This window comes from Tyto alba, unplaced genomic scaffold, assembly GCF_018691265.1.
Source record: "Tyto alba isolate M040663 unplaced genomic scaffold, T.alba_DEE_v4.0 Super-Scaffold_18, whole genome shotgun sequence".
Taxonomy (NCBI): Eukaryota; Metazoa; Chordata; class Aves; order Strigiformes; family Tytonidae; genus Tyto; species Tyto alba.
This window is the reverse complement of record NW_024881280.1, coordinates 29989240-30109918: the sequence shown is the minus strand read 5'-3', so window position 1 is coordinate 30109918 and position 120679 is coordinate 29989240. Positions and strand designations below refer to the sequence as shown.

Genomic DNA, 120679 nt, shown 5'->3' with positions numbered 1-120679 from the left:
GGGAAGCTGCCCTCGGTGCGAGGCCCCCCCGGTGCCCGGGGCAGGCCAGGGCGGCTGCCCCGCGGCCTTCGCCCCTCAGAGGGGCGCCCCACCCCCCCGCCCGCCGCCTTCCCGCCCGCTGAGGGCTGAGGGGCGCGTCCCCACCCCGGGGGAGCCGGCCTCCCGCAGAGACCCGGAGCACGGATCCACAGCTGGTGAGAGGCCCCTTCTATCAGAGCGGGAAAAATGACTCCCTGTTGCCAAAAGAGGGCACCTCTCTCTGCGGGTGCTGGGGTCTCGGCTGCCCGCTCGGCGAGTTGTTAGACCGCCGTCCTCCAGCGCTGGGCAGTCGGAGGGAAGTCGCGTGTGGAAGGCAGAGGCAGCTCTCCAACTGCAGCGGGGTTTAAAAACGCATTATTTTCACGGTCAAAGAGCTCTCGCTCCAAACCTTCCTGGAAAATCATTGTTACTGTAAAAAGAAGCCGCTGAACTCGGCAATATCTGGCAATCACTACAGTGCTGATTTCTACTTTAAAATACTTGGGGGCTAGAATTCAGCTCTCTTACATATTAGTAAATGAACACTCTTTCTTTCCAATGAAAGACAACCTACATATATTTTATTTTAGAAAGCAGGTTATTACTACAACATTTTTTTTTCCCTCCTATTAATTATGTTGCAGTTAAAATGCAATGGGAATGAACGCTAAGGTCTTATTAATTAGAAATCTCCCTGAGAACACTCACTGAGTGTAGGAATTACTGCTGGTCTCACAGCCTGAGGTGTGTTTGGTTTGAGCTCTGGGGGTGGACTGGGGCAGTTCTGTGCTGGTGTTGGGGAGAGGATCACCAAGTGCGTGGCAATGAATCTGCTTGGGCAGCAGGCACAGGGAGAAGCCAAGTCCCTTCCCCACATTTGCACAGTAATCCAACAGCCAAGGATGAATGGGACTCATGCTTCTTGGTTTTTTCCTATTTGTTGTTATTCGTAGGTGATACATAACGCATCATGTTGCAGGATTTTATTCCCTCTTCATTAGTTTTCAGCGTAGACTGACATACGGCAATTAAAATTAGCAGCAATGTTGGAAGACATTAAATAACCATAAAAGGAGGGAGATAAGGTGCCCGTCAAACTAACCAGACTCTGTGCCTAGTGCTAACGAAAATCACATACTTCCATAAAAAATGCTGGTGTATCTTTAAAATTATTGATTGTTCCTATTAGAGGGAAAAAAATCCCAACTATATTTCCCTGCTTTGCCAGTCTTTGCCAGCCCTAAAGAAGGTGGATCTGAATCAGTGCCCTCCCAGCCAGCAGAGGCAGCAGAACTGACTGAGCACCCTCAGTCCACGCTGAAGTCTCCATCCATCGAATTTGTTCTTGAGTGGCTTGGACTGGCATGGTGGGAAGCTAAGACCTTGTGAGTCCGAACTCTGAACACACTGCCATTAATCTCAGTACAGTCACTTGGAGCTAAATTATCAGGAAACGTGCTATGGCTGCCCTATGCCTCAGCATCACAAGCACACAGCTCCCTAGTATCTATGTGTGCAGGTATTTAATGACAAAAAGATTGGTGTTGATGAGGCTTAGCATGATTGTAAATAAGAGAAAAAAAAAAATCAATGTATTTACTAGTTCTGTTGATGATGTTAAATGATAACCCTGTAATTAAGAAAGCTACAGTCACTGAGTACCCTAATAACAATTACCAACAAATGTCTGGTCAAAACTGAGCTATTATTAATGCATCAGCAAATTACTTGAAAGACTTATGCAGAGATTTAGTTACTCTCTCTCACTGACAGTGTCAGTACTTTTTAATTAAACATCTCCTTTGGAAGTGATAGGCTGGTACATTTAACTGAACTGCAGTGCTTATCTTCAGAGAAGCTAGGGGAGAGCTGCAGTTTACTGCTGAGCAAATTTTATACATGATGAAACATTTTGCTAGGGAAGCAAGGAAATCAGCCTTCTATTACACTTGACGCTGAACAAAACTTCTTCTGGAACTTAACAACCTTGATGTTAACATACCAATTTGAAACAAAAATCCCCAAATGTCATGAACGTGTGACACACGGGGCATCTAGAGTAGACTAAACTTTTCAACATCCCTGTTACTTTGCTAAGAGTTTCAAAGACGTTACATCTGGGAGTAAGGAATAATAGAATCGTTTAGGTTGGAAAAGACTTTTAACATCATTGAGTCCAACTGTAAACCCAACACCGCCAAGCCCACCACCAAAACACGTCCCCAAGCGCCACACCTACAGATCTTTTAAATACCTCCAGGGATGGCGACTCAACCGCTTCCCTGGGCAGCCAGTTCTACTCCTTGACAACCCTTTCTCAGTGAAGAAATTTTTCCTAACACCCAGTCTAAACCTCCCCTGCCACAACCTGAGGCCATTTCCTCTCATCCTATCACTTGTTATTTGGAAAAAGAGACCAACACCCCCCCTGCTACAACCTCCTTGCAGGTAGATGTAGAGAGCGATCAGGTCTCCCCCCAGCCTCCTTGTCCCCAGGCTAAACACCCCCAGTTCCCTCAGCTGCTCCACATGAGACTTGTGCTCTAGACCCTTCACCAGCTTTGTTGCCCTTCTGTGGACGCGCTCCAGCACCTCAGTGTCTTTTTTTGTAGTGAGGGGCCCAAAACTGAGCACAGTGTTGGAGGTGCAGCCTCACCAATGCCGAGTACAGGGGGACGATCACGTCCCTAGTCCTGCTGGCCACACTATTGCTGATACAGGCCAGGATGCTGTTGGCCACCTTGGCACACTGCTGGCTCATATTCAGCCAGAATGTTGTTTCTTGCCTTTATCTACTCTACTCATCGCTCACAAAGCAGAAGATACTTAGCAGTAAAGACAGCTGAACCTGTTTATATAAAAGGGATTTTCAGGAATGAGAAATGCGATAACTTTTTCCAACTCTTTCATGTGAGTTACTAAAGTGTGGCTGATAATCATATTCCAGTCTTCTAGGGGAAGACAATATTTCATTTATACTCAGAGAATACCCTATAGGGGTATTTTTATTTGAAGATATTTGCAAATTAAATTTTACAACTAGGAAAGTGATGCAGAGATAGACTGGGCTTAAAGTCCCTACAAGGGACTCCTCAAGAACAACTTCTACTTTTGAAAGCCACTCTGCATTTGCATGTTGTTTATTTTACAGCATTTCAACGAGTAAGAGAAACACTTTTGGGCTGATAGCTTAGTTTTCCAAACTGCATAACAACCAACCACGATTCAGAGCTAAGTTTTTTCTTTGTTCACGCTTACTGGTACGAGAACTGTGTATGGGAGTGAGTTGCATGTTAAGGGAAAAACAGACACACGAATCAACTTGTGTAAAGTCAGAAAATGGAGTCAGAAAAAGAGTTAGTAAAGGAATCCAGGAGCCCCCTCACATTCCTCCGTTCTAAGCAATGGAAAATACTTTCAACTAAAGGCTAAACTTTTTACTCTGATTAATACAGTGGGGTCACTAATACCTTGAAAGCACTGCAGCAACATTTAGAAATCAGGAACTGAGAATTAGTTTAAATAGAGATAAAATTTTGATAAATGGAGAAGCATAAAAGCTAGTATATTACAAAAAGAAAAAAGACAAGGATATAAAGACGGTAGATTAACATAAGAACTTATTTCTCTGAACTTACATTCAGCCTGAGCTCATCTCTGAGCTCCTTTCAGCCTCCAGTACGTTTTGCTACGTTTCTTTTGTCCTCCAGGTTGCCAGTTACAGTTGTGCAAATTAAAAGAAACTCAGAGGTAAGAGAGAGGGAATGGTGTGACTACTGTCAGTGTTCAGCTAAAATTCTGACATCCTGGGTCACAGCAATTAATTCCACAGCTGTAAAATGTCAGCAACTTCATTGATGGGCAAAGAAATATCTAGGGGATTAGGTAGCACCTAGCATTATAAAGAACATTACATCTTCATGCTAGCTTTTTCAAATATACACACTGGGTAGCCAGAGTATGTCACAGTGAGTATCTACATACTACATTAATTTACTGATGTCAATATTCAGTTCTTGTTATCGCATCTCTATTAATTTTCATTTGCTTGGAAATTTTTGTGCAGTTATTTCTGTTACTGTGTTCCTATTTGTTTTCTGGAAGACAGGCTGGAATATCAAAGCCATAGAAAGCCTTAGCAGAAGAACATGTCATCAACTGTTGAAAAAAGCACATTGACACATTTCGGAAAGCCATCAAATGATACATCTGTAATACTGTTGCATGTTTGCACACCTAGCATGAAACAAAACACACGGTACCTTTTTACCTTCTGTGATGCTGGATTTAATCTCAAGTGCAGTGAAAAGGCTGTAGAAAGATCCCTGTATCATGGTCTTGAACAAACCAAAATTAGATCATTGCTTTACTATGTGACTCCAGTAAGAAACTGCACAATGTTATGCTCACCCTGACAGAAGATTTAACCTTTTCAGAATCACAAGCAACCACTAAGTTTCCTTCCTTGTCCCAGGAGGGAGCAAACTGGTATTATCCCATTATGTTGATGGCTACAGCAATGCAGCCCAGTCCCGCAGTGCCGTTGTGAAACCAAATTTCCAGTCGTTGACCTCGATCTCTCCTTCTGCCGGGTGCATGGCAGCTCTGCAGTTTGCTTCCCTTCCATGCACTGACCTCTCGGATGGATGGATGTAACACCACTATGGGACCTAGCACAGCTGGGGGTTAGCAGCCAGTTAAGCTTTTACAAAACATAACCAATTGCATTAGCCATGAAAATTTGCTAAGGCTTGATCAAATTCTTTTAGCCATTTAGGCACAGAAAAATGCACTACTTCCTTCTTTACAACCTAATTAGCAGCACTGCAGAAATGTATTGTTTGCACCAGCATGTACTGATATGCTTCAACAATAAATTCTTACACTGCTGTAATGGAAAGCACTTAATTTTGAAGGGATACCAGAACAGATTAATTCTCAGCAGTAACAAGAAAAATTAATCAGCAGTTTATTGAATAAAAAAGATGTTGTGCTGAATAACAATTACTTCTACAAATAATGCTATTACCTTTTTTTTTTTTTTTTTTTAATTTTTAAAAATAAAGGAGAAGCACACTGGTGTCAGACCTACATACCACTTTAAACAAAGATCCCAGAGTCAAATCCAGTTACCTGTCAGACATTCTGCTGTGTGTTGGACTAATTTGTCTCGTTTCTCCTCTTTATTCATAGTTCCGCTTCCCAAACATTAGGGCCTTGACACGAAAGAAAAAATGACTAGAGTGGGATGAAAAATTGAATTTCAAAATATTCCACACATGAAAAATTTTTAAATTTTATTCAGGCAGTTAAGAAATGTTCTTAAATCTGTCCTGGCCCCTAAGGGGCTGCATATTTAGAAAGCTGCTATTAAACAGCATTTTCTGGCCAAAAGTTTTGTCAAGAGCCTTCTGTCCAGCTCCAATATGCCACGAAGCCCAGCTGCGCTGGGGTTGCAGAGGACTGACTGCAAAAGACTGTTGTGCCACCCTGGCTTTTTAGTTATCTTCAGACAGTTTCTTCTTCAAAACAAATTTTCCTTGCCATTCGGGAAGAGCATTGTTTAAACAGTTAAAGCAGAACTATGTACCATAGCTATTTCAACGAAACTCAATCTTTGAGCCATCCGTTTGCCTCACACCACCCACTGTCCAGCAATCCAAACCCCCAGGTTTCACTCTTTCCCCCACCTCTGCCACCCAGCAGTGCCTTGCTTCCATGCTTATACCACACTCCAAGTTGCTTTGGGTCATAGCTCTGTGTCGGAATGATTTGCTGAATTTTCCTAGCAGAACTGATCACTTGGTTTATTTTTTCCCACCGACGGACTTTGAAATGATCTTCTGACACTGCACTAATCTGAGCCCTGGAGAGCTGAAGTTAAATCATGCCAAGTTCCTGGAAACTGAAAAATTCCAGCTGGAATTTAACCAGGAATGGCTCAGAGCTGGTCAAACTCTATGACAAAAATAGAAATACTCATATATGTGACATTAATAAATCACATTCTTCACAAATTAAGGCTAAATGTCCATTAATTGTTAGCTGACCTTCTAGAATTCTTAAATCTTTCCTCACATGAAGACATCTTCCTACTTAGAACTTCTCTAATTCTCACAGAATGAAAATAATTAAAATGAGAATACTCTGATAAAAAAGTATAACAGCTATGAAGTTACCTCAGTTTTTAGAGCACACTGCTTCATTTTCATGTTACCTTCCCTGTTCCCTGTCTTTTCAGGCTCATCAGGGACAGAATCGAGCAGTTTCCGCATGTAACAAACAATAAAGGTTCTGCACACAGAATCAAGGGAAGGTGAAAGCAGAGAGTAATCTCCCTACCTGTTCTGTGGACATCCCAGCAGCACTCCGACTTCTACTCAGCTCACATTATTGCAAAGTTCTCAAAACCAGACAGAGCAACAATAATGATCACTTGGCCTCTAAATTGCCAACACAAGCTAAGAAATGAGCAACCTAAAAACCTAAGTTCCCGGTATTTGCTGTGAAGAGCGAGTGTAAAATTCCTGTTATAGGCAAAGCTATCCCACTGGCTAGCTTCATTTATCTTTTGAATAAGAGATTATTGTACAATAATTTCCCCAACAATAACTCAAAGCCATAACCGTTCTGATTTGAAATATCATCTGGTAACTGCAACAGAGAACGTGAATGTAACTGGAGAGGGTAGAACAACAGGGAAAAGATACCAAAGATGAAAAAGCAGCAGTACTTCACAGAATCTCTCTATGGACTGGTCTGTGACACTATAGGAAAACAAAACCTCCTCATTAGGCAGATGCCAGGACATGGGGAACGACTGCAAAATGAATGAGGCAACACTGGAACAGCTACCCAGTCAGATTATTTGGGATCCAGAGGGAATTCTGAATGAAGTACCACACTATACTACAAGATTTCCAGGCTGCAGCACCAGCTGTTCATGCATCCCACAGCACTATTTAAGATTACTTTTCAGCACCCAAGCCAATCCACTTCAATTTAGTGTTTTGGACAGTATTTGGGTGTCTGCAAGGAGAAAAATAATAGAGGATTAGGAAATAACTGACAAGAAGCCAAAACAGTAAATATTAGAGCTTGCATTAGAAATGATAATTGCAAAGCAAAGTTTGAATGGAATTTGAAATGTACACACTTAGAAGATGATGAAACAAAGGATATATAAACAAGACTGACTTTATTTTTGTTTAAATTTTACATACAATAATGTTTATTCCAGCTACTGGGGCCAACGGACAGTCTCACAGAACAGTAGATTTTAAATTAATTATAGCTAAAAATGCAGAGAGAGTTTCCAATTACAGTCTACACTTGCTTTAATCTTGAAAAGCATATTGGAACCACAGGAAGAAAAAAGCATATAAAAAGATATTTAAAAATGCAGGTTCGTTTATCATAATGTGGTTATAGATTCTCCAAGAACGTCCCCATTATCAACATTTTAATGTTTCTCTCAACTACAGATTAGCCATTATAGCTTAAAAACCAGAAATAAGCAGTCTTGCAAATAGCACAGCAGGCTCAGTGTCAATAAGTGAAACATCACAGAATCCTGGAAACATTCACGATGGAACCCACATATTTCCATGTATATCAGGAGCGTCAGTGTAAGGAATATTCCAAATCCATGGTTGATCTGTAAACCAAAACAGAAACATGCTCATGACAAATTCAGTTAAGTGTAAAATTTTGATCCTCTTCCTCCCCTCCCTTTAGAGGAAGGTCAAAATTTGCACTAATTTTCACATAATCCTATGTGCAATTTTATTTTAATGAAAATTTTTATTCAGCTATTTTTTAAAATGGCAAGATTTTGTTTTCAAAAGACTCTGCTTTCCCACCAAGTATTATTTTAAATATAATCATCATAACCCAACATACTCCCCACCAGCTGTGAAAGAATTGTATTTCAGACAGTATACAAGGACAATGATGCAGCCAAATTTGGTTTGGCCCATAGGCAGCAAGTTTTGTGCTGTGTATCTCTTAACCCAATGGAATTATAAATAAGTGCTGTAACATATTAGTATTTTTCCAAAGGGACAGTAAGAATTCAGTATCTAATAATGACACTGACTAAGCTCTGAAATGTTCAAGTTCACACCTCACTTCTCCAAACATTGCATCTTTAGATGAGCAACAGGTTTGCAGCAGACAGTTCCCTCCCTCCACTTCTCAGAATACAGAAGCTGTTCCCACTCCCGGGAAGGAGAAACGGCAATGCAGAAGGACCCAACTGCTAGCTCTGCAACCTGCTCGAGGCTCTTCCTCCTACCACACACATGCAGAAAAACAGCTGGTCTATGAAGTCAAGCTATTATCATACTTCTTTCAGGCTACTCCTACTGAAATACAGAGAAAACTCCTTCAATCCTTCCAGTGATTTTTGTCAAATAAGAAGTTTCTATAAATCTAGCCTGCTTCTTTTCTCCATCTACAAAATGAGCCCTGAAGGAAGACGGTGACATTCATCTGTACAATGCATAGATTAAACTGAATTGTACTGAGGATGATGAGAGTAGTTCTTTTATCAAAACCAAGCTACTCATCTACATGATGTATATGTATACTTGCTAAAGAAGAGTGCTACATGTTTATCAACTGAAATTTTAGATAAGCTGTTGATTGTTATTACAGTTGTCCAATTTACACATTTACAGGATCCAAAGCCAGCTCTCACAATATATGAAGTGAGAATTACTGCAGCAAGAAGAGAATAAGAAAGTGACAGAAGCAGGTATGAAGGGATGTATAAATTACACAACAGCACACTGTGACAAGTACCACGCCAATTAAACATGGGGCAGGGAGAGCATTCCTACCAAGTACACATTACTACTTATTATGAGTGTGCCTTTAATTCTAGTACTGTAGTTCTGTATGTTGAAGTGCAACATATCCCAGATATGCAAATATTTTACAAAAGTATCTATTTACAGTAGTAAGAGTAATGGAAAATGCTTTAAGTTACAACAAAGCTGAATCTGCTTGACTTGAAAAAAAGATTTTATGTTTAGAGTTTATGAAGACTGACTGGGATGTTACAAATCACGAGAATGTGATCACCAGAGAAAGAACTGCCTGTACAATAAATACCAACTTTCACATAATGTTTTTGTAAGAGGGAAGTAAAAGCAAACATCCATGTCTTCCCCTGATTTTAAATCATGATATAGCTTCTAGGTGGAAGCAGCAGTTGGCTAGCTTTTGGTTACAGTGAAGAGGTGATTTCCAAGCACGAAAAAATAAAAGGCATTGGAAACAAGAAGAAACTATACCACTTCATTCAGCGCACTGCTAAAATACATCTCTACGTTTCTGGGTCAACTGCAGGGTATCTAGGCTTTGAGTGATCTCTCTTTTTTTTTTTTTTTTTTTGAAAGTAGCACCATTACTTCCCTTAGCTTCTTTTGTCAGTCTCCTGCTTGACAGCCATGTGTATGTACCTTTCGCATTTTAGGTGAATACCTTACTACACAGTAAACTTTAACAGTTACAAGAACGGGTACAGAATAAAGCAAGTGTTGGAAAAAGCATCGAGGATTTCAAGTATACATTCAGATTTGATCACTGACCTCTACCTATGCCATCAGAATAAATCCAGTCCCACTCAAGCACTGGAATCTGTCACTTGGAGTACATTATGCATCTTTGCTACCATCTGCAGTTACTGTTTAAGTCAGCAAAACATACAGGCAGTGGAAGACTCAGATGTACAGAAATAACTTCAGGCACCCCTTAAAGCACTCTGAGAAGCTTCAATACCTATTTTAGTTTTCTTCTATTGTGGCTATCTTAATAAAATTTTCTTAAGGTAGCTGTTAATGTATTTGGAACTTTGTTCTATTAATGGGATGCTGTTGGTTTTATAAAACACCTGGTACTATTTTAATAAACTATATGTAACACTACTGCTGAAGCAAAATCAGTTATTTTTAAAATGTCAGATCTAATTTAAAATTATCACTTTTAATAGGAGCTATAGCAAGAGAAAGACAATGACTGTGTACAAATACTGTATGCCTGTAGCTGCTTACTGTTGCACACTAAAATGATTGCCCAACTTTTGAAAGTTAAATCCTTAGATCTTCTGTGAAAAAAAAAAAAAAAAAAAAGGTTAACTGTTCCCTATTTGGAGCCCCACTACATATATATTTTTAAAGCGTGCTCAACATACCTACCTTCCACACCTTTCAAGTTCAGTTCTTCATTTCTGGTACCCTAATTTTGTCTCAACTACACCTTACCAGAATTAGTGTTATCTAGTGACCCAGTACCACTGATTCCTTCTTGCCTGATTTACAAGCAGCAGAACTCTAGCTCTAGTTAGCACACAGTAAAATGAACGTGGCCATTCCTACTCCACTGCAACTTTAAGATTATCCGAAATCTCAGACAAAGCGATATTTCAGTTATACTCAGGCAGACTTTTGAAGATTCTCTCACAACTGAATAGACTATCACATTTCATTTAAAGATAGAAGCTCTAGAGAACAAGACCAGATTTTTCAAGTTCACATGATTAATCTCTCAAAGAATCCCCCATATTTTCAGATCATGTTACAGAACATGAAATCATGAGCTGACAATGGTACAAGGAGGTTATTTTGCAAATTAAAAAAAATAACATTTTACAAAAGCAGTATATGGTGTAGATCAAAAACATGCCAGCAAGCCATCTCAAAACTTCATGTTCTCCTAAGTGTGACAGATGGCAGTATGGTATGTATAGCCAAACCCAGAAAAGTCTGTGAATTACAGGAACATGCAAATGAATAATAAAGTATAAAATACAATTAAAGTATCTTTGTGATCCTCTTCCTACAGCTGAAAATACAAGTGTCTTCTGCAGCGTGAGTAGAGATCTGGATGAGAGCTATTCCTGAGTGATTTCTAAATAAAGAGACTGGATTTTTACATTATCTTTCACAATATTTCATGAGTCCTCCAACTGAAAAAATGTAGCTTTGAAGTAGTAAGTGTTCACATATATAGAAAGGTTACTCACAAATAACCAGAGTTCAAGTCATTCTACATATACATTCTAATGCAGCAAACTTCCTCCCTACTGCATGAGGCTGCAAAGTTCTCCCTTTCAGCATTTGCAGAAGGTGCACGCTCTACTTCAGTCTCTTTTCTCCCCTCCCTTTAGATGAGTATGGTATTGAAAAAGGAACTCATCTTGTTCCTCTCAATGCAAAAATCATACCTGAAAGATCTCAAGAAGGAGGAAAGGCAGACAGGGTACAGATGTGGGATTTACAATAATATTCACAAACCAAGGAATAATTCCTGAAGGCCAGGACAACGAACACCCATTGTGGAAAAAAAAAAAACAAATAAAAAAGAAAACAAAACCCAGTACTGCAGTTTATAAGAAGGATTTTCTTTGTTTCTCAAAGTGATGATGTGATGAGAAAGAAGTCCTTTGCACTTCTCCAAGGCCTTTCCTGAGTGGTTCTAAAAAAACCCCTGGACGTACTTATGTATTAAAGTTTCAAGTTCCTCCCATACAGCAGATGATCTCCTCAGCCATTAAACTGTGTAATATCTAAATCACAAATTAAGTGATATTCCTCAACTACAGCAAGCAGCTTGTACCTTTTCCCATGCAAAGGTACAAAAAAACCCCCTAGGGCTGTATCTCTATGTAATGTAAGTCTGTTTTAAGAAACTTCTCAATAAGATGAACAAAAGTGGTAGGGGAATCAGTCCTCAAGCACTTTAAATGAAATACAGTGCTTTCAGGAGAGGATCAGGTCAACTTGTATTGGTAAGAGGTAATAGCAACATTGCAACTGAGATGTGTCAATGGAGATCAGTGAGAAGGTAATATTATGCAATAAAATAGCAGTACTTATCTAAAAGATTCTAGAGGGAAATAAAAATTTAAGTATTATCAAAGGCAATAATAAATTTTATTTATAAAGGTATCTTGCTAAGTAAGATTTGCTGTTGTGTGCATGTCTCCCAAATACCAGACTGGATCATTTTCTGTTTTCCTTCCGAGGAACTCTCAGATTATATTGCTGGTCTATAGTTTTCTTTTATCTAGGTATCATTTATACATTCCGTTTTGTCATATCTTTTTTTGTTATTACAGCCTGAATCTGTTCATTAACAACAGAGGAGTTCAGGAGATTGTTGTACCTATAGAGTTTATCCGTCAAGATATTAAGTAGTACTGTCAGCTACCAGATAATTTTATTTTTAAAAAATGCTTCAGATGTTTTGCCCTGCATATACATCTGCTGCCCACATACAGCCTTCTGCTGTTCAGCTGACTGCTGGAGGTCAACAACTGCAATTGCTCAAATCAGCAATTTGCAAAGAATTCATAATGTACATGTTGCACACAACAAATGTTATCTGCTAAAAATTAATGAGGTCCTTTGTCACTTTGGAGTAGGAATGATCTTAATCTTTATTTTAAAACTGCCAGATGTAAAACGTGCGTGTTATTCCCTGCAGCAATAGAAAGATGCAAGCTATGTATATCATGCACAATAAAACTGTGTTGTACTGGTAATTTGAAAAAACGAGGAAGAAATAGCCTAAAGGAAAAATGCCCAAGTAAAAGTTCTCTGTGCAACCTTAACCCTGATCCATTAAGATGACATATTGTTACATTTCCTCAGACTTCAACTACAAATACTGCACTCTGCACAAGATGGATGAAATCATATGTAAGTTCAACAACTAGACTGGGCATCACACATCTATCTTGAAAAAGAATAACCAAAATAGAGTGCTTTTTTAAATTCTTGGGTTGACCAACTATTGAAGCAAAATATTGACCATCTGGTGAATCTACCGTCTCATGATGATGCTCTCAACTAATGATCTGAAGCGTATTTTGGAGGATTCCTCTTAACCAAACACAAGCTTTGAGCTCAAAGAAATTGCCTACTACCATGTGGCAAATCAGATCAGACAACCCAGTGGCTTCTTCTGGTCTTCCAGTCTCTATGCCTATTAAAAACAACACATAGAAGTGAACAAATTAAATGATGACTCTGCAACTCAAGTTTTCCCTCATATGAAGTGTTAATTTCTTCACGGTCATTATAAAAAGCTTGAAGAAAAACAGGCTTTGCTGTGTACTCAAATGTTACACTTGGACTCTGGAAGGCCATCTGGGAAAGCATCTGGTGTCAAGCTGTCTTAAGAGAGCTTCAATTTCAAATTGCAGGTTTACCAGCTGATAATAATGCTTCTGGTTCCACCTAGGAATGAAATGGATGCCAACACAGACTGAGATTGGTTCCAGCCCCTGTTCCCTGCCACCTGCACCGGTACATGACCTACAATGACAATGTACACTTGACGCTTGAAAAAACTGAAAACTTCTAAACATATTCAGATTTACATTTGCCATTGCTCTGAGTGTTAAGTAAGTGAAATGTTTTCTATTTAATATATTACTATCACTAGAAACAGGACTAGCTTTCACTTGTCATCTTCTCGTAAGAATGGATGTTCTCTTAGAGTTTGTACAACATTAAGCATACTAAGAGAACTGGGAAAATCTCTAAAAATTCATAAAGGGTGCTAGCAGTCGACTTCTTTCAAACTCTAGAAAGTACCCAGGCTGCATGTAGTTATGCAATATAAATAAAAAAAAAAAAGGAGGTAATGGAAAAATTTGAATGACTTCCCCAGAAGTCTTCCTTCTTAACTTCAAAAATATTTTTAATGACTTGACAGAGAAAGCGGAGAATTCTATAACTTTGGACAAAAAACAAAGGTGGGAGAAAGGTAGAGACCATGTACAGTGATATTTTCCCAGAACTTATCTGACCTGAGGATACAGCAGGTACCTGTAAGGGAGCTCAGAGTAATAAAGGATTCATAAAAGATTTCTCTAGCTTAGCTGGACAAAACACTGATCTCTTTTTTTTAGGCACTGTCACTAACACAAGGCAGGATAAATGTAAATTATCCCCATCCTTTAAATAATAGGATAAACACAAGTACCTAAACCTACGAGTGCTGGAGGCAAATACGCCATGAAGCTTTTTTTGTTTTTATCCAACACAATAGCAGTTGATGTGTAATAAAGGAGATTAAATGTTACTAGTTTTCCAAAATCGCTACAAATATTTACCAAATGTAATTTCACCATACTCCCAATTTCCATTCATTGAAAACTAGACAAAATATCAAGCACCGAATATCAGAAGTTACAAGGAAAAGGTCAATTTGCTCTTCCACATAAAGTGTGGCAATGCAGCATTGAACAGTGAGCAGGGAGAGAACTGTTCCTTGTGAGACATCTTACAGATCCTTTTGTGCATCCTTAAGAAAATGCAAATCACAGCTGTCAGAGATTGAAAACCTCAGCTAAAGAACTAATGAATTGTTAAGTGGACTGTTCATTTCTCCACAATGCTTCAATTTGCATTAAAGCAAATTTCCATCTCATTTGCCCAACATTCTTTCAGCATGAGATTTGACAGCTTTAGCCCCCAGTTACCAAATGTAAAGTAGATTTTCCTGATAGAAAATAATGAAATACATTTTAATATGTTTTTACAAATTACTCGAATGGCTCAGGAAAGAAATCTTCAACAAAGAGCAAAATAACCAATGCAATTCATATAATTGGCATATATAGAGAATACTGTGTAGTTTCACTCTAATTTTACATTAATCTGAACTGAGCTGGAACCTGTCTTATTTTCTTGTATATACATATAATTTCTGTACATTATTAGTCAATTGAACAGCCAGTTTCTTTCCTTGATTAAATACATAGGCTGAAGAGAAAATTGAATAAGTAACTTTATCAGAAATTACTTATCCCCCTACTTTATGGGGTTCTCTTCGGGATGGTTTAAGCAGTTCCAGAGCATTTTGAACTCAGAGCTCAGAAAAAGCTTATATAAATTCTTGCATTTTAACCGAGTCACAACTCAAAGAACTGCTGATAAATATATTTTTAGCTCATCCCCTTTTCAGTAGCACTGAAAGAGAGTTCTGTAACAAGTGCATGAGATTAATACAGCTGAAATCTGTCAGAATAATAATGCAGAGAGATATTTCAAAAATGTTTCACCTGCTGAGGTTTCCCTAAAAATCAGAAAACAGAGCCAATTAAGCAGAATTCTAATCACACTTAAATGTGACTAGAAAGTTAAAGACATGTAAACTTTATCTGCTTTTTTTTCTTATAATACAACAACAATATGGTTTACAATACATGGAAACAGACTCATTGATTTATTGAGCTAATCAATCACATAATCATTACTTTCTGACAATTTTTAGGTCCAAAAATATTTTTTTCAAGCATTATAGTGTGGTTTGTTGGTGGCTTTTTTTGTTTGTTTGGGTTTTTTGTTTTGTTTTCAAATCATCCTGTGTAGTTAAAACAAGCTACTTGACATAAAAATATTTCTGGTATGATTTCTCTCACAGAAATCTTACGAAGTCCTCATCTCAACTTGAAGTGACTATGCTGCCACCAGCTATGGTTTGACACCCAGTTAAATTTGATTATTTGTTCCTTTCAGGAAGATCAAATGACTCTGGTTGGCACAAAGAGCTGGAGTTTACCTGTCCACGTATTGTAAAATGTGGATCTGTGCAAGTTTGAAATACAGCTGAAAACTAAATGAAAGCAATGGGGAAAATTTAAGTATGTTATATGTCACAGAGGTGATATATCATAATTACCTTACCAGTGACATCTTAAAGCACATCAATACATCCTTCAGTGACTACTGCTTAGTCCATGATTATGTTTCAGTGAAGGATAATCCATCTCTCTGGGAGAGAAAAACAGTGCAAACCCAAGAAGTTACCTGCCTCACAAAGATCTCAATTTATACACTTTACAAATCTTTGGAAGGAGAGGAGGAAGAAGGTCTTCATGACTGTTTCTCCACGAGATCCGATTTTTCTGTTTTGCCAAAACTTGAGTTTTAGAATGAAACCTACTGACTAATAATGAAAACCAGGAAAAGGTGGACGAGTCTTCTGTATTTTTTCCCTCCCTGTCATATGGGGTGAGAGGAAATTAGGACAGGGACCAAATTATTTCATTACTATTGAACTTAATGGACTTTAAAAGACTGTGGATCAACCTCATGAATTATTATGGCTGAAACCAGACAGATGATTTACATCATTTACTGATGAGTTTATCATTTTATGTCCTGAGGTGTATTTTATTGCTTTTCAAGATGCATTTACTTCACTGTAACAGTTTTTACACTGGAAGTCCAGCCCCGTCTGATAAACATCAATTAATATGATAGCCATTTTGACAGAATAACAAAGAATATCTGCAATTAATTTAAATTATATTATTACATTATATTTAATAAGTACAGAAAAACCCCAATGTATTTTGGTATACCTATCTTCTACTTAGAAGTTTACAAGGCAAATGTACGGCCCTACTCCTGACCATCCGTTCACTATTCTGCCTGCTTCTCCTCCTTCCTGCTCCTGATAGGATTTTTCTGATTGTATGAAAGTGATGCGTACTTTCTTTTCCCATGGTTAGAGAATCTGAGTTCATGGAAATCCCCCAGAGCCTTTTCTCCTTCAATTATAGGGATCAGTCAATATGGTTTCTTTATGGAAAGGATAATTACTGGCATTTCTGCTTCTCAAGACTTCATTAAAATAAATCTATTTATATCACTCTTCAGAGACTTTGGGAGTTGATAAATGTATTGTTAAGGACATATTTTCTGAGTCCATCCCATAACATGGGAATTCTTTAAACATTTTTTTCACCAGGAGTCTGAGGAACTGAAATAGAATACTCAGGAAAGAGATGTGAAAAGGCACAGGCAGCTGACTTTGCTCCCATTGCCAAAGCCTAGCCAACTTGAATTCTGACATCTGTTCATATCACGGGAGAAAGCTGAGACCCAGAAGCTAAACTACAGACAAACGAGCTCTATACAGAAATCAGCTTTCTGTGAAAAAAAGTGATTTGGAAAGAAAATCTTTATATTTAGTTGAAATATGTATAAAACTCACTGACACAGTAGGTTAAATGCAAGAATCAAAACAAGAATATAAATTACACAACTACATTTTTGAACAAGACAGTATACGTAACACATTTGAGAATACACATGGATAATGATTTTTCATATTTTGTTTTAAAATTTCCAAAAATTTATGACCTTACAGAAAAGCCTTAAAAAAAAAAACAGTTAAAGGATTGGCTAACAAGTGGACTGTGCATGTGCATACGTGTCCCAGAGTAAAACAGTTATTTGTAGTATATTCTTCCCCCCAAAACATTAATAGTACTTACATGGACAGCATGTTTTACACTAAATAAAAGAATATAATAGATTGTATTATCATTTCTACAGCGCCAGTAATTTTTCTCTGGGAAAACTGAAATACCTAAAAGAATTCCTAAATGGTAGGTACTAAGCTCTTAAAGCAGAAAACCCGTCTTTTCAAGTTACAAAGGTAACACGCATCATATTGAACAGGTGAATGCCTGGCTGTGTAGCTGGTGCCATACTCAAAGTTTTGGCTTTTCTGATCACAGATCTACCGGTGAGAAGCCAGGTTTGTTGGGAGCTGATTGCATTCATTTGACCAACTGGGACAAGAGCCTCCTTGCAAACAAGCTGGCCAGACTTATAAAGTAGGGCTTTAATCTAGACTAAGTGGTGGAAGGGGATGGCATTTTGAGCAACACAGAAGAGTCAGGGGCTGCTGATGCATTAGGAACTAAAATGAAACACCTGTGAAACGCTGCACAGGAATTAGGACTTATTCCTCCAAAAAGGTGACGTGGTCAACAGCCAAGCTAAAGTGCCTCTATACCAATACACACAGCACGCTAACAAACGGGAGCTGGAAGCCACTGTGCAGCTAGAAAGCTGTGATCTGACTGGTATCACTGAAGCTGGGTGGGATGAACCACATGAGTGGAGCACTGCAATCGATGGCTATAAACTGTTCAGAAGGGACGGGCAAGGAAGAAAGTGGGGGGGAATGTGTGTTTGCCCTCTATGTAAAAGAAAGTAGATTGACTGTACAGAGCTGTGTTTGAAAAACAGCGATGAACATGTTAAGAGTTTATGGGTGAAAAATCAGAGGTCAAGCCAACAAAGGAAACCTCATGGTTGGTGTTTACTACAGGCTGCCTGATCAAGAGGATGCTGCTGAAGCATTCTTTCCTCAACTACAGAAAGCATCACGCTGCCAAGCTCTGATCCTGCTGGGGGATTTAATTCACCCTGAAATGACGCATCTTTACTTTTATTTACTGTGTAAGACTGTGTAAATCTATTTACTTCTTAGCTTTTAAACATTCTTTCTCCCCACATCATTCATTAGTTCAAAAATCTACAAAAATATTTGAGTTCCAATAAGCACTGCTATTTTTCCTGAACTCTTTGTTACTCTCTTATTTCAAGCTTTGCTGTAGATGATATCTTTTTTTAGGTCATGGTTTCTCAAAAAAGTAAGTCAGTTCCAATCTTTTTTGTATTAATTTTAAGAATAAAAATATAAAAATTCACTCTTCTTAAATATTGCAGACGTGCATCAACATTATTCTCATTGTATTTTTAGGTTTTTGAGCCATCATCACCCCATAGCAGGACTTACTTATCACCTTTCTGATTTGCATGTTCTAGAGACAGAAATGGAGAAGGTTGCAATTTTGTCAATCTCTTCAAGTGTTAGGAAATATATCCCTTCCATCCCTCCAAGGAGGATTCCAATACAGATCTTCAAGAAAACAAAGTCTGAAACTATGAAATATAGAATGGACCAAAACCAGCTCTTCTCTCTTCTGACTTGCAGCTATTCTTTCACATTTGCTCTATGGTATTTCTTTCACACCCCACTTCCAGAGGACTGTTTTTAACTCACACCTGCTCTCTTCCAAACATTCCTCTTTCAACACTCCTGCCCCCATTAGTTCTGCAGAAAAGCATTTTTATAAAGACTATCTATTTTCCTAATTCATACAAGAATCCCAGAAGAGGAAGGAAAAAATATTTAGGTTGTTGATTTAAAACTTAAACAACAATAAAGTTACAACCAAAATACTCTGTAGTTGCTTCCTTTGAAGCCGCAAGCAGAACGTGGGACTGATACAATCTCAAGTGCAGTCATGCCACAAAATAAAGCTTTGGAACATAGCAGGATTCAGATGACTCAGCTACTCAAATTACTTTGCTCTATATATAATACACCTACTTTTCTTCGGAAGTCACACCTTACCTTTGCTTCCATACTGTTCTGGTGGCAGGTCATAAGGTACAGGAAAGTATGTTGCTGAATCATTACTTTCTGAAAGCATATTCCTTCTCACACGAAAGTAACCTTTGTCCAATCCCTATGAAGGAAGGGAAACATACCAAAGACTTAGATTTTTGGAAAAAGACAAACCTAAACCACAATAGATTCATTCTCAGTAAGAGTTATTTCAATCAACAAAACATTTTGCCTCCATTACTAAGCTTAAGATACTTCCTAAAGCACCTTCCTGCCTCAAGAACTCAGTTTCTCTTTATTACTACTATTTCAGGCTCTTCTCTCGTACATTCATTGGCTTGGCCCCACAGATGGGTCTACATTGGATGCACTCTATCTTCTCAGTCCCTTACACATACACTAATCAATTTTCATGTTCACTAGGTAAAGACGCTTGTGGCCTTGCTTACGTGAGCAACTCTATCCAAATTGCCTCAGGTCTTTGTTAGTATCATATAGGCAGCATACCTCAATACAACAATATGTTGCTTCTTTCACATAAATACTTATGGACACTGGAATAAAATTTTAATTATTAAACAAAATATTAACACTCTTGCTGTTTAATATTAAACTAAAGGGAAAAGCTTTAAAATTTTTCCCTTTGCTGTTTAGTTTCATCCTGATCTTATTAATTACATGTTCAGTATGTTTCATGAACTCCATTAAAATTCAACTTGTGATACAGAACAAGTCTTCAAGCCTATGCTTTTCAGATAACTTGGGTAACACCATCAATGTACGCCAAAAAAACGTAATGAAGATTTGAAACTGCTTGCATAGAAGTTTCAAAGACTACACTCATATTAGAATAGCAGTGGATTTCAAAGGACTACAAAAAAAGCAGCTGTAATGCAATACAAGGGCAGATAGATTTAAAGCGATTCAAGTAACTTTGGCAGCTTATATTGCTTAGCCACTTTGCCAGAGAAATTGGATCTCATTCATCAATTGTAATGAGTTCTATAAAAGCAAATCTCTAATACTGAGATTTCCAATAGCCTATTGTCAATCAAGTACAATTTGATTAGAATAGACTAAAAGTTTAAAGGGTATGAAGCTTTTATTATTTATTTCCAAGACATTACTGAACAACTGTGCTTTTCTTTCTAAAATCATAGATCAGTTTGGGTTGGAAGGGACCTTCAAGGGACATCTAGCACAACCCACCTGCAATAAGCAGGGATATCTTCACCTAGATAAGATTGCTCAGAGCCCCATCCAACCTGGCCTTGAATGTTTCCAGAGATGGGGCACCCATCACCTATCTGGGCAACCTGCTCCGGTGTCTCACCACTCTCACTGTAAAAAATTCTTCCTTATATTTAGTCTGAATCTACCCTTTTCTAGTTTAAAACCATTGTCCTTTGTCTTATTGCTACAGGCCCTACTAGAAAGTCTGTCCCTATCTTTCTTATAAGCCCAAGTATCAAAAGGCCTCAATAAAGGTGTCCCTGCCTCCATAGGAGAGGTGTTCCATCCCTCTACTCATTTTTGTGGCTTCCTCTGGACCCGCTCCAACAGGTCCATGTCTTGCCTGTGCTGAGGGCTCCAGAGCTGGATGCAGCACTGCAGGTGGGGTCTCACCAGAGCAGAGCACAGAGGCAGAATCACCTCCTTGCACCTGCTGGCCACACTTCTCTTGCTGTAGCCCAGGATATGGCTGGCTTTCTGGGCTGCAAGTGCACAGTGCTGGCTCATATTATTAACTTATACTTTATGCAAGCTGTAGGATACATCAGTCCAAGTTTTACTGGATTACTGTTTTGTGATAGTACAAGCAAGCTTCTTAATTACCCCTAAATAATCCTATTTTATTCAAACATACGTGCTGGCAGAATTGATAGTTCCATCTATATAAAGTACTTTCATAGTACTGTAAGTTCTTCTTTACTGATGTATAACTACACAAAGCATGGAATACAAAGCAGCCTTACACTCTTTTCTTTGATATTCAAGAAGCATAGTAACAGAGAAAAGAGAGAGCTGCCAAAAACAATGTCAAGCTGTACTGCAGTAGTTCTAGCAAGTCAGTTCAAGAAACTCCTTGACAATACAGATGCTTCTTTAGTCTTGTGACCCAAAGTAACTAGTTAGGATGTAAAAACCACCATGTATTATTTCAAGGACTAGGTAAAAGCCACTACCTTTTACATGAAAGAACAGGGAAACAAACAAACAAGGTCCATGCTAAAGGACTGTGTGAATGAAAAAGCATGTTAAACTTCCCCTTTTTATACCATTAAAGTCAGTGGAATTTTGATATAAAACTTCATTAAAACCAGGCTACATCCTTTTGTAGAGCTTAGCCTTTACATAATAAACAGTATATTCACAATAAACCAATGCAAAGACGTAAAATTATTTTTAACAACTCATAAATATCTAAGGATTTAAAACTGACCAAATAGAAAAATACAAAATTTGTAATTACTTAAAAAAAAAAAAAAAGCAACAAGCAAGTTGTACAGCTTTACTTCTAATGAAGTTAAATCACTCAGGGATTGATAGAAATTTAATGTCAAAATGCAAATAACCACACTTATGTTTGTAGTAGACAGAACATGAAATATGCCAGGAATGCTATAGTTCACAAAGAACAGGAACTGTGTAAGCAGTGGTGGTGGTAAGAGCTTTCCTCACAACTCAGAGCAGTCAGGTTTCAGTTGGTAGAGAGTCTAGATAGTGTGCAGTCCTAGATACTACTCAGAAGGTGATGTTTAAATTGCAGACTAAAATGGCTTGTATGAGGTTTGACTGCCCCAAGCACCTGTGAACTTTTCTTGTCTTCTACACGCACATATGAGAGAAATGTGGAGTGGCAGAGAAGGCTTCTCAAGTGTATCGTGAGTTGTTCTTATTCTACAATGAACTTCATATGCATGCCAGATCAAGAGCAAAGTCACACAGCTGGTGCCTGGCACCCTCCACATTTGAAATTTGCATAGCCATTGCTATAGAAAATCACCTACTTAGGCCTCTGCATACATATATAGTAATCCCAGTTTCATTCAAGCATCAAGAACTATGCCACACATTCTACGCTGAAGTTCATAGCAGTGGGTGCTTTTCTCACAACCTGAAAGAAAAAAGCACCACTTGTAGGACATTTTTAATCTCATTTTCTTTCCTGTTATCCACCTTTTTTTCCAACGCAGTAATGTTTTTGTTTCACTTATTCTAGCCTCTGTGCCCTGTTACTACTTCCAGTGTATTTCTTTTCCAGCATTTCGCTTCCTTCTCTTATTCTATACCTTTGCTTTCCTCTTCCTTTTTCTTCCTCAGTAGTCACCAGTGATATTTTCCTCTCCTCAGAATCTTATTTCTTCTCTGATGCTATCCTCCAACCCTGCTGGACTCCAGTGGTTGAACCCAAAGTTATTTTGTCTGTCAGACTTTAACCTGTAGACATCTTCCATTCAGGAAATGCTAATCTAAGAAAAGATACTTAGTTCTTCCAAAAACATCCTGGAGTAAAACTCTAGGAATGCATTCTTTAACAAGGCTCTCTGAGGAGATTCACACGGTTTTAAAAATAACTCTCATGTGTCTATCTTCACACAGAAATTAAAATAAGTCACACATTTTGTCTGTTTTGAGCATTTCCTGGATGTTGACAGCTCTCACTGCTGTTTCCAAAAAACAAACCAGTAGGATCTTGCCTGAAAAAATTCTGCCTACCTTGTAAATTTTCTTCAACCATATTCTACTCTTTCAGAATTTTCTCCTCTGCAGCTATATTTTGTATTTTTGACTGCTGCTCACAGCAATACATTTTGAAATGTTAAGAGATACATCTCTCAGTTGGGAGAGCGTATTTCTTTTGTACTTATAAAACTTCAGGTGCTGTTGGGGGTCCTAACAGTGCATACTTGTAAAAGTAGGCATTGGGAGGAAGAATGGGAAAAGTAAGTAGAACAACTTTTAAAATTCTGCCTTTCAGCCTTTTTTCCCCAAACACAAGACTACAAAAGAACATCACACAAAACAGAGGTAAGGATTGATACCTCTACCTTGAGTGAAAATTAACATGGAGATCACTACAATCTTTTGGATACTACAGAACTAACTCCTACAGGAGATGGCTGATTATTTCACTGGATGATTATGGGACTATCCCATGCCAGTAAACAGAAAAAAAGCCCGTTCTTCAGAAAACTATTTAAAAACTCACTAGTATGGGCAGTAAGGAATTAACTATACACACAAACTTTACAGTGATGATGATCCTCTGCTCAGGAGAATATGCAATTAAATCCTTCCTCAATATTGAGGCACATTTATTCAAAACAGAGCTTTACTCAACTGTATCAGAAATTTTTTTTTTTTTTTTTAAGAAGCCCAGAGTGATGGATTTGGGTATTTAAACCCAAAGATCCTTGGCTTGGAAAAATCTGTCTCCGGGTATCTTTACTATTGGAACTTGAAAACCTTGTAGTAATTCTGTGAAAACAGAAAGCTATGTTTAACATTCTAAAGTCCACACATAAAATCTTGTTTTACCTACATTGTATTAATTTCCCAACCCCACTGTTTCATACAAGATAGACTTCATCTGAAACTAGAGAAATCAAAGAAGAAAGTGGTACCATGTTACTTCAGAAGTTAATGTTACACTCAAATTGCTTAACCTACTTTATTTTGGTTCTGGTTTAAGTTGAGCTATGACTAAACGTGCTTGATTCAGTTGCTTGTATTCACCAAAAAATGTAAGAAGTTTAGTTCTGATCACACACACACACATAACGGCTGGCTACTCTGTAATCCAGATTCAGCTCATACATTCATCCACACAGGCAACTGTGAAAGTCTCTTGCTCATTACCAGTGAGCATTCAGCATCAAATACAGCATTTCAGAATCTGAAATACTATAGTTAGTTGTCTGTGACTCATTATCTAGATATAATTGTAGCACCTGATAGCACTATGTAGGCAATAGCAACTACTATATTTCTGATTTTGTATCTCCAAAAACTGACTGGCTAGTACCATAGTCTTCAACGGACCTCTTAGAAGATTTAATTATTCCACAAACTTTTGTATCATTTTACAGGTCAAGCTCAGTTTATCTTAACCTTATCAGAAACAGAAGCTGTGAGGATGAGCTATTTATTTAAAAAGCTTTCCATTAGACACTTCCAGGCGTTTTCAAACAAAGTAATTACTGCAACATGCTTTCCAGAACTCCTGTTAGGTGATGGGGTTCTTTCAACATGTTTTACATGTTGAAGATGCAATTTATTTCAGCCTCTGGAAAGGAATCCCCAGCAACTGAAAGAGCAAGCTGAACACAAGTGAGAGTGAAGATGTAGGAGGTGAGAAATCAAAATGGAGAGAGAAAGTGAAATGAAGTTCAAACACAGGACATGATCTTTTTAATAAACATTATTTTTTAATCAAAACAAGCTTGTGATCTAATGTCAGCATCAGCTGATTTTTCCCTAAACACTAAAACTGTAAATGATGACAGCTGCAGCTATGTTGAGAACAACCATTCAACATATTTCTGGGAGTCTGCATTAGCACACCAGGCCAAGACCCAACCTCAAAGCATAAGTTCTGGAAGCATTTTAAAAACCAGACAAAAACTGGCAGGCAACAGATGGCAAGTGAGGAACGAACCACTTCCAAATTTGTATTCGGCAGAAAATAGAAGGCACAAAGCACAGCGCTGGTGCTTTTAAGATTAGGAATATTTAGTGTGTGCCGCACACATCCAGCAGGGTAGTGTGGCCGAGCGGTCTAAGGCGCTGGATTAAGGCTCCAGTCCCTTCGGGGGCGTGGGTTCGAATCCCACCGCTGCCAGCAATGTTTTAATGGTTGGACTCCATGATCTCAAAGGTTTCTTCCAACCTCAATAATTCTATGGTTCGAGTAGTAACTTCTACAAGTGTCCTTAACTTTGTGATTGAATTGCATGAAAACCTGAAGAAACAGAACTATCAAAAATTGGCAGTATTATATCAGCATTCCAATAGCTAGAGTATATCGATTCTCTCAAAGCCCAGAAAAAGCTCAGTTAAGTTTCAAAGCACTTCGTCTAGTTTGTGTTCCGTAATTTAGAAAATTAATTTTTTTAAAAAAATATAGTCTATTCCTAGTTCTCCATTATCTCCTCCTAAGACTACTCTACCACACAGTATGTTAAAACCACATCTAACCAACTAAAGTCTTGACAATCATACTAAGCTATCAAAGAGCCACCTTTTACGCAGAGTTAACTGCAGGGCACATACGTAAAACAGATTCACAAGCTAAGCATGTAAAGTTGAATATCTGATGATTGCATGTACATAAGGCAAGTATTAATATTTGTTTCCAACTACCCCCTTGTTATGAGGTGTCTCTGCAGGCACTTCCCAGCGAAGAAAGGGCAGACAGCTGCAGTCCCTCTCCCCACTTTGCTCCCACATACACCATATCATGTAACTACCAACAGGTGACTTGTTTTTTTCTGGTTGCCAGTCTTCACAATTAAGTATCCATATTTAGGAAACTGGGAGGAAAAAAACCCAGAATTCTCTTCCAAAATATGTATTAAATGTGACATTCTTGCAAGTTTCAGATGAGCTTCAATTAAGTTGTGTTCTGAGAGGTCTGAAATTCAAACATAAGACTCTCATGAACACTGACAGATTTTAGTACAGCCACCTGAATAAGAGCATATATTTGCATGCTTCCTCTAATTTACCTATGACAAATAAGAGTTGTGAGGGCTGCAGAGAAAGCACTGTACTTACACAAAGCATCTTTATATTGCATACATTTTAATTACGCTATTCAACAAAAATCAAACTAAACTTTATCACAAAGTGTGACATATTAGAAGTACATTTCTCACATACGCACTTCTGTCAACTCAGGATAACCACTTTCTCATTCACTTTCATTCTCTGTTGAAGAACAGAGGCTAACATATTACATACCACTTTAAAAAATACAGCGGGCCAAACAGACTCTGTGAGTGAGAACCTTGAGAACACCACTGTGTCACAGATTTGTATCTGGATCTGTTCCTCCAGATTTATACTTACATCTTATGTGCACCTTTGCCCCTCCACTCACTACCCTCCCAACCCAAATGATACAGAACAACAACTGAAGAAAAAGCAGAGAAAAGCAGTAAGAATGAAGGACAACTCAGCCTAGAAACAGAAAAAGGTCTACAGAAATAATAGCACAGAAAACATGAATAGCGATCACATGGTTATTGCTTCTTTCAATGAAAGATAGGAAAAACATAAAATGAAAATAATTTTCCTATCGCTGTACTTCTTGTGACAATAAGTTGTGGAACTCAGAGCAGGTTGTGAATGGTGAATGCTAGAAGTTACAGACATTTAATAGAAGACAAGACTGGTTCACAGAAGAGGGTATAGCCTCTAAGGCAAGAAATCTTCAGGGACAAACTACTACATACATGCCTGACCATTATACTTCTCCATAGGCATCTGCTTTTGGCCACTGAGAGTTTTGAGATGTTCCCTTGATATGACAAAGCAAAGCCTTCTACTCCCCCAACAGTGGCTACTTTAAAATAACCAATGTGACAAAAAGGGAAAGATCTGGGGGTTTAGCTTTACTATTTATAGTACACAATACATCTTCCTCAGCCACGTCCTAGCCATTTACATCTATTTTCATCCAAAACTTCACTAATCGACCTTCTCCATAGGCTCTGGTTCCAAAACCAGGCCAAAAGGTTATCTCAATGTGATCCTATACTCACCTCCATGCTCTCTGCCTCCTTGAACTTGTCCTTCCTACTCCTTCCTTGTACTAGCACTCACCCGATCATGTTGAGCTGGTTCATGCAACAACACTGAAAAACTGTGCAATCTGGTTTTGGCCAGTCTGAGCTGGTTTAAAGCACAATGAATCCACTGTGCGCCAGTGCCAGTACAACTAAGGGAGTGAAGACAGCCATGGACAGGCTACTGTCATGGTAGTGCCAACTGATGTAGCTCCACATCTTGAGCTAATCTATTGCTTTGACATGTTTGAGAAGCCAGATTCCAACCTACCTTATCAGGTGGTTAATTCTCTAATAGCCTGATCTGGTGAGTCAGACAGGTACAGCAACCTACTCGTCACCAGAACACGATCTTGCATTGCAGCAAAGCTTCACTGTATGCTATTTTTCGTAGGCTGAGAGCCTAAGCCTGTAGCAGTTGTAGGTTTAAGGAAGAGAGGCCTTGAATAAGCAAAAATGACTGCCCCAATCCCAAGACTGCCAGCATCTTTTCTACAGATCTGAACTCACCCTACAACTAGTTGTCAAGATCAAGACCCTGGCCAGGTTTGTATGAGCAACTTTTGTTGTTTTGATCCACTGTATGTATAGATAATTGCATTAATTTGATGAATAACTACTTCTATTCCTTCTGAAGGCCCCTTTACTGAATATAGTTACAAACTTTCCATAGACTTGGATGAAAAGAATAGTCCAACAGACAAAATTCTCATCTCTAAAGTTTAATGACACCTCCGAAGTAAATGACTTTTGACAGACTGACATCCCAGGAGTCAGATCCTATCAGCAGAAAATCTACTGCACAGTATCACTAGACTGAAGCACAGCCTTGGAACAAGTTGTCTCAAGTTACAGATGCTAAATTAAAATCTCATTTAAAAATATTTGGAACCATCTTAAAATGCTGACTCCTAAAGCTGCATAAAGGAAACACTTTGCCAAAAGCATTAGGTGTCTACTAAAACATTACAAGTTTATTTAATTAAAGGCATGTCACAGTAATGACAGCATCTTGTACAAACTAATGTGGACACTCCTAGCACAGTAATTATAACATGGTAGTTACCATAACTGTATTAGCTCCATTTCTTGGATGGTTATAGCAGTAGAGTTCAGTACAAACTGGAAGAAACTATCAACTGACAATCCTGAAGAAACAAACACCTTGTGTGCATTAAGCTATTTTTGGTTTTCATATACAAGATTGTTATGCATGCATCATAAGGATAAATTTACACTGCAATAAAAACTATCAGCCATTCAAATCCTTGATGCATACAGTTAAATATGTTTGCAGCATTACTTACTCACTTGTTGGTAGTGACTCATCTTCCCAGTATGTATGCTTCTGCACTCTCTGAAAAGCCATTTGGTTCCCAAACAACCCCACTCTACTCCCCTCAGTGCAGCTTGCTTACACTTCTATAAACACATTAGCAGCACAGGTGAAAGTTCAGTTTTGAAAATATCAGACCCTAGCTTCTGCATTTGACACGGACTATATTAAATATAAGTTGTGTTTATTTTTAACTTTAACAAGAAATCAAAGCAGCACAGAAACTGTATTTTTCATGGCATTTTTTTCTTATTAAGAGATAAGGCGGACACTCCCAACATGAAAACTGCAACTTCATTATCGCTGTAAGGTTGACAGTTAACAGGTGTTAGAAAAGACAGCACAATAACACAGTCTTAAAGCCTGAAATCTTTTCCTAGGGGACAAGCACAACACTCAGATAGTAGCAAGCAGTGGAGTAGACTGGCAGCAGACAAATCCTACTTCTCTAATTAATCTGATATTACCTTGCAGGCATAATATGTAAGATTACAGTTCCTATTCCCAGTGTAGGAAATATATTAATTCCCTCCTTTTTGCTACTATAAACATTAAATAAGTATCATCTTACTTAATGGTCAAATTTTCAGCAGTGACTTGCCTGCACTGCAGGAAGGTTTCACACTGCTTCTTGCTTCAACTAATGTCAAAGTAAGAGCGACATAGCAATAGATGAATTTGATTTTTTTCCTGAACATGGTGGGGATTAGAACAGGAACACCCTGACTGCCTTTTTCAAAAGGCTGATCAAGAGGAGAATGCCAGAAGTCAAGGACTCCTACACGTTTAAAAGCCAAGTGTTCTCTGGGGTTCATTTCACAAATTTAGAGTGTGCATATAAACGTAGAATGCAGCAAAAATTGCTGAAAAGCCTCTAAGATTCAAGGCAACGCAGCCCTCCTCCTACACCAAGCAGAATTATCTCTAGTCCCTAAATGGAGGCATAGCAAAGAAGCGAGAAGAAAGGTCACATTTTTGCAGTGTTTCAGTGAAACCTCTCCTCTCACAAGAACATACCAAACTAATGCTTTTTTTTGCCTCTCACCCTGATGACCACAAGACTTAAGCTTCATTAGGAACTGTTTACCCGAGAACATATACCAAAACCACTTTTTACAGTTGTCATTACGAGTCCTCCTATTGGGATTTATATTGGAATAGATATCTCTAAATTTTCTTGGGTAAACAGGCCTGCAGGCTTCTGCTAAAGACTGAAGCAGATGCCTAAGTAAGTATCCAATGTGTTCTTAATCATCAGTAAACATAGCCTAGACACTGCATTTAAATTTCTGGTTATTTTGATGCAACACAAGAATAAAAATACATTTCATTTTTAATATTTTTCAATCTCTTAAAGGGCTAAATGGATTTTACTCCAACTGCTAAGACTGGACTGCAAGCAGAAACAAAAACATTAGTAATTGTGGTCTAAAGCACTCAGAATGATGAAAAAGTCATTATAACAGGAAGGTCTAACTACTTTGCAAAGAAGGTAAAGTTTTAACTTCAGATTGCTGAAATTTTCTAAGGTTTGAGTGCTTCAGAATCTTTTATATTTTTGATAAACGCTCCTGCACAATAATTCTCTTCATCAAAATGAAGTCTGATTTTAGAATGAAACTGAGTTATAGAAAAACTCACAAGAATGAGCTCAAAGACATCAAGACTTACAATTTTAGGCATGGGGAAAAAATTTGCAATATTTTTATGTAAGTTTTAACCCTCTGAAAAATGTTCTGGTGATCCCCCTCCCTGATCCACATGCAAGAAAACCTGTGTAGAATGCAAGATTCAGGATGGAATACAAGCCAAATATTCTCACAGAGGTTTTATAGTTTTTTTTTTTTTTTTTTGGGGTGGGTGGGTGTGGGTGTGGTGGGTGTGTTTTGGTTTGTTTGTTGGAGTTTTTAAATGAAAATTCTGCAGATTGCTCAGACCTGAAAGAGGTATTGTCACTCTTGGCAAAAAGACTAACTCAATTATTCCCGATTTTCTACCCATTTAAAGTACGTTTTCCAAAACTAGCAATGCATGGAAAAGCCAGTCAGAACAGGAATATTCAAATTATAAAAAATGACTGTACAATCTGGTGAGCAGTTACGTTCACATAAAAAAAACTTCATTCACTAGGTACAATCATAGAAGTACCATATGTGATTTCTTTGCTTGGCAGTATCTGGAAACAACAGTATCCAACTACTTAGAACATTATTTTATCCCTTGAGGTCAGTTACTGTTAAAAGTAAAATCTTTTTGCACAATTTTTTTTGTCCAACACTTCATTGCTCTGTCATTAATAGTTGCTTATGCAAGTGACATTTGCTTTTTTTGGAATGCAGTGATTATCAAAAGCAGTGCTTCCTACTATAGGAAGTTGTATGATTTTTCCTGTTTCAGACTCTGATCAACACATTTGCTCTAGAAGTTTTCTTCCAAATAAGCCATGCTGGAGAATGATGTCTGAGATTGTCTCTAAGGTTCACAATATCAGAGACCACACTACTATGTAAACTTTTCAATAATTGTCAAGAATGAGATACCAGAGTTCTTCAGCTACAGCCAGAAGCCAATCTTAATATTGCAATCGTAGGAGACTACACTTATACAGTTACAGTAAGCATTTTTACTATGTCATAATACTAGTAAATATTCATTTGTGAGTGCATTACTAATCCACAGAAATGATGAAACATGATGTGAACATATCTGAACATTATCTAGAAAGGTGTATTCTTCATCAGAAAAATATAAGGACTTCAGGGGTTTCAGAGAAACCTGGAATTTCTTCTCTGGAAAAGAAGAAATTTCACACAGGAAGGAGTTTGAATGGTTTCTCATCATAGACTAACTGCTGCTGGTAACATTTTGGTACTAATATGTTCACCAGAGAGGAGGAATCGGCAACAGGAACAAGAAACTCACATCTCCCCACTAGCAGACAGTAGATCTAAATTAGACAAAAAAACAATCTAAACAGGAAAGGGAAGCTTTTTAACTACAGTGCACAACTAAGTTACACGACTTACTACCACAGGATTCTGGAGAGGGCTAAAAACCATCAAGAGTAGCTCAATAAGGAACTTGACGTGTTAAGCGAATAAGCCGAGTTGTGGCTACTAACCATGACGGTCTGGATACAATTTTCATCCTGGAAAGCCTTTAAAATAAATCATAGGGAACATATACTAAAGAGATATCACATACATACTGTCTATTGTGCTAATCCTCAAGGCGTCTGCTACAATTGCACTAAGACTAGATTACAAGGCAGATGGACCTTAGTTACCACAAAAACATTTCATGTCTCCCAGTGCTCTTTCTGCTCCACACACTAGAGTGTTATTTTGGGTCAAACTTGTCTTCTGCATACCAAGACCGCTGTCACATAGGTTTGGAAAATACAATCCTTCAGCCTTATGAAAATGTTCTGAGATTTTAGCAGACATTTGAGAACTTGATCTCAATGCAGAAAGTTTGAGAAGAGACAAATGCATTTTGCATTTGCAAATGCATTGCACGGAAAGAGCAAGAACAGCAATCAGTGCCACATTAGGAATTGTTTTTCAAGTTGTAACCCATATGCATCACTTCAATGTGTATATGCACTCACAGTCTAGTTTTAAGAAACATTAAAGAGGACATTTGATCATCCTTTCCATCAACATTTAGTATATGTTACAATTTTCAAATCTTACTGCCTTTCAATAACATGACAAAAGTCACATCAATACCAAATCCATACTTGCTGCATAGGAAAACAGACTGTTTCTACTTTAAACTATACCTTGTATAAACTCCACTTGCTATTAGTTTTCTAACCTGGAAACACAGAACCTGGTAAGCAGATTAGTCACATTTGTATTCAACGATAGCTGCAATTTCTCAGCACATCCCAGGATTTGTACTTGAACTATGAACTTACAAATGCTGAAGGCAGGAAAAGGACTCCAAGTTCATAAGAACGGATCATCAGTTGGGTGCCATTTTTCTCCAGAGCTCCCCAAGCTGCTTTAGATAGATTAGCACTGCAAAGAAAAACAAAGCATTTCAGTGAGGCGTAATCTTCACAGCAGAAAATGCTTATGTGCCACAGCTGCAGCAATGCACTTCTAGCAGAACTTCAATCAGAACAGCCTTTTCATAGAAAGTGATTTGGGTGTTATTCCTTATTGCTATTTTTACAGCGCAGTGGGAGCAGCAGAGACAATATATAGAAGGGCATTCATACAACACATGTGGATAATTATACAAGCCTACTTGTGTCATACAGACCTACAAGACAAATCCAGGCTTTTGAGTCTTCTCTGCACATTTCAGAAAGGAACTTGGTATTGGTAAACAGCTTCAATTTGATAACTTAGGAAGATTAAAGACTAACTCAATCATGACTAGTTACATTATAATACCCTTAGTACAGAACATTTTTGCAAATGTTAAACACTATCTTCTGTTCCTGGCATTTTATTCTTTAATATATTTATGAAAACAAGTATTTATCGAAGATATTTTTGTTTTAATGCGCTATTCAGCACCATGTTGTAGGTAATACTTCATTAGTATCTGCTATAAAGCAGATCAAGTTGTGAGTCAAAAAATGCAATTCTGTTGTCAAAGCTTACTAATACAGCAAAATACAAAGCTTAAACATTATGTTTTAACTGACAGACATACTGGATGCTTTTGATAGTAGCAAATGGTAGAATAGAAGGAAAATGAGAAAAAAATAAAAGCAGCCATAAATTTCTGTATTAGATGGACCATCATCACATTTGAACAGCCTAAATGCTTTAAAAAGCACCTTTATCACTACTACTATTGAAGGCAACAGTATCAATGAGTACTGAAATTTAAAGAGACAGAATATAAAGAGTAAAAAATATTAAAGTAAAGATCATAATCTATAGCATAGAAGGTTGCACAAAACCCATTTTTGGCAAAACTGAGTGTGTATCTGTTTTTCATTCACAATAAGACATTTACCCCTTATGTCAAGAAATTTCCTGCTCCCTCTTTTGGCTTCTTTAAAAAACAAACAATAGAAATACAAAGCTCGACTTCAAGCTAGGCTACTGAACTATCTGACAAAAGGTCAGATTCCAAATATTGGCTACCTACATGTTCTGTAATAATAAGGCAGCACAAGGATAAACTTTGGCTCAACCCATACCTATTTTGCACAGACTAGCACATTAATGTACAGCACAAGTTAAAGAAACTTAACCCAAGGTCTAGAAATACTTATTACTTCAATTGATGCTGAGCCCTGAAATTGGCAGTTACAACTCCAACAAGATTTTGGTGTGGTTGCCAACAGCTCCTGACATAATAATTTCAACCTGCAGTCCCAAAAGGGGAAATGAAATGAAGAAACCTTAAACATGGACAAAAATTTGTACCACTACTTAAAGTATTATGAGGATTATGACATTAACTCACCTGAGCCTGTAGTTGACAAGAACTTTATATGACTTTTTTAAGTAAGATGTGTATGGTTAGTTGTTTACCTTGTAACTAAGAACCATGCAATCTTCTGGAAGTCAGGAGAGGGTCTCATATATGTCTTAATGTGAGGTATAGCATGACTTCGACCTGAGACTTCTGCTGACCATTTGCTAGAAAAAGAAAAGGAATTCTTTCCATATACAGTTTTATTTTGAGGTCTAAAAAATACTCACCATACTGCAGTGCCATGTTTTCAGTAATACTACCCTATACTTGTCACATTTCATACTAGTTTTCCCTATAGAAAAGGCTGAAAATGATTTAACTGAATTTTTAATCCTGAAATCCAATCTTAGTAGGACTTTTTCCTTTACAAAGCAGACATTTTCCTCTTTTGCCTATCCCATCTCTCTTTTTCCAATAGCTATTTTTGAGTTTCACTTTTTTTTTGTTTGTTTGTTTTTTGTTTGTTTGGGTTTTTTTGTTGTTGTTTGTTTTTTTTTTTGTTTGGTTGTTTTTTTTGGGGGGGGTTCTTTTTGGGAAAGAAGGGGTGAAAAATGTTCTCTACCATGAATAAGGTATCTTTTTCAATACAGAAAATACTTTGCAATCACTTGTACTGCAAATGTGAACGGTTACGAGTTGTTGCTTTTATACGTATTTAACCACTTGCGAAATTTCAGACCTGAGTTTAAGTGTTTGATGTATATTTGTTTAACTCTGCAATGAATTTTTGAGTTTGAAAAAGCTGACTGCATTGCAATCACAGTGCATTTAGCTGGAATACATATAACAAGTATCAATCACCACCAATGTCTGAAATTTCTGGCACAAATGAGGTAAAGGAGCAGACACATGCCCCTTTACAATTTGAGCTACCGAGACAGGGAAGCCACATAATCCTAATATCCTGAAAATTAATCTGTGCAGACATACTCAACCCATAAGCAGAGCCAGGAATAACTCATTTTCTACACCACCACCTCTTTCATCATTCAGTTCTTACTTCAAATACTGAATGGGCTTTCCATCTAAAGATACTAGCAGCAACTCGTGAGCGTAGTTAAAACAACTCACACCATTAGTCTCAACCATAAGAGAACAGCAGGTCCTCTGTGTAAACGCTCCACAGCTCTCAGCTTTTATGATGTTAGGGGAACAACACTGTAGTTCTTCAAAATGAGAAGAAACATGTTCTTCAAAACTCTACAGGCCTGAAGAACACATACTACGATTATGGACTTCACTACAGCAAGTCAAACAAACTCTTGTCAAACTAACTTCTTCCGTTATCTGAAAATAAAAAATTTGACAAGGTAACTGCACAAACAAGGCATGTGGTAATAAAAGTCATTCAATTAAAATGAGTATTAAAATATATTGTTTTATGTACTGTTAAAGCCGATCAACTGTTTCAAATGTAGCAATTAACAGAAATCATTAAGCACTGCAAATCTCTCCTTATCAATTAGTAATACTGAAAGAAAAAACCCAGCAACCCTACCAGAGAAAAAACTGAACAAAATAGAACCATTTACACAGTAGCTAACCTAACAAAGCAGTCTAGTAATCACTTGCTGTGACCAGAAAAGTGAAATCAATATTATTCACCTTATTCTTTTGAGAAATTACTTTGATAAATTAAAATTCAGAGCTGCATTACAGGTTAGTTAAATACACTTAACTAGCAGAAGAAATACAAAAGCAGCCCACAGACATTATAAAAGCTGTGTGCCTGAGGCAGAGGTTCTGTCTCTTTGGGTGAGGCTATAGGATAGCACCTGCCAACTCTATTAATCTCTCTTTACTTGTAAAAAGGAGCTATTTCTTCTCCTTTAAGTATAAACATATTTATCTTCTTTCAACTCTGGTAGGATCCTTATTTTCTTGCTGGTTTTGTATTATTTTCCAGTGAGGTAAAGACAAATTCCTCTAATCCCCTCCTTGTCCGAAGATTTGCATTATGGCAAGTCTTTAAAATAGCTCATCTTATATTTAATTCTATTGAAACAGGACCTACCATTTTCTGTGTGTCTCAGGTTACCACGGATAAGAAGCTGCTGTATGTCATCTGCTCTGTGGTAACAGCTTACATGCAGGCTCTCCTCAAGGGCTAGTGCCTTGTATTACTGCAGGGTAAGAATCTGCATCTGGGTAGTCACTACAGAGCAATTATGCAGGGCCACTTGTCATCTGCAACCAGTTTGACAGATGAATTTAAACCAGCCCTTTTGTTGCCAGGGCAGGACCCTAGTGTGCCCAAGGAGACAGGTATGTGAGTGTTTTTTCACTGAACAGGAATAACACAATGAAGGCTTTCATTATCAAATAACATTCTGTGCATGAATAAGAGACTAATGAAAAAAAGGTTACATTTTTCTTCCAATAAGATTCTCATGAGTTATATGCTTATAGAAATTGAAATAAGGCTGCACAACAGCCCTATTTTTATGATCTCCTAATTTTTTGAATCATGACTGAACAGTCTTGAAGGTGTTTGTAGCCTTCTTCCTTTGCTGAATGAACTCAAGAGGGCACACTTCAAAAGCATGAGACACAAAGCCTCACATGCTTTCTGTTCCAGTTCCATTTCTTGGACATTGACCAGCAAGACTCACAGTAGCAATCATGTTCACTCCAGAATGGATGATACTCTCTGCAACTATCAATTGTATTCTTATCCCCCTAAATATATCCACAACTTTACACATTCTTACTTAGATATGGGTAAAGTATCTTAACAAACAACTTCCATCTGGAAGAGTTAAAAGTTTCTGGTGAAAGGAATGGGGTGCTGTGGTCTTGTAAGAGGTTACCGGATTTATTATTTTTTTTTTTTTTGATCTTTGCAAAACAACTTTTCCCATTGTTCTCAAAACACGCTTAAGTTCTTAAAGATTCAGCCTGAGGGAGACATCTGGTATGGAATGTGCCAGACTTAGAATTTGGCAAAATTAGCAGCACGTGAAAATAGAAGTTCTTAATGGAAAACATCAGGCACCTTTAACAAAAGATGGTATTACCATAAGAGACTGAGAATTTTTGCAGCAGGACTGCTGCACTCAGAAAAACAAACAAAAAAAGCCTTCCTAATGCTGTTGTGGCTCAGCTGAAATCCTGTTAACACCAAGGCACAAGTGGGAAAGTGAAATGCAACTGTAAATAAATTAAAAAGGAGGGGGAGGGAGAAAGAGGAGTAACATTATTCCAGTTGAGAGAAGGAAAGCTTAAATAGAAGAATCTGAAATCTGGTAGTGACCTCCATTAGCAACAGTATCCCATAAAATTTTTACAGATAAATAGCACATTTTGACTATGTTTTGGAGATTAGACCAGCAGATAAGGAGTTTAAGAGTACCATGGTTCTGACCATTTCCCCTTGAATTTCTTTTAACACTCAAACATTACAGCACTGTAAGTTTAAACACACAGTCTAGGGAAAAAAAAAATTGAGTTCTACTTACTGAAAATAGGAATGCAACCACAGCTGCTTCTGTGCTGTCTGTATACTGTACGGAAGCGAGCCACCAGCTTCAGGAAAAAATACAACATGTACATTTGTTTTTTGAAAGACATTCTAAAAGCAGCAAGGATCTTGGTTGGGGAATAAGCTATCTGTACTATCCTCATAATTTATTTTCAGGAAATTATTAAATGCTACAGTAGTATAAAATGGTATATACTTCGGTTTTTTTTTTTTTTTCATTCTTATAATTTAAGAAGTTCCTAAACACTACTTAGTAGATTTACACTAGGAAAAAAGAAAAACAGTATAGAGGCTATAGAATTAAGTCCCCTTAGGAGACAGATGTTTATGGGTAATTTTGTTATGATACCACTTGATATCAACAGATTTAAATCATTACTCATACAAGCCAGAGGGAATAAAACAAGCAGATTTCAGAAAAAAAGAAATAAAACTCCCCACCAAACAACATTATTTTTAAAAGCAAGAACTTCTCTGATGAAACTGCATTTGTATTGATTTGGTCTTTGGCTAATGCATGTTGTGATTTCTTGAAATGGATTTAACAAAGAAGAATCAGCCACGGCATACTGAGTTATATTAGTGTTGTGTATTAAAAACATGATGCAAAACTTACTGCATTCAACCTGTCCTAGAAGATATCATAAAGACCTATGACAAAACCTTTACTACTCTCAGGAACATACTAACTGCAGTAGTCCAGAGCTGTTCCTTGGCACAAATACAGAGTTATATAATTCACCAAGTTATTTCACAATAAGACAGACACGACAGTAGGAAGCATTGCGCAGATTTCATCTCTAACTTTCAAGAGTATCACTTTTGCTAAAGAGATGCTATAGACAACCAGATCTATTTTAAGAGACCCTAACTTACTTGTGGGAACCATAGATACCTAATAAGCTCACTGGCTGCAGGTTCTACATACATCCAAACACTGCTCAGTTCAGAGGAAAGATAGAGACCTGAAAGCATTCCTGCTAGCCCTGTGTTCAAATTCCACCAATTGTTAGAAGAGTTCAGCAGCTACTCTACTTCACACTACACAGGAGCATAGGTATCTGGCTTGGAACAGGAACGCACGTTTATGGATTCAGCAATGCTAAAGAATCACTGAAGCTGGAAGAACCCTCTGGAGATCATCTACAATAACTCCCCACTCAAAGCAGGGTCGAACTGAGCACATTCCTCAGTAGTGTCCTGTCAGGTTTTCAGTATCTCTAAGAATGGAAACTACAACTTCTAAGCAACCCGTTCCATTTAAACATCAGAAAACATTTTTTGCTGTAAGGGTACACTAGAATCTCCTGTATCTCAACTTATGTCCATTGCCTCTTGTTCTTTCACTGGTAACCACGCAAAGAATCTGCCTCCCCTTTGCATCCTCCTATCAGGTATGCATACACACTGATAAGATCTTCCAAGAAAGTTCTCTTCTCCAGCTCTCAGTATTTCCTTATATGACAAACACTCTAATCCCTTATTCGTCTTTGTGGCCTTTCACTGGACTTGGTTCAGTATGTCCATGTCTGTCCTGTACTGGGAAGCCAACAACTGGACACAGCACTCCAGACATGGTCTCACCAGTGCTAAATAGAAGGGATGGGTCACCTGGCAACATGATTCCTAATGCAGCCAATATGCTGTTGAGCTTCACAAGGGTGAATTGCTGGGTCATCTTCAGCTTAGTGACCACCAGCACTCCTAGGTCTTCTTCTGCAGTTGCTTTTCTGCAGTCAACCCTCAGTGTGTACTGGTGCCTGGGGTTATTCTTGCCCCACCACACTACTTTGCGTTGCTCTCTGTTGAACTGCGTGAGGTTCCTGTCAGCCCATTTCTCCAGCCTCTACAGTCCCTCTGAAAGGCAGCACAATCATCTGATACATCAACCGCTCCTCCCGAGTTTGTATCATTTGCAAACTCACTGAGGGTGTACTCTGCCCCACCATCCAAGTCATTAATGAAAGTATTAAAGACACAGACCCAGTATCAACACTTGGCACACACCATCAGTAGTGGCTGACCTCCAGCTGGGGCTTTCATGCCACTGATCACCACCACTGAGGCCTGGCAGTTCAGCCAGTTTTCAGTCTGCCTCACTGTCCACTCAGCCAGCCTGCACTTCATCAGGTTTTCTATGATGATGTTATAGGAGACAGTGTAGAAAGCCTTATTAAAGTTAAGGTAAACAACATCCAGCACACTCCTCTCATTCAAGCTAGTCATCTCATCACAGAAGGATATCAGGTTAATTAAACAATCTCTCCTTTATAAATCCATGCTGACTATTTCCAATCACCTTCCTCTCCATCATATGTTTGGAAACAGTTTCCAGGATTCTTTGCTCCATCACATTCCCAGTGATCAAGGTAAAGCTGACAGGGCTATAGTTCCCCAGATCTTCCTTCTTATCCTTCCTGAAGACAGGAAAGAATTCCTTTCTTTCAGTCCTCAAGAATCTCTTTCAATTGCCTTGACCTTTTAATGAAAAACAGCCTTGCACTGACATCAGTCAGATCCCTTGGCATGCATGGGTGTAACCCATTAGGTGCTTGCTTTTGAGAAAAAGAAGCTTCATTGCATCAGAATACTACTGTACCTCTTCCTCTTTCAGGTTGGCTGGGGCTAAGCTTTCCATACAAATATATTGACTTTGAGCAAACATGGGAATACTGAATAGATCAACTGTATATTGCAATATTAACAAAAAATTACTGAAGACTAGCAAAACATCTTATTCTCCATTGTATCTGAGGTGCAGGATGACATTGAAAAAAAAAATGCAAGAATTCGGCACACTCAAACCTGAATTTTCTGCCAAAATAAAAGTATTACTGGAGCTAGAACAGTGGGCAAAAGCTGTTTTTTCCTATACAGTAACACATGAACACACCTATACAGACATAAACATTATATACCAATGCCCACAAAGCTTTTCCTATTCAATCACAACAGGAGAGCTGAAGCCAGAGCTCCAGTAACAGTAATAAAAGGATTCTACTGCCACCTATTCTACCACGTTCTCAGCATGATGACAGCTTCAGGTTCATTAAACATCAGCCACTGAAGTGACTCTGCAGGACATTATGACCACAAAAAGCTAATAAGCAGGGGATCATCTGCTTACCAGGATAGCCTTCCAGACTTTGCCTCACATTGTTCACTGTAGGATAAACCTTCATGGAGAGAGGGGAAAAAAAAAAAGTAACTTTAATAATATGCTCTAAATATACAAGCTGTCAATTTTCAAACAAAAATCACTTTAAAGAAAACTTGAGGAAAAACATGAAAAGCTTCATTTCTCAGAATTAATAAATTTGTACTACAGCTTAAAACTAGTTGTGTTCCAGTAAGAATGAAAGTCTTTACTATTTTTAGCCCTCTAGCAGAGCTTACCAAAATTAGCTACCAAGCAAGACTCACACAATCCTGCTTTAACCACTCTCATGGTAGTCAAAGTCAGCTCTTAACATTATTTTGCAATAGAGGTTTTAGACTCATATCTCAAATATGAGTATGCAAGGGCAACTAGCATAGTTGGGCATAGTTTGACAATATTTTCTCCTTGATTTAACAAGCTCCTGCCACAGATTTAGTTCTGCTCCTCCTCTTAATTGTGCTAATAATCAGGCTAGAAAATACTTTGTTTTAGGTATTAATCACTCAGGGTTCAGTTATATGTTGGGTTTGTGTGTGGCAGGGATTTTTGGTAGCAGGCGAGGGGACTACAACAGCAGCCCTCTGTGAGAAGCTTCTCAAAGCTCCCCCGGCTCCAAGTCAGACCCACCTCTGCACCAAGGCCAAGCCTATTAGTGATGGTGGTTGCATCTCTGCAGTAACGTATTTAAGAAGGGGAACCTGGGAAGAGGAGTTGTGAGGAACTGCGATGAAGACACCTGTGCAAACACCGAGGTCAGCAGAAGAAAGGAGGAGGAAGGGGCATAGGTTCACCAGAGCAGAGGCTCTCCTGCAGCCTGTGGTGAGAGGGCAGGCTGCCCTCCTCCACTGCCCATGGAGGTCCACAGTGAAGATGCCCACCTGGAGCCCATGAAGGACCCCAGGCCAGAACAGATGGCTGCACCTGAAGAAGGCTAGGACTCTGTGGGAAGCCCCCACTGTTGTAGTTCGGTGCTGAGAGGATTGCAACACATGGGAGACCCCCATGCTGGAGCAGCTCAGGAATGGCTGCAACCCATGGAAAGGACTCATGTTGGAGAAAGATCATGGATGACTGCCTCCTGTGGGAAGGACCCCACACTGAGGCAGGCAAAGAGTGCAAGGAGTCCTCCTCCTGAGGAGGAAGAGGCAGCAGGACTGACCACACAGCCCCCCCATTCCCTGCCCCCTGCACTGCTGGTGGGGAGGAGGATTGGGAGCAAAGCTGAGCCTGGGAAGAAGGAAGGGATGGGTGGAAAGTGCTTTTAAGATATGGTAATGCTTCTCATTGTCCTACTCTGTCTGTTAAGTGTTGTTAGTGTTTAAATTAAATTGATGAATCTGTCTTGCCATGACCATTATGGGTGAGTCATCCCTATCTGTCCTTATCTTGATTCACATGCCTTTTGCTTTATTTTCTCCTTCCCATTCCTGAGAGGGAAGGGGTGAGCAAGCAGCTGCACAGTGCTCGCAAACCATGACAAGTTACATCTCAGTAGCAGATATGTACTACATCTACAAAACTCAGTGGAAGACAAGCTATAGGATGAGAATATAATTTTGATTAATTATATATACTCCAATGTCACACAGATGGAAATGATAACATATTTTCATAGTATACCATACAAGAGTGTCACTAAGTAGCATTCTTACGATTTCACGATGAAAACTACATTAATGTCTTCCAAATGTTAAACACAAACCAATGACTAAGATTTAAACAACAAAAGAATAAATGTTAAATAAAAGTCACTAGCATCTAAAAGACATACCAAATGAATTGGAACATCACATTTAAGGAGAGATGTCACACTGCTGCCCGCAGCCACCATGCTCTCCTGGAACTCTGAGCAGAGCCATTTGGATCCATCAGCTCCCATTGAACCAATGCTTGAGAACTGTCCAACAACAGGCCAGGATTCCTGTGCTGGTATTGATGAAGCATGGTCTCTCAAAAGCTAGTCAGGGAAATTAAAACGTTGTTAGACTTCATGCAAAGAGTACCTTAATTAGTGGTTCAATATCGCTTCTGATATAATAAAACCTCTATAATTCACTTCTGACAATGGGAGAGATTAACATTCCTACCATCTATTTAACTTTGCAATAAAAAAGTCATCAGGCTCTCTAAATAAACCCACTGCTCCTTTAAGAGAAGATCAAACATCACAAGTTCTATCCAAAAGCACTGAAGCCAACCATTAAATAATGGGTAAAAAGAATGCTAGCAGCTCTTCCTAAAAAAATGAAACATTAGCTTCAGAAGTCATAATAAATTAAACTAAATCTTTTTATATTTGGTGGTTGTTGGCCATAAAATTCCTCTCATATCCTAAAGCCCCAGCTACAAAAGAAGCCTACAATAAGAGGGCATAAAAGAACAATTGAAGAGAAAATTGAAATAATTCTTTTAGCAGAATTCTTTAGCTGTGAGTGGAATTTAAAGTCACATTAAAACCAGATGGATATAGAGGCCTACTAAACTGTATGTGGTGGCTACCTTTTTCCCCCCTCAAGAGAAGACACATAACTAAATGGCTTCAGTCATCAGTGTAGTGTCAACCAGGTCTAAGTGCACTGTCACTAAAAAAAAAAATTATTCTTAATCAGAAACATTTGCCATAAGACCATCTTTATCCCTTACAGGCTTTTTCTCTTATTTGTTTTCATTCAGTGTCTTACTAGGCAAAGAAACATGCAAACAACATATATCAGAAAGGGCAAGCTCTTTATGAGCAATGGGAGGTCTAAAAGAACAACCTTGTGTTGAAAAGTAATATGATAAATAGACATTTTGTATGTCACTGGAGTTTGCCATGTAGAGCATTAGAATGCCATGTAAAATTCATGAAGGAATTTTAAATAATGCCACTTCAGCAAGAAGTACAGGTTGAAAATTCCCCAATTATGAAAGGTGTTTAACAGATGACATGAAATACCTTACCTGATTCCAAATAAGTACTGAAAAAGAAGGCACCCTATGAGCTTGAGATATGCAGTCTTGTATGAAGATTTACCATTATGATTTATCTAACATACATCATATAAATTTTAAAAAATGCTCCTAATTATAAATTTTATTTAAAAATAATAATTAAAAAAAATCAAAATCTTAGAAACGTAGAGGACAAAACTAAAAACCTGAATGAATTGATGACATGAGCTATGTGCAAACTGTTTTGTAATTTGACTTTTTTTTTGCCAAGTCATTAGGGAAAAAACTGCAATAGTCCTTAACATTCAAGTAAACAAAATAAGCCTGTTCCTTACGGGCAGGGAAGCCTGAATCAACTTACCTTTCCTCAGTGAGTGCCTTTGAAAAAAGGCTATATTTGGTTCCCAGTCACAGAAAACTGGATTTTGATAGAGTCACACTTAAGTACCAACAGCAGACAGGAAGTCACTTGAGCAATGGTGACTCCTCAGATATCTGTAAGTGCATAATTCAGACAACAAGCTAACCATGGTAATAATGCCCAGGAATATTATATGCCAAGTCTACACTGCCATAAATTGCAAGCTTAAGTTATTGCTAACTGTAACAATGTATTAACGGATCGCTGATCACAGCTGGAAAAATTGAAAGGAACTAAAGAACGCGCTCCAAAATTATATTTACAGTTAAAAGGATATTAACAAAAAAGGTTACAGTTTTCATACCTTTCTGAGCCTAAGATGACCCCACTTTTCTTTATCACTACCTTGATATCGTCCAGGGGTAGAACCAAGGAGATACACTCTGCAGAAATAAAAAAAACACCACCAAGTTATTTGCAGGTCTGGAGTGTTTTAGTTTATAAAGTATTAAGGTACTTAAGCAAAACCTATCAGCAAGGTTGAACGCTGACATGCAACCAGAAATATTTAATCTTTCACAGTTAAGATTTATAATATAAAGAAGAGCATATTTTCAGTTGTATAATTTAATATTGGCATCCTGTATGGACATCATGCACCACCAGGCTGCTCTATAGCATCAGCAAGAACTGCATCTACTTCTGTATACAAAATACAGAAGATAGATGATGTTCACAATAAATGCAAACAGCTCTTGTCTGGAACAGAACTGGACATGTAATTTTGAGCCAATCTATTGCTACATCCAAACCAACAGATTCAGGTGTGAGATTTCATGTGGACACCTAATAGTTCAGATGCGAAGTACAGCTTTTTCAACTATCTTCCTAGTAACGGTTTAGGTTTGCCCTTGCCCCAAAACCAGGGACCTGCCCAGTCACAAACAGATGCTTTAAGAAGCTGTTCCTTACTGCATCTCATACCTAGCTTTATCCATGAATGAACATCCTTTACATATTTTATATGGCAAGAAAGCGATCCTTACTCTAACAAGTGACCCTAACCCACACACAAACTCACATCAGCCAGGGTTCAACCAACCTGTCCAAACAAATTTCAGTAGCAGCTCAGGCTGTTAGCTCACCTGACTAAGGTACATTCATTTTTTCCACCCCCTCCAATCTTGTAAGACTCCAAGAAAAAAAAAAAAAAAAAAAGCACATTTTTTATGTATTAAACTAGATAAGGCTTCAGTCTATTTCAACCACAGTTTATGACCTTTTTTCAGCTTTTCAACAAATTTTTGCCAGCTTATAAAACTGCTATTAAGCAGCCAAGGAGATTTAGACTTTCTGAAGTAAATACCATATTTCAGTGGAAATGCGGGATGTATCTATTAGAATTAAGCATCCCAAATTATTTTAAGTAATATCAGCAACGTGGTATTAGAGAAGACTTTCAAAACAAAGTATGTTATTATTTAACATGACATTGCCTATCAGACACAATCCATGTCTGTAACGGGCAAAATTCTATACGTATGTATACAGATTGAACTTTGCCTTGTAAGTATAGAAGCCTATTCTTAATCAAATCCCCACTCCAATATCCTTTGCTTATACGATCCCTCTCACACAACAACCCCAATACAATGCAGTTTTTCCACCGGTAATATTTTTGGAGCAAATATTTAAGGCAGACTGACTTAAATGAAACTGAGTCCCTACTACTTACACCTACCTTCTGTCAAGTCAATCCCGACGCACCTTTTTTCATTCATTTAAAAATACATGTTTATAAAACTAGAAGTTGGTTAATTCAAGGTAAGATAGATTTAAAAACTGCCTGAAGTTAGACTTATATTTGAACGCCAAAGTCTGAAACAAGGTAAGCTTACAAAACCAACCCATGGTCTAATAGATTCTAATGGAGATGTCTAATTTTTTGGAAAAAAGTATGCAAGTTAATATAAACACAAGATAACACATACCTTGTCTCTGATAAATCATGTTCTTGAATCCGATCTATCCACTCCTTGAGTGTAGGAGAATTGTAAGCCATCAAGTAACTTATTAGGTCAGATTTAAAATTAGTTTTGGATTCGCCAGCAGAACCAGTTGTTCCCTGAGGTAGCCTTGGATATAAAGGGCTTAGCCATATTCTAAAAACAAAGTCACAAAAACAAGGACACCACACATTAACATATGGTTTTAGTAAGTGATTAAGGAACATCTGAAAGTAGTAAATGAATATTAGACAGATTTATTGTGACACTAGCAATAAAGTGACTTGCCTTTAATTACAGAATCAAGTCTTAATATCACAAAACTCATACTTTCAAATGAAAACAACAATCTCAACACATTTGTCCATGCATACGTTTATAGCTTTCACCACCCTTAAACAGGACAGGCTCAGACTTACCAACAAGTAGTCCTTTCATCAATATTTTCTGTATGAATACTACACTGCAATGCATTCTGATAAGCTACTTGTTTGTGTAATGATAAAGAAAAACACCAATTAGAGTCTCTGAAAGTTTTGCATAGTTTGAAGAGTAGCCCACAATGGTAACTTGCCTCTCCAGAACTTCCATCAGAATAAAATAGGGTGGGAACTACGCAGGGAAAACATTTAGCATTTCTTTCCAGTCACACATTATTGCAGCCATGGAAACCAAAGGTTCTGCATTATCAACTTTACGTGTTGATACTATCCTTCGTAATTCAGAAGCCTATAAAAAAAGAAGGCAGTGAACCCTCATATTGGAGATACTGCATATTGCTGTAGTGTGCAAAAGCTAAAAACATAGTGTTTTTCATGTTTGAAAAGTAGGGCACCTTGTTAAGCATCCCAAATTGATATTTTCCTGCAGTCTTGGCTTTCTGAAAATGTAACTGCCCAAAGATACTAAAGCTATCCCTAAGTAAAAGATTTAAAGGCAAACAGTGGTTATATTTCTGCCACTCAAAAACCCTTATGAGAGCTTGCCTCAGACAAGTGAAAAGCCCCAAAACTTTGCCATATTTAATGGCAGAAAAATGTATGTCAAGGTGACAGGAAGTTCTGAAAAGCCATTTTCAGTTAGTTTGATGAAGAAATATTATACCCTGAGTTACTGTGAAGATCTAACTAAAAAATGCTCCCATAAAAATAGCCAAGAAAACCAGAGTTGAATGGTCTTATATTAACATGTCACTTAGTTTTGTTTAGAGCACAAAAAATAAGACTATGGCACAAGCTGGCTGTTAAATTTAAAAATTCTACCAAAAAAAAAACCCGAAGAAAATTCCTTCTAAAGAAAGGATACTGGGTTGCTACTGGGTCATCTACTGTATTCAGAAACCAATGATGCCCACCATTTATCAGGTTACATTCTAGATACAGTCACAGCAGAAGCAGAACATTTGCACACTGACATTATTTTTGCACTATACCTAGGTAGTTTTTTCATAAAGAGACAATATAGCATAATTAAAAAAAAAAATCTTAAATCAGTCAGACTGAGTTTAAGGTAACAGCCAGGTGAGGACATGATTTTGTTTACAGTAGAAAGCAAGTAGAGTTCAGGCTTAGACAGCTACCACCATAGGTTTGATTTTTTGGGGGGGCAGGATAGATTTATCTTTGGAGTGCAAGACTTTCAACACTGGATCATCTGACCTAGTATCCTGTCTCCAGGAATAGCAGATACCTATGGAAAGTATTAAAGTAAACGTACACATGCTACAGATTGTTGCTTACCCTTGAGTTTTCTGGTGCCAATCTTCAGCAATAAGATTGGATGTATGTATCACAACTCGAAGACCTTCTTCATACAACAACAACATCATTTTCCTTTAAAACCAAACACAGACCAAACTTCATCTATTTCAAGTACACTGAGAGATAAATTAACAATTCATTAAAGTGCTCCAAATAAGTATTTTCAAAAGATTTATCCTGCATAGTGCGCTTGCAGGACCTGGATTTCAGTCCATGTGCATGCCAAACTTCCATGGCAGGGATGAGACTATCCCTGTATATTTTGTCAGAAGGATCATACAATATATTCTAGAGTACAGCTTAATATCTCATGCAACTCATTTCCCAAAGCAAAAATATAAAGTGTTCTGCAAACATTCTTATTTACTGTCTTTCAGATAAACTTATTCCTTTGCAGATAGTTAAAAAAAAAAAGAACTAAGGAACACTAGAAGGCCTTTGCTTATAGCTAAATTTATTAAAACCTACTTCTTTTCTCTTAAACGGGTAACTTAAAGGAAGTACATAGGTAACTAACCTTTGGAATGGCAAAAAACCTATTTATCTACCATAAATATAAACTCAAGCTACACCACAAAGGAGTTTTAAAATTAGTAACTGAATTAAAAATTGTCTGTATTTTTTGTAACACAAGTGCTTAAATTCTCATATGCAAGCTTTCAATAGTTGTGTAAAGACAGCATCTTCATGTGACCCTCAAAGATGAGATAGTTTCCACAGAAACCAATGCTCAAGAATGAAAACTGTAAGGAAAAACATGCTTATTTTCATTGCTGTCCCATGGCGACATAATGCTATGCAAATCACCTCAGGCTCAAATTTAGACAATGATTTAATTCAGTAATTTCTGCTGTTAATGTCAGAGTTCAGCAAACTAACATTCAGGTACCTGCATATGTTTTCCTGTGCTTACTCTATAGTTTATACAATATGCAAGACCCCGTAACTATAAAATAGTTCCCCACATCTGTGTTATGCCTTGATCTATGCACAAATTTAGTTGACAGTGAAATAAGTATTTTACAGCGAAATAAAGTTCAAGATTAAGGTATATAGAAGTGATAACTGACCAAAACACCACTACCTCAAAAAAAAGCAGACATGTAATTTAAGTTTTACATCATATAACAGCAATGACATGAATTTAAATCTTTATATTTGATGGGGTGAAATCTGTTAAGTTTCTCTGGGAACAAAACTGTTTCATTATCCACCAAGATCAGATTTACTGGTCTGCTACCCACATGTGTTCCATCTGCAGTGGAACATGCATTAGAAATACACTACCCAGAACAACCCTTTGAAATATATGCTTAAGGAACTGTAGCATTTAACAGCACTATCACTTATTTATCCCAAAGTGTGGTGGAAGAAAAAATCTTAGGTTGAGCGTACAGACTGCTGCTGCTTAAACTGCTTAAGTGAAAATAAGCTAAACTTTTAAAAATGATCAATTTGAAAAAACACCCTCAATTCCTTCTATGTCCCTCACTACATCTGAAGGAGAAGCAACACATTTTTAAATTATTTCTTTCCTTTATTTGCATATTCTTCTCCAAACAGGCAATGAGGACATCCGTATGCTTTAATGTTTTACAATGTTTTGATGTAATGTCAAGTTTTATAGAACAAGTTATACAAAACAATTAATTGATTACAAAATACTACGGTGCCCTGAAATCAAAGATCTTTGCTACGAGACATAAAACTGCTCTTATCTGTAGCTTCCAATCTACAAAATTCCATTTGTGACACTTCTATAATAAAGTTTTTTATTTGAAAAGACCCCAAAATTTAGTAATTATTTCCAGATCCTCCAAGCTAACTGCAAAAACTTAGCAATAAGTCAGTGTGGTGTCTGACCTACCACTGATTGACCACGTCTGCATTACAGTTTTGGTATTAAGTCATGAGTTAAGATCCAGGACCAGTTCACTGATTTCAACTGTCTAACTTGCACACCTCACACCTACCTAATAGCTGATTTGTTTCCTTAAACTGGAACAATCCTATCACCTATAAATACAAAATAATTAAGGACATTTTTCTTTTAAGGCTCAGCAATTTCTAATGAACTCAGTTTTATGGCTTTAGAATGACTTACAAATAAATGAAACGTACACCTAGAACATGAAAGATACTACTTTCCAATTTCACCAATATACATTAGGTCTTCAGAACTGTTTTTACAAGCAGTAATAATCAATATTCCTATCCCATAAATATTTTAAGATTCCAGACACTGGTTAGTAGCCCAATCATGCCAACTGCATGTATCAACTCTGTGGTCATTTTTAGAAGTGGAGCTTTCTGCTTTGTAGCTGTTACTTACGTATGGTGAGTTCCAAAGGCAATATCCAGTTTAGCCTATAAAATTAAAAAGTCGTTATTAAAAACTCCTATATTCAGGGATGTTAGAAGGAGAGATGCTTCTTCATTTTCTTTCATTTCACTGCTCTCTAGTGGACAGATTACAAAATACATTATTTTTCCCCCACAGCACCTTTAAAATATGCTCTCTAATTTCTAGAAGTCAGACTTTAAACAGCAACTCAACTGTTCCAGCAGAATTTCTGGTCTCTTACCAGCAGTATTTTCAGAAAGTCAGCCTGGCAGAAAAGGACCCCAAGGTTCCTGTCTGACACCAAGTTGAAAAGATGCCAGCAATGCGTCCTTCTAGCAAAGATGACTAAGTATCCTGGGCTGCATTAAGAGGAGTGTTGTCAGTAGGTCAAAGGAGGTGATCCTTCCCCTCTATTCAGCATGAGTGAGGCCATACATGCAGTACTGGGTCAATTTCTGGGCTCCCCAATAGAGGAGACACATGGACATACTGCACAGTGCAGCAAAGGGCCACTAAGATGATTAAGTGACCAGAGCATCTCTCCTATGAGGAAGTCAGAGCTGGAACTAATCAGCCTGGAGAAGAGAAGGCTCAGAGGGGATCTGATCAGGGTAGATAAATACCTGAAGGGAGGGTACAAGGAAGATGAAGCCAGACTCTTTTCAGTGGTGCCCAGATGCAGTAGGCACAAACTGAAACACAGGAGGTTCCTTCTGTACATCAGGAAATACTTTTTTACTGTGAGGGTTACTGAGCACTGGCACAGATTGCCCCGAGAGGTTATGGAGTCTCCATCCTTGTAGACATTCAGAACCTATGTAGACCTTGTCCTGGACAACTGGCTCTAACTGACCCTTCCTGAGCAGGAGAGTTGGACCAGATAATCTGTGGAGGTCCCTTCCAACCTCAACCATTCTGTGATTCTGAAGCATTAGATGACCATTACAAGTAGCTTAACAGCTAACATTGGAAAAAAAAGGACAGAAGCCAGACAGAAATGCTTTTTTATCAGCTCTTTGCTCTTATTAAAGAGTATTTACCAAAACAATTTCTAGGGAGAAACATGAGTTACAGGTGTTAATAAAATACTTTTAGCCAGTGATGACACCAACATTGTGCCTAGTTAATATGGGTGTGGAATAGATTAAAACACTTACATTTCATTTTTGGGTACCAACATAACAGAATGCATGTAGACTACCAGAAGAATCTGAAGCAGTATACTCAAGAAAACCATCACAAACACCATTTCCCCTGCTACTTGTTATTAGTTACACTGACAAGTTTATCGTATAAGACATATTAGATTCAAATTCTTGTTGTGTGTGAAAAGGAAACGTGATATGCAGAAACATGAAATTATTAACATATTTGAAATCTTAATCTAAAATTCTTGCTACTCAACAATTTAGTGCCAACACTTGATTATCATAGCTCACAGGTGCCCAAAAATAATCCTGGCCTTGAGAACTATGTTTGGCATTAATACAGCGATTTCTAGGAAGCTCAGGGTTACCAGACTGCCTGAAAAGGAAGAAAATTCCAAGATCATCATCCTCCTCCTAAGAAAGAGTAAGATATCCTCATAGTCAATAATATACTCCACCCAACAACATCCTGAAATACTGGAAAGCTACCATAAACACATCCCTCCCCCAGGGCTGAAGCCAGTAACTTTACAACTCAGGGACAGCAAAAGTATGAGCATAACTTCAAAGACAAAACAGCATGTCCCAGGAAGTGTGCTCGTGGCAATTTCACAGTATTATGGAGACTATTTGTAACAGCATTTTCTTGTGTAAAACATATTTAGATGAATAATAATACTTCGTTAAGATTTAAGATTACAGTGACACTAGGACTAAGTTCTGCACTTTACACAAAAAGTGCTTCCTTTTCAGCCATTACAAGAATTCGAATGTAACACGTTAGTGGAAAAGGTGTTCAGCTCTTCCATGAGCCCCATGACACTTTTGGGGGCAGCCATTCCATGCAAACCTTTTGTGGGTGACAGTCGGCCATAATCACAGAAGACCAGGAACATAGTTACCATAGTCCTATGGCTCTAGTAAGTGGATTCCTTAAGGTGTAACAATAAATTCTTGACTTCCCATGTAATATATCTCTCTTCATCCATAACAAGATTTTGAATGCAACAGATGGCTTAATTTCAACCAAAGGACAATACAAATGTTAATTACCTGACAAAAACTAATGTTCTCATAAGGGCGTGCTTGAGCAAGGAGTTCAGCTTTGGATTCTCTCTTTTCGCCATGAATTAACAACAACGGCTTCTTCCTTAAATAAAAGGAGATTACTATTAAAACATCAAGTGAATTGGTAATCAGTCTAAGCTACTTCATTGTGCAGCTATAACTGCTAGCCCTGACAGACTTTAGTGCCATCCTTCTCCTTGGCTATATGCCTTAACTCACTCAAAAAAGCAGTAACTACAATAGAACTTTTAAGAGAAAGACAGTAGGAAACTTCAGTGGGAAAAAAAAAGGATATGAGAAGCATGGAGTAAATCAGACACCAAAATAGAAACTAATAATACAAGATCTTGTAAGGAACTCTTGTCTGTATGGCTGGAAACAGACAAATAAAAGCTCTCTGAAGTATTCATATACACAGGGTGGCTCTAAGACAGTTTAATCATTATTACCTTACAGAGAAGCTGGGAAAAATGAGAGGGAAAACGAGAGAGCTAAGTCTATTCTGGCCGAAGTTTCATGTTCAATTCCTAATATTCTGTTCTACTGCATTTCCAATAAAATGCAAAAAATTAGAGAAAAGTGTACTTCGTATGCTCACTTCATCTGCAGTAGGCTGCAATTATCAGAAAGGAATTTCAAGCAACCGCTTTCATGACAATATCCAGCAACCCCAATCATATCATATCCATGACATATCATCCTGATCATTTTCACATAGTTTTTTTGTGCCCTTCCTACATTTCCTCCTTCCTCTTGGCTCAGTAAACTGTACGGCAAAAAGCTTCTTATTCCATCTAAGTCATCGGTCATAGGTCATCTACTGCACATCATCGTGGTCCACAATGGGACCTCTTAAGTGTTAATTAATAAAAATCAGAAACCAGCCATACTGAACTCTGACCATTTAAGTCTTGAAAAGAGGCAAGAAATCAATAGAGTACTACAACTGTGTAATAAGCATACAAGGAAAAACAAGAGTCTATACATACACAGTTGGTAACTAATTTGCAACTGCAAACAACTGTTCATCATTCACCTATAACAGGAACTTGCATCAGAGTGATTTGGAAACTGTATCATTTCATCTTCATAAGACATACCTGAATTCCTGCGGATACTGCTTTACAAGCCATCCCACATCTATACAGTAGTTAAACTTGTATATAAGAAAAAGAAGACAGACTCATTAAAAAGAAAAAGCAGAGTTTGTCAGAACAATGAACTATGGCAAAAAAGCTTCCTATTTAAAGTCATCACTTGATACCACTTCCATGTTTTAAAACCAGTTGTGTTTTTGAATTTCACGTGCCTTCTTTCATGTTTCAATTAAGGAATTAATTTAAGTTATTCAAAAGCAGGTATTAGTGTTCATAAAATTTAACATGTAGAAAGAAAGGATCACATACATAAAACATAAAAGCTTTGGTTCAAGAACCATCACTTTGTCATGTGCTTATACTATGAATGATAGCAAAAGCTTCTACGCAATAACAAAAACATCATTCCTAGATTGCAAGGCTTTTTTCTTTTAAACAAATAATCTACATGCACATAAATATGCATTTTTCAGTTGCATGTTCCCCCAAAACAAGAGAGAGAAAGCAGTCTTATCATTGTCTGAATTTTAAGCAGAACATGGGACGATTTTTACGTTTCAATAAGTTGTTGTACAGTTGAAAACATTTAGTGTTCTCTCTGTATTTTAACACACTTCCCTGCTAATATCAGCTACATGGCACAGACACGGATTATGAAGTTTAAGGTTAATAAAGTAAATTAAGCAAGTGAAATCAACTTTGCAAACAGGAAACTCACCTGGGCAGAAGATATGAGAGTCCCAAAAAGAGGAGATAAAATATCTATTAAAAACATTAAAGCATATTTGAGTAAAAAAGGTCCAAGCTAAACATTTCATATCTTGAACAGTTTGATAACTACCACAAGTGCCAGATTGTTCTCAGACCTGGCGTAACAGAGACATTCATATTTAAGTTTACTGCTCTGAATATTCAAGTTACTGATTCTCCTGTGAAACCCTTATGGTCTTATGCTTCTAAAAAGCACTAATCCTCTCAAAGGAGGAAACAAATTTTTAACTCATTAGTAGAAAGACCAAGTTAATATAGAGAAAGGGACATCAAACTACTATATCCCTACTGGGAGGGCCTGAAGAACTGTGGCAGGGTAGAAGCAACAAGGGCATAGTTAATGCTTAAAGACATACCTGTTGCAGACTGACTGTAGGATATGTGTATCCTTAGTTCATTCATGGCAACATGGAAAACTAATCCGACTGAGGATTTATAACCTCAGTAACTGAAGCACAGCAGTAACTTGAAGACGTATCCTGCAAATACCTTCTAGGATAGACAAAATATTTCATGCCCCATCTCTAGAGAAATCTGGTTTTGCAGGTTAAATAAACAAAAAACTCAGTCTCTCCGCCAGCTCAACGAATCACCTAGCAGGACAAGTACTCCTAAGAGAGGACAGGCCAAAAGCCACAATGAATTCACAAAGCAGATAGAGACATATAGCAGTAAAGCAACTGAGGTCTCTGGCACCAGTCTGCCATCAATAATCAATGCTCATAAGAGAGCATGGGAGTTTGAGGAAAATTTACAACCAAATTGTATAGGGCTTCAGTCATTTGTTCTCCTTCAAAGAACTACATTTCTTTTCCTTCCTAATTTTACTTTATTTCTGTGCATAAATCTCTTATTATTGCTTGTTTCTGATTCTGTCTTGCGATGGATGAGATTTCATTTGTGACTGAGGAAATGTTTACAGGTGCACACTGCTGCTCCCCCCTTACAGCAAACTACAGCTACACAGCATTCTTGAAGCATCAATATTGTGCACGGGAGGCATTCCATCTTGACTTACCTCTACCTGAATTGAAATGGTCCCTTGAATCCCAGCCATGGAATTTCAGAAGTACTATCTTGTACTGCATCAATAGTGAATTACCAGGTCCAAACCACTCAGCAGTATTAAGACAAGCGCAAACAGCTTCTCAGGGAGGATGGTTAGACACCCAAGCAAAGCACTTCTTTAAGAGCCATGAAGGCAAGCGGTTGTCCCCAGATTAACTCACAGAAAAAGCAGCAATAAGAAGCACCATATGATTTGCACATTAGATTTGTGCAGCGTAACTCAGTAGTTACAACAGAATCAGTATCAGCAAACTAATGCTTTATACACTATACTTCCAAAAGAGAAAGGCAAAGAGAACCAATTCCTACAACTGGCACATTTATAACATGAAGCCTCAGCTACACAAGGGACCAGACGCATTTAAAAACACCCACAAACTAAAAATAAGCATTCTTTTGCAAAGTCTCCCAAAACCCCATTTCTGTAGAAGCCACTTGTTCACCTTTTATGTGCAGGGCTCCAGAATTATAGCTCTGTTCAATTCCTCTGACTTTAGTGAGAAAAAACCTGAAAGGGTTCCCTCCATTCAACAAATCCCAGGTATCTTGAGCTTCACTGGGTATTTCATCATACTCCTCTGCTTTGTGATTCTCTGAGAGTTCATCATCTCTGCAAAAATTCAGAGGATGTTCTTTGGGTGCATCACATTTTTCTTCTTTCTGTGTTTCTTTGTGGGCATGCTCTTCCTGATCTTCAGGCTCTTCATCACTACTAGAAAGACACCAGCCTAGGCCTTCCTGGATAGTTCTCTGTTTTCCTGCTGGAGGTACCTCTGTAGAAAAACTTTTATCGCTGAACTTCAGGGGAGAAGCTTTTCTCTTCTGAGCAGCTTTCCTAGCTTCAGAGCATGGATATTGTGACCCACTTGTTCTGCCACGTGCAGTATCCAATAGTGAAGATGTAGAGGGTTTTTCGCTGTCAGAATTTTCCTCAGTACTTTCATCACTGCTAGATACTGTCCATTTTCCATGTGCACCTTCCTGAAGCATGTTCCTAGAGATTAAAAAACACAACAGGAAACAAAAACTGTGCATTTTTGCTATGCCCAAGTCTCTTTGCCTTCCTAGTTTCCATTACTAGGGAACTTTAGTGAAGTCTCCGTGCAACTTCTGGCTCGGGAATATTTCACAGGGTACAAGGCTTATTTGTTTCTGTGCCCAGGAAACAAAGAAACACGTGCAAGGGGGGCAGCCATCAACCGGGAAGCCGCTAGCGTGGGAATCTGCGCACGGAAAAAGGGCCAGGATAGCGGCACTCACAGGAAACCGTTTCAAAAGTCAGAAAAAAAAAGAATTTGCGTCATACAGGTATTTCTCACACCGACCCTAAGGCTCAGGGGCTCTGGCGCGCTCTGCTGAGGAGACACCGAAGCACGGAGCCGAGCCGCGACGGCTCCTTCCGGCCGCCCCTGCGGGCCCACCGCCTCCCTCCGCCGACCCCCGCGCTTCCGGCGAGGCCCTCCGCCGCGCGTCCCCCCTCAGCCGAGGGAGCGGGAAGCCCGTGGGTGCCCCGTGGAAGGGCCCGCCGGCTCCGACACCGCCCCGCGAGGAAAACAGAAGAGCCCAGGGCGGGACCAGCGGCGGCGCGCGGCAGCCCCCACCCCGCCCGCCGGTACCCGCCACGGGCTGAGGGGGCGCGAGCTCAGCGCGCGGGCCACCGGTGCCAAGGGCCGCAACGGCCGCTCCCGCCCCACGACCAGCCCCCGCCGCGGCGGGGACAGCGGCTTACCCCTCCGGGCCGGCGCCTCCGACAGCGCGCCCGCCGCCGCCGCAGGTGAAGAGAAGGCCGCGGCCCGCCCCGTCCCGCCCCCCCCCGAGCCAACGGCGCGCGCCTGAGTTGAGCCAATCGGCTCCGGCGCGGCGCCCGCCCCACGGGCGTCGGTGGCGGCGCCGTGGGTTGCTAGGCAGCGCGCGGCCTGCCGCGGCCGAGCTGCGCGCCCGTGGGTCCCCGCGGCCGGGCGGGAGCCTTCCCTGCCGCGGCGGCGCGGCTGAGGAGCCTGAGGGGCGGCGGGCCCGTCCCCGCGGGGTTCCGGGGGCGTTTGCGGCCTCCTCGGGGCGTCGAGGGGCGCTCAAGCGGCTCCGGCATCTCAGAGCTGCCAAAGCAGTCACGTTTCAGTGGCACGAATTAATCTAATAAGCCTTTATTTGACCTTAATATTAGTTTAGAGCAGGTGCAGTATTTGCATAATCGTTCATTCAGCTCAGTGTTAATTACTGTGTCTGAAGTGCCCTGCTAATGAGATAACTGTGTGACGACTTCAAGAAGGGAATGGGAGGAAAACAGGTGTAAAATTAATCAAAGTAAGAGCATGGACTACATCAAAGCCTGCTCTATCTACCAAAATGAACTGGCTTAGCATTTGGTTCTCATTACTCTGATTTATTACAAGCTTGTGACTGCAGTTAACAATGTAAGTGTCTTACATCAGCATGCAATAAAATCAACAAGCTACACCTAGAAAAACCTTAATGAAATTTTAACTTGTTTATGTAATTCTATTAATGCTTTTCTGCAGAGTTGCATGTAATGGTTCTTCCTGAAACAATCTGTGGATATACTCTTCAGTACTGTGAGATTAAATGTTTTATTATCAACCCTTGCTGAATATCTATGGGAAAATCTCTTAGGAAAGTTGCAAGGTTTTATATGTTACATGCATAATCTCTTGTCTAAGTATAGACTGTGGAAACAGTATTTGTGTTCTAAGGGTACTTCAGAAAATTTGATGGCTTCTGACTGTGTTTGCATTCCAGTCTCTTCTCACAGTTCCTGTCTATACAGTGACCTAACTGAGAATTAAGGATGCCTAACATTTTTTCAAGAAAAAAATCAAGATCTTGCAGAAACAAATTTAGTGTAATTTGCTTTCCAGAAGTCTGTACCATATGTTCTATGTTTGCAAAAAACCTTTTCATTAATAAGCACATGAAACGTAGAAGTAGGAAAACTTTAACAAAAATCTTAAATTAAATTGATTCAGTCAGTATTCAGCTACTGTAACAGAGTAGATGAGCAGAGTTCTGACTGAGATGCAACTAATCTTCAATAGGTTTTTTCCATAGCATAGTTTATTCAGCAAGTGCCAATTTTATTCTTCCCGTAACAGTTGTTCAAAGTAAAAAATATTAGGTCAAGTTTATTGTTTTCTAATGCAAATCACTTTCTTTCTGTAGGTTTTTGAAGTGTGTGATGAGGATAACAAAGATGATTTAAGCAGAGAGGACTTTAAAGTCGCTGTAGTAATGCTGTTTGGTTATAAACCCTCAAAGGTATATATTTTTTTCATTTATGTTCTGAAGATCCAGCTTATATAGATGTCTCACTATTGAGACCCTGTGTACTGACTGGTAGACGATAACTGGAGTGGATTACTGTAGGTTTGGTAAACAAATACCCACAGGTTCTTGAAGTAATTTTCTTATCGGGGGTATTTGTTTCAAAAGAAAATAATCAAACCCCTACCTTTCCTGCTTCAGACTGTGATGAGCAGAGGGATGCATTGTATTTCATCTGTGTACAAGATGTATGAAATAAGTGACTGGGTTTGTTATTGGTCAATTATTGCTTTGTATTAGTGGTACGCTTGATTTCTTTACTCAGTGGTTTCAGTAGATATGAAACTACAGCATGTCCTAATAATAAACATGTAGTCTCAAAAATACAGCTATTTTTGGTTTCAAGTACCAGTTGGGCATTTTTAGTCTTGACTTCTCTAATATAAATCTATAGCTGTACAAAAATCTTAACAAAAGAAAGGTTTATTGAAAGACATCATGTGTTGCATACTCACAGGCAAGATACAGGATAAATTGTGTGGCTTAATATAGTTCTGGAAGTTATGTTTCTACTCTAGTACTGCAAGTGATCTCAAAAAAAGTATGAGGAACACACATGCTGAATTTCAGAATAAATACATGTGTCTGTAAGTTTGTACTTCTCAAGGCATGTTGGTACAAGCTTGACCAATATACTGTAAAGTATATTTAGCATAGAAATTATGATTCATCTTTCTTTTCTGGTGTGAGTAATTTTCTTCCCCGAGGACCACTTTTGAGGTGTTTTTTTGTTTGTTTGTTTGTTTGTTTGTTTTTTTTTTTACTTAATCGCATGTTTTCAGGAAAATAGGCTTAACAAGGTCATAAAGAAAATGTTGTCTATGATCATTAAAAAAAACAAAACAAAACACAGAAGTGTTTTATTGAACTGTGAAAATAATCATCTCTGATACATTTCAGCTGTGAGTAAACATTTTCTCAATGAACTATGGCCAGGTCTAAAAATAATTTAGACTTCTAAAGCGAGTCTTAACTGTTGAATTATGAATCTGAAAATGGTCAACTTCCCCTTATCTATCTTCTCCTATCCTTTTTTCACCTTAATGTAAAAATGAGCTGTTTTCTTACATTCCCTGAATGTTTCTTCCAGTAGGAGTAGTTATAACATGCTTAAGGCATTCAAGCAAGAGCAGGTTCTGTGCATAAGTCACTGATGGCTCCTTCTTGGAAAGAGAATGGAAGTGGAGGACTCCTGGGAAGAAAGGAAGTGCAGGTTTAGTTATTTCTTCCTGAAAAGGGGCCAAGTCACACCTGCTCTGTCTCTAGGCAGTGCTCTGACCAACTGGCTGTAGACCATTTTGCCTGTGCAGCTGCACAAAAATTAATTAAAAACGTTTGTTCTAGGACTGATTCTGTTCTCTAGTGGTTTTGCTAGCTCCTTAAATGGGCCCAGTTCCAGCAACTATTGCACTTTACCCAGTGACTTCTCACTGTGAAGTATTAAAAGATCCCAGGGTAGGCAGATACTTTTCTTTGGGCCTTTTGCTAATGTGCATTAACTATGGTTTGTGGCACAGCCATGTCTTCTGCTGATAGTTAGGACTTGTAAGTGTTCCTTTCAACATTTGGATAGTTTTTAGTTCAGTTCTGAGAAACACAACTTTCTTTGTGCACCAGATAGGAACCACAGAAGTTACAATCCTAAAAGTTGATTGTTAGGATACAGTTCTTGAGCATATTATTGTGCATTTTGCTTTGTTGTCAAAATTATTAAAATCAGACACTGTTGTAACAGCCTTTGTATTTATTTGGAAGTCACAAAGAACAGCCCTGACAATAAGAGTACTTTCAAGAGCTTTTCCAAGAAGTAGGGAATGGTGTGCGCATGTTACTTCTCAAGGTGAAACTGATTCCTCATCTACATATACTTACTAACATCAATTTTTCAGTAGAAATGGCAATTCCTTAGCATCATCAACTGTAATCAAGCAACTGCATTTTTAGTAAATTGTTTAGTAAATTGTTGCTGCATCTTTTTTTTGGCAGTTTTCATTAAATTAAAAGTAATACTAGCTTTACCCACTAGATGTCATTAACGATCTCTTTACTGGAGAAGGTGGGACCTAAGTGTTTGAATTGCATTCCTCCTCCACTTGCTTATTCAAAATAATTTATTATAACAGTTCTATGGGTTTTTTTATAAAACATTTTTGTGTTGTTATTAATAGATATTCTGAACTTACTTCCACTTAAAATTAAGCCTTCTGAGACAAGTAACTGGGAAAACATGAAAATAGAGATTAACCTGATTGTTGGACCAATACTGTATGTATATTTGATATATTTATTAGCATGTAAAAATCATAATTTCTGGGAACTAGCAACATTGTGGGGATCATGTTTGTGGAATCTATACTTTTTTTTCTCTGAAAGTTTGGTTCAGTGATCATCTTTTCCCCGAAATTATTTGAATTGATCTAAAATGCTCTCATATTTCAACAACCATTCAGCTACCTAACTGCACATTCAGGTGTTAAGTGTTTCACGTGAAAAGGGTACTGTAGGAATAGTAGACATGAAAACACATTGATTCCCCAGCTGAAGCTTCATTCCTGGTACTGTTATATTAAAATAATTAAAAGCACTCTGCACTGTGCCTGGGAGGCTAGGCCCCCCAAAATGTCCAGTGTTTTCCCTGACCCAACTCTGTACCTTCATGTCAGGACACCGGTAGGTTGGCATCTGCTGCTGAACAAGATGCCAATAGCAGGGCACCCTGACATCCAGGGTACACAAGGGCAGTCTGAGCTCAGGGCTGCTTACAACTTCCAGCTGCTCTTCTGGCACATCTTACCAAAGCTTTCTAAAATGGACTCCCTAGTCTATTTGTATACCTGACAGTCTACGTCAAAGGTGTTGGAGGCCAAATGGAACATACAGTCTTAGGTTAACTGGTCACAGCTTGTTCGTTCTTCAGAATGGAGTACACTTAGGTTGCACTAGAAGCTGCTAACATGTCATCACCTCTCATGTGAGTTGTCTTAGTGCTGCAACGGTTGTCTCAAAATCTGGCTCTTTCACCTGGTGTGCAATGAGCCGAAATACACACAGTCGAGATACTTGTTTAGTCCCTACCTGTGCAGAGATGGGGGCTAGGTGGTAATTCCACAAAGCTAGCACACCACAAACAGGCAAGCAGCATATTTATACACTTCAAACTACACGAATATACATTTAATGTAATGACTGGTTACTTTCTTATCACTTTGCTCTTCACTGGTTAACAACGTGCTTTGTTTGGATTTGAAGTTATGGTGTCTAGTATTCTGGGCAAACTTAGAGGGTGGGGTTCTTGTCTGAGTAGGGGGCTTTTTCTCATGAAGAAGTGTGGTTTTCACATTATAATGAGCTAAATACATCTAACGGACAGAACTTGGGCAGTCTTTATGGTATCTCTGAGCACATGGCAAAGGGAGGTTTTCTTGTTCCTCAATTCAAGGTGCCATCTGCTCTTTTACCTCTTCATTCTGCAAGGCTCTACTATCTTTGAGCCTATTATCCCTGCCCAAGGCCTGGTCCTGTGAAATGTTTCTTTTTGTTTTGATCTTTCATCACAACTATGTGCAGTCTTGTATTCTAATAACAATGATGCAAAAGTTTGGAGTCATGCACACTCAGTCATGCTAAAAGGCAGTATAAATATTGCCCAAAGTGGACCTCTGTGCTTTCCTGGATATACACTCCCTTTCTGTTGTGTATATTGTTCAGAGATCTTTTCCAGTGATCTCTTAGTCACCTCCTAATCCAGTTCTGAAAAGTAAATTATTTTTTTTGTTTGTTTTCATCATGTCGCTTAGCTTTTTACTTTTGTACTATTAATGAATCTTGGTAACACACTAATGTTAGTGAGTATTAGTAAATATTGGTAAAATGCTAATCAACATGTATCACTCCTTTGTTCTTATCAGGTAAAATTGTGATGTAAGATCCTGTTGAAAGACAATAAAGGAGACACATAATACGTAAAATGAGGCAGCATTCGGGGTAGTTGTAGAAGCTGGGTGACGCAAACAGATTTTTAAATTTCCTATTTTTTTTATTCTCTACTTTTTTATTACACTCTTTATTTTAGACAAATTTACCAAATGTTCAAACTAGGTTTCAGGAAATAGTTGGTCCCCAATCTGAATACTGAAACAGGAAGTTCTTTCATTGTTTAAAGCAAATAGCATATTTGGGGGCTGATGCTCTAAAAGTTAATTTTGAATATTACAGTTCATTTGTGTGTAGTTGAACTTCAATCTGTATAAAGTTAAGCATGTTTGTTTAAGTATACTTAGTTTAAGATTTGGATATTGATTAGGTTTTTATTAGGACTACTTATATACTTAGTATACTAGATGAAAAAGAGGTGGTTTTCTTTTAATTAGGATAAAATATTTCTTACTTAAATGCCATAGATGATACTGTTGTGTAATATGTATTATTATGAGCTCAGTATTTAATGAACTCACATACTATTGATATCAAATGGAAATCATACAGGAGTTCAGATTTATCAGTTCTGTAGAAAACCACTGTGGCGTATCTTCTGTGTTCCAAGTGGAGGTAGTTTCAGTAATATCTCCTGTGAGACCACAAAATTCAGGTACTATGCAAACACCTATGTGACCATGATTTCTACTCCTTTTTCATTCATAAATTCAAAAAATCTGAAGCTTAGATTCTCAAGAGGTTTGAAGAAACCATTGTAGATTAATGATAATGTATGCAATTGATAATGACATTCAACAAGGCTGTGCCGGGTCCTGCACTTGCATCATAACAACCCCATGCAATGCTAGAGGTTTAGGGAAAAGTGGCTGGAAAGCTGCCTGGTGGAAAAGGACCTGGGGGTGTTGGTCAACAGCCGGCTGAATATGAGCCAGCAGTGTGCCAAGGTGGCCAACAGCATCCTGGCTTATATCAGGACTAGTGTGGCCAGCAGGACTAGGGACGTGATCGTCCCCCTGTACTCGGCACTGGTGAGGCTGCACCTCCAACACTGTGCTCAGTTTTGGGCCCCTCACTACAAAAAAAAGACACTGAGGTGCTGGAGCGCGTCCACAGAAGGGCAACAAAGCTGGTGAAGGGTCTAGAGCACAAGTCTCATGTGGAGCAGCTGAGGGAACTGGGGGTGTTTAGCCTGGGGACAAGGAGGCTGGGGGGAGACCTGATCGCTCTCTACATCTACCTGCAAGGAGGTTGTAGCAGGGGGGGTGTTGGTCTCTTTTTCCAAATAACAAGTGATAGGATGAGAGGAAATGGCCTCAGGTTGTGGCAGGGGAGGTTTAGACTGGGTGATAGGAAAAATTTCTTCACTGAGAAAGGGTTGTCAAGGAGTAGAACAGGCTGCCCAGGGAAGCGGTTGAGTCGCCATCCCTGGAGGTATTTAAAAGATCTGTAGGTGTGGCGCTTAGGGACGTGTTTTGGTGGTGGGCTTGGCAGTGTTGGGTTTACAGTTGGACTCGATGATCTTAAATGTCTTTTCCAACCCAAATGATACTATTAATTGATTCTGTGATTCTATAAATGAGCTGACCATGGCTATTAGAGGATCATATGATTTCGCTAAGTTTTGTAATATTTTAGTGCTTCTATGTTACATTTAGCTTACGCTTATTCTTGCTTCTCAATGTGGCATTTCTTAATATCAATATTTTATATATTAGTAATAGAGAAAAGTAATTCATAATTATTTGTGTTCAAGTAGGTAAGTGATGAAAAAGGTTCTATAATTTTTTTGTACTGTTTCACTTTTAAGTTGGGTAAAAACTGCAGTCTTATACCACAGTTCAATAAATATCTTTTTCTGTACCAATCCTCCTATTTATATAGTTCTGCTTGTTTTTTTCTTGTCCTTGACCTTATCAATTATGCCCATACATCTGTGAGGTTGTGTGGCAAATCTTATTGAAGAAATGATTCATGTAAAATAATGAAGTGGCAAAAAAATGCGGTTGCTTTTATCAATAAGTTCCCTCATCCCTTTTGCCACATGGCCCCACAAGTGTTTGCATCAATACATTTAAAGGGCATTATGGAGACTGGTTCTGTTTATTTTAACATTGATGTCAAAACCCATGTTCATTAAACCACAGCACAACAGATACAAAACAGAGATTTTACTCAGATTTTTTTTCAAGAGAACAACTACATATGAATGCCTGAACCCAAATTAGTGAACTAAAACATAGATTATGGATTTGTTAATACCTAATTAGCTTGAATATTTTTTTTTAAGATGACCTTTTTTGTGTTGAGATAGCTTTGCAACCTGTTCTACTAGCACATAAATTGCCAACTCTCAAGATCAATGAATAGGTGGCACTCTAGTATAGGAGACATTCTATAAAAAGAAAATAGTGAACTGTATTTTTCTGGGTTTGTATGTTACTCTGAAAGAGAAGAAATAAATGGATGAAAACCTTATATTGCTTTTTATGCTTTCACTTGCATAGTTATACAATTGAATAATCCATTTTAAACTGGAAGAGGGTAGATTTAGATTAGATATAAGGAAGAAATTCTTCACTATTGAGGGCGGTGAGGCGCCGGCCCAGGGTGCCCAGAGCAGCTGTGGCTGCCCCCTCCCTGGAAGGGTTCAAGGCCAGGTTGGACGGGGCTGGGAGCCCCCTGGGCTGGGGGAAGGGGGCCCTGCCCGGGGCAGGGGGGTGGAACTAGATGGTCTTTAAGGTCCCTTTCAACTCAAACCATTCTGTGATTCTATGAATGGAAAACTGTTCAGGCAGGAAAGCTCAGTATGTTTAGGTAACTTCTGTTGTTAAAGAATTTGGGCTTGTTCAGAATCTAGCAGTTGAAAGCAGAAAGACTTTGTAATCCTGGAAACTGGGACTGTAACAGTTGTTAGTATATGATTTTTCAGGAAGAAACAATGAAAGGAAGACTGGAAATCCATAAACTTGGAGTTTAAGATTTGAACTGAGACAGCAGGTGGAGCTGAAGGAGTTGTGCTTTTGAACCACTGCAGAAAGAAAAAGATATGAATGAATCAAAAGAAAGAGAATTGCAGAGCTTTTGTTATGTTTTTTGATGAAGAAAAATTCCTGCAGGATACAATCATGTTGCCTTCTAAAGAAAACTACATTTTTTAAAATGAGCAGAAAGCATATATTATAAAGCTATGAGAAATTAATAATTGTCTGTGTTTAAATATTCAGCTGAAGTGGGATTTTTTTTTTTTTTTCCCAAAAAAAATGTGTATCTGCAGAATTTTTATATCAAGATTTTTGCATGTTTCATGGTGAGGCCTGAAGTTTTGGGGGCAGATTTTTGTTTCTTAATTTTTATGTTTTACTTTGATTTTAGAAGAAATAGTCAATTAAGAACTTACAAACTAAGTTTGCATTTCAATTTCTTTAATTTTCAGTTCATTAAAAGGATAAGATAGATGTACAAGTAAAGACTTTCATATGGTATACAGGAAGAAAAACCAATGCAGTTTTACATTCAATTTCATTATGCATTTCATAGGAATCTACATCTGAGGTTATGGTTTATTTCAGAGTTCTCTCACTGGTGGGAATGATGCCAGATAGATTGTTTATGCAGCATGGATCTTTATCCATGGCATGCAAGTGATATTGTCTCAGAAAAGTCCATGTTTCTCTCCAGTGCAAAGAAACATGAGATGGCAGGTAACAGGAAGAAAAAAGAAGTAAACAGAAGCATTATACTCCAGTATAGAAAATATATAAGAAAATATAAACAATATTGAAATGTTTGCATGATCATGATCTAACTTTAAAGACTGTTATTTCAGTTTTATTTTTATGTTTATTTATATAATTAAAATTATACATAGTAGAGTAGATTAGTTCATATTTTTAAGGAGAAAGATAAAACTTTTTTTTGCAGGGAGATTTATTTATATTTTACATTTTTCTAGGTCTGTTATTTGAAAAGCTTTTAAATCTCATGAGTGCAAAGAAGGCCGCACAGTTACACAGTAATAAAACAAGGCAAATATTTACAGCTTCTGATGTGCAAGGTAAGTTTTTTCTCCTAAATATTTGGAGTACTAATTTAATTCTAAAACAATTAAGCAAAACAGAACACCTGAAGGAAATAAAAAGAAGTTCAGATGAGATGTCTTGGATGCTGCAAAGTTAAGTAAGACAGTATCAGACTAACAAAGATCATGATGATATTACTAAAAATAAAGTCAGGGTCAGTAGGCTGCTGTGTTCTAGATGGTGGCTCTGGATTGTCGGTTGTACTTAGAGCTCCAGCTGTTAAAAGAAATCTCTAGCCATTCACCCTACCTAGTTTTTGTTACTACCCTTCATTATTACTGTTACTCATGTATCTCCACTTACTTATTTATGCCACATATTTTGTGGATTTCTGTCCCTGGTGGTGGCTATAGGTCTTTTTTACTTGTCATGATAGGCCAGGAAACAGAAGCCAAAGCAACAAGGAATTTTTGTCCTTCTTGTTGGGAAGTAGGTGTGGTGATTCTTTTATGTACCTGCTAGACAGCAGAGGATCTTCCATCACCAAACTCAAAAAAGGAAAACTTCATCAGGAGCCTCTGAATTGATGGACATTCAGATTATCCTTTGCCTTTTTCTTCTTGACCTGGGATAGGCCTATGGTCCTTGAAAAGAGGGAAAGTGAAACAAATGGCAGATCAGATGTTGGGATGATCAGATAAGCATCACTCAGCTTTTTTCCATGAACTAAAACTAGCATTTGAAGTATTGTTTTTAGTGAGTTATTTCAAAGGACTTAACTGTTTCAAGCACTGTGCTTTTGTTTGTCTTGCTATCTGTTGCACACAATCTGCAATAGCCCTGTTTGAGATGCTTTATTTTTCAGTTGGTTCTGGAAATCAATTCATAACCTAAGTGATTGATCAGATGATCTTACTCTGATATAATATATTCAGGATATTAAGTCTGCAGCAGAATTAAACAGAAGGATAAATTTTTTATGAAAGAAAATTTTTGAAACACAATGCTCAGAGTATCTAAGATGTAAATGGAAGCGATACATTTGAAATGTAATTTTGCATATTTTAGAGTATATTTTCAAAGTTTTACAAATCTGAAATTTTAATTTCAAAATGTCTACTTTTAAAATTAAAACTTAAGTAAAAGTTGTAGATGTTGTAGGCACAGTACTTTTGAACAGGCTTCACTGTGGCAAAAAGGAATTGTCAGTATAAAATCTTTCTTAGGCTGTTCATTAATGTAATGTAGCCATCCTAAAATAATTTGTGAATACAGTAACTTTAAAAGTGTATAATCATTTCAGAACTGTGAATTGATTAGCTCACATGCAAACATAATTGTATAAAGTAGATAAAACCCCCCCTTAATTTATATTATTCTTCTCTTGCCTAATCTTTATTTAAAAGGTAGAGGATTTTTGACTTTTGAAGACTTCAAGAGAGCCTTCAATCCTGTTTCTCCTAAGGTAGCTGAAAAAATCACGGTTGAAGTTTCAGGTAAGATTAACAGAGATCATTATTCCTGGATAGAAGGCTTTTTGTTGTGTATATTTCAGTTAATTGAAATTATTACATTCTATCATGGAGCTGAAGATATAAGCTTCAGCACATTATTGTTTCAGTGCCTTTAATGATAAATATTCTAAATATAAATAATACAATTAATACATTTAATATAAATTGTGGCAATAGAAATAATAAAAATAGCTATTATTAAAATAATTAGTATTGTCAGATGCATAAAGTAATTTGTTGCCTGGACTGTTTCTTAAGAAGCCTAAAATTATTTACTTTTATATTTTCCTCCTGTAATCAGGAAATCTGCATTCAAGAGCTGTCTCTTGAAAAATTCAGTTAAACTGTAGTGCATATTGCAAGGCAGTAGCAGTGAAATTTCTTGCAAGGTGAGATTGGCTCGGAAGTGAAAGGATAAAATTTTGAGAGTAATTCTCAGATCATAAAAATTGATCTTACCTCTACAGTTGCCAGTAAACATTATTTTTAAAATGTTTCTGAAAGCATTGCACTGCAAAGGGTAAAACTTTCTTTTTCTGATGTGAATGATTTGATCGGAGGTAACTCAGTCACTGAGAGAAGTCCTTCACTTTTGAAGACACAGCATCAGATAGCTTGCTGAGCACCATCTTTAAAAAGTGGTGTTGGATTTTGGGTTGTTTTTCTTTTTTGCAGTTATCTGGAGTCATGGTACAAGGCTTATAGCAGAACAGGAATTGGTCTGTACATCTTTGAAGCCACTGGCATGCAATAACAAAACCAAAGTGTAGAGTGACTGATGTCCTAGATGATACACTTGTGTTTTTGCAGTAAAGATGTAATATATTTTGGGGAGAGTAATTAATTTAAGAAGGTTTGAAAAGTTATGTGGTATATTTTTCTTAAGGCCCAAGTGATTTTACTATCACTTTTCGGCATATTGCCAACAAATGAACAGGAAAATGTGAGTAGAATAGCTTGAGGTATTATCTTTTTAAAATTCAAAGTTTATACTGTTCAAAGGTAAGAACAACAAATAAGATGTAGCCACCTGGTCCTTAAATGAACTGCTGATACATATAAACCAAGTAAAATCTCCAGGCAGGTGAAGCAAATTCAGATGAAGTCTGACAAGCCTCAGTCCTCGGATCTTGCGAATTCAGTACACAGTTTGTGGCCTGTTATTAGCAACGGCTGCACAGTAATACTGGAATACAGGGATATGAAACATACAGTTAATATCTCTGCTTTACTTTAACATTGTATATTCTTTTATAAATGTGTAAAGATGTGAAATAATTTGAATTGGTAATGGAGCTTCAGGATGGAGTGGTGTTGTTAAATGCTCTGTTTTATGAAAGAGAAAAGATACGGCATTCAGCAGTGTTTCTAGGTATAGTAAGTGGGTGGTTTGCTGTTTGAGGGGGTGGTGGTGGTGGTGGTTCTATTTTTTTTTTTTTAATCCATGGGAATAAGACCAAACATAAAATTATCTTCATTTTCTACTGATAAAATAATATTTAATGTGGACATTCTTTCTCCCAAGGGATTGTTTTCTTACAAATGTCAGTAATATACTGCACTTAGCTGTTGCTAAAGTTTGCAAAATGTGAGTTTATAGGTGGGTTAAAGTTCAGATTATATTTGATTGTATTAACTGACCATAATCTTGCCTGAACAGTAGTGTAATATTTATTGTTTCTGAGCTAATATTGCAGCTATATTGAACAAAATGCTTACATGCTTATGATACACCTGGTGCACACCTAATTAAAATGCCATCATACTGTAAAAATGCAACATTCTTGTCACAGGAGTTGCAGAAGTGCCTGCTAAGGTAAATGGTGTGATGATATGTTCTTTCACCACAGGGCTCTTTGTGATGGGTAGCACACACAAGAATTTCTTTATAATAATGCTGCTGTTCTGCATGTAGCTACACAGATATGAAATGTGATAAGGTCTTTGCAATAATAATTTGTGATGAATGCCTGTCTGTAAGTGAACATGTCTTTTAAAGTGGGATTCAAATTCTTAAAAAAATATTTCAGGTACTGTTTTCCTTTTTCGTTGTGAATATGAATGTCATATTCAAATTATACAATATTATTAATTACCGCTGCTGAGAAAATATTTGTCTTAGCTGTACCATTTGTTTAGAAAAAATAGGTTATTTGTATGCTAAATCCTTAGACCATGATAATGGAAATAGTGACAGAAGTAAGCTGAAAACCAATCCCACATGAATGTGTGTGAACCTATAAATGATGAAAAATTACTTACAAACCAAAAGTGGACAGAAAAGTCTCATATAGTTTTTAAAGCTAGCAAGCATAAATCAGATCTTCAGAAAGAAAAGGCATTCATGATCTGCATTTTATGCTGCTGTGCCTTCAGATTGATAGGATCACACACTAGAGGTATATTAGTACTTTTGTATGTATTGGTACTTTCCATACAAAGAATGACCTAATTGTCTCGTATTTCTTTCATGTAATTATCTAGTAATGAGAAAATAACCTGTTTTTCAGAGTCACCCCATGGAAGAAATCTTATGCTCTTTTATGCAATTTTGATTTATAGACATGTACTGCAGAGCACATTGAATATGAGACATTCATCTCCTTATGGCTAGTTGCCATGGAAACATAGTACACAGTACAATGTCATTCCAGCTCTGGTGATGCCTGCAGTAGTTTATTCCTTTGTTGTTCTTGTTTCTTAAGCAACTATCTTGCAGCCTTTCATATTATCACACTTCATCACCTATAAAAGTCTTTTTCCTTATCTCTTGAGAGCCATCTCTAATAGAAAACATCAATTTTTTGCTATCCATGCATATCAGTGTATGTAATTTTTTTTTCAAATCATGGGTTAACAGCTTGTCCCACGCCAACAAATAATATACCATTGCCCTAAAACTGGTAAAATAAGATGGTAAACCAGGCTAAACATCAAAGTGTAAAGGACCTGGTTCAGCATCTTTATTTACTGTCTCCTATCAGGGACTGGAGCTAAAAATGTCTTTATGTAATCAGTATCTTAGTCCAGGAAGACAGAAAGTAAAAATAATCTAACAGATTCTCCTACCTGTCCCTAGCTGGAATTTGTGAGGTGGACAAAAATCCAACAGCTGTCTTATAATACCCACTCTGTTTCACCCCCGTGAGATAAGAAATGAACAGAACTGGAAAAAAAAAGATCCTCATAGTTAATCTATAAAAGTACTAATGGTGTTCAGGGTGACAAAGAGTCAACTTGAATTATTTTTATATTGAGCAACTGTACCCTAACAAGTTATTCTTTTTGAAGGCACTACCTATCTATAACTCTGTTACCAATTTTGTAATCCCATTACTTAACAACATACTTTGCTACCTGTGGTGTGTTGACCCTGGCCAGCAATTAAGCACGCACCCAGTCACTAGCTAACTGCCTCCACAGTGGGATGGGGGAAAGTATCAGAAGAGAAAGAGCATCAAAACTCATGGGTTGAGACAAGGACACTTTGACAAGTGAAGCAGAGCTGCACATACAAGCAAAGCAGAATATGGAATTTATTCACTACTCCTTATCGTCAGGCAGATGTTTAGCTGCTTCCTGGAAGGCAGCATGCCTCATGGTTATTTGGGGTGAAAAACAGCATAACCACAAACCCTCCTTCTTTGTCCTTTCCCCAAGCTTTTATTGCTGAGCATGATGTCGTAGAATCATAGAATGATTTGGGTTGGAAGAGACCTCTAAAGATAATCTAGTCCAATCTCCCTGCTGTGGTCAGGGACATCTTTCACTAGATCAGGTTGTTCAAAGCCCCATCCAACCTGACCTTGAACTCTTCCAATGGTGGGGCACGCACAACTTCTCTGGGAAGCCTGTTCCAGTGTCTCACCACCCTCACTGTAAAAAATTTCTTCCTTCTAGCCAATCTAAATCTACCCTCTTCCATTTTAAAACTATTGCCCCTGTCCTGTCACTATAGCCCTTGGTGAAATCTCTCTCCATCTTTCTTATAAGCCCCCTTTATATATTGCAAGGCTGCAAAAATGCCTACCCAGAACCTTCTGTTCTCCAGTCTGAATGGTCTCAACTTTCTCAGCCTTTCTTTTATTGCAACAACAGGTGATATCATACGTCCCTTTACAGCATGAGCAACAAATTTCATACAATATAGAACATCCCTTTGGTCAGTTTGGTTAAGCTGTCCCATCTGTGTCCCCTCCTAACTTCTTGCCCATCTCCAGGCTACTCACTAGGAGAATGGAGTAGGACAAAGAAATCATGGAGTCTGCAAGCACTGCTCAGCAGTAGCCAAACACTGGTGTGTTAACATTGTTCTAGTCACAGTTCAAAAACACAGCACCATTTGTGCTACTGTGAAGAAAATTAACCCCATCCCAGCTAGACCTACTACACTACTGTAAACTCAAATTATTCCTTTGCTCTAACACTTGTCTAACAAAAACCATCAATAGCTAAATCCTGGATGAACTGGGCATAGTGTTCCTATGGAGCAGTAAGCCATTATACATCTATTTCACTTCTAGTGAAAGCATGGAGCTTTCACTATAAATAAATCTGACACCAAATCATCCTAACAAAAAATTTAAATAGTATTTCTAGTAGATATGACCCACGTCTATCTATTTCCCCAATCCTATAGAAAATTCATTTAAAATTTTGAACTTCTTCTGTATATCACTTTATCTGAAGAGAAAGAGACTGCTAAAACAATAGACACAACCACACATGAATTTTTGCGGATCTGATAGAAAATCCTAGCAGGCAAGTGTTCTACAGTATGCCACGCATTGACACGCTCATTCTTTCTAAATAGTTCAACGTGTTTTTTTCTAATTTGGGAAAAAATACTACATGAAATAAATCTTAAAATATTTTTTAAAGTTATTAATTTAAATTAAGTTCATTTAAAAATCTATGCTTTTTCTGTTTTTGAGGATAGGTCCAAACAAGTATTTGCAATTATGTTAGCAACTTCAAACAAGTCACTGGTTCGTGCCTCTTAGTTATCACTTCTGCCATTCACTCTGGCCTTCTTTCATTGGTCCTTGAAGTGCAGAGTAAATTGTTTTAATATAAGCCATTCTCAGCTCACATGAATCCATTTTCTTTTGCATTGCTATGGAGTAGGGATATGCATGTGGTCAGTTACCATAATATATCCATGGTAATACAACTTATTAAAATGTGTTAATGCCACAATAAGTGCTTTGCTGGTCATATCCTCAGGGCTTTCTTTTAAAGACAGTTTTTTTTCAGATGGGATAAAGCTGTGACATACAATTAAAAATATTAGAATGTGGCAGCTATAAAATAGACCAAATTCACAACATAAAGGATTAATATTTTTTTATTATGAGTGACATCTGGGATAATAGCAGCACAGATATCTTCTTTTTCTCACCTGCCAACATGCCTCAAATGTGAATCAGTTCTTTTAGCAGTAGTTTATATTAATTCAGTTTGGTGATCTCTTTACAGGGACTACCTACACAGATGCTGATTATTTTTTAATTGCATTGGATGATAGAAACTGCGAAAAAGACTGACCCCACCAAACAAATTTCAAATAAACTATTAAACAGAGATTAGATGACAACAGTTCTTGTTCATTTTCATCCAAAGCTGAACCTCTGCCCTGAAGGTGAAAATGCTCCTTAAGCTCTTTCAAAGCATACTTTTTATTAAAAGTAGATTTTTCTCCAGTATTAAGAATAAAATACTATTTTGCAAAATAATTGTTGATAAAATTGTTGAACTGTTGACCAGATTTTTTATAAATATATTGAACAGAACTGGCCCTAAAATTGAACCCTGAGGAACCCTGAGGAACACTGCTGGTAGACCTGTCACCAGCCATATGTAGCCCCATTCATTACAACCCTTTGAGCTCTGCCCTTCAGTCAGTTCTTCACCCAGCACATCATGAACCCACTCATCCCACACTTGGACAACTTGTCCAGAAGGATGCAGTGAGGGACAGTATCAAAAGCCTTACTAAAATCCAGAAAAAATACATCCACCACCTTCCCTTCATCCACTGGGCAAATGACCTTACAATAGAAGGATATCAAATTAGTTAAACAGGATTTTCCCTTTGTGAACCCATGTTGACTGTGCTTGATGGTTGCATTGTTCTTTAAATACCTTTCAATAGTACCCAATATAATCTTCTCCATAATTTTTCCAGGAACTGGAAAGGTCTGCAGTTTTCCCTCACACGCTTTTTGTAAATTAGAATAATGTCAGCTAGCTTCCAGTCAGGAGGGACCTCCCCAGGCTCCCAAGCCCTTTGGTAGATGATAGAGAGGAATCCTATCATAATATCTGCTACCTCATTCAGAACTCTGGGATGAATCCCATCAGGCCCCATGGATTTGTGAACATTCAGCTGATACATCTGGTCCCTTAAAATTTCAGTGTCCACAAATGGAAACTCACAGTTCCCACACTCATGTTCCTCTGACACAGGGGAATGGGCAACACAAGGTCTATCAGTCTTATTAAAGACTGAGGCAAAAACTGCATTGACTATAGCAGAATGTCATCTGAAAAGTATATAATAAAAATAACAATAACTCTTTGCAGTAACAAAGAAGCGTTTGAAGAGTCTAGGATCCTTTGATAGTAGAAAAAAAATGTGACAAAAATAAGAATGAGCCAGGCTATGGCATAATAAAACAACAGCCTTCTGTCAAATTGTTAGCCAGTTTTCTTTGGGTTTAGATTTTGTTCTTTTCTCTTATAATCTCTGCTTCATTTTGAGAAAACCAATCAGCATAAGAATTGCAAAACAGTTGAAAAGGAGTATTGTAATATTACATCCTAGGAAAAATTAGTAGCTAGTTTAAAGAAATACATGTGACAGCACTTGTTTTTAACATGGCAGACTAAGTTATTACTTGACTTAAATGCTCTCAAGTTAACTGGCAGCATGTACTGTTTATGACATAGCTGCACAGTGTCCCTTTACTTCATCTTTAGTATTTTATTTAAGGATAAAATATTATTAATACTATTTAAATGATGCATGTACTCTCAGCAATCTTTATATTCCTGAATTGGATGAAGTTTACAAAAGTGATCATGTTTCAGCTTTACAAGAATTTCTGTGAGTTTTTTAACTGACTTGTAGGAAAATGGGTGTCCTTTCACTGTTACCTTTGGAACTTACAGACTGGTTTCGGTGAAATATTACAAAGAGCTGAGATCAAATAAATAATTGGATTTCTGCAAATTTAATATAAATAGGTGAACAAATAAAAAGAGAGAGATGCTGTAAGTGCCCGCAACAGAGGAAAGGGCTGTTATGTGAGTTAATGAATCCTTACAGGCATCACAGTCTACATGGAAGCAAGACCTTGGAAAGGCCCAACTGCAGAGAAGCTTCAGACAAAGATTTCCTTATGGACTCTAAAGTCAGTCAATCATAAGATGCAAATCTGCAGGAAATGGGGCATCATTAGCTCAATTATTCACAGAATTATTTGTTTAATACGATTCATAGCTATTGTATTCTTTTGTTGTAATATCTCCCTTAGAAGTATGAAAAACATAATGCCATAAATCCTGAAAGATTTAATAATCTAAGATGATTTTTGAATTTTTAAAATGTATCCACTGATTTTTTCTTCCAAATCTTTTGTACGTTGCACAAATACTCCTAAAATAAGTTTGATGACAAGAGAAGATTCCCTTTTAATCATGGAATTGTAGAAAAAATAAGTTTAGAGATACTCTTGAGCATGTGCTGCATCTTGTGTTTTGGTACATTGATGATGCTACAGGAGTCTTCAGTACACAAATTCATATGAATATAAAAAAGGCCTCAGCATAACACAATGATGTACCATGACTAGAGGCAATGTGTACAAGTTGTGTCAGGGCAAATTCTGTCTGAATATGGGAAAAAAAAAATCTTCATTGTTGGGGAGTTAACATTGGAATAGGTTACCTAGAGAAGTGGTGGAATCTCCCTTTCTGGAAATATGCAATGCTCAGCTTGACAGAACCCCAGGTAACCTAATCTAAGGGCCTACATTCAACATAACCAGACAATCTCCAGAGGTCCCTTCCAACCCAGAGTTTTGTATGATTCCATGCTTCTATGATTTCTGTTACAAAACAAGAACCTCAGAAGTCACAAGATACTCAGTAGAACTTGAGAGACTTAACTAAGGTCTAGGGTCACACATGGCACTAGGTGATATACGAACTTAGCAAAATACTATTTCTCTCCCAAAGATCTTGTGAGTTACCCATGAGCAAATAGTATGGATATAATAAATATATTTTCACATGTGCAATATAGCAAATACCACTGAGCAAAATATATGAGAGGCAGTATATTCCCGAACCTGTGTTCCTTTTGTCTTAGACAAACGAGCTGTTTCTCTGGGTGCTGAGGGCATTTTGAGAATGCAACAGCTCCACAGTTTTAAGATGTGTGGCATGTATCTGTTTAGATAGAGATATGGAACTGATGTTTTTGGAAAATGGTCTTAAGACTCAGAAATGCATGCACCTGTCACAGAACACAAACTGGAGTGGTAAAAAAGAAGACAGTGTGCCAAATCAAAAACTATTTTGCATTCGATCGAGTTGGATTACTATCATTATATGGGTCAGTAGCCCGCATCAGGCCTGAGGCTATGGTAGGTAAGATATGTCCTATGCCAAAAAGATAGCAGTAAATGGTGGGTTTTTTTCTCTCAACAAATATTGTCTACTGTGACTATTTGGTGATGGAACAATATAGCTAAAAGAGTGATTGAGAGTGCTTCGCTGAGGTGCTCTGGATAAAATTTCAAAGTGTTGAACTGTTGGTAATTTGAATCAACAGATTCTGTTAACTTCATAACCAGTTCTTTTAATGAACTCTTTCTATGGATTTGTGGTCTGTATGCCTTTCCCTGCTTTTTCTGTTACAAATACAGTGCTTCTAAATGTAAGAAAGAGTGTATGTGGCTTTCACACAGAACTTCAGTGTAATTCCCAGGGAGCTGATACAGAGAAAGCTCTATTCAATCCATTGATTCAGTGGAGTCAAGAGGATTCCATTTCCTGTCATTGTGAAGAATTTTTAGATATTCCAAATAAAATGCTGGCCATGTTAATATCATCCTTGAGTGCTCACAGTACTTACCTGCCACATATTCTGGAGAAACATACCCTCTTGTGTTATTACTTTGTTTGAAAAGAGCTTTCTGTGAAAAGGCCTTAATTGCCCCACTCTAGACTTCCTTCTCTCAGATGTGACCAGAAATTGTGGCTTCAGATTTCTTGACTCTGTGTTTGTGTATAGTAGCAGTTGTAGGAAAGGTAACTGATTCACACTAAATTCTCTTTGCCCTTTCAAAAAGATCTTTCATCGCAATTTCCCACCCCATTGGTCTTTGGTTTCTAGACTCTTAAAGTCCTATAATTTCTAATTCTTTTATTCTATTTCACCTCATACCTATGAATTCACAGCTATTTTTTCCTATTTTTCTTTATTTGTCTATGTTGGTTATTAACTAGGAGTAGGAAAAAAACCTGCTAATGAGTAAAGAGCTCGATAATTTTTCTTTATTTGGAACACCTGATGATGCCCACTGTGATAGGCAGGTAATAGGGGAGGAATCTATTTATTTGTCAGGCTGTTGTTACTCCAATATTTTTGTAGAAAAGCATTCTTTTTCTTAGGAATCATGCCATACTTTTTAGAAACTTGTCAGTAATTCAAACTATTAGTTTCCCATAAAAAACCTCATAGTTCCATTTGAACCAGGCATTGTCCCTGTCCAGGTTCTGTATCCTAGAGTTGTACAACAGCTGTAATTGCATTCTCTGTATTGAACATAGACTCTTCTAAACTACTTTTTTTTTTTTTTTTTTCCATTTATTTTCATAACCTAACCAAGGCTTTTGAAGGTTTAAGTTTAGAATTCTATCATCACATAATATGGCATCTGAGTTACCCTGTGTGTCCTCTTGTCATTATTATTTATACTTGAATCCAGACATATATTAACAAGACAAAATGAGCAGAAGAGCCTTTTGTCAAAATCTGATGTACCACCAATGTTCTGTGTCCTCTGTTAGGACTACCAGTCGTGATATAATCTTTCTATCTTAATATCAGAAATGCCATGTATATGCTGTATGAGTATTGCAGGTGTATTCAATCTACTCCCAATCCTTAAATGTGTTTAACAAACATTAAATGAGAAACTCATTAAACAATTTGGATCATGGTTGTTTCTCTTTTGGGATGTTTTCCTCCAAGCTAATAATCAAGTACCAATAGGTTTTAGAGCTTTGAAGCACGTTGCTGATGTCCAGACTGCTGGTTAGCTCAGAAGCAGAAATTCCCCTCCTCTTTTCCTTCCCCAATTCCAGATTTTTGATAACAATCTAGAATTTACCAAGGCTTCCTAGCTAGATAGGGTTGTGATTTTTATACACTGTGGAGTCTCTTATACTAGTTCAAGTGTTTTCTTTACAGAGTTTAATTAAACATTTGAATCTTAGAAGAACTATGAAATAATCGGTTTGGGAACTGCAAACCAATTTCAACAAAACCAAGGTTTTTCTGGGTTATGATGTTTCAGTCAGTTACTTGATTGACTGCCTGTTGAAAGCCTGTTGTCAGAATTATGTAAGTAGAATGCATCAGAATATATGTTCACTTTGCAAGCAACAGAATACATTCCTGGGGTTGCTCAGACACATGCAGAGGTCATATTTCTTACACTCAAAAAAGCATAGGAAAACAAATTTAGATCTTCCTATCAAGGTAACCCATCACTACATATTGCCAAACAGCCTGTAGAAACAAGAAATGATTTCAAGTCCTTCATGATTTGAAGTCTTATTCTCCAAACTAGTTATGAGTCTTTGCTGAAAGTAAACCAAATTCCATACATAGAATGAAGTTTCACTGTTGAGGAATTGATCAGTGATCTCTGTAATTTAACTGGTAAGTATATTTGGCAAAGCAAGAATAGTGATCCTTTTATAACTATTTTGAATTAAATATTTTAAAATATTTTTTAGTATATTTCTAGTTAGCCTGTTTACTATGTTTGTGAATGAACAACCCTTGTTTTTTCGACAGGTAATGTTGATTTATCTTGTCTACTGTAACTGACAGTGTCTCTTGCTTCATCTAATAAATACTAAGCTGCTTGTCTTGAACATCTAAATTGCAAACTTGGCAGCAAATCCTCTTCTTCCTTCTATTGGTCTTTATCTGCTGGGTTTTTCTCCCATGAGTAACATTAATATAGTGTATGCACTACAATGCCAAATGCAATGTTAATTCTCTACCTGAGTTAGTGAATATAAATACACAGTGGCATTGTCTTCTGCTAATGCATAAATATACATAATATGCTCTGACTAGAATTTCTGAGCATGAGTGTTATTCCAATTTAAGGACCTGATACATGTTTCCTTATATAAATTCTATTGTAAAAAATAATAATTCTGAAAAAAATTAAATATTTTAGTGTAATTTTAAAGGGCATGACAAGTTTTAGTTGAAATAATTATATCAACTTTTTACTCTTTTCCTCCTGGCTTCTTATGTTAGAAGGTTAATAAATTCTTCAGCCTAACTTTTTCATGCTGACAAACTGTGTTTCATAAACACTTCAAATGGAGTTGTGTCTGGAGTCATGTAGTAAAAAAGGTCAGTAAGGAGTCACTGATGCATTTAATTCACAAGACTGTAATTAACCAATTTGTTTTCTGGCCCTCACCTTAGCGTTGTTGTTCTTTCTGAAGACTGATTTTAGTAAATGTGTGTTGCACTTATTTTCATATATGCATATAGCACAGCCATTCCATTTTACAGACTCATTACTGTTTTTCATACTTTTTTAATCCTGATTGTTTGGGACTGGAAGCTTTTCACAGTTGGCCCCTTCTGGTAGTGAATTTGCTTTTGCATTTGCTGATGTCCTTCATTTAAAAGAAAGGAAATAATGGTCATACCTCACACATATGCCTAAAGATAACTGAGGAGGGTATGAATTTTCATGACTATATCTTATGAAGTCAAGTGACTAATATCATTGGTGTTTAGAGATCATTGATTTCCCCCAAGCAGTGTCAGTAGTTAGAATTTAATGGGTTTGGAACGTTAACTGTTCTCAATAGTAATGGCTTGTAAAAGTTTGGACATTTTTTTACTTTTATATTTTTTTGTACATTCACTTTTAGGGGTGGAAAACCTAAGTACCTAAATAGAAGTTGGAAATAACTTCTTTCTGTTCCGCAGTCAATATAGCTTTGGGTAGCAACAAATGTTAATTTAAGTCCAGAGCTCAATTAATAATGTCAAGAAATCTGGTAACAATCCCATAAGAAATTATTAAAAGTTTTTAATATATTTATGAAACATGATTAGGATTTTTTCACTGACGTGAACTGAAATGATGTTATCATGCTGAACTGGATGTATAATAAAGCCTACAGAGGCACATATGTACGTTTCCTGCTTATTTAGTGCATATAATGGTATTCCATTTTAAAATCTACATGACCTTGCAATGGAATAAGATACCATATACAGCCTCCTAGTCTCATGTGAACTCTTTCACAGTCATGTGTCTTGGTAGTAGGAGGCCTTTTAGATGTTAAAGGAACTATTATCTACTACTGCAGCTTTAATGGGGAATCATGAAGCATTCTTGATAGTCTTTAGGGTCATTCAGGTTAAATTGGTTTAACCTTCTGAAACTTCAGGAAAATCCAGCATGGTGGCAGATGTCCAGGCACAGCCAGGAACAACTGTGATTTACCTTTGGTGACCAGAGAGATATGGGGTCTCTGACCTCGTTGGCTTGTTTGTTAAGGCTAGTGCTGCCAGTGTTTCCTGATGGTCTAGGAAGACTTTTTTTGGCCAGTATATGCAGGGACTGCTTTGCGGGGAATACCAATGAAGAAAAGTACACGTTTATTTTGGTTCAAAATGTGATCCTCAAATACAGCATAAGAGAGAAGCTGGCAAAAGCCAAAGTGAAACAGTGGAAATTAGTGTGAACAAAGAGGTTCCTATTTAAACAGCTTGCAGAGAAATAAGTAAAAACCCCCTCTTACATCTATGCTCTTTTAGTAAGTGCCAGAGGCCTAACACGTAAATGGAGAAAGTAGAATGCTTTATTTAAAGTTTGTTGACATTATAGATTCATTGAAAACTTGGGGCAAGGAAGACAATCAGTAGAACACAGACATGGACTATATCATGCTCGTGTATGAATGATATATTACAGAAAATCATAGGAGAAATTGTTATATTGAAGGAACTGTTGTTTTCTCTTCCCTTCCTCCTCACCCCTTTTCACGTTTCTTAGTCCTGAGAAGATATGTATAAAGTGGAATAAGATTTTTGGTGTAAATGGTAAAACTAGATGAAGTTCCATGCCAAAGAATAAAGCTTTCTGCTTTGTGTCAATCGAGTGAGTAAAGACTGACATATCATATAACTACTGTTTAGGAAACACAGAAGCAGGTTATCTGTTAAGACTGTATTTACTAAGTTCTTACATATATGTAGTTTTTAATCATACATAAAGCTTCAGTCAGTTGTGGCATATACTGCCTCTTAACCCAACAACAAGGAAAAGGAAAAGAGTGAGAAGCATGGAATTGGAAGTATTGTAGTGAGAAGTCACTGAAGAATCAGGTTATTGTGGTAGGTAGATGAAGCAAATCTATAAAAGTCTAGATTCATTATTTCACTACTCATTAAACATGTTGTTTCTGCTCCTCTTAGTAATTTTTTTTCTAAAAGAGAAAATTGGATTGATGCTGACAGCATCTGTTATTTGACAAGGCTAATTCCTTAGGACATTATTAACCCCTTTTTACCCTGCCATAACCCTGTCTGGCTTTTTGAAAAAAAAAAAATTATAATATTCTATGACTCTGAAATAATGTAAGAGAACAGAAATAAATAGTGTTAGGGGAGGCTGAAGGATGGCAAGTAGTTGAATTTCTTTCATAATCTATAATAGTTTATAACCATTTTATTTTCAATTTTTAACGTTAATATGAACCCCTAAAAGTAGACAACTGTGATGTCTATAAAGTAAGTCTTAAAAATCTTTCAGAGAATGATTACTAAAGTTAACCTGTTTGCTATTCTGCGTAGCTTTCAAGAAACATACAGGACCAAAGCCTTCCATTTTCCAATTGCTGAAGTAATTGGTTTATCCAAGACATTCTGCATTTTAAGTCCTACATTTGCTCCCGTGCCTTAACTACATCAAATTTACACTTTACCTCCAGGACCCCACCATACACCATATTTATGAAACAAGGTCCACCTCACATGCTAACTCATGTCATCTTATGCCCTTCATGAAGCTCCATTTTTGGTAGCTTTTCTCTTTATTCTATTCTTGACTTCATACCTCTGCCTAAGATAACGGATATGTTTCTTCATACAGAATATTTTCTGTATCTTTTTTTTTAAAAAAAATTGAATAGAGATAAAAATGAAAAAAGATCATCAACATTGAGTATTAAAACTATATTGGTTGTTTAGGAATTATTTTTAAAATTGTATAGATATTCTTAGGCAAGTTACTCTGACCAAGGTGTGAAAAAATGTAAAAATCAACAGCAACATTGAATGGGATGAAGTAGTGAAAGTGAATGACACAAATAGAAAGTAGAACATGTTCAAAGATAAATGAATGTATGTCCTAATGTTATGCATGTTGCTTAGCAACAGGCGGTAAAAGAAGTGTGGATGAACAAGTAAGTACAAAAAGTAGTTAAAGGAAGGGGGGCATGTGCATAGCATGGTATGGTAAAATAACCAGGAATACAAAAATTATGAGAAAAGCAAGGATGGAGAAAAACAGATCTAAACAATGTTAAAAGAAATATTTAATTTTTTTTTTATTCTTTGTAGACTGATTTTTTTCCCTGTAACATTAACTAGAAAAAAAAGGCAGCAACTTCCTCTGTAATAATGCCTTAATATAATATAGCTTACCCTAAGGAAACATAAATTTTAAAATGTGAATTGACTATAAAGAAAAATGTAAGAGAACCCCCACAAATTAATACATTTAAAACATAAGAAAAGCTTAATTTGCAGAATATAATTAACACATATTTTTAATTATTTCAGTTACTTAGAAAATGAACATTTGAAATAATACCATTCCCTTTAGCAAGAATCCTATTTGTCCGCAGTTTTTACCTCTGAATCACTTCTCAAAAGAGTGTGTTTGTGTTGTTGCTTTTAAAGCTTCATTTTCTAATGGTTAGACAAAATTCCTTTTAGTACAGTTTTTCACTTAACTGTCTTCAAATACGGTTTAGAATTTATGAAGAATTTTTAATAAAAATCTAACAAAATATATATTAGGATTTTTTTTCCTCTGTGCCATTGAATTAGAAAGTTACAGTAGAGGTGTCTGACATACTCAGGTCAATGGATGTGTTTAGAATGATTGACTTGTAAGAGGAGTAAGAGGATCTGTGGTTTATATACCTGCCACAGGTTATTGCGTACTTTTCTGCAAATTGCTGTACTGTTTGTGCCTCAATTTTCTCATAGCAAAATGGCATTTCTCACCAGCGACACTGAGCACATTAATATCATAATCATAAATGCTTTTACAAAGTTTCACTGTTCATACAGTGATCGTGCCATAATGGAGGACTGCAAAATATATTGTAATGTATGCCTGTTAAACAGGCTACTTAACGATAGAGATCAGACTAAATTAAGTTCTAGTCTGTTGTTCAGATGTAGTCTTTTATGTTTGTTATGGCTACAATAATTTGAATGATGACTTGAATAAAGAAGGGGCTGAAATCTAAAAATAGTAGGAAGGACTCCCCAGGTGACATTTGGAAATCTGTACTCAAAAATATGGGATAATTTGGAATCCTAAGACTCTTGAGATTCTCTATTCCCCTACTCATCAGGAATTTGTGACATCATTACAGTGCTCCAAATCCACACAGAAGGATAAAAGCTTTTAATATATATAACTATATATGCACATATATATGTATATTCTGTTAGCTCAAGTGATTGTAGGATAAATTCCAACTCTAATCATAAGCTATTTGAATACTCTTACACCTGTACTTAGTTTTTTTGAAAACCTGGAAAAACTATGTGTACGAAGTTTGTAAAAGAATATTCAAGTTGCAGAATAAAGCAATCAAAGATGGATTTGCTGCATGGTTTTATTTGAGCCACTTGAAGGTTATGTGTTTTGAAGGGTCTTCAGTTATATGACCACATGTTGCTTTCTTTTATTTTTTAAAGAAAGCATTTCCATTTCATTGTTTCATTCAGAGTCATCAGGTGAAATTGTTCAATTAAGGAGGATCTGCTCAGTGTTGTTGCTGAGTGCATGGCCTCGTGCCTAATTTAATCCATACCATTCAAACTACAATGTATGATTAATCAAACTGTAAAACCATTTTTATGTTGCTGTATCTTCTGGTACTGCACCACCAGTATGTATGACTTCTAGAGTCACAGACTGGGGTTCTTGAAAGTGTAACGTTGAGAAACAAAACAAACCAAACAAAAAAAACCCAAATCCAGCTAGATGATAGAAGCTTCTATCAGCAAAATATAGGAGGGTTAATATTTATCTGTGAAGGTGTGTAATAGAAGGATATTCAGGTCTAAACTTGCAAGAAGATCCCATTGTTAACTAGGCACTTTTAAAACAGTCTCACATTGCATATGGAATTTATTTTATATCTTCTAGTGGTTGTTCTAGTGGTTCCTTCACACTCCAGTGTTTGCCTTTTTTTCACTGTCTGTCTTCCACTTAGCTAGGTCACAGTAAACAGCCATATATACAATTTTCCAGAGTACTGATGTACAAGAAAGTCTCAGGACTGTTAGGATATCACAGATTTAAATGTGAAGCAGAACACTTTAAGCAGAACAGTTATATTGTTCTTTGATTTTATTGGTTATAACTTAATGTGCTGTGTTAACACTGAAATGAAAATCTACTTTAACTAAAATCAGTGATAAACCATGTAATACTATGCCAAAGTTGACCACTGCTCTTTAAGTACTCTGTGTAAAAAGGAATGCCCCCAAAACATCAATGAAAAAAAACAAATTATTCCTGTTATCCAGAACACAACATCACCTAAAGCGAAAAGAAAATCCTTTGTCAGTAGTAGTACTGCTTGTTTTCCTTCCTGTCTTCATACTGTTTAAATAGCCATTGGTGATTCCAGTTCTGTGATTCTGCAATCCTGCCTGTAAATACCTGCAAATATTTCTGCTACCTCTTTGTACATGGAACACCTATTCCTAAACCTGACAGGAACAGGAACGGTTCGGCAACAGCAAGGCTATTGTACCTTCCTTCAGCCATGAAAACAAAACAGTAAAGAATGGAAGACCAAACTAAAGGAGATCCAATACTGTGGTCACAATTCACAGCTAGTTTACAGAGAGAAAAGAAACAGATATAAATGAAAATTTAAAACTTACTGAAGTTCTCCAATGTGTATCAGTGTTCTAACAAAAACATTATTGATATGTATATCGCTACCAACTTCTGCAAGGAGCCAAAAGTAAGTAAGAAGTATCTTTCTTCTGTTTCTGTTAGACTTTTTAAAGGTGCAATATCAGTGAATAAGTGTCATTTTCCTTCATATTTTATAATGGGTCCCTATGTGTGGAATGTGCTCTAAAAGTAGAAGTGTAAAGTGCTTACACTCTTGCAAGATGTAGGTCTGCCTTGATTCAGCAGTAGTGAAATAAACAAAATGAATGCTTTAATTAATCTGACTTGCAGAGCACTTGAAACAATGAACTCTGCATATAAACATAGCAACAATAAGTGTCCCAGAGGAGTCAGCTCAGGCTTGTAGAATAACTGGATGAGAATGCTTAGAAAACAGAAAAACTAGACCCAGTAGGTTCAAAAATACTTTCAATACCAAAATTGTTAAATTCTCTACCAAGATGATGCTGAGATTAATCTTAGCTTGTGCATCTCCATTTTTATTTTTTGTGTTTGTATTTTTTTTTTTTTATTTAGAAAATTATTTTCAATATGCAACTTGCCTTTAATGAAGATGCTATTTAAACGTTGGTGAAAAGACAAGAAAACACTTTTTTACTGTAAGGGTGGTCAAACCCTGGAACAGGATACACAGAGAGTTTGTGAACTCTCCATCTGTGGAGATATCCAAGAACCAAATCGAGACAATCCTGGACAACCTAACTGGCAAGGGAGTTGGAGTGGATAATCTCAAGAGGCCCCTTCCAACCTTAATGATTCTTTGGAGACATTGAATTAAAAGCGTGTCTATTCTTGAGAAAGATTCTGGTTCCAAAGTACTCCATAAATATTAACTGAAGTCAAGCTTCCAAGATTTTTGAAGGTTTTTTTAGAATAACCTTCTGGAGAAACTTCAACAATGTTAGCTATCAGTTAAGATCTATTTCTGTACAGTGATGATGAGAATAAAAGAGTAAGAAAAATTAGGCCATTTTTAATTTTCAAAAGTCTTGTAAGAAAATACCTAGGGGTTTTAAAATCCAATATCAGAGATGAACAATCAAGTAGCAATACTTACAAGTGACATAATGTTATTTACCTTAGTTATACATAGAGAAAGTTTTGAGGAGTCAGAGGATCCCAGAAAAGCTAGGAGGAATGATCGATAATTGCCCAATGGTTGATAGGAACCATGTTCAACAATAAAACTAGTACAAATTAGAATTAATAATTCTTGGGTTTCAGGTATCTTTTATCAAATTAAAAGAAGTGCTAGTGTTGAATATTCACTGAAAATGTGGAATTAATTTCAAAGACCACTAAAATATCCAATAAGGCTAGGACAGAAAAAAGACAATGAAAAAGTATAGAAATGTGTGAATCAAAGGTTATGTTCTGCCTTTGAACACTAGCTTTCTCCATCTTAAAAAGAACTTAAGGAAACAGGAACAAACCTGGTTAGACTTTCACTTGAGAGGAGACCACAAAGTTGGAGACTTAATTTAGGAAGCAGATAAGTATTAGGATACATAGTAACAGTTCCTATTATGGATGTGAAATGTTATCATTCCATTTTTCATCTGATGAGGTTAGTAAAGCAAAGGGGTAGTAAATAGTTCCCAATGAAAGAATTTAATTTTGCTGAAAGGATTTAATTTTTTATATTTGTTTTGACTCAGACCAGAGAATAGTTGTCTAAAGAATGCATTCCATGAACTATAGCTCAAAGTCTAAAGCTTAGATGAATTCAAGAACTTGAGACAGTTATATGAATAATAAGGATATTTGCAATTACATTGACAGAGGCAGCTTCACAGCCATCAAGTAAGAACTGGCAAAAGAAGGTTTGGGGAAGAGTGGCTGGAAAACTGCCCAGCAGAAAAGGACCTGGGGGTGTTGATCAACAGCCGGCTGAATATGAGCCAGCAGTGTGCCAAGGTGGCCAACAGCATCCTGGCCTGTATCAGGACTAGTGTGGCCAGCAGGACTAGGGATGTGATCATCCCCCTGTGCTTGGCACTGGTGAGGCTGCACCTCCAACACTGTGCTCAGTTTTGGGCCCCTCACTACTTGAGGTGCTGGAGCGCATCCGTAGGAAGGCAGCGAAGCTGGTGAGGGGTGGTGGGCTTGGCAGTGTTGGGTTTACAATTGGACTCAATGATCTTAAAGGTCTTTTCCAACCTAACGATCCTATGCTTATACATGTTATAATTATAGATTTCAGAAAGTCACTGGAAAATTATCATTGAATTGAGGTGTTTCCTTCTGAGTTATGCAGTTATTAATACAAGGCTTTCTTTTATTAAATATTTTTGTGATTTGTCAGTGCTCATAGAATATGTCTATGACAGTAAGACGGGCAAAATAGCAAAGAATGATGGTGAAAAGGCAGATAGAGAGTGACCCTTACAACAAATTATCGAGAGAAATAGTAATCTACCTGTTATTTTAAATTAAATATTGGTTACTTTAACTACATAGAAGGTATTTGACTCAATACAGCCAATTAACAAAAAAAAAAGTCATTGCATTACCAGAAGTCACACTAGATTTGCTAATGTTTCCTTTTAACTTAAAATTTTACTAATCTGTGAAAAACTATCTAAATAATCATTAGTCATATTGCCTATTCCAGTAGCAGAAGACAACTATTTCTGTTTGTACTGCTTTTAGGAACATTTGTGATTGGTTGGATTAGCGTATTAATCTCTATGATAACCCTCAGACAGGCTACATGGGTATGTGTAATAATATACCCAGCTACTAAGTACATCCATATGCATGGATCATCATTCTCAGAGAATGTCTTCAGGCTACTCCTGAGGCTGTTGTTGCAGGCTCACAGGACGATGCAGACATACATAGCCAAGACCTCTACTAGCAGCAGCGCTGGAAATGACACTAGTGTGTCAGTCCAGTGAGATGCAGAATGTATCATTTCTAGATCTGGGTCACAACCAACCATCTGCTTTAAATTCAAGGTCCCATACCAGCAGTAGGGCATCATTGCCACGGAGAGTTCACATGTCATCTAGCTTGGACAAAAGGAGTGAAATTTCATTATAGTTTTAATAATGCTGTTTGGTTAACAGTTTCTGAAGTGTCTGGTATTCTTCTTTGGCTCCAAACTGAGCTTTCTAAACCATTACAAAGTGCTATTATGGTTTCTTTGTAAGTTACAGTAAAGACCATGCTTTTTACAGCTACCTTTTAGAGGCAATCTGAACTATCAGACAATATATCCAGGCTCTTCATATTGCTATCATCTTAAATGGAATTACACCAGAGCTGAGGGAAATGGGAAGTGAAATAAATATGGGTTTTAATTCTCAATTGGCAGATCAAAAACTGAATCACAGAAATGAGACATACAAAAGTTAACACACAAAATCTGTAGGTGAAACAGAAACAGAACACAAAGTTTATGACTGTAGGCAGGTATAATGACACTAAAGTAATTCTCCTTTCCTTGGACAGGTCTTTTTTCTCCCACTCAGTCCTGTTGCAACTGTTTCATCAACCATTTCGACTTTCATTCCCTAATATTGTGAAGAAGACATTCAGTATCATAGTTCTATTACTGAATGTGCATGGTTCTATGTAGTTTAGCAAAAGAAAACAAATTCAGAGCTACTGCATGGCTACTGCCATCTTTCTGAAATAATTACATGGGTTTTATATTTTGCCTCAGGTTCTGTGTGTGCCTCACCTTCATTAACTCTGCTCAGAAGCAAAGCGAAGTGCAAACTGAAATTACTGCACCATAGTTGCTAAAGTTAGGCAAAGTTTGCAGTTTTGTCACTGGAGACCTGGTACTAGTCTGCAGTTAGTCTTGCTACCCCGTTATATATAGGTGAGCACTGAACAGAGAAACACTGAAGACCAGCATAGAAAGAAATAATTACCTGCTTGTTATGCCAACATTGAAGAAGTAGAGTTAAAGCTAGTGTCCTTCTCCTTCCATCTTCTCAACACCAATTAGTAATAAAACATAGTTCTCTCCAGGGAGTCCTGAGTCTTAAAACATGCTTTGGAAAGGTTATAGGTGATATGGTAATTATTTAAAGATGAATCAATTATGGACACCGGGGCTGTAGGAAACATACTGCTTTGACTCATACTTCAGGATTTCCCAATTTTCATTAAGACAATTGGTCATATAATGCCCATGATATGAATACATTCCAGAGGTTTTTAACAAGAAGTAAAACTGAGATAACTTGATCTTTGATCTCCAGAGGTCAAAAATGTAACCTTTTTGTAGAGCTCATTAAAATGTACATGATAGATATATGCAACTATATAAGAAGTTCAAAAGACTCTGTCAGTAAAGAGACCTTCTTTAAATAGAAGCCCCTACCTACCCTATATGTGTGTTTTTTTGATTACCAGCCAATGCTAATTATCTCACCCACCTCTTCTCTTTAATAAAGATATATATGCAGTAGTAACAGTTTTGCAAGATACCTAAGAAAAATATGGAGCCAGAAGCAGTTTCTTTTATGTGTGCTGGATATGACTGAGGATCTTAAGTTTAATATGTGAAACTCATAGTCCATGTAAACCCATTAATATCTTGCATTTATGCTTTTTTTTTTTTCTGTAAAATAAATACTGTGAATGATAAGTTTCTTCAGAAACATTACAGTTGAAATCTTTAAATGGTTAAAACTGAAGAACTTGTATGGAATCTGCAGGCCCTGATAATGACTTAAAAGTCTGTGCTCTGGTTTTGAATATTAAAAACATAATGATATTAAAAATCAAAAGAATGTCAGTGTTTCAAAACCGTGCTGCTAGTATACTTTTCCTTAGCTGCTAGTAATATGAAAAAGTTTACTGGATAATAGTTTACATTGAGTGATATTTTATTGTAGGAATGTGTCATACAAATCAAGGAAAAATAATTCACAGCTCTTGTTTCTTTGTAGTTAAATTAAATATTCCAAAATAATTCCGTAATCTCAGATTATCCAAACTCAGGCATCTCCTTATCTTAGATAGTCAAGGTTTTTCATGAACATACAGAAAGACCACACTTATATGAACATATAGAGAGATTGCATTTAAAATTAGATGAAATCATGTTTGATTTAACTGAATGATGTACTAGAGGTACAGTTACTACACTGCCTATTTCTTGTGCCTCAAGCCTAGGCTGGAGGATCCCACTTTAACAGTAAGAAAATAATTCCATTTCATGCCACTTTTACCACTTGATTCCTGTGTTTTCGTAGCTTTCAACCTCTAGTTTCTTTGCTGAGACTGACATTGAAGTTGTTGTAGGTGATTGGTTTTTGGCAGAGGCACTAGCTTGTAGGGAACTGGACTAACACTACCACTGGATAATCATTGATTTTAACAATTTTAAGAACTTATAGAATTTATATCAGATATGATCTGGTAAATTAAAGGTGGAGTCCTCTTTCCAATTATATATCTTTTCCAAGTCATCCCAGTTCCCCAAAATATACGATTATTCAAAATATTTACTAGTATGAAGAGTAGAAAAAAAGACAGAAATTCCATACCTCGTTGCATCATTAAAAATTTTTGAGCAAAATTTCATTATTGTACACAGGAATTTGAGAATATTTTGCTTCTGAAATAGATTCTATTTTAATACGATGACCTAATAGTTGTTATGTGTGAAGAAGCATGTGTGCATATTCTCTTTGAACTTGTATTATGTTTTCTGAAGTGATTGTGCTGAAGTGTTTTATATTTTTTGCTGTTTCACCTTAGTACAAATAAATGTAAAATTAAAACAGTAAAGAAAATAACTGAAGCTACACAATGTTCACATTTTGAATTAATCATATGTATATTTCAGGAGATTTTAAATATTGTTTTTTTAAGAATATACATGAATACTCTTGAAACATTATTTTAATCATAATAATAATTTTTAATTATTAATTACATTATTTTTAATCCCATCCCTGCCCCAAGCAACATCTACAGAAATTGAGATCAACATAGTTGGTGGATTATTCTATAAATCAGTTCAGTTCTTCAGCTTCAGAAAATCACAGTAGTTTTTAGGTCAATGTTTTCCTCATGTAATCTACTATATTAACCCCAAATCTTGACTTTTATGTAAATAGTAAACATCACTACTAGCCAAAGTCAGTAGCAGTCTGAGGCTTACTAATTTTTTCTTAAGATACCAATTTTTAAAATGTTTTTGTTAGGATCTCTATTCCTGTCTAACCTTAACTAATAGTAATAATAAATAATAGAAGCTGTTCAGCATTGCTTCTCTTGGTTCACCAAAAATGTCAATTCCAAGAATAAATATACCAGGGAGATACCCGCCTATAGCATTTCTGTCCAGCAGACTGAGTCATCACCATCTACATACACTCTAAGTTAAATGCTTAATTTGATCACAATTATGAATTTCTATTGGCTCTGTGGGGTAGGATTTAATCCAAAGAGATGAAATGGAGTTCTAATTTGGTCACTTGTGTTCTCAGTAACATCTCTGACTTGGAAAGATCTCTCCAATTTATTGTTCTTTTAATTTGTGTCAGTTTTTAGTGCTTCAGAGGTCAGCTGACAAGAAGGGTCTTCCATGCAGGAAACGCTTTTTCCAATTGTTAAATCATGATTAGTGGAGACAAAAGTTAACATGTTCTCAACAGAATCTCTAAGGTGTTTTTTTGGACTTCCTGTTGCCAAAAATGAAAATGACATTTCTTAAGGTACTTCCCCTTTGGTGCAAGTTCCAGTTAGACGTTTCATTACGTATGTCTAGATTAATAAAAGAATACTGCGTATTTCTACTATATAGTTCCAATCAGTTGGCCTAGTTTCTGCCACCTTTTACTCACTTCCTATTTTATTATTTACTTTTATGTACTTAATCCCATAGATTGCTTGAGATGTAACAGGTTTCTTCCTTGAAAATTAATCCTGTTATTGTATCTTCTTACTGAGTGATCTTCTGTCGATGTACCTAGCTCCAAAGAGCTAAGAATATATGCCTACAAAAATAGATTTGCCTATCACCCTCTTCAAAGGCAAGACACTCCTCAACACACCACATTTATAAAAAGATATCCACAAAACAGGCCCATTCAGCTATTCCTTGATTTGACATTTCTCTATGCCCCTGAATTTGTGAAAGGCAAGCAATGGATTCATATATCATAATGACTAGGTCAGTCTATTTAAATGCTTTTCCTAAAAAGCTGCCTCATTAATGGTTAAAACCAGGAAACCTCTCAGTGCACATGCAGTTCAGCAGCATTCCTAAAATCCTTATTGAAAGTATTGCTTTTCTAAAATTGTTTTTTACTATAAAAATCAGTGAACTCATATTTCTGGTGAAGCACAGCTATCTAAATATAGATAGACTGGCATGTGGTTTATATAGATATGCTACATTTTGATTCTGTTCCTGAAGAAACTGTCAATATTAATATCCTCAGAATTTACATAAACAGATACAAGAGTTCTAGATCTTACCCCTGCATGTGTAAACTTGATTATCTTTTCTGTTATTTCAAATGTGTGTAAGAAAGTAATATTGAAGTGTTCATTTTATTTGTACAGATGTAACTCTTAAAAGCTAAACTGGAGTTCAGTTTTGGATATGTTAGTAACTTGAAATTATTTATGTTGAAAAATCTTATGACTATTTGAAAATGTAATTCATTGCCAGTAGACCACTGCTTTTCTCCTTGAAACTGGTTTTTACATATTCTGTTATACAAATGAAATATATTTTTCAGATGTGTGATTATTGCAGCATGCTGCTTTCCATGCCTTTCTTATATTTACATCAAAAGTTTCCCCTCACTTGGGTGTATCAGCCATTTATGACTAGGGTTTGTTTTTTTTTACTTCGTTGAAAATGCAAGCAACATGTTTCTCCTAGAAAACATATTTAGTGAAATTACAGTCTTATTTGCCATATGGTGATTCATACAGATGGATGATTATTATGCAAATCTTTTGATTAGTGAGTTTCTGCTATTCTAGGAATCATTTGCTTTGTATGTGTTGGCTTTGTACACATTTAGTTCCATTCTTAGGATGATCTGGGACTCTGCCAAATCTTTGATAATCTCGGTGATACAGTTTTTTACAACTTCAAACTGTTTCTTATCTTTATGGTTTATTCCATTTTCTTTGTTCATCAGGCAGAAGAATTAACTTTTACTTCAATTTACCATATGAGAAATATAATGCAAGAAGCATCACTCCATGCTGAATGAAATCAATAGCAAAATTTGCACCTTTCCATCATATACTTTGCTTCTATGTTATAGGCATGTAAGATTGGTGAGGGGACCTGTCAAATAAAGTATTCATTTTGTATGCAATGTTTCATATGGAACCAGAATCTAGTCTGATGATTGCTACTACCTGTTCTAAAAAAAGCAAGTTTTGTAGCTGAGAAATGGACAGATTGATATATAATGCTGGGGGGGGGGCGCGTTATTTCTACATGGTTCATAAAGATTTTGGATTGGAATTGTATCTTCAGCTCTTCATCTATGAACATGGTAAACGAAAATTGCATGTGGAAAGAAAATGTTACTTTTTGTAACTAGCCCTTCAGATAAATTTAGGTTGGATACAAGGGGCTAAGATCTGTGAGTGATGGAACGTATTCAGTGTATGTTTAAGTCAGTCCCTTACTTATATTACATAATATTCTCTGTATTTTGATTTGTTCAGGCACATGTAAAAATATTTTTTTTCCACTGCCTTGAGCAGGCCTAATATTAATAAAAATGAAAGCATTCCTAAATGATACAGTTGAGGTGTATGGACAGGAGCATCAGACTTCTTATTTCTTGAGAGAGGTAAAAATTAGACCTTAGTACAGCTGAGATCCAAGAAGATAAGAGAGATGTCATTTAGGCTCTTCCACGGAATGGTGATGTTGCAAATCACAGTATGTGTTCCAGGAGTGGATTTTTGTAAATTAAGCTAATCTTTTATCTTTGTCACAAAACATTCTAATGAATGAGTCTACTAAACCAAAATTTAGATTTTTATATGTTTTATTTCACACAATATTTTGTTGTTGTGCAAATATTTCAGATACAATCAGTATAAAATGCTACTGTTATAACTTAACAGTATAAAATGTCATAAAATGATATTCCTTAACTGTATAATTCAAGGTTATAGTGAAGGAGATGGTTTCCAGGAGTAAAACTGTGGTTTATGATCAAAGCTGTTGGCTTTCATCCATTTATCTAAATCAGCTCATTAAAACATTTAATGAATTTATAAATACATATCCCACAGAAAGCAACTCTTATTTCTTCAAAGGTTGCTGAAAATAAGGCAGTTTTATCTATATCTAAGGTAAAAACCTAAACTGACTAGCTGTAAAGCCGAACTGAGTAATTTACTTCACCAGAGGCATTATTGGTTGAAAATTTTAGGGCCTGTTATGCATCAAGGAAGACTAGATGGTTGTAGCAAGCCATATTAGATTTAATCCCATTAATCTATTAATCATCTGTCTGTAATCAGATGAATTTTAGATTTTATAACCCACTAGAAGGTAAAAGAACAATTTCACTCTTGTCAGATGGAGAATCATTTGAAAGACTATGTTTCTGTAGTTTGAAAAAATGCTCTTTTTTCTTTTCACTAGTTAAGACTTTGATATAGTAAGAAATTTATTTTGCTACCTGTAAACCATTATACCTATATGAAATAATTCTCTTAATTAACTTTTGAAAATGTGTTTAAGTGCTTGGTAATCTAAAGAGTGGAAATGTTCCAGAAGTCGGACTTTGTGAGACGATAGAGCCATCTCTGGACCTTATTTTTCGGTTTGATTTTGAATGTGAATAATTTCATTGTTTAATACTAAATATTTAGCACTTTGCTCTCTCAAATTTTTCACTGTATCAAAATGAGATGTTAGTTTTAGTAAGGACTTTCTAAATGGCCTGTCCACAACAACAAGCAGATAGAGCAACAGCTGACAAATAAAGAAACCAAATCACTTGCTGAAATGTTTGATATCAAATCAGTTAGAATTTAGAGAACTTCTTTGGTCGAGTAGTACAGAGGCTGGGTGACTTAATTTCTCAGTTTCCTATCAGAACCTTTTAAATACATGATTCCTTATCCCTCCTGGTTGCAAGTCTCAGTTCTGCTGCCAGTTTCTCTTTAATCTGCTTGACAGTCCGATCTGTGAGTGTTATGACCATCGGTTCTGGCATAACACGTCCTGCACTGGAATATTATAGCACTATTCTCTAGTTCTTGCCAAGACTTACATACAATACTGTGTAGTGAGTGTTCAGTGTGTATTAATGATTGCTATGAGTTGCATTAGTAACTGCTAATTTTCCCAGTATTAAAATCCTTATAAAAATATCCTTCATCAGAATCATCTGATATGGGAATATCCAGTTTGTGTTGTTCCTATAGCACTTTACTTGGAATACTACTCTTATCAATACATGTAAACTTTGGCAATTTCTCACCCCCATTAGAAGACAGTGATAAAGAAACTGTTGCTGTACATCCAAAATGTTCATCATTTGACTTACACCACTTAGGTATAATTATTTTCCATCCAGTACATTACTGATTTAACAACATCATCATTTTCTAATATGTTTTCAACTGGAATAACAAGGAAAAGTGTATGTAGGTGCTACTGTTCCTGAATACAACTCTTACACTTTATTAGAAATTTAGGAAGGAACTAGTAAAAAAGAAAGAAAGAGTAATAAATGAAAATATATTTTCTTTAACAGCATTTAGGATTTAAGCAATAGAAGGAGAGGTGAGATAGTCTGGAAAGATGAATGTGAATTTAGAAATATGAGTTTAGGGAAAGTAAAGAATTCAAGAATGATGACAGGGGAATTAATTACCCTGTAAATGCCACTGTCCTAATAGAGGAGAAGCAGGTAGCATATAGATTCGAACTATGTTTATACATTAAACTGATTTCTTCTTTTTTTATGAGTTTGCATATCTGCTTTCTGACCAATTCGCACATGAGATAGATTGTTTTCCTTTCTCTAAAACAGTTCATACAAAAAAATTATTATTAAAATAATATTATCTGCACAGAAGTATTCAATAAGTAATCTTTTGGAAAATATGGTAAGCTTATCACCTGTGAACAATCTACTGATCCGTAAAGTCATAGTAAACAATTAACAGTATTTTGTACCTTTCAGAACTGCATTCTCTTTGCGGATATGTTAAACTGTATGTGAATTTGGTTTTATTGTTCTCTTTCATAGTTAAGAGGTTAAATCTGTATTGTGATGCCACCATCATTAAAATTTCAATAGGCAGAAATAGTCCTTCGTTACAAACAAATTTATTGCTCTATTGGTTTGTATAGTAAAAATGTGAGGAGCTACAAATTAAAAGCATGACTCTATAACAGAAAAATAGTTGGATGGAAGGAAGGTAAATACCATTTACTACAAATGTATAATGTTTGTCTTGCATAATTACCCACCAGAACTCATAGACAGCTATACACTTTTCACCACTTAACTTTAATATTTTGTTCTATTGGACTGATGATGATTGAAAGTGTAATTTCTAAAACACTAAAGGCACTATGTTCTGCACAAATGGATAAAGCTGGTCAGATGCAATGAAGAAAATTACTTCTGAAGAATGATGGTCAGCAAAAATTTTTCCTTCCAAAATCCCACCACTCTTGTCAGATATTGACAAAATAAAAATACAAATGCAATTTCTTCATAGGAATTGTGAATTAATATATTCATTAGATCTAGTAAGAGTTGAGTAAGTCAAATATAGTTGATCTTTTAATATTTAGACCATTATTCCTATTGTTTTTCACTTCAGCTAAGAGATTTATGTACCTTATCTGTTTAGATGTCATACATAAAAGAACTTTCAGTGGTGGCCTTCAAACATGCTAAAATCTAGGATTTGCTATTTTTGTTTTTAAAAATTCCTGGGTTTGTTAAAACCCTTTATCTTACTTCCATTTCAATTATAATATTACCTTTAATGTATTTTTTCTACTAAAAAAAAATAAAAAATCAACTGATGTAAAAGAAACAAGATTTGAAGAACCTGTATGCTTGAGAACTTGCCTGATTTGTCCAGCTGTCTAATGGAGGATATTACCTCTTCCCACAAACTTTTAAATTCTTGGACTATCTCAATTGTGACAACATTACATTGATTTTATCATAACTGATATTCTGAAACTAAGAAGTTCTTTGTCTTACAGAAACTGGATGTTGGAGTTTTAAATTAAAGAACTCATTTGGAAATTTATGGGGAACTATTTTTATTCAGAGACATGAAATTCCCTTCGTAATATAAGAATTGAGCAGTCTGACCATGCCCTATTTACATTTTCTACCTTTTTAGTAACTGATCAACAAGGAAGAAAAAAATTAGAATACATGAAAGCTGCATGAATTTTCTATAAATATCTTTCCTTCTGTCATTGCAAATAATGATGAGCAGCTTCTTCTGTGATCACAAAAAACATGCCTGTGGAATTCAGAAAGTTAGTTTTTCTTTCATTTTTAGTGCTAAGATTAGGCTAATATAGGCTGTTGAAACACAGCAGTCCTTAACGTCAGCTCTCTGCAGTCATCATCCAGTTTTACAGCTTCTTTACTCTTATCACACGTAAGTGCTACCTTCCAATTTTTCATCTGCCTGGGTGAGACTAAACCTGGCTGAAACAACCCTGAAAAGAAAAAAAAAAAAAGAGTACACAAATAGTATTAGTAGGAAGTAGGAAGAAGTACTTTAATTTAGTAATATTTGTTAAACTTCAAGGGTGGATTAGAGGAACTTTTTCTTCAAGCTACCAAGACACCTTTCAGACTGCAATTGTTACCCTTTTAGAATCCACAGAATTACTGAGAGAGCCAGAAATATGCAAAAACACTCAACTATTTTTTTGTGTGCATTTGCCAATAAAGAGAAGACTGCATTCTGTCTTATAACACGTGGGCTGTGCTACAGTGATGCTTGCCTTCATGAACTAATGAATATATTTACTGCGATTCAAATCTGTTAGTCTCTGTTGTAGCGATCCATGTACTCAGATAAGCTGTTTAAGACCATCAGTCTCATGTTTCCTATGCAGCAATAAAGTTTTCTGTTATACTTAGATGAATTTGGTGGCTTAGTGTTCATATTAAAGACTTTTAACAGTATTGGTAAAAAGTGCTGGAGGTAGTGCTTCCCAATTTCCAGTAATAACTTTTCAACTCTTAATTCTATCATGAACTACAAAGATGAGTTTCCTCAAAGCAAGAGAAGAAGCTTTAAAGCTCTTACCAGAAAAGAGCTAGTGTTGTCTTCAGGACCAAAATAAAAATTCCTCTTTTTCAACAGCAGCAATGAAAAAACAGCAAAAAAAGGATGAAAGCAGAGAAAAAGAAGGATGGAAAGGAATGAAAAGATTAAAACAACCCCTTAACTGTAGTTGGGTCAGGTTAAACTACTAAGCAGCTGTGATTTTGTCTATATGTTGTACAAAACAAGGGAAAAAAGTCTTCTTCTGTTGGATATCATAATAAAATTATGGATTACTTTAGTGATGAATATAGTAAATTTCTTAGGAACTTTTATGTTTGAGAGGAGTGAAGGGAGTGAAGGGTTGTATTCTTTCCATGTGGTATAGAGGAAAATTGAAGCCCAGAGTAGATGAAAAGTCTTGGCTGATGTCACGCATGGAACAAATAGAAGCTCCAGTAACTGAACACAGGCTTCCAGTTCTAGACTAGACCATCTGTCTGTCAGGCATATTTCTTCTTTATGATTTTGTCTATGTTTGGTTATTAAATTCATATATCAGTTTTTCAAGTGGAATGACACATTCTAGTGTTTATGCAGTTCCTTTCCAATTGTGTATGATTTCCTTTGAGAAACAGAAATGTAATTTATTTACAGAGCAACTACAAGCATTCGTGGGAAAGAATATAGTATTTATATCTAAATAGTAAAATAGACACTACTTACTCTGCTTTCATTTGTTTTTCTGGTTTGCTTATAGAGCTGTTGACAGTTTGCAACATTTCAGCATAAAATAAACAGTCGTATCTGATCACAGATTTTTTGTCACTGGGAAAAGTGAATTCTAATAAATAAAGATAATTATAAGTAATTTACATGTAGATTAATAATATCATGTGGTAGAAGATCTACTGAATTTTCTAAAACAATCACCATTGCAAGTTGGCTGTCTCTTTTTCACAAGATCTTTTTACATAATCTGCACTACTAAATAATGGAATCTCATTACTTTCCTTGGGACTTGTAGGTATAGGGGATCCAGTGTACATTATTTCTTTTATATATTTCATTTAAATTTTTTTTTTACCTAGCCTTGGCAGGTGTGAAAGTAGGAGAAAAAGAAGACTTCCTTTTAGAAAGAGAGTTTAAAGTGTGGAAAAATATGTTTCTTTTCACAAAGACACTACAGATTCTCTGTGGACATTTTAGTCCTTGTTCCATACAAGCTTCCATGCTGATCAGAGCTTTGGGCACTTCTAGGGTAAAGACTATGTCTATGTCTGAAAAACAAAATAGTACATGCATAAAATATACTGCAAACATGAGACTTGAATACTGGGATGACATCTGATTAAATCCTATCTTTTAAAATGCATTTATTAACTAAAAGGGAGTGAATAATGAAGCTACTGGTTAATAATGAATGTCAGATTATGTTCATTGAGACTGTATGAGTTTATCAAGATATCTAATGAAACCTTCAATGCAAAGTAAATTGGTAGCCCAATAGGAGATGAACATCATTACCTAAAGAATTAAGGTTATATATAGCCAAAGGAATGGTTTGCAATAGTTACGTACATTCTCAGTTCTAAATCAACTCAACAACTACTCAAAGAAATGACCTGCATACTGTCATAGCAATGACAATGAATATCTCCACTTGTATTCAGCAATATCAAAAAAATATAAGGATAGTGTTGGGAAGTAAAAGGAACAAGAAAAAAAAGCAGTATTGGAATATTTATAATATACTGCTTTCAACTGCTGTTACTGCTTTCCTTTGGTTGCTCCATGTGATACTATGGAATCTGATAGTCTCATCTCTGATCTTCTTTTAAGGATTGTTTAGAGAGGATGATTCATCCCACCTATCTCAGATGCCTGTGGTAGGATGGGATGCCTTGCTCTTAGTAAGTGCCTCTCCCTCTCTCCAGTGGCTAGATGAAACCAAGGTAACCAGTTTCAACTTGACACAACTTTTTGGTGACAAGTTAGACCACATAAATTCTACTGCCTGACTCAAAGGGCTTTGTTTTTAATGGAAAAATTCCAGAAATGGACAAAAGTATTATAGATAAGGGCAAACTTGCATGTGAGAAGAAATTGGAAAGATTGGGATCAGTTAGCTTGGATAAGAGATGAATAAGAACATGCATGATTGAAGGAAACAAAAAAGAGAATGTTAAAAAAGACAAGGAACTCTGAACTAGGACTTATCTTCTATTGTAATAAAAGTACAACCACCATGTGAAAAAAGTGCGTTGAGGCTTGCTTGAACCTCGTTATATAAATCCTAATATTCAGCAGTATTCAGAGAAGACTTAAGCCTTTTACTCCTACGAGGAGTAAAAATACAGAAAGTTACATTAAGTAGATTTGTATTTAGGTGAGAAAATACGAACACTAGAGTATAAGGCAGCCACACATCAATGAGCACTGGGAAGAACATTCCTCTGTGAGTGCCTGTTTCAATACTTAGGACTATTGGCAAGTACTAGTATTTTTTCCTGAAGTATCTCCTATTGATAACTGTCAAAAGCTGGGTACAAGGTAAAACCAATGATTTGATCTAGTGTGGTAATTTTTGTGTTTATATTCTTTATTACTAATGTGAAAGCATAAGGTTAAAGGGAAAGCTAGTTCATTTCAGATGCTATGCAAATGGATTAGGTTTTGCATTAAATCCTCTTATGGTGTTAGAAGGTGCAGTTGTACCAGGACATTTATCCATAAAATGTGAAGTAGCTTTGTATAGATTGTTTTAGGAATGTATAAATTGTGAAAAAATGTGAAGCGCCAGTGAAAAATTACACTCTCTGAGTCTAATCAGATTCTTGTTTTGAAAGCATCATCTTGGGTTTTTACTCTTTCCCACTACCTTTCTTATCTATTGCAGTCATATCTCAATAGCAGAGAGAAAGCTGTAGAACTGATTCCTGAAAGAAAAAGGAATTTTACCAGTGGGTAGAAGAATTTAAGTGTAAATTCTCTGGTTTTCTCACTTCTTTAGGTCTTTTTAAAAATTAATTCATCTGTGGATGTCTCCCATAACAGCTAAGAACACAGCTTTTAATGAAACTCGTTACAGTGTATTGTTTATGTGATGTAGCATGCACCTGGTTCACAGATCTCTGCTTTCAACAGTGAAAGCATGCACTTTGCAGTACTGGGGATTTGCAGAAACAGAATACTCTAGCTCCACAGACTGGTAAACAGCCTTCTTTTCCTTTAAGAATTTTGAATATAAATGTGTTGCTTCTCCTTCCGAGGCATAGCATATGCTGGTATTGTGCATCTTGAAATAACTTTGGTATGATATTGCTTAAACCAGGTTATTCTTCTTTAGTATGTCTATGAAGTCTTTTTTTAATGTAAATAAAGACAGTTTAATGAAAATACAGTTTGGTTAGTGTAGAATAATGGATTCTATAAAACATATTTATTTAGTAAGTCTAGTAAATAACTAGAATTTCTTCTGAATTTATGATCTCTGTAAATCTGAAAAGAGATTTATTTATGTCTACTGTTTTCTTCTTAAACCTGCTTTTAGTATGTATTTGTATTTTTATGCTCTGATGAATATCTTTATTTCTTGTTGAATACAATACTGCTATATGAAAGCACACCTAATGAAGCATGCAGGCTTAATGATAGTTTGGTTCAATGTTTAAAGTATATAGTAATGTATCTTTTACTAAAATAGTCTAGATAGCTAGCCTGGTTTTCTTTAAATAAATCCTAAAAATTCCTTTGTATAAAGAAAAAGTATAACTTCAGCAACTGCACATTTAAAGATTATGTTTGTATGATTCCATCTGTTTCTATCAAGGCAGCTTTTGAGGCAGTTTATGTTACCCAGATCTATGCTACCCTTATGTGATGTTTCATACTGAAACAGATGGTGAATCCAGTTGCTAAACAGGGAGAAAAATGAGAAGAATTAAACAGAAATCATAAATATCTGAAAACCTCAAAGTGAAAAATATTTGACATACAGTTCATGCTATTTTTACCTCTAATACAATGTTTCTTTCCCCAATAATATTAAGTAGAAAAAACAAAGCACAAAAGTGATTTCAGATTCATTGTAACTAACACTTTTTTTCAGGTTCATTTGTTTTTAAAATAGTTTCCTAAAATAATTTCCTAAGCCCTCTCTTAATATCTAGAATAATGTATTTCCTGTGTTCTCAAATTGAGACTAAGGTATATAGGAAAAAATGTGGGAGAAAACAGAGCACTGAATTATGAAGTCTTTCTATTAAAGTATTGATTTTAAGGTGTCCATCATGTGTCATACTCTTACTAGAGTGCAGATAGTATCAGCTAAATGTGTAAATTCCTGATACCATTTTCAGAATTTAATATTACCTCCCAATTGATGTTCCTTGAGATTTATGCCTCAAAACAAATAATATAATCTAGCCCATAGGTACTGGAAGAAAATTTATGATTTACAGAGTAGAATACAGAAACCCTTAGAAAGATGCATTTCTGGATCACTTCACATTTCACAAACATATATGCAAACTCATTAATCTATCATTGGAATAAAGGCACCTTTGAGGAGAAATGTGGCAGAAATGTATGGTAATGCAAGAATCAAGTTGGAGTCAATACGTAAGGCCTACTGTATGCAATTACAGAGTCTTGGTTTTAGGTAGGCAGCATGTAATAATCAAAGGTATAAGGTTAACTGGTTGCTTCAATAATTCTTATTTATCTCATGAGGGATTTATCTTTCATGTGATGCTGGTCACAGAAACACCATAGTGACTATATTTCTTAAAGTACACAGAAGATCAAGAAGTCTGTTCTGGTTAACTAGTACTATCAATAGGTGATCACAAGGAGACTTTCTGATGCAAGTAAAATGAATTGAGAGATATTAATTTTTCACAAAGTGAAGAAATGTTTTAGAAAACATTCTTATTAAAAGCCAAATACATCCAAATTACAGAATCTCATGTGAATGCCAGTGTTTTAAAAAAAGATCTTGTTGACACTTTGCTTTTCCCAGCAGCACATGTAACAAAATGGTCACATTCTTCCTTTTTCTATAAAATAATAGGGAAAAGTTGTGTATCTGAAGTTGACCTCAAAAACTAAATCTTTAAAATAATACTATAATTCATGCATAGTTTAAGAAATCAATTATGTAAATCTGAAGGTAGAAGATGAATTGTGTTAGGTCTACCAAGTGAAGTATTAATAGAAATCTATTAGAATTGTATCTCTGTGCTTCAGTAATTCCATCTGCAGTTAACACATGGCAATACTAAGAACCAGAGCTCTATGATATATACTGTTCCATTTATGAGGCACAATAACTGGTATTAGTTCCTATTTTCCATTGGTTTTGTTTTATTTTGTTCTTTTAATTGTGTCGTTGTTTGAGAAGGGATAACATATTGAATGCTGTCCTCCCTAGACCACATTCAATATTATAAAAAGAAATTAAATTGGTCATAAGTATTTGGTAGACTGTGTGCAAAACAGATCATATGAAGCAAATTTAATCAAATGTTGTTGTGCCAGTTGCTTTAGTGGTATTTTCACTAGTTTTCTCCTTCAAACTAGTCTTTTCGACTGCATGCAAGTTTGATTTACATCGTAACACAATGTTAGTTTTGTGTTTACTCAGCCACTAAAGGAGCATCTGGTTAAAACATTCTAAAACATTTCACAGTAATAGACAAGCTTCTCCAAAGTATTTCAAAATTTAAATTGAAAATGTAAACGCAGTCTCAGCAAAAATTACCTGTCAGGAAGGTTATACAGTCATTTTCACGCTCTTTTAAATACATGTTAGAAAGGGAGCTCTGTAGTGAGTTATGTCTGAAGCAGTGGTCTGCTGCTCACCCTGGGGAAGGCAGTGTGGATGTTCCATGGGAACAACACTAACAGTCCCTGCAGAGCTCAGGACACCCCAGACATGCCTTTCTCTTGGGCTCTGTCCCAGTCTGTTAGCAGCAAAGAACTTCAGATAGTTGTACGTAGTCAAACATCCTCAGAGGGTCCTGGAAATGCCCTCCTGAGCAACCATAATTCCTTTTCCCGCAGTCCAGGTCAAAACTGCTTGGGTGTTCATGTCTCCTCTGTCCACACCTTCAGTTTGGAAAGCACAACAAGGATTTCATTTGAATATAGCGGTGAATGTACAGTCAGAACCATGCCGTCTCTCATCGCATTCAGTCCCATGTGCAGATATCCTCAGCATCCAGGATTGGCAAATATGTATTAATCTCTGCTACTCTAGTTCTGAAGTTACAAATCCTCACCACATCTGAAGATGTGAACTCGTCACTGTCAAATACTGCATCTGTGCACTTATCTATGACACCATCTGTTAAAGTGGTCAGTTTTCCTGTATTATTTCTTTTGTAGGACTTCCTATTACTGTGAAAATTCTCTGTTGCTGGAAACATAATTTTCCTCATCATTATCCTTCTTTTCTAGCTGGATCATAACATGTTAGAATACTGTTGAGCACAAAGTGAAAAGCTCTTCAGAATAGCTGTTCTTAAGGGATTAAATGATTATCATCTCTGTCCCATTTCTTTCATCTTATAATCAACTTCAGGATGGTACTGGATAGCTCAGTTGAAGTGATTATATATTTGAAATAGAAATTATTTGATCTCCTTTTTAGTATCACATTGTTTAAGACAGATTTCTTTCCATATTTATGGTTCCTTGTAACTGTCCCCTTACTTGAAGACTTGAGTGACGTTTAGAGTGTAAATCTGTCTAACAGGAACTGATATGCTAGAGATAAGGTTTCAAACTCTTCTATTTACACTGATAATAATAAATACAATTTTAAAAATCAGAAATGTTTCTGTACCTGAATTAGGTGTAGAGAATGGGAACTTGATGCCTCAGAGAAGGCTTAATGGGAGGCAGGACCTTTCACTTGAATAATCATCAGTTTTCAAAAGCTTTTATTACATGATGATTACATAATTATTAGTATTGCTAAGGTAAATTGATTACAGAACAGGTTTTGTTGATAAAACCAGTATTTTACTTAATACTATATGGCATTCATTTTGCTAAGTTGTACAGACACGAAGATTAATATGTCCCTGAAGAAATTTTCATTTATATTTGTCCTTTGCTGAATAGAGTGTTTCTGGATTTTCAGTCCTTTCCTTAATTTAATCTTTGCATGTGAGATGTGGCATGAGAAATCCAGTTTTTTATATTACCTTAAATACAGTATTGTCTAGTAAAATTTAAATGGAATTATTAAAAGTGCCTAACACACACATTACTTTCTGGATCTGTTAGGCATTTACAATTCTGCCTCAATGAAAACAAATTACACTTTGGTCCTCAAACTTCTTAACTGTTTTGGAAATTTTTACATTGCCTCTTAATATTTCGCTTTTTTTCCTAAAGGTTTCTAAAACACATTGCTCCAATTTTTTTTTTTTTTTTAAACAATTAGATTGTCACTGACATGGTATATCCTGATTCATATAAGACATGCAGTGCCACTACATTTAGAATAAACAGCTGATGCTCTTCTAATAAGATATTTATACATACTTCATTGTCTTTGTAGCTGACTCATTTCCAGAACAAGTAGGGGTAATACTTAAATGCAATTCTTTTTTTCCTTCATTGTCTCCTATTACAGCAAACAAAAACTTGTTAGATTCTTGTGAATTTGCTTCAAATTGCTGTATTATTATTATTACAAAAGAACTAGTTGTTGAGATTAAGATCCAGAAAGTACATCTTGTACTCAATAGCCAGTGATGATGATTTCGATGTTATGAGCATTAATTCAACTGCTTTAGACTATTCTCTTTCAAAGCTCCATCTACAGCACACAATAAGCTTTGTCCTTAATGGGACAGAGCTGCAGGTTCTCAGTTGATCCTTTAGGTATTCTGTTCCTAGACTACTGGACACCTTAAAGATAATGACAAAGACATAAAACTTGGCTCAGTATTTTACTGGAGCCAGTGTGGAAGATGAAAGCAGATTTGATGTGCTTATAGTACCCTGGGTTGCAGCGGAAATGTGCTGCTGTGTTCTGTACTATTTTGAGTTTCCTAAGAGCTAATGGCTTCATGCCCAGGATATTGCATTGCTGTAGTCCAGCAGAAAGGTGACAAAAGCATGTATTACAGAGGCCAAATCATCAACAGTAAAGACAGGATGAATTCTTGTACCTATTTTAGAGTTATTGTCAAAGAGAGAAGTCCAGGATCAGTTCTAAATTATAGGCTGACTTGCCTAAATGGGGTTGTGTAACATCAGCCAGTAGGTACTTCACTGTGCCACAAGCTCCTTAAAGTGTTTCTTCCTGCCACCAAGTGTAACTTATATTTTTCTCGGTTTCTGCTTCTACCTTCTGCTTTTTATCCATGAGCTCAAGTACTGAGGCAGTTTGGTGACATTGTGTTACTGTGAGCAATACAATATGATAAAAGGGTGGAATTTTGTAATGCTTACATAGTATTTTCACTGAAGTTCATGACACGTTTCCAGTTCTTTCAGTCTCTGTGTCTGTATTTTAAATAAGGTTGAAGAAAAAGGGAACTGTGAAGTGCATTTTTCTATTGCTCCTCTCTGGTTATGGCTCTCTTGAAATAAACTGTTTCAAAACAGTCAGCCTCTTTTACATACAGTTCATAGTTCATTAGCTATGTCAAATGTTGTAGAGAATTTGATAAAAGGAGCAGGGATGACTACAGTGCTCATAGTGTGGATTGTCTTACAGTGACAGTAATGCTCTTTCTATCCGATGTCCTGCAATTAATTCAGATCATGACAGGTGATTGGTAGTATCCCGTTGAAAGTATAGGCAACAAGAATAAAATAATCAAGATCTAGCAAGAATATCTTTTGAATATGACATTGGATTCAAATCTGTGCACGTGGTGCTAGCACATCAAGGTGCTGTCTTAATTTGTGAAGCTCAAAGCATAAACTTTGCTGCAACATGGCAGCTGCACACAGATGAGCAGATGTGCATTTGAAAGCATGAGAAACAAGCAGGCTGTTCATGACAGATAAACATTTAAGAGTGTGAGAAAATTGCATCATTCATCAAGGAGGACATTTGTCACTTCTTTCAAAGTTTGCATCCTGGGTTTGCATCTCTGGACAAGTAGGAGTGCTCAACTCACCAGTTCTCAGCCTATTCATGTGCCCGTGACCTTTAATACTCAACTTCTAGTCTTTTTAAAAAGACAGTGTCCTATGTCACAGAGTATCTACTTTGTCCATGCTACATCATTGTTTCAAGAATGACTTAGAGGAATGAGTACTGGAACACTAACATTATTTTATTCTTTTCCAAAGTATGCATTTTATTTGAAACTTTTCAGATCGGATCTAACTTGCAAAGTGTGAGAGTGCAGCTTTAAACTGTAAGAAATATACATGAAATATATATATATATATATATGTGGTTTTTTTCCTGCAGTCTGCAAGTTAGCTAGAGAATAGTATTCATCTTTTTCAGTATTAGAATAAATAATGTTAAGATATGAAGGAGGAATAAACTGGACACCATCTAGTCACATTGAATTTAGTAGCTTGATGATATTTAACTATTTGCACTTCTCCAGGGAACACGGGCAGAGTGCAGGTGGCCATCTGCTCAAACTGGAGCTTTAGGTGGGTACATGCCCTCCTCTGCTTCTACCAAACCTGGGTGAGTGAAGGTAAACCGTTGTCACATAGGGGATCCTTGGCTAAACAAAGTGATGTCTAATCAGCCCTCTCAAAGTTTCAGCAGCTCTGGAAGCAGGGTGACCATTTGCCACCTGGGGTTTAAGGAAGTTTTAACCTAAGTTCCCATCTGGGCAGCACTTGGATGGACTAGTACTCGTCTACTGTGATTAGGGTTTTTCACGTCTTTTTTAGGTATAACCTCATTTTTTCCAGGTTTTGTCTTTTGTATTCCATAGTTCCTTGTTAAATGAGGCCTCAAACCTAATTGGGGCTTTTAGATAACAGCAGCAGGTGAATATTAATGATAAAAATTGTTAAATATGTTAGCCATGAAGTAAGGTATTTCATGTTTTCAAATAAATCTATTCAGAGGAGATAAAAGGATGTAAATATTAAATACATTAGATTTATCTAAAACCTTGATTTTTAAACTCCCTTTTTTCCTCATCTGATGAGTTAGTACTATGGAGAAAATAGTCAATCTCTGAGTAAGCCTCAGTGCTTTTACCAAATAATTGAAGGCAGAATTAGTAGCTCTAAAGTTAGGTGTCTAGTCCTCAGCAAGGATGACGGTTTTAAAGCAATTGCACTCAGTAAAATGAGAAGAGATGAGGGACTATCTGAACTTTTGATGTAAGTATAGTGATTAGGATTTTTTTAAATATACTAGCTTGAATATTTGTTCATTACATATATGTAATTTGACTCATTCTTTTCTAAACATCTTTGTTTTCTTTTTCATTTTGCCTCTTCTTAGCCTTTGTCATTGGTTCTTGTTCACCAGCCCTTTCATATTATCATCTCTATGGAGGTAAACTATGGTCATGTCAACCTCATCTGATGGAAACAGAAGAACTGAATTCCTTTGGGTAATTTCTGTTTCCAAATGATTTTTTGGCAGGTTAGGTTTCTGCATCATCTAATGTATTATGTATTCTTTTCAAAAACAGACGCCAGGGTTGAATGCAGTATTCCAGTATTGGTGTTATCCATGGCATTTTGCATCTGCAGCATAAGTAACACTTCTCCCTTATTTGTTTAACTAAAAATGGGTTCACTCTTTTTGTCTTAACTGCTCCTTAAAAGCTCATGCTGGGTTGCTTTTCCACTAAGATTCCAGGACACTTTATGATCATCTCTCTATGGTAAACCTCCCTTTGGGGATATAATCTGCATTTCTTTTTCCTAGGCTTCTAGTTTTGACTCTGTAAAAAGTGATTTTGTTTGAACAGTCAAGCTTAACGCATAATTCAGACTGTTGTATCCAACTGCCATGTCTTCCATGTTACATACTGTTGCATCATTCTCTGAATAATCTATAAATTATAAATTATTAATATTTATAATATTATACAACATTGTCTCCTTATATAATGATTATAGCCTGTATTACACATTAAATATTACCCATTAAGTATTATATAGTATATATTATATAGTATATGCAATTACATTATTCGATATTATTATAATACATATCATGTATTAGAAATTCTACTTAATTCCAAGTCAGGGATGAACATATTTTCTAATGATGTTTTTCCTACAACTGCTCATTAAATAAATCCATGAGAAACATACACATTTGGTAATGATTCCAAATGACAGTTCTTTCTTGTGCTCTGCAAGGCATTTCTTAATTCACTTATAAAACCCGGAGATCCCTGTAGATTTCAGTAGATCTTTTCTAAGGGGCAGAAGCTTAAGAACAAGCAGTAAAAAAGATTGACATAAGCAAGGATCATTTATATTCAAAGGGTAAATTATTTTTCCTAAGTGAAAGAGAGTGAGAAGACATACTACAGTGGGATGTTGCACACCAAAAAATTCAAGATGAGCTAGGAAACATACTCAGAGAAGTTGAGGCTCAAAGGTTCTTCTGTGACAGTCTCCTGGTCAGCAGAAAAAGAAGGCAGAAATAATAAAGAGTGTCTGAGGTAGTTTGTTCACTGAGAAGCATTCAGAGAAATAAACGGAAGAGTTACTCTACCCAAGTACCACTACTAGCCCGGTGGGATCAACCATGGAATGATAACTGTTTCCATTGTTCCGAGGAAAGAAAATCAGGGAAAGCGTACATCAATGGATATTGATAATGGATATTGACAATATTGCAGGTAGACAATTAGGCATCAAGAAGTATACTACAGTTACTGAGAGCAGTAGTCAGGCAGCGCACTCAGAAAAAGAGGACAGTATTTTTCTCAGAGAAGAAACGACTGAAGGCAGTGTATTGTTGGTACAGTTCTCGCCTCAGTTAGTAATTAATTTGTTCTCTACTTTTAAAAATAATTTTTAAAAACTCAACAGGATTGAAGGTAAAGTGAAGTACATTTCTGTCTTAACAGTAATACTATTGTATGACAATTTAAATGCTTCCTTAAGCTCTCCTGCCTAACTGAAACTTCTGACTGCTTGTATTCCAATAGCATGTCCTGTTTCTGGGAGCAAAACTGGGGGTATCATCATAATCCTTCCGTGTTTACTAAAGATCAGAATGGCTTTTCTCAACACTTACATTTTTAAAGAAGTGAAATTAATATACACACATTAGTAACAAAACAGCTGTGGAGCTCTGCAGGAATCCCATCAACAAGGAAGAAAGCAGGATGAGGAGAAAGAACCAGCTGGTTAATCAGAAGAGAAGGCAGCCTGTTGAAGAAGCTGTCATCCTTGAATCTTCAATTGGTGGGTCATTTTGTCCTCAGCAGGGACTCCTTGCATGAAGTGTAATTTTTACTCTCACTGCTCAATCAGTGTGACAGCTCTGGTTCTAAATGCAGTGAAAGTCTTGGCTCTGATTTAAATTATTCCCTGATGGTTTATTTTAAAATATCAAATAAATGTAATGGCAATAAAAATTGGATGTAAAAGATATAATAAATTTTAAACTCTGGACTTGAAAACTTTATTCTTAAATTGTTGAGATCATATGCATTTGATCAATTTCTGCAGTTCCTAGCAGTTGTTTTCAGATTATTTGGTGGTGGTAGTTTTTTACTGAATTGTCAAGTAGTGAGTTTCTTACTCAGAGCAATTCAAACTGTGAAATACAAGATTTCAGCTGTTGAACACCCACAGGTCTGTATGCTCGTTGTATAGTTTAATGCATATTCAAGTGATATTTCTGCTTACTCTATGGAATTATATTGTAATCATATGGAGTATTTTTATGAATCTGTTTGTTTCACAGACTGGTACTTTGGAAAGTGAAAGAAAATGTTCCGTTCTTTTCATTGCTGCTGCCATAAGTAGTTTGCATAGGAGAAAAAAAAAAAAAAAAAAAAGAGCTTTTTCCAGGAAATAGGACTTATTTTTCTAGCTTATGATAGTTGCATATTGGAGCCAATATTAATTTATAAACTTGTGACCAAATAGTAGGAAAACACGTTTAACAGACTTGTGTTTGTAAATTGACTTATTTTTAGATTTTTAAAAATTATTGTTTTTATTGTAATTCCCAAAGAAAAAAGTCAGGATTGAAGTTCTCAGTCAGATAGTGAAGACATAAAAGAAAATTCTGAGCCTCATGGTCTTAACATTTAATCTGAGGAAAAAGGCAGTAAAGCAGTCCTCTCTGACTCAGGGCAGGCAGGTAACATGTTACCCTACAAATCTTTTGACATTGTTCAAATCACAGAGAGTAAGTTAAAATGAGGGCCAACAGGATGAGAGCCAAGTATCATTTACCTGTATTGGTTTTGAAGCTCAGTGCATCACGGAGAGTTGGGAGAACGTTGTAACAAGTGTCTCTATAGAGCAAATGAATGTGGAAGAAAAGGATGTCAGTAATAGGGTTAAATAGAATTTGCATACGGCAGACAAACGTAATTTGGAAAATTTTTTCACTGGGGCACATATAATGGATGATAAAGTTTTAATGGGAAAGATGGTTCCGCTGGAAATTTAATCCAGATTTTCTGACTGAGGCAGAGGAAAGATAAGTGTCATAAATAGTAGAGGAGCAGTAAAGGAAGATCCCTGGATCACAAGGTAAGTTGCATTTCATTAGTACTTCTGCTTCCTTGAAAAGACAAACGATAAAAATTTAACATAATTTGATATTAGTGAAAAAGGCACTGGGGTTCTTAGTTGCCTTCTCCTTTTGAAATCACCATGGCTTTCCTGTGTGGGCTGGCTCCCTATGACATTCATATTAAATTTCCATAAATAATACAATGAGAAAAGTTATTTTAATAGAAAATGGTCTTTGTATTTTCATAGCCAGGTTGGAAGAGTGAAGGTAAGGCAGACATTGTAAGACCTGAATGGTGCCAGAAATTTAAGCATAAAAGAACTATGCCCAGAAATACTTGCAAAAGGACTTCGGGCCTAAATCATTCATAGCCAGCAATTCTGCTGGCCTCTGGTGTCTAAGTGAGATACAGCATTTGAAATGTAGAAAATATTTAATGAGACAATAAATGTATTGTGAGAGTTGCAAGGCAGTACTGCTGAATGGCTCACAGTACTTAAAAGCAATTCAGATACAATCCAGCATGGTAATTCAGGAAACTGCACTCCTTAGCACTTCTCTGAAATAATTCAAAGAAAATGCACAGCTTCTCTTTACTCACAGTATACATCTAAACAATGATATAGCAGGGAACTTGATATATTTATTTTGAAGACTTATGGTAGAAATGTGTATGAACGCTTAATCTCATTTGTATGGCTACAATAAATAGGGAAAAAACACTGATATTCTTTGTATGTCCTAAAACCAGGGAAATGTAAATTGCAGAAAAATCGTAAAGACCCAAGCTTGTGTGCCTGGCATGCTTTTGTCTCTAACTCAGGAGGACTAGTTAATAATATTGCTTTGAGGGTGGAAAAAAAAAAATGTGGACAATTAAGAAAATCACTCTAGTTCATGGACTATTACAGAAATAAGTTACTTACCCACATATTATATCTTATTATATCATCTGCTCTGAGAAAATGGTGCTATATAGCAATGCATAAAAGGTCATGTATTATGCCTTTACAAGTAGGCATTTGATAAATTACAACTGTGTATGGAAAGTAGGGGCCTCTGTAATTTGTTTCAGTTTCTAACTTTATTTATAAAGAGAAAGTAGTTTTTTAATATTTAGTTATGGTAACTGTTAATGCTGTTTTACCCAAATGTAAATGTATCACTAATGTTTTTAAGTCATGCATTAGGCAATAAATTATTTGGAAAGTCAAGCAACCATTTCTACCACTTTTAAATAAACATTTTTTTTTTTTTTAGCAGTAACCAAAGTGAACCCCTACTGATTTAGAACGCTATAAGAAGGAACCCTGAAGTTTTCATTCTCAGTGGTATATCCTATATGTTATATTTCTCTCCCTGTATTTCATTTATGTGATATATCTGGTGTTTCCTCCTCACTGTTCTCTATGAAAACTTCTACCTGCATAAAATAGATTAAATGAAAACTTCCTTCCCAAGGGTTAACTTCAGTTCTTTCAAAGTGAGGACCATACATCTTTAAGTAGTATAATTAATGATCTCTAAGATGGAGAAATCTAAGCTCGTTTTAAGCCACCTTCTTCACTTGAACATATCTGATGTATGGCCATGGCATCAGAGATCTGAGTGGAGTTTAATTTATTCTGGCTGTTATTCGACTTTTGGGGCTCATCCTACTGAGCTAACTAGTTGAAAGCCAACTCAATGGCAGTCTCTACTGGCTCTGCAGTGCATTCACTACTGTTTTTTTTTTAAGTAGTAGAAATTATTGTTTAATTGTCTGCTTTACCACTTAGGATAAATACTGCATTATTTAGAGGAAAACAGGATAAAATTAAAATCTTCATTTTATATTTTTGCTTGTTTTGGACAGAAATGATGAATTAATGAAAAAAGAATTGTATAAACTAGATACATACAATATATTTCAAATTGTGTGCTTGCTTTAAGAGGTAGTGCTTATGTGAGAGTCTTTCCATACAAAAAGAAAAAATACTATAGCCAAATTCTGTATTTGTGGTTTTTATCTCAGGAACTACAAGATCTGACCATACATAAATTGTTGTGGTGTTAATTGGGAAAAAAGCTTAGGTGAGTGATTAATATATACAGTTATTTATAAAATAAAAGGCTGAGCTGTATTTGCATGTGGATACTTTTCTGATAAATACTCATTTCAGTGAATTAATAAACATGAAACTTCAAGAGGCAACTTATATTAAACATTACTCTTTTAGGTTATTCTTTTACTCTACTCAGATTTATGGTTAAAATATTCCTGTCAGAAGGAAAGTACCATTTATCTAATCCAGTTTCTTATGAAAATACACTTAGGTGATTTGGGGAGTCTTCAATTACCTAATTGTATAAGAGAATAATTTATATCTCAGTCAGTAACTTGTGATGGTGATTATTACTCAATTTTCAGTGAAAGATCAGACAATCTACCCGAGGCACTACATACCTTGAAATATCTGTATATATTTTACTAAGAATGTTAAATGAATAGTGACCTGTAAAATAAAGATCAATATGCTGTGGCATAGTATTTCATAATCAGAAGAATGAATATATCATTTGCTTCAGCTAGATGAAAATGAAAATTTAACACTTCAACGCCATTTTGCTTTCAGATTACTTTTGGCAAGGTTCCAAAAATCCATAACATTTAAATAAATGTGGTGTTTCTTCAGGTTACAACAGCTAACTAATTACCAGTTGATTTGTCATTTATTTATCACTCAACATATCTTGCTAATCTCTGCTGAAAAGTTGTTCAAAAAGTGATTCATAAGTCAGAGTGTCATTTAGTGGCTTTCATGTTTTTGAACAAACACCTTGTAAAGTTTAGGGTCATTTTTCAAGAACAGCTTCCAAACAGGCACATGTAGTGAATATAATCATAGAATAAAATCATAGAATGGTTCAGGTTGGGAGGGACCTTAAAGACCATCTAGTCCCAACCCCCCTGCCCCGGGCAGGGCCCCCTTCCCCCAGCCCAGGGTGGTCCCAGCCCCGTCCAACCTGGCCTGGAACCCTTCCAGGGAGGGGGCAGCCACAGCTGCTCTGGGCACCCTGGGCCAGCACCTCACCATCCTCACAGTAAAGAATTTCTTCCTTATATATAATCTAAAACTACCCCCTTTCAGTTTAAAACTGTTAACCCTCGTCCCATCGCTACACTCCCTGACAAAGAGTCTCTCCCCATCTTTCCTGTAGCCCCCTTTAAGCACTGGAAGGCCACTATATGGTCTCCCTGGAGCCTTCTCTTCTTCAGGCTGAACGACCCTAACTCTCTCCGTCTTTCCTCGTACAAGAGGTGTTCCAGCCCCCTGATCATCTTTGTGGCCTCCTCTGGACATGCTCAAGCAGGTCCATGCCTGTCTTATATTGGGGGCCCCAGAGCTGGGCACAGTACTGCAGAAGGGGGTGGGTCTCATGAGAGCAGAGTAGAGGGGGAAAATCACCTCCCTTGAGCTGCTGGCCACACTTCTCTTGATACATCCCAGGACACGGTTGGCTTTCTGGGATGTGAGTGCACGTTGCAGGCTCACAGTCAGTTTTCCATCCACTAATACCCCCAAGTCCTTCTCCTCAGGGCTACTCTCAATCCACCCATCGCCCAGCCTGTATTTGTGCTTGGGATTGCTTTGACCAATGTGCAGGACCTTACACTTGGCCTTGTTGAACTTCCTGAGGTTTGCACAGGCTCATCTCTCCAGCCCGTCCAGGTCCCTCTGGGTGGCATCCCTGCCCTCCAGCGTGTCGGCTGCGCCACACAGCTTGGTGCCGTTGGCAGACTTGCTGAGGGTGGACTCAATTTCACTGTCCACGTCCCCAACAAAGATGTTGAACAGCACCAGACCCAACACTGACCCCTGAGGAACGCCACTTGTCACTGCTCTCTACTTGGACATCGAGCCGTTGACCACAACTCTTTGAGTGCGACCATCCAGCCAATTCCTTATCCGCTGAGTGATCCATCCATCAATTCTGTCTCTCTAATTTAAAGACAAGGATGCCATGCAGGACAGTGTCAAATGCTTTGCACAAGTCCAGGGAGGTGACATCAGTTGCTCTTCCCTTATCTACCAACGCTGTAACCCTGTTGTAGAAGACCACCAAATTTGTCAGGCAATATTTGCCCTTAGTGAGGTCATTAAAGATAAATCACATTAAATATGTGAATTATGCCTGTAACTCAGATATTTTGGTTGAAATCTTTGCTTCCTGAAAATTAATGGCAAAACTCCCATTAACTTCAGTTTAGCCAGATTGTAAGCACTAGCTTCTAAAACACTCATAAAATCATCTTCCAGAATTAAATTCTGAGAATACATCATAATATTAAAAAAAAATATTTTGCTATTTTATTTTTATACATTCAGGTATTTAAATCTGTACATTTTCTTTGAATTAAATCATTTACTTGCAAATAGCATAGGTTATAATAATAATTCCTATCATTAAAATAAGCTTTTTGTCAAAAAAATGCTTTAATGGTTGATCTTTACAAACAGATCGCTTTTATGCACCCTTTGATAGTGTTAGTGGCAGTCACTGAGAAGGGTACTTAAACTACAAGGAGTATCAAATGACTTGCAGGTTCAAAACAAATAAGAGGCAGCACTTAATCATAGAGCAGGTGTTCAAGCCATGGTCTCCATGTCAGTTCAAAAAGCTGTTAGAAAATCCATGCAATAAATATACATCATGAATAATTATATGCAGACATACATATGTGGTTTAGGAAACTCCTGAACATACAGAGAATACACCAAGGGAGGGTAAACCAAGGAAGTATCACTTCCCATATCCCTAGATGTTACATCAATAGCTCATCAACCTCATTTAAAAAAAAAACCACAACACCTTATTTAAGTTATAATTTTTCTAGCTTTAGCTTCAACTTGTGCCTAACATCAGGGCTTTTCTTGTAAGCTTAAAAAGATATTTATTATCCGAAATATTTTCACTAGAGAGATAGTTATTTGATGTGATTGTATCAGTCCTCCAAACTTTTTTTGAACAGTTTTTTAATGTCTTGTTATAAGGCATGTTTTCCAGATTTTGTACAATTACTGTAGCTTCTCGGTTCTTTTAAGTTCTTCAGTATCCTTGTCAAATTGTGGGCACCAGGAGGTAGACACAATATTTCCTTCATAATTTTTCTAACACTGTATTTTGAAATAAAATCAGTCTTGTATTTGTTTTAGATATTATCCTGCTTCAAGGATCATATGCACCCTCTTATGTAAAGCACTGCAGTGGGAGATGATCTTCATTTGATTACTTTCTATGACTTCTTAGACCTTTTCAGTCACTACTTTACAGGACAACATCTTCATTTTGTAATTATGACCTGCATTCATCCTTCACTGGTAAATAAGTTTGCATTCCTTTGTATTGTAACATGGTGTTTGAAAGGATCCCTTTCACCAAGAAACTGACTGACTGCTCCATCTCCAGCTTCATGTTGTTCCTAAAGACTTGATTAAGGGTGATCATCATCTCAAACTTGTCCTGACCTGAAAAGCAATAGAATATCATCATGTTTTAATGTTATTCTAGAGCCAAAGATGAGCTGAAGGAATTAATTTCATTTAAATATTTCCATAATGACAGGGTATAATTTCATGTGTTTATGTCCATGTAAGATTCATCATTGCACCATGAGGCTTGAACTTTGTCTGACCAAGTCTACTTCACAATTGATTAATAGTTTATTAAACAGTAGTACAGATTGTTTATTGCCAAGAGATGAGAGGAATCTTACCAAATGACATTGAAAGTTCCAAGGAGGTGGAAAGCTGGTAGTCTGAGGGACTCTTGAAAAAGATGAAGATTAATAATTTTTACTGCAGTGAAGAATAGTAACATTTCAATCTAAATAGTATTTCTTCAGGTAAAGGGGAAGCACATATTCCAAATCAAGACCCTCTTCTGTGAAGACAAACTTAAAGATGTAGTATTTTTTTCAGAATAAATGTTTCTTCAGTCCCATGATTTGATAGTCATTGATATCTCGACAGCTGGATAATCTAGAGAAGCTGCTTGCAGCTGAGGTAAGGATAGGCAGATGTAAGAAGTTTTCTGTTTTCTTTTATCAGTCTTTGTAACCTTTGTAACTGTGTTTCTGTATTTGAAGCTGTTGTAAATAAATTATTTTCTTTTACCTTTACTAAGCTTTTCTCAGGAGTACATTTAGAATAAGTGTCAAAGAGGACATCCTATTCCTTTGTGTGAGGCTTTCTTTAAAACTGAATTACTGTACTACTTCTTCAGGGTATCGAATCTCTTTGAAATTTCCAGGGCATCCAAAGGATAATAAAATGTGTCTCTTCTAAACAGCATGAATTATTTTGAAATTTTCAATTTTGTCCATGTAGAAGATGCATCCCATTTTGCACACTGCAAAATGTTAGGAATAATACTACTGAACACTAATGGTGATGGCAAAGTTTACAGCACTATAATTTTAGCAATCTTTGAGTCCTCTGTAAATTTTATCAGTAATAATAATAAATTTAATTCCAGATTATGAATAAAATTAGGATCTGTGCATTGATATCAGATTTTTAATTATTTAATTTTAATTTTTATATAATAATGTATTTCTAGGAAGAAATCTAGGCAGAACTAAGACAAATACTTTACAGAATATATTTTGTCAGCCCAAGTTACAACTGCATCAAATAATTTTGCAGAATGTATTTGATAAAATTTAGCTTTCTGTGTTAATGGGATTAATTGAATCATCTATCAGTTTATATAATGGAAATAATTATTAACAGCTTTTACTTTCAGAGACTTTTTTATACTATAGGAATATCCACTTTAGCATATACTAACGTACAAATTGGCTTTTTTTTCCCTTACAACCACAAGGAAAAGGTTTTCTGTTAACATAATCTTTGTTTCAAAATAAGATGCTTGCAGCATGTGGAAGGTCATGGGGCACTTTGGGAAATTTTAAATGTAAATTTGTGGTACCTTAAGACCTAGAGATCTTCGGTTGCATGTAGAGTTATGGAACTTTGAGGATCTCTGCTACAGGTGACTGGATTTGGGGAATTAGGGATGAGGTGTAAGAACTAAATTTGTGCTAAAAATGCTAAATTTGCACAAGTCATATTTTACCTCCTGTTCAACACCATAATGATACTTGGGTTTATTTTTAAAAAGCTTTGAGGTCCTCATATGAGATGCAGTACACAAAAAGCATTTTTTAATTCATTAATTCTTCATATAGAACTCAAGTGTTAGGACTTGAGCTCTTCAGTTATTGGTGTTGGATATCTACAGCTAAGTATAACGTCTGTTTTACATAATGTATTTTGGGTCTTAAATAGCAGATCTCTTTTCTCTTACAGAGAAGTCAATCAGGATTCTGATGGCCACATCAGCTTCAAAGAGTTTGAATCTGCGGTGAAGTACGGACAAGATGAAGTATCACCAGTGTACTTTGCCTAAAGAATATTCTCTGGTGAAAAGACAAAGTGAAAACCTCAGATCTCAAGATATTTAAAAATCAATGAAACTTCATTTGTTTCAACCAACATTTTAAGAACTTTGACTGTAAGTGTAGCTCTGAAGATCAGCCTTTGAAGCTTTACTGTTGACAAGTCGGGTGTATTAATTTACATGTATATGTGTGTGTAGAATACTTAAAATATTTGAAATCTCAATTGATTCCCAATCACCCTAGTTAGGAACTGAAACTCTGTACTTTTTGACTTAACAGATGAAAAAGGAGCAACTCAGATTTCTAGTTACTGTGCAGTTTATTTGTTCACTTTTTCAACAGCCCTTTGTTGACAGACCAGAATAGCTCACATGTATAATAAACAATTAAATTTATGGTAGATAATGCCTGGGGTTTTTTTAATTCAGTAGTATGTTTTTCTTTCCTTTATTGTTTCACTACCATATATTGTTCTTTTTTATATATTACACATTATTTTTGATTTAGCATTTATTGGTTAATTATCTACATGATTTAATTCTGAAAAATTATCAAGAACTGTGTATGTAAGGAATTAAAGTAACCATAAATACTTAGCTTTTTTTTTAAAAAAATAAATTTGAATGGAGATAAGAAATATTTAAAGTGTACATCATAGACATCAGTCTCACAGGCTGAAAATTCTATATATTCAAACCTTCAGCTGGCTTTTAGAGAAGAATTTGGATATATATACTTTAGCAAGATCAGGGAATTTCCTAAGAGTTGAGGGGAAGTATAAGGTAGAATCTGACATTGTCTACAAAGCTATCTTCCCTTCTCTCTCTTTCTCTCTCTTATCCAGTAAATGGGAGATGTTCTTGCCTGTTTTAACTTTAGATACATCCATCTCAGCTGTGCTATTGTGAGAGAAATCTTTCTTATTCAATTTATTTTATCTGTGATCACTTACTTCCTACTGCTTTTGTGTGTTCATATTA

General features: G+C 36.6%; 2 protein-coding genes and 1 non-coding gene across 3 annotated transcripts; 2 read left to right on the top strand and 1 right to left on the bottom strand.

Moving 5' to 3' along the window:
• Positions 1 to 7199: 7199 nt before the first annotated feature.
• On the bottom strand, positions 7200 to 57079 carry TDP1 (tyrosyl-DNA phosphodiesterase 1). Its single transcript, XM_042791195.1, has 16 exons — positions 56756 to 57079; positions 55470 to 56020; positions 53906 to 53949; positions 53191 to 53246; positions 52076 to 52172; positions 49863 to 49897; positions 47510 to 47602; positions 45756 to 45926; positions 44129 to 44207; positions 42241 to 42426; positions 40437 to 40485; positions 37287 to 37353; positions 33885 to 33992; positions 32303 to 32405; positions 19258 to 19372; positions 7200 to 7675 (listed from the first exon to the last, which is right to left on the bottom strand). Exons 2-16 carry the CDS (start codon positions 56014 to 56016, stop codon positions 7602 to 7604), a joined length of 1824 nt encoding a protein of 607 aa, XP_042647129.1. The 5' UTR covers positions 56017 to 56020; positions 56756 to 57079; the 3' UTR covers positions 7200 to 7601.
• TRNAL-AAG lies at positions 25015 to 25096 on the top strand. The gene has a single exon. It is a non-coding gene; the product is annotated as a tRNA-Leu (tRNA).
• Positions 56678 to 120064, top strand: EFCAB11 (EF-hand calcium binding domain 11; the record flags this gene model as incomplete). Its single annotated transcript, XM_042790974.1, has 6 exons — positions 56678 to 56800; positions 58201 to 58296; positions 64106 to 64109; positions 66251 to 66352; positions 67724 to 67813; positions 119608 to 120064. Coding segments are annotated over 6 exons (474 nt in total), but the record flags the coding sequence as incomplete, so codon positions are not given.
• Positions 120065 to 120679: the final 615 nt, after the last annotated feature.

What these genes read in the sequence shown, in the direction of transcription:
- TDP1 (XM_042791195.1), bottom strand. Translation starts at nt 56,016, where the DNA reads ATGCTTCAGGAAGGTGCACATGGAAAATGGACAGTATCTAGCAGTGAT. An exon ending in CTCTCATATCTTCTGCCCAG is followed by an intron (nt 53,247 to 53,905) that starts GTGAGTTTCCTG and finishes CTTATATACAAG; the next exon opens with TTTAACTACTGTATAGATGT. An exon ending in AGAACATTAGTTTTTGTCAG is followed by an intron (nt 49,898 to 52,075) that starts GTAATTAACATT and finishes TTAATTTTATAG; the next exon opens with GCTAAACTGGATATTGCCTT.